The sequence below is a fragment of the Ciconia boyciana genome, chromosome 6 (genome assembly GCF_034638445.1).
Source record: "Ciconia boyciana chromosome 6, ASM3463844v1, whole genome shotgun sequence".
NCBI classification, from domain to species: Eukaryota; Metazoa; Chordata; class Aves; order Ciconiiformes; family Ciconiidae; genus Ciconia; species Ciconia boyciana.
Genome location: NC_132939.1, coordinates 24,264,445 through 24,408,623, shown reverse-complemented (window position 1 = coordinate 24,408,623; position 144,179 = coordinate 24,264,445). Strand labels below are relative to the sequence as shown.

General features: G+C 36.6%; 1 protein-coding gene across 2 annotated transcripts; it reads left to right on the top strand.

Annotated features, from left to right (window-relative positions):
- Positions 1 to 23,953: 23,953 nt before the first annotated feature.
- Positions 23,954 to 118,620, top strand: LRRC4C (leucine rich repeat containing 4C). Of its 2 annotated transcripts, none has more exons than XM_072865167.1 (2): positions 23,954 to 23,977; positions 116,662 to 118,620. In XM_072865167.1, exon 2 carries the CDS (start codon positions 116,704 to 116,706, stop codon positions 118,618 to 118,620), a length of 1,917 nt encoding a protein of 638 aa, XP_072721268.1. In that variant the 5' UTR covers positions 23,954 to 23,977; positions 116,662 to 116,703. The 2 variants fall into 2 exon arrangements, with proteins under 2 accessions (XP_072721268.1, XP_072721267.1); XM_072865166.1 differs by lacking the exon at positions 23,954 to 23,977 and adding an exon at positions 64,235 to 64,346.
- The last annotated feature ends 25,559 nt before the right edge of the window (positions 118,621 to 144,179 follow it).

Genomic DNA, 144,179 nt, shown 5'->3' with positions numbered 1-144,179 from the left:
GCATTTTATATAAGGCATTTCATATTTGAGTTGTTTGTCTTCATCATGTCATTGCTGCTTGCCATGTCCACTCAACATTACATTAGTATCTTTTAAAAAAGAGCAACGAAAAGAGTGAAGGTGAGGGGAAAGAATGGACAAGGACCTCTTACTCCTTTACACCAACAGCTTTTTGGTGGGTTGTTTGTTGCCTTTTTTTTTTTTTTTTTTAAGTTGTGTGTTCTACCAAGAGCTTTAGAGAAAATAAGCCTTTTGAATACTCTTGTAAAATATTGTTACTCTGTTCCCACTGTGATGCAATATTTTTTACTATTTTGTATATACTAACAGAGAGAGATATACATTTTATTACGGTCACCAGCATTTGAAGTGAAAGATATGACCTCAAAATGATTGTTAAATCAGTTATTTTTGATCATATTAGAAATCATATTATTTACTGGGTATGCTGTAAACATTTTTAATTCACTGAATGCCAGCTAAACCTAAAGCAATTTTTCTTTTTTCTCATTTTACATATATCTATGTTCTTTTTATGTCAGTTTTTCTATTCCTATATTTATTATCAGTCATAATAGATGTTACAGATTTGTGTTGTGGGTTTTAGTACAAGAGTTACGAGGCTCGTGCTAATGCTGTCTAGACTTTCTATTTAAATTGTGAGAACGTGACCTACTTTCATCTCTTGTCACTGCATCTGCAGATTCTCCTATTCATGTCATATTAATTTGGCCAAGTTTAATGATTGTCCTGCCTCATTAGCTGGACTTGCAGGACACATATGGGAGACCTCAACCAGGCCAAAACTAATTTCTCAGTCGTGCCAAGAACGTGTCACCATATTTATCCAGCCCTTTGTGACCCAATGATCTCAAATAAATATTTCTTCTAGTTATTACTAATGGTTGCTGAGATATATTTTGCAAAGTTTAACAAAACTATTTAATGATGGCCTGTCCATCTATACTTTTAATGATGAGTGACTAATATCCATTTGTATGTATGCAGATGCAGAAACAAGAATTGAATTTTAATGCTGACTCATTTCTTCTTTGAGTATTGAATAGAAGAAAATCTTTCACTTTCCATTTGTGTCTTGATGCTACATTTGATTACAGCTTTTGCCAGAGTTTGATGCCTTTTGTTCCTTTGTTAATGTAGAAATTTCTTGAATCTTGTTCATTGCTATTTGCTATTTTTCTTACCATCTATTAGCTAGTTAGCAAAATAGAAAGCATGTCAACATATTTCACGAAAGAAAACTGGAGTGGATATAAGATGTTTCAGATAGCTGTCCACAAAGGCAACTGGATTTGTCAATTCAGTATTTAGATCCTCTGGGATATCTCAGCAATTTCATAGTGACATTCCTACAAACTCTTCTTAAAATGATGCAGTATTATCAGCTTCAATTCTGCTATTATTTTCATAATTAATACTGTTTTAAGCATTAATGTCTGCATGGTATGGAACATAATATTTCTTAATTATGACTAAAGAAGAAGATAAAAATGCCTCAAATTGCACAGTTAATAGGTTAAGTTAACAATAATAAAGTTTTATGCGTAACTCCTTACTTGCTCTTTCTGCCCCCAAACTTATCTCTTCTTATTTTGTGTACTTAGGGGTGGTTTTCAGTGGATTGAAGAGTGAAATTATTGCATCTCAAGATGGTGAATTTGGCTTTCTGACTTAGTTGTTGAAATGTTGCTTGAAATGTGGAGATTATGGTTCCATAGCAAGACTTAGTTGCAGTTTATTGTTGGTTATTCTTGCCACGCTACACTTCAGTGAAATTGAAGCACAATACTTCTGACAAGGAGCAATGTACATGCAAGATCAGAAAAATGTCCTGAAAGTTAGGTGCTTAGACATTTACCTAGTCTTGCTAAACATGCATATGTGGATTGGAAAAAATTTGAGAATAACACTTTTTGTGACTTTAGTTGTGCAGAAAGCTGAAAACACAAAACTGATATGGAGCTTCAGAAAGCTGATTGTGAAAGACATAACTACTCCTTGCCTAATCAGATGTTCTAGGTGTGGTCACAAATTATTAGACTATAATTACTTAACATGCACATCATTTGGATATAGGAGTTATTCAACAAGTAGCCTGCTACTAACTTATCAATAGGAAGTCTTCTTTATCTCAACAGATGAAATAGTCCTCTGTACAAAAGATTCATACAAGAGCTATAGACTATTTAAATCCTCAGGTAGAACTTAAGTGGTTTGCAAATGGTTGCTAGGCCTTCTGTTGTGTTTCTACACCACTATGTATTGTACTGAAGGGATAAATTAGGAACTTTGATAGTAGGAGTCCATGTTCAGATTGAATTTATTATCTAGTTACTGAAATACATACTGTATTCAGCACACAGTTGTCCTCAGTACACAGCACACAGTTGTCCTTATTACTTTGGTGCTCAAATAAAAAAAAAAAAAAAAGATGATCCTAAAATTAGAGAATTAGCAAATTCTCATACAAATATTTTTAGTACTTCAGAATCTCAGTGATTTTCACTGAGATTATTAATTCTCCTGCTTAGATTTTTTTTTTTTTTTTTTTTGTGAGGAAGTGCATCTAATGTGAATATTTTCCATAGAAGTCTTTTTGAATATGAAACAGAGCTGCTATGAACATAAGTAAGTGTCTCTTTGTGTGAGGGTTCTATTTGGACTAGATCTCCCAAAAGTGAATGTACATTTGCAATTAGCTATGACTCACAGAGCATTAAAACTCTTCAGTGAATTAGTTTAATTGTATATAAATCCCAAGAAAACGTAAAACTTAGAATAACTTTTCTAATAGCAGAAGAAAAGCTTTCCTCCTCCTTAGTTAAAAAGTCTCTGTCGTGTTAACATTACCACATTAACTGAACAAACAAAAATCTTTAAAGCATTTGTTTACAAAACTGCATTTGAAGTTGAAAGTCTCCCATCAACAGGAGATGGGACTGAACCCTAACAAAGCTAAATGATTCATTCAAGTAGTTCAAGAAACCTGAGATTTAGTAGGAAACTGAAGGATTTCCAAATGCAAGCCTAGGATGCTAAGTTATGTTTTTTGAATACCACAGCTCTCAATACTCTGACTGACCTTTGATTTGCGAGTTGGCTTTTACGAAGTTTTAACTTCTAGTTTGAAAATATTATTCAAAAAGAGTCATTGGGATGAACTCGATGATTTTGCAGTGAATTTATTGTTTAGGATTATAGGTACTGAAAGTAATTATTTAAATACTAGTGCTTTTGAGAATTGCATAGAACATAAGATATTCAGAATTCTTTTCCTCTGTGCTTTTTTGGAAAATAGTCCTTCTTTCCTTTTTATGTCAGGCACTCAGCAAGTGCCAATATCAGAAGCTTTTCATAACTGCCCAGAGCACCCTAGAATGGTTGAGTTTACAAGGATATATTTGTTTTCATTAATCCATTTTTAAAAGAAATCTACAAAATTGAAAACAGTTTAGACTTCAGTCCTGTAGAGGTAGAGATGCGGCTTCCTCAACTGATACCGTCATAATGTAAACGTGATGCCAATTGAATGTGATATATCATTTTTATATATATGCCCATTCAGATAGGATGACGTAAACGATCTGCTCATGCTTTCTAGATATTTAATGATCCATGATGATGTAATGAGTTGGGTAACAGTAGGTTAAGGCCATTTGTATTTTCCACTTTCTGTCCACAGACATTTTAGTTATTAAAATTCAGTTTTAGAGAGTATGTGCTCTTCATTCTATTTAGGATTAAAAGATTCATGTATTGTAAGTGCTGAAAAAGCTTGCACTGTAGGATGATACTCAGCACTAATGCTTTTATTAAACCCAGCAATATACTTTAAGAGATTTTCAGGGTTTTTTTTCTCCTAATAAAACCCACACAGGCATTTTCATGAAAATGACAAAGACATCATTGCAAGTAATGGTTATTTGTACCTTGTCATGCATCAACATTGTCACTTTTCAAACGTAGCATGAAGGGTTGAAAATCATCAGTCTGAGTCATATACAGTGACATTTTTCTCTCCCATCTTCACTTTTTGCTATAATATATATTATCTTTATTTCTCTCTTTCCTAAATTGCTGATCCAAATTAAAAATATTAAGAGATCTGGGTATCTGGAATGCATTGGTCAGAAGATTAATGAGCACGGATGCGAATTTAAGCAAGTATGATTAAAGGGGTGGTATGTGGTCTTTCCTCCTTGTAAGACCCAGTACTGTGTTTAATACAGTTGCTTCAAATGAGAAAAAGGAATGGAAACCAAAGAAAAGTTAGATGGAAAATGATAATGTTAAGTACAGACAGAACCATCTGAATAATAAAATAATAGCTGTGTTGCTAGAATGACTTGACAGTTACTTAACATTTAATCTGACAAAGCATTGCAATATATGATGTAGGAAATAACCCTGAAGTACTTGAGGATGTGGACAAAGCATTTATAAACTGATTGACATTTTCAAAAGTAGCTTTTAAATGTGTACATGGCAATCTTGGCAAACCCATTTTTTATGAATAAGTTATTTTATAAGTGCAGATTATCCGTTAATAATTAGGATATTGAGGTTATTGAAAGGGTTTATATTTTCATCTTTGAGTTTGTGGAAAGCTTCCTCATTTTGAAAGACACAAAACATGAGTGCATGCATTTTTTATGCAGAGATACAAAAACAATTGATCTTCCAACTTATCCCATTAACTACAAAATCAAAAAGGAAAAGTATACTGTGGTCAAATTAAAATATTTTTTTCTCTCTTCTCTTCCTACTAAAACCAAACTTGAAAAAATAATTTCAGACCAAAAGGCACGTTTTGTTTGACCTGAAATACAATGTTATATTTTGTTCAGGATTTCTGAGTTTTTAAATGAAATTTTAAATTCAACTTCAAAAATGAGTTATTACATACTATGGCAATGAGGAGAAAGAAGGTCTAGAAAACTGGCATTTCAGAAAGAACTGAAACAATTGACGTTGAAAAGAAGAGAAGAATGAGGGATGGAAATGGGGGAACAATAAAAGTTTTCAGCACGTGAAAAGTTGTTGGAAACAAGAGTAATCCATGCTGACTGTGGGCAGGATATGTAGCGAATTTTTCCATGTTTAGAATTGGAAAACATTTTCTAATAAAGACACTGAAATATTGGACTGTAAGATAGTGGAATATCTATTACTGAATTACTTCTGAACAAGTTAGAGTGCCTATCAAAAAGGATGACAGTTTACCTCATGAGAGAGGTAGAGTAGTGAAAAAAATTACCTGCTAAAGGGCCTAGCTTTCTAAATACAAAATAGGATAGATGGGTTCTAAAGCCAAGGTAAAGTCTATTTTTACACTCAAACCTTAAACTTACTTTATTTCTAAATTTTAGTGTTTCTTTTTGTATTGGTATTCAAAGTACAAACCTGTTCTTACTTTTGAAATTGTGAACAGACTGGTTTGTACTACCTCTCTCCCTTGAAAATAATGATAATATATTTGTGCTTTTTACAGCCTCTCACAATATAAAACAGCAGTGATTTTCCCATAGATTACAAGAATAACTTGTTTTCCTTAAACAGCAACTATAATAAGTTAAATTAATTAAACTGGTGGCTTAAACTAATGACGATCACTTTCAAGAGGCAAGTAAACTGTTTATGGTCATGTGGGAGCCAGTCCATGAGAAGGAACTGCACGAATATCACAAAACCACTCTGAGATAAATAGCTGAAATTTTTGCAAAGGGAAACTAATTGATTTTTCCCCTGGGAAAATGATCTTCATGCAGATCATTAGAACATGGCCAGTCCAGCAAGCAGACATGCAAATCAGAGGTTTTTCTCCAGTTCTAGTGGAAAGACAGCTATTTCTAAATTCAAAGGTAGGTTATTGTTTTGCACAGAGGGAAACAATTGCACGTTCATGAGATATCCTTAAATGTGTTTTTCCCCCCAGCACCACATCTTTTTCATTTGAGTGGCATCTGAAGTGCAGAGTAATATACTGAATTAAGTGCAGGCCTAAATGAAGCAATTAACTGTTCTTTCCAGGACAATGAAGGCACCAAGCGTGATGTTGACCCCTTTTTTCGTATGTGAGTCAGAGCAGGAGAGGCAAGTGTGATCACGGAAGGTTTATGTCTGCTTCTTTTTACAGCCCCTTGAGCTCATGTTATGCAAATTCATGTAACTTCCGGGTGTGTGAAACATTTGCATTTCCCATTAGGAAATTCTGGGGAACCTAGGAAGGAAGTAAATATTCTTCCCTGCCTAGCCATCTTGTTACTAAGATAGCTACCACAGCTTTATGACTGTTATAGGCCATGCTTCCTATTTTCATGTACATTTCAGACTTATAGTAAACTGCAACAGAATCTGACATAGACTAGAGTTTTTTGGTATCATGCAGAGCACACATTTCCTGGGCTTGATTCCACAAGTAAAATTGTGCTAGCTCTACAGCTGGAAAGAAGTAGGTAGGACTTTACCTAAATGTTTCAGGGGAAGTATATACATCCCAGGGATGGCAACAGTTCAGCTCTTAAAGTTTTACAGGACAGCTTTCATTTGTATTACTGTGGTAAAGATTGCAGATTCTTGTATCTGGTATACAGGCTAGTCTGAGTGGAAGGTTACCAAGCATGGACCTGTAATCTTCAAAAGGTTTTGTTCCATACTAACAAAGAGAATGGGTGAAGTTTGTTTTACTCTAATACAATGTGGGTCTAAGACCCTGTTGCAGAGTAATTGTACAGGTCTTAACAGTGTCGTTGATAAAATGGTTTTGTTTTCAGTGTCTGAATTTGTGGCAAATTCATGTGGCATTAGTATTTCTTCATTTTGTCATGTACTTTTTTAGTAAGTTGAGAATTATTGTAGGATGAATTGATTTGTATGTATCAGAATTTAAGATAAGGCTGGAAAATGTAGGAAATGTATGCATAAAATGCGTGCTTTGTAATTTGAGGTCATACAAATACAAGTATTTGGAAAAGTCTGTATGCAACCTTTTTTCTCCTGCACAGTGCCATTACATAGCAAGATTCAAGTGTCGTTAGAGTGATTATTGAGGGCAAGGAGAAAATAAAGAGTTGACTCATATATTTGCTGAGTTTATCTGGAATAGGGGACATGCAAGTTCATTTATTTCTGTTAGGTGATTTGAACATTTTGGAACTTGAATTACAATCAAGGTTACTGTGCAGCTTGTAGAGCTTGTGGTTACATATTCTTAAAGCTAGAAAGTTTTCTCCCTCCTGTCCCCCCCAGTTTTCTTCTGTTGCTGTGAATTAAGCTGATTTTTTGCTTTAACTCACACAAGTGCCAAGAACAATTAACAGAGGTAAGTTTATAATTATATACATCCAGGTTAGTCTTGCTTATTTTCTCCTACCAGCTATGTTCTGGAGGAGGTACAGGATTGTGGGTTTTGGTTTTTTTTTCCTGTTGGGAATAATTAGTAATCAGTCTTGCTTTTTTTTAAGACCTCATATGAAAATTGTGATTCTATTAAAGGTTTTTATTAACTGTTATTTTGAGGACTGAAGACAACACATCCTAACACTTTAAATAAGCCATTTAGTATAAATCATGTACAGTCCAGTAGGCATAAGTCAAAACACTGCTCTGCAATCTCACTGCTAGGCTTTCACAGGTCTGTGGTCATGTTTTACATACATGGACAAAAAGGCATACATAGCCAGAAGTGTATTCTGCTGCATTTTCCATTAGTGTCATCTTTATTGAAGCCTGTACAGAGAAAGTTCCTTGATGAACAAAATTAAATAAAAGATCCTTTTGGAGGTCTTTACAATACACAGTTGTTCTTGTAAACAGGTAATAAGAAATGAAACAATTGGGTCTCCTTTTGTTCTAGTTTTCTAATCACTTGGTTCTGTTTCAGTTTCCTTAATGCTATGATAGTGCTGGCAGGCAACATAGAAAGACTTTGGCAGAGTGACACATCTCTATTGTTTGTCTGAACTTTGGCACAAGAATGACAGTTGTCAGGAAATATCTCAATTTATATGGTGATCCCTAATAGAGTTTTATTTTCTTCTGATAATTTCATTTTTTCTTTCCTCATATGAAAACTGTTAAATTTTATCAGTATCTCCAAGTTATTTTCTCTAGGTTAATATTTAGAGCCATATTTGCACAGAAAATTATTCTTATTCTTTTTGTAAGGAGCAGACAAAGTAAGTGTGTATGTATACACACATATATATGTATGTATAAAACAAGTAGGTGCAAGTATAGCTGACAGTCATTTTATATAGGCGAACAAATAATTCAGCTTGTCTAATGACAAAGTCACTGTGTATACTTGCTTGAGCAAATCAAGTAGGAACTGGCCAGTAATAGAAATATCTGAGAATTAATCTTTAGGACACATTTGGCCTCCCATTTTAATAGACATGCACCATGCTTGGACACAGACTATCTTGCACTTTTTCCATTTTTTCAAGTATCATGTGAAAGCAGAATATTTTGATAAACTCAGTAAATCTATTTCTTAGTATATTAATATTCCAAAATTACCTATGACTAAATCTCATAGCTTCTATAATTTTATTTGGATTAAATCTTTTACTTTCTCAAGAAAAAGAAACATATTATAGCTTATATATCAGTATATTAGAGATTACATGATTGTATTTTGCCTACTAAAATTTTAAAAGAAATTGAACAGGAATGCCAGTTCTTGTTCTTGTTGTAAAAATTCTGTGTGGTACTACTGTGGATCATTTACCAGAAGTTATGAGGAATGTACATTCTGGTGATCTGTAAAATGGTTCCTCTGTCATGATTTTAGACACACTGTGATGAAAAGACCTGCATGAATACAACTTAATGGGGTTTTTTGTTAATGTAAAGGTAATAAGCTTACAGGTTTTTTTAATATTCTAATATTACTAACAAATTTATATTATTGATAGGGGGGCATGATCATTAGCTCCTCTGTTAGTAGTTACCCAGGAAATGCTCTGCACCTCAATCATTATTGCTCAAATTATTGCTCTAACAAGGAAGATTACAGTGTGATTTGTATCCTGTTATCTACTGTATTCTAAAAGAAGCATATTAGCATGAGTGAAGTCTAGATAAGTTTTGGAACTTCTAATACCAGCTGCTAGAATGTCTCACGCAGGGCTGGTTGTAATGGCACTACAATAATATTTCCTGACCTGATAATGATGTTTGAGAATATTTCTCTGAATTTCTGCTGAAGTCTGACTTTGAGTTTTTTTTTATTCTTGAATCCCAGTCAGAAGTCTATTAAAAAAAAAATAAAAAAACCCAACAAACCAAAAACCCTAAACAGAGAGTGCTGCTATATATGGGGAAAGAATACAGAGAGAAGCAGAAAAACTGAAGAAGTTATCTCAACATTGCAATCATTTGAAAGACGGGTGTGTGTGGAAAATGAATTTGCTCATCGTGATTTAATGTTCTACAAATACTTGAGGAAGCAAATTTTAATGGTAGTAACACATTTTTTAATAAGTTTTTTTCACATAAGCTAATGTTCAAAGATATAAGAACTTTTTAAAGTATTTATAGCCATAACTTGAGATTTTCTTATTCAAGAAATTCATACTGCTTTCTTTGTCTATTTGACTCCTCTTCTGTTTTCTGTATGTGTGTTTAAACCTGATGCCTCTATCTGATCTGCTTACTTTGCTGTCTTATTTCTCTATGTTCTTCCTGGGTGATTTTAAATATTTATATTTATGCCTTCTCTGACCCTGCAGATTATACCTTCTCTTATTAACCTTCTTCCTCAGTGCAAAGTAGTGTGCTGACACCCATACCCATACAACATTGCACATTTGACCTGTTCTTTCTTCAGATCACTTTCTCCAAGACTGATAGATGTGGTTGAATAATATTTAGTGAGTACTTTACATATGGAATTCTGGCTCCTTCTCAGGAAGCCTTTACAAATATGTCTTGATTTGTAAGGAATTAATTTTGTTGGTTGTTATTAACCAGTTGATGATTCCCCTAGCTTGTGCCGCCTGATCTATTCCACAATGAGCAGCAAACCTGTGCCTGGACTGTGACAGAGGTATTTCCCCAAAATGACTTCTGCCTCTGCAATCCCTCTCAGTGTTGTTCAGCACTGATAACATGCATGCTCTCTGCTGTGCATTATGACAGTCTGAGTGACACACCATGCAATGAATAATAACATGTCATAGCTGCGAGTAGTTAGAGCTTCCCTCTCACTTCTAGCACCTTGCCTAACAAACTCCTCTACTCCCACATAGTTTTGTGTCAAAGGGCTGGGATTTATTTTTATACTTGCTCTCATTTAATCAAAGCAGAAATCCTTGCCATTCTAGAGCTTAGCATACAAGGTCTTCATCAGCATGGTTGCCCTATAAATATTCCATTTAAATACCTTACAGAATCAAATCCCGAAGGTGGGAATGGGTATAATACAGAACTAGCCCAGAGTAAACATCACTCAGTTTGCTAAAGAAGGAATGTATAAGATGCAGGTGTTTGAAGTTTTCTCCAGCAAGGTAGGGAAGTGGTATCTCAGATGTTTTCTCTGTCTTAATATTAGAATATTCTGGAAACAAATTTGAATCTGTGAGTATATTGTCTAATGCATTTTCTCTCTGCATAGAATTGCCCCAGTCATTATGACAAGTTTTTGTTTGTTGTGGGGTTTGGTCTTTTTTACTGACCAGCAGGCTTAACAACTGACTCATAATCTTGCCATACACAGCCTCCCACCTAATAACATAGTGACAAGCTGCTGGTTTTCTTCTGTTCAAAGGAAGTAAGAAATAGATATTAAGTCTTTTGAAAAATGGGATAGCCACTGATATCTTGGTATGATTAAGCTGACATGAATAGTGCTGACTACCTGTAAGAAATACTCCTTACCCCTGCAAGGTTACACATGAGCTTTAAACATTTAGCACATGTTATTTTCTGTTACAAACAAACAGTGTTCTTGTTTGAAAGGCTTTTAAAGATGGAGACATATGGGAGTTAGGTGATTAATGCACTTAGACAAAATCTGTAAATCACAGAATGTTCCAATCCACACGTTTAAGCACCTGAATACCTTTTAAAATCTATCCTAGAGGCTTTGTCTGTAGAATAAAGTCAGGTTTAGAGATGTTTTGATGTTGTTCAGAAAAGTTTATATTGAAGAATTTCAGCAAGCTCAAGTTCTTATGTGAACAATAAGAACTTCTTATCTTACAGACATTAATTTAATGGGAATGATGCCAATGCCACTCTGCCTACCATCAAGCAGAAAATCCTAAACTATCGAGTTCAAGGACCACTCTGCATCTACCTTTCATTCTAGTGTATTCTTTTGTAGATTTAACAACCACATACTTTGCAATAGCTACAAGCTACATTATTTTAGAATAAATATATGAGAAATTTTCTCTATGTTTGAAATCACAGATGTTTGTAAAGTTCTTTTATGAAAATATCCATTCCTACAGTGTTTTTGACCATAAAAAACGTGTCATTGACCACATTTAAGCATTACCATATGTCATGATAATGCTTATATGTCATGACATACCATATATACCAATACCATATGTCGTGATATACGGATACATATATGTATCTGTATAAAAGGCAGAAAAAAGCCAATAACTGATTCTTATATCTGTGGTAGTCATGCGGGAAATGAAACAGCTATTTCAATGTAATTTTGTGATTTTAATAACTATTTGAATTCTTAAGAGAATGTTAAGGAAAAATACTTGTGTAAAAAAATAATCACTTTGGAACCATTTATTTATTGATTTTTTTATATCAATAAATATCAATTGATATATTGATATTTTCTTTGGTTTTATTTTCCTAAGAAAACTGGGGGAAGAAGCAGTAATAAAAAAACCCACAACAACAAATTAACAACATAGGAGTAGTTTGATATTATCAGTATTTTTGTTTTAAAACTAATTTGTTTTTAATTATCACAATTCTGGGGAAAGTTTTTGAAATGAAGTTGAAACAGCTTTATAACCTTACTTTTGGGAGACATTGCATTAAATTTGTACTTTGAACCTAAATATCTCTTCTCTTCTAAATTTCTCTTCCAGAAAAGGAATTCTAGTAAAATGTACTGTATGTACTCTAGAACCACAGATGGTTAATCCCTGCTTCCGGATCTATGTCTTCATATATGGAGTTATTAAATGTGTTTTCCAACAGTGATGATTCATTTTAGTTGGCTCATCTTTGGAGAACTCATTTTAAATGGGGCTGGATTTAACAAACATTGCTGTGCCTGCTTTTGAAAGTAAGGCCTACTTGAAACATTTTAAATGAAAGCCCTTGACCTCCTGATTTTCACCAAATGTATTTGTAAGCAATTTTTGGAAAATTTGAAAACTTCAGCCTAATATTCTAGTTTTCATAATATTACCCCTACTTATTGTCCAAAGACTATAAACGGTAAACTTTGATGCTAATACTACTTCTTATCTCTTAAATGATAGGTATTTTTATTAGTAGGTTGAAGATACTTTCCACCTACATGCACAAAGGAGTGTAAAGCAAATACAATTGTAAGGAAATGAAGTTTCAATCAAAGCTAGTAGAAAAGTGCAAGGAGAGAGAAAGACAACATCTGAAAAACCCAAAAAAGTAATTGATACAAGTGTTGACCAAATCCAGACTCCTGTGTATCACCTCTTGGTTTTTTTTTTCCTGCTCATAACATTTATAATTGTGATGTGAAGCGTCTTAAAACAATGTTTCATTCCTTGCAGGTTTTTTATCCTCTTCATCACCATAAATAGTCCCCTTAATAAGAAACTCTTCCCTAAATCTTGAAGATGAGATCTGATTCAGTAAGGTGAGTTTCGATTTAAAACTGTACCATCCCCACTGGGAATGAAGTTTGGAGAGATGGTAGGAAAACTGAGTCTAAAGTATGATTGTTTAAAAAAAAAAAACAAACCCAAAACCCAACACTTTAAATAATCATTATTCTTGCCATCATTTTCAACAGTGGTGACTGGCAGGATTTCTTAACTTCTTATCAAGATTTCTAACATGCAGTCAATAAAGAATGAGAAACGTTCTCAACCACAAGTTCCTTTTAGAGAAGGATAGAGATGTCAAAGGATCCTATCCTAATGGGGAAAGAGATGTTTATTTGTAATAAATCTGTTTCCTCTTACTGTCTCCAAAATAGAGAGTTATATTTTCCCCTTGTAACCTTTCCAGGGCTTAAGAGCAAATCCAATGCAAATGGGTCTGGGCTATTCTTCCACTTACATTGCTTTATGAAATGAAAGTTGTGGAACTACCTGTTATGGAATAATCATGTATTCTCTTTAGAAATGACACCATAGTGGACTAGACAGAATATTGGTCTGTTCGGGAGTGGCAGTAGCCAAGTAAAGTCCAAAAGAATTTGAAGAGGCTCATTATTGTCTTAAAGTTTTTCATCCACCTCTTTAAGATGATACTGAAAGATGATTAGATATTTCATATTTCATATACTCTTTAAACGATGTACAATTTTAATGGGAATGTGGAGATAGAAGGGAGAGCTGAACACTGGGTGAGAAAATCCAGAGAACTCAAGGTGAAGATTGGTCTTTTAACTAACTTATACCATATTTCAGAGCACTTGTGAGTATAAATACGGTGCCTTCTGCCTTCATTCATTGCTAGGTCCTAAATAATCCCATTTTAAACTAAGGGAGGGAAGATTTAGACTGGATTTAAGAAAGAAATTTTTTACAATGAGGGTGGTGAGGCACTGGAACAGGTTGCCCAGAGAGGTGGTGGAGGCCCCATCCCTGGAAACATTCAAGGCCAGGTTGGACGGGGCTCTGAGCAACCTGGTCTAGTTAAAGATGTCTCCGCTCTTGCAGGGGGGTTGGACTAGATGACCTGTTAAGGTACCTTCCAATCCAAAGCATTCTATGATTCTATGAAATTGTTCCCTGACTTTTTCATCCATCTAGTTTGAGTACATTTATATCACAAAAGTACAAAGTCCTTTCAAAGTACATTTATATCACAACACATTCAGAGATCTTAAATTATTTACTATCAGGTATTGACTGCTCGGGTACAGACAAGAATTATAATTATCTAGAGGGGTGGGGTTTTACCCTCTCTGCTACCTTATATTTTTCCTATTTGCTTGCCTGGTGTAGTGCACATCATATGGTGGTTATGATGTCACATCATGCACTGACACAGCTGTAAAACTTTACTGTCCCTAGTCCAATTAATGGTAAGTCCACCCTGTTTAACACATTCAGTAAGCATTATTTCCATTTTACAGGTAGGGTGACAGGCATGCAGAGAAATCAAATAATCTATCTTAAGATCATGCAAAGACTCTGGAAATACAGTCCCAGTGAGTCCTGGCTATAGTGCTTTTGATGTCCTCATCACTGGCCACAGTCCTGCAAGCACTGACAGTAAGCAAATAGTTTTTTTTGTATATTATATTTATTATAGTACTTCAATCCACTTGAATTTGGATAAATCTTAAAAAAAAAAAAAAGGTTCTGTTGTTTTCCAGTGGCCAAGGATAAGCCATTAGTGATTTAAGAAGGAAAAAAAGAAAAAAAAAAAAGAATTGAAAAAATTCACTGTAAAAAATACATTCTTTTTTTTCATATTGAACAATAAGGGCTAAGTGGAAATTTGTCAATATGTAAAAATGATGTCTAGATTTTGGGTATAGAGGATGCTGAAGATATTTAGTTGAAGTAGTTTATTTAGGAAGTTATAAGTACCTGAAAATAGATCTTGAAAATGAAAGTTATCTCTGACTAATGTTATTTGTGCCATGAACTTTTTTTGGTTTTCCGTTTTGGCAATGATCTCTGTCAATGATCTCTTTGCATACAACATTTCTTTTCCTCCCCAATTTATTGACAGCTATAACTTTCTTTGGGATCTTGCATGGTTAAAGCAAGCCATTATGATGGCTTTTGGTGATGAAAATTTAGAAATCTGCTATGTTACTTCTTCCTTGTCTCAGAGGTTAAATTGAAGGTCTTTTCCCCATACCAGAATTTCACTTTGCATGTATGCTAAACATGGAGAGAAGGTAGAACAATATGGCTGGTAGGTTGTTTCTCAGTAATGTTTTGAAGCATATGTAGTTAAGATTTTATTCTCAATAAATGCAAATTGTATTTTCCAGTCACAATAACTCCACAGGAGAAGAAATTAAGATGTCTGATACATTCATCTCTATGTCAGAGTATCATACTCTTGCTATTTAAAGTTCACTGAAGAAAAAAAAAATGCTGTCGCACTGTAAAGATATTATTTCCAAAGTGATGCATCATTCATGTCCAAGTCTAGTTATCTATATTCCTAAATTTTATGTTCTTAAAAATTCAATTTAAAAGAAACAGTCCTTCTTTTTCACTCTACTGACATTTTCCAACCTAAATGATTCTATGATTCACAAAACCAAATACATATTAGATGGGGCCTGAATATAAAATGAAGGACCATGCTCTATTCTCATCTACACCTGCATTAATCTGGAGACAATCCATCGAAATCAAAGGAGTTATTCCTCCCTATGGAGTGAATTTACAACGGTTTAATGTCAGTGGCACTCAGTCCTGGAAAGGAGAGAATTTGTCTAGATTCGAATTCTAAGCCTGAAATTAGTGCCATAGGAAAATTACAGGATTTGGGCCATTTTTCTCAGGACTATTTTAGAGTGAAAACACTTGAAATTTTGTTCTAAGCCATTTTGTGAGTCAGATTTTTAAACGTTGAATACAGTAGTTAATTTCAGTCAAAAATGTTCACATTTTATAGGAAGTTGAAAAATGTGACTGTTGCCAAGAACTGGAAATTGGAACAGAAAAATACAAAATCTTCTTTATTATTATTATTATTATTATTAATAATAAGTAATAGTATTACTAAGTATTTTTATTATTATTATTATTAAGTAGTAGTATTACACAGCTTTTGTTCTTTGCTAGGGTTATTACCCATGAAAATCATGCTTTGCAGTTTGATTTTGTCATAGGATAGGGGTTTTGACATGCATTTCTTCCTATTCTGGACTAATTATTTTAAGTAAAAATTGGAATAGGATGTGAAAAAATAGGACTGAAGGGCTACATGTCTAGTGTTACAATAGAGATTAAGTGTGCTCTGTATTTCAGGGAACATATCTACAGTCTATTTCTAACCAAATGAAGGTGAGTTAACAGTGGTTTTGAACAAATACATTTGTGTGTGTGCATGTTGTGAGGAGCTGTTTGTGACTGAAAAACAGAAAAAGCTTGTCCTTCATTGTTTTGGGAATAACTGCAGCAAAAAAGTTAGAGTGAAGATTAATGTTGAACTTCAAGAAGCCGAGCTCACAGACAGAGCTTGGAATGGAAGTTAAAATTTAAAATCACATGAAAAAAGATGCTGTGTAAAATTGTGGTCTTATTTAAGTCAGCAGAAATTTTGACATTGACCTCAGTGGAATCAGAATTCTGCTGCATACGAAGGAAGTTTTGCTTTTTTTAATATGTAGTTACTTTTGTGAATATATGTATACTCTTAAGGTTTAACATTATAACTCTATTAAATGTTAGGTACCCTAAAGTCATGCTACAATAAACTTAAAAGTATTACCAACCCTGAAGAGTAAGCTCTTGATAGGGACATAATTTCATAAATGTTCTAACACTAGCTCTGTGTGTGTGTGTGTATATATATATATATATATGTAGGCCCTAGTCAGAATTGTAACACAACAGTCCCAAGAGGAAACTTAGGAAAAATTTAACTTTTTTTGTTAGTGGTTTGTCTTTTTTGTATTTTTTTTCCTCAAAACAGCATTTGTTTTAGAAAAAAATCTCCCCTGCTAGTTCTGAGTTGAATGCTAGGCACATAGTTCTCCTGGACACACAGGTGAATAAGAGAATCTGAGAGCAGATTAGAAAAAATATTTTTACCAAATCAGTATAAGGCTACTTACTTTCCTTCTGTGTAAATACTTTGACGAACTATTAAATTACAGGATCATAGAATGGCTGAGGGTGGAAGGGACCTCTGAAAGTCATCTGGTCCAACCCTACTGCTCAAGCAGGGCCACATAGATACAATTGCCCAGGACTATGTCCATAAGGCTTCTGAATATCTCCAAAGGGGGAAGACTCCACAACCTCCCTGGGCAACCTGTGCCAGTGCTTGGTCACTCTCACAGTAAAAAAGTGTTTTATGATGTTCAGAGGTAACCTCCTGTGTCTCAGTTTGTGCCCATTACCTCTCGTCCACCGGGCACCACTGAGAAGAGCTTGGCTCCATCCTCTTTGCACCCTCCCTTCACATGTTTGTAGACATTAATAAGATTCCCCCTGAGCCTTCTCTTCTCCAGGCTAAACAGTCCCAGTTCTCTCAGCCTTTCCTCACAGGCAAGATGGTCCAGCCCATCATCTTCATGGCCCTTTGTTGGACTCTCTCCAGGCTATCCATGTCTCTCTTGTACTGCGGAGCCCAGAACTGGACACAATACTGCGAGTGTGGCCTCACCAGTGCTGAGCAGAGGGGAAGGATCACCTCCCTCGACCTCCTGGCAATGTTTTGCCTAATGCCGCCCAGGATACGATTAGCCTTCTTTGCAGCAAGGGCATGTTGCTGGCTCATGTTCAGCTTGGTGAATTGGTTGTCTCTGCTGTAATGGAAACACTGACAATACAGGATTCAGTTCCATAAGCAGAAATTCTAGAAAGTCTTTCTAGACAATAGGTTGTTTTTCAGTGATGGATTGTTAACATTGAAGACAAAAATTTGTAGAACAACTGTAGAACAATTCTAAACTTGTCCTGTTAACCTGACTGGACAATGAACATAGAGAAGTTCTGAGAATATGGTTCCTTTCAAATGTAAACAACTTAATGAAAACGACCATTCAGTTCCATCTTTACCAGAAACAATAGATACTATGATATTATGGAGAGATGAGTTCATTGAACAGCCACTTAAACTTCTGTGTGCCAAAATCACATATGCTGTGGTTTTACCCAGATTTTCCTGAAAGGAGAGTATATTTTCTTTTACTTCTTCCAAGCCTCTGTGACCCAATAGAAATTACCTACGAAATAAAATTTCTCACTAGAACTGTAAACATCCGAACAAAAATATGTGAAAGTTAATAAATGAGGCAATTATAGTCAGCTGCTAATTTTGATGGTTATGCACCTGATTTTAGTGTTTTTTGTATTAAAAGAATTGAACAATAATCAGTGAAATCACATATACAGGAAAATATGTACCATGAACTTCAATTACATTACAAAAACCACAGTCTCCCTGTGAGATTATGTATGACATATTTTATATAGTCTGAGATTTTTAGGATCTCTCTTGAATCCCGAAATTGATTAGTGAGCTTGATCCTAGATCCATGCAGTCAAAAGTATGTGTCAGCATTTTTTGTTCCCTTTTGAAAGCAGCAAGCTATAAGAGGATTCAAGTACTGTCTCCATATGCAATCAGCTTCTTGTCAGCAATGCTTAATAAAATAGAAAGAATAATATGTTCCACAGCTTCCTTTATGATTTCTTCATGTTTATTTAAAAGGAAGGCAGGGCTGTCACTGACTTAGAACAACTTGAAACTGCTTTTCACTTTACTTTGTATAAGCAAAATTGTTTGGTTTCAGTCTTTTCCTTAAACTTTGATTATGCTTATTAAATTTCAAAGTTTCTCTGCTCCTTTATCTACAGGTTAGAATTCTCTTTTCTTAGGCTTTAGTCATGTTTCTCTTCCACCAAATGACCGACAATAGTGAATATCTAGTCTTTTCCACTAGTCTCTTCCAGTGCTAATCACACACAAACTTCAGTTCTTTAACTCACATCATCTGTCAAGAAGGAAAAGGTGTGTTATAACAATCTGTTGTTGTCCATGTTTGTTATGTGAAGATTTGCCATTACATACATTTGAGTTTTGTTATCCTTCCATACTCAGGATCAGGCAAGCTTGTCCCATTATGGGATTGAAACAAAGTTCCCTTGCCAGTCTGTGTTTAGTTTTCTTCACAGTTCACCCTTTTGACTCATGATGACCTTGGTCCATAAGAGGAACCAGGACCAAGTGACCTCCGCTGTGTATTTGGGACTTTGTACCATAGCAGCAGTGACTATTCTGCCAGCTGTATGGTAGCACTGCCAGGGCAGCTCCCAGGCAGGAAGAAGACCAGGTAACAGCTGCTCTTAACACTTGCTGTCCACCTGAGTGTGCCCAGTGGTGGGGAATGGGCATGAGGGATAGCAATTCCCTAGTTTAGGAACTGAACGGAAGGACCCGGCGTATTTCCTCTGTCTCACCTTGTCAGTGCTTGTAAAACACTGCATCATGTGTATCATCCAGTTTTCCATGGTGCTTTAATTTTGAATATCAGCTCACCATGTTGGATGGCTTTTGTGAACTGATGTGTAGGGAATTGTTTTTCTTGCCCAGAAAACCTGCAAAATAAAAGATTGAAGGCAATATGCAAACTATATTGTTTGGACGCAACAACATAAAATGTACTGCAGGAAAAAAGTCACATAAACAATTCTGTCCTGTGCTAATGATACCTTTTAAACATTTGATTAGTGAATGACTTATTGAGATAACACTAAAATATTTGTTTTAAATAGGTTTCACACATAGGTGGCATGCGCATTTGTAAAACATAATATAATTATATTTTTAATTTTGTTTAGTAAAAGGACATTTACCTTTTCATATAGCATGCAGTCATCTCATAAATATTGCAAATTAGATTACTTTCATGTTCTAAGAAACTAATCACTCTATCTTTTATGTTTATTAGGTGATAAAGCATAATTGCTATATTAAAAATAACAAACTTTAAAAGATATTATATTGTAGCCTACAGGGTATTACAGCCTTGATACTAATTTTGTGTTTAGTCACATCTATGCCACACATATGCCTATGTGTGTGTATATATATATATGTACATTTATTTAAGTGGTGGCATCTGTTAGAAATGTGTATTTTGATGTAATTTGAATGACATAAAAAATACAAAATGTGCAAATTTCCATCAAAAGTGAAATATTAGTTGGTATCCAGAGATACTGTAGCTATTGCAGATGCTTGTGTCTTAGATTCTGATTAGATCCCCAAAAGCTGTGTGTCTTCTGTTTTTGACGCCCATATATTTGTTGAATTCAGTTATAGAAACCTTCAGTTTTGCTCACAAGCTCTTTAATATTAGCAGGAAATTGTTCAGGCACTTTTTAAAGAAACAGTGGAGCAAACACATATTAGGCTGTGATGTTTTTCTCCTTCTGGGAAAAGGAACAACTTTGTGTTTTTTCAGATTTTAAGTAGTAAAAAGAAAAAGACTCTCATGAGACATTTGTAGGCCCAAAATATACCAGCGGCATCAATGAATAAGACAGGAACAAAATAAGCTCACCAACTGAGAAAAGGATTGTTACTTGTCAGCAGCTTCATCTCCTATCACACTTGCAGCCTTCTCCAAAAATTTTTTAGCATTCTTGAAAGACTATTATGTTTGGGTTATTCATTATTACTACACACTAAGTGTCTCACCCATTGTAGGTCACTTATGTTTGCCATTGATTTCAGTGATAATAAGATCAGATGCTAAATGATCTAACAGTGATTAAGGACCTGGTTCCAGTTACTTAGCTTATATCTGGTAGAACTTTCTTACCAGAAAGCCCGCTGAGTTAGTAGAATAAATCTGAAAGTCAATGTTAATGATTCAGTAAGTGTTATCTGACTGAACTCAGCTAGCTTCTGGATTTCACAATTCTAGAAAAACTTACAATATGACATATAACTTAAAAATCTATTTTCTTTTATTTTCAAGTATGCCAGTTTCACACCAAAGTTGAAGGCTAAGTAAGGATACCAAACATATCTTGGCTATTTGAGAGAGGACTAAGCAAAGACCTAGCTATATTATTGCATGCATGGAATAACTCAGAATTACTGCTTAATATATGAAGTTTGCTATAATTACCATGAAAACGCCTGACTAATTCTTTTTTGGGGGGTTGTGTGGAGGAGTTAGATCTATAAATAATTTCTTTCTGATTTTGAGAGAGACAAATGCCAGCACATGCATCATCCATATTCTGTTTCCTTTGATCCTGGAAAGGGTAGCGTATCTAACTTTATAGAGACAAAGTTTTCTGTAAAATTTCTATTGAATTTAGGTTGCTGAAAAAACAAGACACAAGCCCAATTCTGAGCATTTTAGGTAACATATATAAGTACATCTAACATACCTTGGTAAGTAGGTAAGTACGTAACAAACATGTCAGTACTTTACTAACCCAAATTAGGGAGTCAGTTTAGAAAGCTCAAAAATCCTGGTCAGAAGTCATTCTAATCAAACTGGAGCAGATTTGATAGGTGAGCCTAGACACTGTGCTGTTTTGTTGCTGTCACTTAACAGCTCACTGGAGCCATCATTTAAACCCACTGAAACCTTGAAGCACTTCATAAGGCTTTTGGCCTGGAACATCTGCCAGGTAACTTTTATGTGTATACAGTTTTTTAGGTAACTTTTATGTGTATACAAGTTTTAAACAAACATTTATTTCTGTAATTAGAAAACAGATTGTCTTTCCATGCAAATTATTTCCACCGTTACATTTTTTGCAAAGATAACTTTATACCTTGTTTCGTTTTATTGTCATTCCTCTGCATCTGTGGCTAGAGTTCGTACCTGTGAATACTGGTTGTTCTGTACTTCTTTTGCAAAGACAACTTTATACCTCATTTCATTTTACTGTCATTCCCTCTCCTTCAGCGGCTGGGCTGGTACCTGTGAATACTGGTTGAACTGTCAGAATCAGCCAGGCTTTTAAGAAAATGAGTTTTGACGTTCCTTTCCTTAAGATGATCCCTTGTTTTTCAATTACTGCTTTCTGACTTGGAGATTTCTTAAGGTAGCCCTGAGTTTGTTCCCAGACTGTCAACGAGGTGGCAGCAGTGCCACGTCGGAGCAGCTCCCATACCCTTTCCCTGACATCAAGTGTTAATGCAATTGACCAATCAGTGCTAAGATGATGGGAGGTAATTGGGTAATTGTATTTTACTGATCACAAGCAGAGAAAAGAAGGGGGGGAAGAAGCGGGGGAAAAAAAGAGAAAGAGGGAAGAGAACGGAAGGGGAGAAGGAGGAGTGTAGCCAGAAAGACTGGCCCTGGGACATCTGCAAATCCTAGGGTGCCACTGAAAGGTGGTGGGTGAAAAGCCAGTGAAAGCCAGAGCGACAGAAAAGCGGAGATACTCCCAGCAGCAACAACAGCAGCTGTCAGGAACTGGATATATACATACATGCGTACGTACATGCACACACAGGGAGAATTCAAGCTGAAGCCAATGGGAGGGAGGAAGGGTTTCGGCTGTGCAAAGGGCTATGCATTTCAGGGATGAAACTAAAAACTGAAAGAAGCGGCTGTGCTCCTGGGAATGTGTCATCTTGGAAGGGAGAAACGCAGGAAGGAAGGAAGAAAAGGGCGAAGATAACTGACGTGGAAGAAGATGGGAGACTAACTCACTGCTGTGCAGAAGGGAAATCCAACTTGTAGATCTGAAATACACCAGGCTGAGCTTGGAAATGAGATCAGACCTGCATTGAAATAGAGAAAGGGAGGTAAAGGGAGGCAGAGACTGGAGAGCTTTTATCCTTCCTCTCTCTTTCCCTCTCTCTCCTCAAAGGAGAAACAGAAGTTTATCCGTCTTGGTGCTGCTGGATCTGTATAGCTGCTGGACAAAAGGAGAGGAAGCTGAAATGAAAAGAAAGGGTGCTTGTGAAATTTACAGCTAAGAGGACAAATCACGCCTCCCCGGGCTTCATTTGTGCCCCATCGGGGGAGTTTTAACATCAGAAAGATTTTGAGAAGTGTGGGGGGCAAAGGGGAGAGTGGGCGTTGAAAACACCCATCCCAAGTGTTTAAAAAATAACACGGGGATGGATTTATTCTTGACAGCTGGTGGGAACCTTGAATTTTTTTCTACTCCCTCCCTTCTTCATTCCATTTAATGTGAGATTATGAAAATGCAGAGGAGTTGGAGGGAAGGCAAAAGGATATAACGTGGAGTTTGAAGCGAGGAGAGGGTGCTGATGCTGTGGATTGCTGGCTTCTTGCTGAAATCAAAAATCCAATTGCGCACTGGGTTGTGATTGGAAATCTAATCAGATCTTTGGAGAGGGGGGAGAGAGACTAAAATTTATTGTTTTGACAGACACAAATAAATATTTAAATGCAAAAGGAGATTATTTTCTAAAGGAGTGTGGGGATAGAGAAAAAGAAGAATGGGAATCCCTGTTCTAATGTGGAGACACACGGATTGGATAATTGATAGTGCAGCAAAGAAGGGGGAAGAAGAAAATTGCCTGGCAAGACCTGGATCTTAACAGTCACAACAAAATTACATTAAAAGAATACAGATGGAGGGTTGCTTAAAAAGAAATACAGCCCTTTCTGCTCTCCAGAGGAAAAACAAATAGCGAGCAATGGAGAGCAGTGGAGCCAGAGGCAGAAAACCTCAGAAAAAGGAAACTAGGCAAAGGATCCACAGTGGAATGAAAAGTTTCAGAAGGGAGAAAGACCATTCATCCTCTGCAAGGATTTTTATTTTTTTCCTTTTGTTTTAAACCACTCTTCTCCAGTGAAGGCAAACATCAATGTTACCACTAAAGCAATTTTAAGGAGAAAAGTTGAAAGCCACAGAGAAAATAAAGGACAGAGAAGAAGAAAGCAAAATTGCCGGAGGGGGAGAGTTCAGCAGTGTTGGGTTGGATTGGCACCTGTATGGACTGAAATTGCTGGGAAATTGCAATTGGATATCCTTTATTTTTATTTCCTTTCTTGTTTTTAATTTTGATTTGGTTGCTGAAATGAAATAGTTTTCTAACCCCTCCCCCACCCTGGTTTTTCATAACCACTCGGATTTCCATCTGGAGAGTCTTTGAGGATACAGTAAGTACATTTCCCATTTAATTATTTTTTGGAAAAGGAAATGTGCCCCATTGCCTCTCTTCTTTCTTCCTTATCCCTGTTTTCTTGGTCTTTACGCCCACCTGAATAAAGAATCTGACTGGATTTTGATAATGGCTGGAGGGGGGTGGTTGGGAAGGGAGAAGGGAAGGAACGAAGACAGAACTGAATTCTCACAGTAGCTCAAATATTCCTGTTAGTAAAACTCTAGCCTTGCTAGGATGTTGCAGATGCCTGCCTGTGTGGCTCTATAGCATTTGTAAATGTTCACTAACAAAGAAATCTTTTGAGAAAGCCCCTGCAGTGAGTGGGGGGTGCTGCCTGATTGCCCAGTCTGTACAAACAGATGCAAGTTGCATAGAACTGAATGCATGGAGAAGGTTTATTTATTTATTTAGTAAGTGTTTAAAATAGAGAAAGGCTCTGATTTGAAATCCTGGCATCCAGTCTGATATTGCAGATCAATATGGTGTATTAACAGGAAAATTTAATAGTCAAGCAGGGAGGTGAAGTATGGCTTTTGACGGGAGGGGGGGGGTGTAGGACAAGGGGTTTTAATGGATTTTGAAGAGGCAGCTCTGAGAGAAATGGCATGGTGTACACTCCATTACTAAGAAAAAGCAGTAACAGAGAGAGGACATTCTTCTGTTGAAGGGGAGTTTAGGAAACTGCTGTACTCGCCACCCGTGCCCTCCAGATCTCCTAGGAAATTCTTTGTGATTTTGTGGTGAATCCTTCAGGCTCCCATAGGACTTTCATGGTAGTTGAAGGAGATTTACTTTGATTGACAAGCAGTGAGAGGATACTGTGGTGTTAGGAGGTTTTTGTTATTATGCTGATAATGGAAATAATTAAAAAGTGCCTTGTAGATGGTGGGGTTCATAGATTAGCAATGGTGTGTAACAGACCAGTAAATGTCTCTCCCTTCCTCGAGAAATGTGGTGTGGGGGTGTGGAATAAAGGGAGGATAACATGGTGTTTAAAATAGAGGTCCTTGTTTTTCTGTGGGTAAGAGTGCTACTTCCGTTCCCCCTCCTGGCATGACTGCTTAGCTTGTAGATAGGGAGCTTTCTTTCTCTTTCTTCCCCTTCTCTCCTCCCTCACCTCTGCCTTCCTCAGCCTTGGCCTTCACATGTAGAGGCTTCAGCTGAAAGTATTAGGCCAAAACTGGAGGAGAAGGAGAGAGAGAAACAGCTAATTAAACGAGCCATTGAACAGATATGGATATTTTTTGGCAGGCAAGGTGCAGAACTAGCTTTGCCACTCGTTTTACTTTTCTCTAGCTGCAATATTCTGGAGGAGGGGAGAGAAGGCAGAGATGGGAGAGGTGTTGGTAGAGCCAGATTTTAATGTTTTTTTTCTGGCAGCATTTCCCTCTTCACAATCTTCCTGCCTGAAACAATACAAACCAGAGCTCTAACTTCCCTGGATAAATACATAAATAAATATTAGCAACTTCCTTTTTTTCCCCCTTTCTCCATTCACTCATATCACTACTGTTACTTCATGTAAACATCCTGAATCTTTTGGCATAATGGAAATGAGATCTTCTGCTTCTCAAATGTGTCCCATGCGCTTCTGTTTGGAGGTCATGCCTCTTAAACATTGGCTACTTGTAAAGGATTAAGATTTAGGGTGCAATTCTGTTAAGGAAATCTCTGGGAGTTTTTGTTTGGCCACGTGAACAAATCAGACCCTTTGTGCTGTTGTGTTTAGAAAAAGAAGGAATCAGGCACAGCAAAAATTGTTCCTTCCAGCTCCAACTACTCTCATCTTTCTCAGTATAGCTAAATCGGTTTAGTATGAAGTGCTTTAGCCTCATTTATTTCTCTGGGCACATGTTTCCTGGTGGGAAACTAAGTGGGTAATAAGTTTGTCAGCACCTGAAAATAAGCACGAAACTCTGTTCTCCATTCCTTCATGTATCATTATAAGTCTGTTCCCTATTGTGGGCTACACTTACATCAGCAGTTGCAGTAACAGAGCAGCTAAATTTATGTTAAGCTGCTGCTCAGTAATTACTGAAGGGAAAAGAAGCTGGCTAAGGAAAAGGCATCTCCAAGCTTTTCCCTGGATTGCTGTCAAGTGAACACATAAACAAAAAATTTGATAGAGCAACTGCAGGTTTTGAGGCACCTATGGCAGCTTTCTGTTGTCATTCATTTTGTACAATAACTAGCAGGAGGATTTTCTTGATGTGATAAGGAAGCACTGGGAAAATTTAGCCACCAGTTTGGGCTGAAATAGGCAAACCTTGTCAACATTAAAAAGCTAGGGATGCATGTCTGCTTCTAAAGAGGCAACATTTTCACACTTCAGTGAATCATTCGCTTAATACAGTAGCCAAAAGACACATGGAACAACCCAGATTTTAACTCATTCAATCTCAAAGTGGGAACGAGTATAACATTTTTCAAAATTTGTGCTGGCGCTTATCCAGATCCCAAAGGGCTGATCATAAAATAAATGGCCAAAAACGTCAATCCAAACATCCAGCTAAATGAGGAGCAACAAATCTCAAGCAGAGGCAAGAGCTGGCTGTCTCTGCTACTTCCCTTGCATGTGCCTTAGCACGGGTGTATCATTCAGCAGCATATGCTGGTCCTGCAGGCTGTCTCCTCTTCAAACCATGAACAATCCTTTTGGTAATGACCCCAGGCAGCTGGGATTTTGGCACTGTACAGGGAACCATTATGTGTATATTTAGGCACCAAATGCTTGTACAGAAGGAAATAGAAAGTTATATTGGAGGGTCTGGCTCCATTTGTTCTAATTGTTCTCCAGAAGGTCAGAGATCATGCACCTCAAACTTCAGGTATTCTTGGCAAACTGTAGGTTAGTAATGCAAGGGGGTAGCTTGTCCATGTCTTTTCACATGTCAGGAATGATTTGCACTGATCTAGAATAGGAGCAGGTTCAGTTTGCTGGAGCAGCAAATTTTATGTCACAATATCTCCTAGCCTGATAGCACTGACGAGTGAAAAATGGACTTTCAGACTGGGTGAGACCCAAGAAAGAATGCTCTAGATGTGAGACAATACAGGCAGTCGTGTGGGACTGGAGGAAAAGAAATGGATTCCTGAGATGCTGCAATGGTTTCCTACATATAAGCTTTAAAATTATTTGCCTGTGACCTAAAAAGCTGTCTCCCGTTTGACATGAAGATTTTTGCTGTAGCAATATGAGACAGGAAGATTTTGAATGGGGCTCAGGGCAGGATTTTAGCACATTTTGAGAGAGCTTGGTGCTGGTGAAAACTCACAAGCCAAGCTGTCCAAGAGTGAAGTTGCAATATATTCACTGAAGGAGTGCACTGTGCACAGCAGCAGTGTGCAAGAGCCTCCGCCTCGGTCTTGACAGTATCCCTTCACTTTTGCTTGGAGATATCCCTTTTTTTCTGATTGCTAGGGTGGGAACAAGGAGAGAGAGAATGGTGCTGGAATTAGTGCCGCTTGTAGTCTGGGAGGAAAATTACTCTGAAGAAATGCAATTAGCACCCACCAAGTCATTTCTAGAGTAGTCAAGCTGACTGGACTTTGTGCTACTATTAGCAGGGGCCCCCCTTCTGCATCCTCATCCATCCCCTTGCCAGCTGCTCTATGAAAATCATAATGAAAAACAAGGCTCGTTCGGTTATAAAGTGCTGCCCCTGCAGGACAACCCAGATGAGAAGGATTTAGTAATAGCAGGAGCCACGGTGGTCTGGAAGGCAGCCTTGCAGCATGCCCAAGTCTAGCAGCGTGGGCAAGGAGCTGCCCTTAGAAAGGATCCTGCCTCTGCTTCCTGTAATGGCAGAAGACATTGGGGCTTGGCTTGTGACATTTTGGAGTGGTTTATTTAATGACTTTATTCAGAAAAGAAGGGTACCTGTTATTTAGCTGTAGTATCACGGTCATTTTTTCTCTTCGGGGATAGAAATGGGAACGCAAGAGGGGAGACGAGTGTGCTAGTGATGTGTTTTAATTGCATATTCACAAGCTGCAATACATGGAAGTGAATTAACGCATAGTTCCTGGTAGGGGGCCTGGCTACTTTGCTATCTGTTAGAGGAAAAGGCAAAAATCAGACGCTTGTGCATGCTCACAATAAAAGAGAATCGGGATTTACATTTGGTATCCAAGGAAGCGAGAGCAGAATCCTGCAGGGCTTTCTGTTCATTGTTTAAATGTTGCCATAGCAATATCTCAGGGCACAAGTTACATGTTTTCCACTTCTGGAGTTGAGCTTTTCTTCCCTTCTCTCTCTGTTTTTCTCTCTCTTGATATACACAACAACCAGGGGTATCTCCACAGAACTTTGCACAGGAATAGGAAAAGATGTTTGAAGTCTGAGTTATCTGTTCGCATATGTCTGTTTGTATGTTCTTCCCCATCATTTGCTAATATGTTGGAAACCCAATTAAGAGGAAATTGTTAGATAGAAGTGGAGTGTGAGGCTCTTGTTGTTAGGACATCCAGCATATTACAATATTTTGTGCAGTGGTTATATGTTAATTGGATAGCTGCAGGCAAGCAAAGTGTAGCAGTCGCTGACAATTAGAAACAACAATGAACTTCCCAGGACTGAATCTATTCCTTGGACAGATTAAAATGCATTTCAGGTATATACCAGAGCTTCTATAAATTTAAATACCAACACCACTCTTGAAATTCTGTTTTCACAGTGCTGAGACAAGATTTACCCTTGCTGCTTGTGAAAGGGAGAGAGGCAGCATCAGACCACTGAATAAAATCTCCCATAGTATTTGCTGCAGAGCTTGTACTTGTTATGTCAGGACTGCGGGGGAGCAATATAACCAGGAAACCAGGAGAATTAAAAAAGAAACCAAGCAACCCGAAAACAAAGCAAAAAACTCCAGCAACAATGGTTTCACATGCAACTAGATAAAGGTTACTCAGAAGTATCACAGCAAGATAAGTTAAATGAATGAATTTTTGTCTGCAAACCAGCAGCAATTCAGAGAATTTAGTAATGCTCTTTGTGTTTGAGGGGTCTCTCTTCAGTTGACAGCTATGGGATCCATACAGTCCTGTGCATTAAAATAATCCTCAGAAATATGGATGTGGTTTCTTTTCATGTTTGTATGGACAGTATAGTATGAACTGACTTCTAAAAGGCCCAGGAGTTGGTGCTTTTCCTTCACTATACATATAAGAATGATTGCTCTAAGTGTCAGACCTAATTCTGAAAACCTGTGGTAGTAATTTTCAAAAAGTATTAGTGTAGTTCAGATCTCTAGCACATTTTATTTTTGCTTACAAACCTTTCTTCACTTTCATGTCAATAATCTCTTCACTGACATGCCACATTACATAGGAAATAAAGCCAAGCACATAAAGAGCCTGTTTATCAATGAGGGGAGTACAGAAGGAGTGATAACAGTGCAGATTTCCTCACACTGCTTATCATTGTACCTCAGTCATGATCTTAAGCAAAAGACTGTCTTAAGACCTTAAGCAGGCACTAATTCTGTTCATGTACCTTGAACTTTCCCCAGCATCTTTGAGATGGCAAAAAAGGTGTCCAGCTGTGATGGAGATGGGAGGTACTTACCTCACTTCTCATGCACTGTGCTACTGCCCGCTCATCAAATTACTGAAGCCCATCAGATTCCATTGTCTTGACTGGAATTTGAAGCAGGGAGCTAGGGATGAAAGTTTCGTCATTATTGGGTCTTCATCAGCTATAGACCAACATTTTACTTTCTTTTTAATCTCTAAAACCAACTACTAGTGGACAGGTGGAAGAGGCTAGGATGACAGTCTCTCTGTAAACTGGTATAAGTGAGAATTCTGTCTTGCAGAGAGTTAATTAAAAGGATTGGTCTGATTTTTATTCAGTAATACCCATTTTTCTGCTCTAATGCAGCACTGTAACATGTATGAGCTAGTCGGTTCTGTAGTAACTCTTCCCTGCAACCAGTTTCATTCCTTTTACATTTCTTTCTCTTCTCTTCTGTCATTGTGCAAAGATAAACCCAGTTCTGCTCCAACTAATCTCAATGGGAGCTTTAGTAATTACTTCAGCAGGATTGATTCTGCTCTGTGTTTTTTTGTTTTACTTTTTTCCTTCTCCTAAATGAAGTACAAAACCTGTTTTAGTTCCAGAAATAAACAATAGGCTAAGTATTTATATTTACAGACATAAAAAGTTGATCCAAATACTATTTTTAATTAATATGCCATAAACTTCTAAAATTCTAAATGTTCCATATTCCTTTTGCAGTCCTTGATGATATTCCAGGTATTAATGCTTCTTTTTCATCAGTGTATAATATAATAATTGATGGATTAATTAAGCAATCTGTCCCTTGTTACTGCCACAGCAAAACCTCAATCTATATTAACAAAACCAGATATTTCATAAAATGGCATATTTTAGGGCTGAATTCTCAGTCATGGCTAGGAGAAATTGGTGATAGTGTAACCTCTGTGCATTGACTAGTCACATCAATAACTGAATATTGTGACATGTTATAATGAGTTTTACAAAAAATGTTATAGTTTACCTTTTAAAGGCTACAGAAGAGGATCTACAAGGACAGAAAAGGGTTAAGTTAAGCAACCATAGTTTTGCCTCCCTCAATGCATGCAAGTTTCAAATGAAGTGCGCAAAAATGTATTAAATTCCATAAGCTGCTTTGCCAAAGGGCATACATGTTGTGTTAAGGGTTTTTTACTTAGCTGTTTGGTTTTACAATAATTTTCTCTGCCAGTACTCTATTTGTGAGCCCTTATTGGACAGGCAAGTTCCTCTACAAGTGGTTATATATTATGTTTCCAGAGGCAAGCTTTTATATTTGTTACATCATTTAAAGAACCAAGGTTTATTTTTGTTAGGGTTGTTGATGACACTGCTACGAAAGGGGAAGGATGGTGACCCCATTAGCCTTTCAGGTTGCTCATATGCAGTGCACAGTCTACTACTTCAATAAGAGTTTTATTGCATTTAACGCCTGTGTGAATTTTGACTGTATATGGTGCAGGGAATTAAAACCATAATGGATTTCTCTTTTCAACTGGAAAGAGGTCGAAAAACCTCACCTTCAGTGAATGTTCATGTTGATATCCCTCTTTCTGTAATGTACATTTCACTGAGTAGTCTGGCCCTGAAGACTGAATTACATACATTAAGTAAAGGCCTGGAGGTATCTGGTAAAGACTACTGAATCAAACCATAGCAGAGGATGATTTAGTGCTTAAGTAACTTTCCATAACATGTAGAAAAAATAATTGTATTTTTAATGGGAAATTTCAGTTTTGGGGATATGTGTGAAAATCTCATGCAGCAGTAGTAAAATGTAATTAAGAGTTGCAGAGAAATATAGATAATAATTTCCTATCACAAAAGGTATTGCATCTGATTTAAAGCATCATTTAGATAAGATTTTTTTGTGGCAAAGAAAGATGAAGTTGATGATTGCCTATAGCAAATGGAAGATAAAACGCAGACAATGATGCTGCTTCAGAAAGACCTATCTTCTAAACCTGAGGAAAATTATGAGAAAAATTGATTGGAGAGAGCATATAAACAGAAGGCTGAGAATATAAACTGCAGAGTTTCTAGGAATATATTGTTTTGCCAGAGAAAACCCCAAATCATAAAAGAGTTGACATTTGGCTATGACTCTGTCTTTGATACAAGGGAAAATGAAGCCAAAATTTAACAATTAAACCAAAATCAAAACAAACTAGTATATAGTAGGTAAAAAAAAGAGGAAAACAGATAACAACCCCCATAAAAAATAAGGTATAAAATGAATACAATTGATCTGATAGGAAAGAAATGTTGAGGTTGGGTGGTGGGCTTAGAATATATCAGAAATGAGGGACTATTGCTGTTCTTATTGCTGTTTTTATTGGAGACATCTTATGAAGAGTTATTGGCACATCAACAGAGTGATGCAGAACTAACAGATTTATTCAATTAATATTTCTATTCTGTATCTGGAAGAATCATGATTAAAAATTCTTATCATGAAAAGAAAAAGCAAGTGAAAGGATATTGGAAAACATCTATTAGGGATAAATATTTTAAAATCAACAGTCCTGTTATACTTTTCCAAAGAGTACTCCAGAGTATATATCTAGAAAACATTCCAATGATACAAGTGCAATGAACTTGGTAATCTGGTCTGACATAAATTTTAGGCAAAATAACAGAAAATCCAACATAGGATTCAGCTGATAGAGAATTAAGGCAGAGGAAATATTTAATGGCAATAGTATGGTATTACAGGAAGTATTTTCTACCAATTTGACTCTTTGATGATACTGCAAGGTTGGTAGATAGAAGTTACTATGAAAATATAGTGCACTTAAACTTTGAACTACATAGGATGCTTAAGTAGCTTAGTAGTACTGGTCAGATATTCAAAACTAAGTATTGTGGGGAAATATGTTTGAATGGATTATTGTGATATTGTAACTCTTTTTACAATATTTGTTTCAACAGTCTAGACAGGTCATTGACAGAAAATTATACTTAACATAAGTGTAGGGCTCACAGTTGGCAAAATGACCTAGATAAGAATGGCTGTTAGGATTGGAATGTGAGGGTAAACTGCGTGAATAAGATAACTGAGCTAACTGAGAGGGCATTTCCTCAAACTGATAATGCTAAAGAGGAGAATTTAAACAAACACACCCCCCAAAAAACAAAAAAACCACCCAAAACCAAACAAAAAACTTCTGAAACAAAGCTTGGAAAAAAGTATAAAAGAAGCATGAAAATTTTAAGTGTGAGTGGCTGGGCAGGTGAGAGAAACAGAGCAAAAAAACTTGTTTGACACTGCCAGATGTTGCCCCATTACATTACAACCTTTGGCTTGGTATGACCAAGATGCCTCTGCAGTGGATACTGTGAGGAGCCAGAATCCAGCTAGTAGAGTGACTGCACAGGGTGCAACAAGCAGGGACCCCCACTTTGTGAGCGCGTGCATGAACTGTGGGTGCTTTCTTCCCAGCCTGTTCATTAGCAGATAGCATGGGACCACAGATAGCTGGACCATCTATGTCTTGAGAGGAGGAGTGAGCAAGTAGGGGAGCCTGCACTCCCAGAAGTGGGGATGTGCTTGTAACCCACATGGCCTGTGAGAATATCTGAGTGATATTACTTTGGAGGATTAATTATATCAGGGTGTCTAGAAGTTTTTAGGTGTTTATTGTCATTTTCTAAGTATCTAGTATTGTGGTTTATCTGTTGTATTGCTGATCTTGGGCTGGCAGTGAGTGTCGGTTAATTACATGTTGTTGGTTATAGTGATATGACTTAAATCACATGAATGGAGAAGTTTTTCCTTGCAACAATAAGTATTGGCAGCATGGTAAATAAGACAGGTGTGCAGAGTGATATTGGATTAAAAATATTATGTATAAGAAGGACAGGTACAGGTTATACCTTCAGAATGAAGGACATTCATCTATAAAAGCAAGTCTGAAAAGGAACTGAGATCATAACAGGCAAGAAATTCCACATGAGCTCCCACAGTGATAGTGTTAAGAAAGACTATGTTGTACTATTGGATAAAAACGCAGAGAAATAAAATAGTGATTTTAACAATGTCAATGGGAAAACTGGAATGCTGTTTGCACTTCAGTTTGTCCACGTTTTGAAAATTATGTTGAAAAGAAAGAAAAAAAGACAGAAAAATACTCAGTCCTGAAACAAAAAGAAAAATTCAGTGCTCAAACTTTAGTCTATTGATTAAGAAACTTGAGAACTGATGTGATTAGTGTATGGGGGAAAAAATAGATGTTTAAATGTTTTCTAATATAGCAACAAAAATTCTAAGAAGAAGCAATAGAGGGAAGCTGAGGTTTCATAAAGTCAGATTAGAATTTAAGGGTAGATTTTTAATGGTGAAAATAATTCACTACTTTTTAAATTGTTTGGACAAGTTGTATGTTCTCTGTCTCTTGGAGTCCATGTACACAGACTGGATGCCTTTGTGGAAGACTGTTGTAGTGAAGGACACGTTATTGTGTTTTGTATATTGTGAAATTCAGAAGGGCAGAGTAGATGGTTCTGAGATCCCTGTACCCTCAGCCTGTGATTCTGCAGGTAGAAGGAATGTAGCGCGGGCATTCATAACCAAACTTCCAATCCTGTCACCAACAAACATGTCTAGCTTGCAATGCACAGAACACTCCAAAGGATTTCACTGCCCAGTCCACCATTCCCTCTCTGCTGAGATTGGTAGCCAAAGGCCCAAGAAGTTTTTAAGTGATCTGCTTCTTTGTGGCAGTACTCTGACTCAATCTCAGTACCTCAGACTTCTATCTGGTTAGTTGGAAAAATGTCTTTTGAAATCTGTTAATTTGTCAAATCTGAAATATTTTATAGAGATTAATTTTGAAGTCTGTGCTGAGGGTGAACAAATGCTCACTGTGCGTATTTACTCATCCACTCAGTAGCCCATCCATTAACTTATTTGTGTGATCAAGCTTCTGCCTCCTTCATAGTTCTCTTCATAGTTGAGAGATTTGCAAGCTTTGGGTGTTGTACCTCTGAAACACTGGCTTATCAGCAACGTGGGCCTCCAGCCTGAAAAAGTCCATTTGTTTAAGCTGACACGGGATTTCAACACCTAAATCAAAACCCGCTCAGATGTATTGTCTCAGAGCTTTTTTTCTAGCTTAGGCTTCCTGATATGAATCTAGATATGAACCTCTGTGATAGCTTGTCTTGGTGCCAGGCTTCTTTCCAAGTCTGAGATGGACTAAATATAGAGGTGTCAAAGTTGGTATACCCTTCTCTGTTTCTCTTTGCTTACAGACCACTAAACATTGCTCTGTCCACATTTTTTCTTGCTGTGAAGGGTTGTTAAGCATTTTAGACTAGAAATGTATTTTTCTGTCTTCAAAAAGTAATTACATTTGGGGACTTGATTTTACTTGTTTACTTGTTTTCCTAATGAATGTACTTGGTTTGGGAAGACAGAGAAGAGGAAAGAATGAAGTAAGCTTGACCCTGCCTCTCTGCATAATAGCTTTAGGTAGTGTAGGTTGCAATTACACACAGTCTCAGTGGGCTGTCTTCTTGTATTTTCAGTTACTCTTCACCAGATTTCTTGGACATGGTTTGTTCTAAACTCTTCTGAAAAAATTACTGATGGAAATCTAAAACAAAGATACATATTTCATACTTACAGGTGAGGTTGGTGTTCACTTTCTCTGTTAAGTTTTGAGTTTCATGGCATGTTTCATAGTCCAAGTCAATTTTTTGTGTAACCTGTGTTTCTTGCATTCAGGAGCTGTCCTGGAGTAGTGGGCAATTTCATTGTTACAGCTGAATGTAGTTAGCCTGAGAGGTCATGGACTGTGAGAAAGTATTCTCTGAGGTAGCAAGGGGCATTCCTTTGGAGGTAACTATATTCAATTTCTATCAACTACAAATTAATAAAAGATATAAACAGATTTTATGTGTTGAGATATCTAGTCCTTATTTCTTTCACCTTTTCTGAAAAACTCACCAAAATTGCAAGTCTTAGGAGATCTTGACCTAATTAGTGCTTCCAGAGTGCATTCTCCGTCTGTGATGCTTCAGCACTACTGGTGTGCAAGGGGCATATTTTGAAGTGACAGGTTGTAACAATCATACTTTCTTTTTCATCTTTAAACTTCCTTCTGTTACTTACTGCTCTCCACCCATGCTGTATATATCAACTGCAGCTAAATAAAATGTAAAACAATGGTATATTCTTTGATACTCAATTTAATTGTCTTCTTATTACTGTTTAGGCTGTCACTGAATAAGATAATAGGACATATTCTTCTAGTAATGTGGCTTCATGAAATGCTGTTCAGAGTTACTGTGTCAGTGTATCCAAAGGAAAACTAAGACTTATTAGGCTTGATTCTCCCTGTGGCTTGTATTGTCATTTATCACTGAGTGACACTGGAATTCAGACAATATACAAATGAAAGTGTAGTATTTTATGCTCTCCTAACATAGGTGGAAATGGCTGTATACAAGATAGTGGGAACTTGAATCCTTTGCAGAAGGAGTCATCCCTTTTCAGTACTGCAGGGACCACAGAAAGCCTGCTGACCTTTCAAATATTCTTAATTTTAGGAAGCTCATGATGAGGTTAGAGACAAGGTTATACTTCTGACCTTGCTATTCTATTCTATATTGTGCTCATTTTTGCACTCTTTACTGTACCCTGGCATTGGATAGGTAATCTTACTTTTGCAGGGATTATAAAAACTAATTAAGTGATCTCATGTGCTTGCTTATGGGAGAAATTGTTCATGTAGATGGCACGAGTATAACACACTAACCTGCACTGAGCACTTGCACTTGCACTAAGAGTGCTGGCATAGCTACTGCATGTTAGGTTACATTATACAAAAGCACTGTTAATACTGACTAAGAATGTCTGTCTGGGTAGTCAGTGTAGTAATCAGCATTTTGACAATTCATACCCTACCTTAATCTTCAGTTGTTATTCCACGTGTCTGTTCCATGAATGGTTCATATGGTTCAATGGTCATGGATTTTCAAGGAAGGAGGTTACATGTCCCTTACTGCTCCCTTACAGCTCCTACAGAAGCCAGTAACTTCCCCTACTATTGAAATCCTACCAAATTGATAATCTAGGATAATTTTCTTATAATGTTTTTATTTGTACTCTCAGCTCCTCCAGTGTTTTGTAATTTCATGAGGCACCCTTCTCTTACATATCCCTCATTTTCTTGTGCATGTTTTATGCAATGTTTCATTCCTTACATTTTAAATCAAATAAGAAATTAATTAAGTGTAGCTAAAATTTTGCATCATTGTTCCATTAAGTTATTACAACAGGTGACCATTTGGGAGTTGGAAAAACAAGGCCTAAGTCTAGCAGACACTGTCTGGGATGGTCCTTTTCTCTTTTCTCTCTCCCAGTCCCTTCCCCAAATTCCCTTGTCAGAGGTTCATGTAACCACTTCTCAAACCATTGACCTACCGTGGGACCAGTCAAATTACTCCAGAGCCCAACGAGGATTCAGTTTGCTTACTGGGAAAATGAACTTTGGCTGGGCTGCTCCTCACTCTTTGACTAGAGTTCCTTATGGATGTTGTCTGTCAATAGCTCATGCCCTCCCAGTGGCAGCAGAGTTCAGAAGCTCTTTTTCTCATGCAGAGCTTCCAAAGAGACCTTTGGTGCCAGAGGTCTCTTGAAGACTAGGACTATCACTGAATGATCATGGCAATTGAGAAAGGTGTCTGGGGACTGGAGCAAAGCTAACAATTGCCTGTTTCTGAGCATTTCTCTAGCTATTTTAAATGAAAAGTTAAAAGCTTTCAAGATATGATGCTGTTCTTGCCAGCTTTTCCATGCAGATGGAGCTATGGACCAGAATGAAGCCTCACTGAAATGAAAGCAAATTCTACATTGAGGAAAAAATGTACCAGAGGAGCTGTCAGATTAATTTCACTGGTATGAGTTGAACTACTTCCACTACTAAAGCTATGTATTCATATTAAGTGTATGTATATTTGTTTAAGAGGGTAGACTGCCCTTGAAAGTTTTGGAGGGCATTTGGCCTTATGACATATTAAAGTGATGATTCTTTGCACAGGTGGTTGCATTATAGAAAAATAGCAGGGAAATAATATTTAGCAAAACACATGCTTCCATATATCTCTCTGTGTAGGAGGGGGATAGAAATGTCCACACATTAGTAATGTAGATCTCAGAAGAATTATAACATTGACTATATGGCAGCTAGGTAAAAAAGTAACTGCTTTGAGAAAGGTTTAAGAATGAATAAGTTTTTTTCAAAACAAGTAATGAAAATATTCCCCACCTCCCAGAAGCAAGAAAAAATATCAGATCTTGTATCACATCTTTCCCCCTCTACCATTTCAAATGATACCTTTTAAAGGGAAAATACAATTACGAGAGACATTTAAATATCATAGAATGGACACTCTTGTGTACTGTAGTGGTCACCACTAGAGATTCTTTGACTCTGATCTTAGTGTGGCCTCTGACTCATTGTCTGAAACAACACACAGACTCTATGTGCTCCATTTTACTTCTTTGTAACTTAAGGGGAATGACTTTTGCATATTGCAGGACACATCCTTGCACAATTTATGTAGCCAGAACTCTCTATTTGTAAGAGTTCAGACATAAAAAACAGTTTAATATAATTTAAGAAGTGGGAGTGGGATTTAAGAAGAGGTTTTGTGAACTTAAGCTTTCAGTTGCACAAAAGATCCTTGGATAAAAGGCATTTTCTAAGCACAATTTTTATTGCAATCAGTATCACCATACATAAAACACAGTGTTTCAGTGCAGAGTAAGAGACGAAAAAGAAAGAACATGTACATCTTTCATCCTTAAATATTTCATTAGTGAAACAATTCTGGAGACATAGATCAAAAACTTCTTTCTTATCCTTCCATTCTTAAGAAAGGTTTTTCCTGATCTGCCAGCAATTTCATGATACTGCTAACTATTTCATATTCAGACTCTTAGTGATTTTTTTCCTTCTGATTTATTTTACCTCAGGCATAAACTGAATTGAACAAACAAACAAACAAAAAATTCCTTCCTTAAAGTTAAGCAAGATCACAGGCCTGCCAATTTTTACTCTTAAGAGTAAATACATGCAAACACAAGTTTATTCAAATATCACTTCGATATTCTAGCTCTAACCAAGTGAATAAGGAGTATTCATGTAAAACCTATTCAAGCCTTCTACTTATTTTACACTGAAATTATTATTCATTTATTTTCAATTTATACACTGGAATGGTTGAAAAGCACAGTGCCCAAACTCTCTTTTCCCTGGACACTGAAATTTTACCTACTCTGTCAATGTTGCAGAGGTTCACAAGCTTTAAATCTATAAAGTTCTTTTTGTCATAATTCACAACTTTGGTTGCTTCCATTTGACTTCTTGATGTGTCAATTTGTTGTGCATTTAGTAGATGAACCACTTCCCACTGCTGGATGAAAGGTTTCTATAGTGCCTCATGAATATATAGATTTCCTTTTTTCTTGAACCCAGGGAACTGATTTCTTTACTTTGTCTTAGTGGAAGGTTAGGACCAATTCAGTGTCAAAGATCTAGACAGCTAATTGCCAAGTATAATATATATCTGCAAGTGGCTGTAAGAATTTTAGCTGTGTTAAGGGCTAGGACCTGATGCAGCTAACCTTAACTTTTGTGGGAGGTATATAGTCATGACAATACTTGCTTTTCTTCTTTTATGTTGTATTGGCTCATGTAGTCATTGCAAACCTGTATGGAAAGGTATAAAGTCAGCAACTGTCGTCATGTAGTGTTTTTGAAATGGTAATGAATTCTCTTACATCCAGTCATCTCCTTTCAACCTACCCTCTACTTATGCAGACGCTCATCCCCTCCCTCCTCTGCAAATGAGCAGATAGAGGGCCTGGGAGAGTATGTGGACTTTGAAATGTGACTCAGAGTTCAAGACATTCAGAGTTTCAGGAGGAAAGTGAAATTCACAGCTAAGGTCAATTTACTGTGACCAACCTGCCCCTAGGAACCTCCCAGCACAACCAAAGGGCTTGGTGTTATCTTGATTTCTCACATTGTCAGTTACTGTGAGTTTGCATAGGAAGGCATGTCTCCTACTGAATTAGAAATACTCTGATGAGTAAAAACCATTTATTTGAGAAAGGCTTATCAAGAGCAGATCTTTGGCTGAATTTAAGGTTTCTATCACAGTTTCCAGTGTTACTGTTCCTGTATATCAATCACTGCTTATAAATCGCAAATACAGTAAAATGAAATTCAGTTGGATGTCTGGTGGGGGAAAAATGTAGTGCTAGGTTCCTTCCTTTCTTTTCCCCCCCTTTTTTTTTTTTTTTTTCCTTAGAGCTGTCTGTGGAGGTAACAACACAATTAAGACACCTAAATCGATATCACCAGTGTGCTTGCCTTTACTTGGCACATTAAGTATCTTTTAAGAATTGTGTTTAACATAGAGTCTTTGTCTTTTTGTTTTGAAAGGTGCTTTGAATAGCTTTGGCTAATTGCTTAATTGTTTCTTGATCTCCTAATTGTTCAGTTTGTTATTCCTTTTTTTTTTTCCCCTTAGCATTACTTCATCCTCTTTTAAAGTCCTGAAAAAAGTTTACATTAATTCAGAGTTCCTTATCAAAGTTTTGTGCATGGCTTAAATTCCATGTTGCTGGCGTGATAAGGATAGAAGTTATGTAGACGTACCTCAACAGTTAATGAACCAAATAAAGGAGAAATTGTCCACACGTTCAGAATTAATTTCTCACATTGGAGGCAGAAGATAGTTATGGTGAATTTTGCAACAGGCTACTCCCACAGTGTCATATTTTATTAAACTGAGTAAATTGGATGAGTCAGAGCCATGACTGTCTAGGGATTTAAAGAAAATAATTGACACACTATGTCCCAAACATACTGTATTTTTCTTTATTTTTGTGGTGGGTGTTAGGTTAAGAGATGTCTGCATAAACTCCAGTTGATGAAGGGAACAAGATGGTAGTCTTTTTTGCATTTTACTTTGGTTTGCATTCCACAAAGCAGATGTGCTTCAGACATTACTCTCCTATACCCTATACTCTCTTACTTTACTCTTCATCCAAAAAACCCTGACAGTGTTCATCGATTTTTCAAATCTGTCCGATTTGCCTCTTGTGTAATAACAGAGTTGTTCCACTATTATGGTAATAGTGTACGTGCAACAGTGGACTGAAAGTAGAAAGCTAAAGGACTGCTTCGAATTTTAGCATAGCAGGTTTCCCTCCACTCTCTGAGTCCATAAATGAAAATAATTGTGCTGCAATGCCAAGAAATTAGTATCCTACCACAACTCCAGAATGCTGTGAAAACATAGCATTGCATAACTGTGATTCCACTGAATGGTATCATTATGACTAAAATTATCTAATGTTGTATTGCCTTTTTGTTCATATCTGGCAGGAATCAGACTATCTCACCATGGTACACAATACGTTTTCTAAATATGGGTGAAAAACTAGAACATTCTTCGGAACAAGTATTGCCTAAATACAACAGAAGTGAATGGAAAATGCTGACTCTAATTAGTGATACATTCTTGCATTGCAACGTGATTAGCACATCAGTCTTCTTTAGAAGGAAGTAAGCTCCTGTTACCAGTTGGAAAATAAATTAAATTGAACATTTCTCATCCCTCAGGAAGTTGGTGCCAAAGTAGAAATGTATACATATTTTAAAAATCCTAATCTGCAATGTTTTGAAAGAGCTGAAATTAAAAAATGACTATTTTTTAAAATGTAAATTTCCTTTCAAAGATCATTGTATTTTGCCTCATGCTACCAATAAACTTACCCAAACAGTGTAAGCTGCTATCCCTAGTTAGTTTCATTCTTCTTGAATAAATGTGAATGAGATGTGAGTAAATGAGAGACAGTTGTTATGCACCATGACCAAAAGCAAAAAGTGACGTTCTGGGTCCAATTCTCTTCAAAGAACAAGGATACATAGTATTAATGCCTTGGGACAAAGAATCCTCAATTTAAATTTTACAGACTTTGTATTTCTATTTTCTTTATAGCCAGTATTCCAGAAGGCATGGGAATTGGCTACCACCATTATCTGTGATAGCAGAGGGTATAAACTGAAGCCCTCAAACTTAGGTTCTTTGGGTAAGACAACTAAACCTATATCTGAACACATTTACATACAAAGTCTGCCTTTGTCAGAGAATCTCAATAGCTGCAATTCTCACGGACTTCAGCTCCTGGAACACCATTAAAAAAATGTTGATTCCTAACATAAAGTAAATAATGTATTTCATCAGACCTGTCTTTCAAATAAAAAAGAATTAGTGTAGTTTGGTTTTACATTTGCCTTTTCAAAGATTATGTTGCTAGATTATATGTCAGTGTGCTTGAATAGACTAGAAGATGAATGATCACTTTGCAGTCCTATAGTACAGGCTGTGCAAACTCTTATTAAATAGAACTGATAAATGTAGTTTAGCTTAACTGTGCAGTTGCATTTATTGCTAGATCCAATCTATATATACACAACCCTAACTTAAGTCCAGTCCTGTTGTATAAGAATATGTTAGTGACATGCACAGCATTTCCATGGTGTGCTTTATCTTTATTCCTTACCTGATTCTTTTATAAAATCTACTTCAATTTTGCTAAGATCAGAGTATTACAGAGAACATACATAGTAACTGACTTGCTGTGTTAGTAACTCTCTGCTTTGCACTGAGCAAAATATAACACCATTTAATATCAAATGTGCAATCAAGAAACAGCTGGGTTTCATTTGCAATGTCCCAGAGCTGGACAAGGAAGTTAAATCAAAAGTCATTGAATAATTGTTCTCATTGTTTGTATGGATGCATTAGATCCTATCTAAGTCCAGATAGAGAGCCCTGATACATTAAAAGAACCATTTCCCCCTTTCCTCCCTCATCCTTCAAAGGCATTTAATACAGTGTTAATTCTTAGAAAAAGTTGTCATTTTCTGTAATTTTTTTTCCATAGCTTCTACAGTTGTACAGATAAAATGGACTGAAGGAGTTCCAGAGTCATCAAGATGCAGTAACCCAGAGATACTAATGTTAAATGGTGCCCTTTTCCTAAAAGGCAAACATTTCATGCTTGCTTCTGTGTAGGGTAGTATAAGTGCAGCAAAATTTAGTACTGCTGTTACATGTATTGTCAATATTATATATCATTATTTGGCTAGAAACCTATTGTTAATTAATAACAAATGGAGTAACAAACAAACAATACACTTAAAATAATGGTAACTCAAATATATTTATAAAAGCAAAAAACTGTATTAAAAAGTATAACTAATTAGTTCATGACCATAAAACTCATACTCATATGAATAACCCAGCTTGAAAATTCAAATTATTTTATTGTACATGACTTGACAATACAGATGGGAGTAAATTAAAAGCTAGCCTGAACAGTTGTTCAACTCCTTCTGTAGGGGAAGGAATATCCAAGAAGAACCCCAAGAAGGAAATTGTGATTTAGCTACAGTTCCAACTCAGGCAATGCCTTGATCCATAAGGAAAACAATTTATTGCAATCTGTTCATCTTACTACCTTCTTTACATAAGCCTTTTTCAGCTTACTTTTGTTTTAGGACACAGTGTTAAGACTCTTTCTTCTACTCGCTTCTTTTATCATCCTTACTGAAAAGGAAATATCTAGAGACTCTGTGATCTGGATACAACCTGCAGGAGTCAGGATGCTTTACTGGATCAGGACTAGATCTCTCTACTATGCAGGACTGAGGCATAGAAGAGAAATGCAAGTTGCTATAATAAGCCAAGTGCAAAATTGGATTACAAAGTCATTAGAGGCTGTAGTTGTTCAGCACCTTTTAGGCCCTTGGGAAAGATTATTAAACAAATGAATATTGTTTTAGAACTAAGCATTCTGTTCTTTCCAAATAGTGGTTATTATTTTTAAACTTCTAATTATTGTGCATAATATTGGATTATATCACATATAAAATTTAGTTTATGACACCTATAAAAGTAGATCTGTGCCTATGTAAAAGCATTAAACCATGATTTTTTTTCCCCTGTGTCTGTTTCTGTAAGTTGGAAGTTTAGATAACAAAAAGCTTATTTTTTCTCCTTTTTTTCTAAGATTTCTGAACCTCTTTTTCAAACCAGAGTGCCTAAAAAGACCCTTCAAACTACCTAAAATTGTTACATTTCTACTTATTTAATTTTTGTGTATTTTTAAAGTTATTAATTTATTCTATTGTGTATTTAAGAGAAAATATTTGTGAATATGTCTGTGCAAGTGTTTCTACTGGAAAGGACCATTGGAAATCATCAATACCATTTGTCCACCCAAAGTGGGGCTATTACCAGCACTGCATCAAATCAGGCCTTGCTTTATCTAGTTTAGTTGTAAAATCTTTCAAGAACAGATGTTCCACAGCCCCTCTTGCTCGTGTGCTGCATCACCCTTCTAATGGAGAAGGTTTTTCCTAATGTCCAGTCTTAAATACTATCCTGCAATTTTTGGCTGTTGCCCCTTTTTTGATCTGTCACTCCTGAAAAGAGTTTCCTGTGGTCATCTTTGTAAATCCCCTTAAACGGCTGCCAACACAGCAGCACCCTTTAACCTCCTCTCTGCCAGACAAAACCAGCCCTACTCCCTCAATCTCTCCTCCTAGAGATGTGCTCTAGACCCTGACACTCTTGGTAGCCTTCCTCTGAGCCCTCTTCTGTTTCTCCACATCCTTCTTGAAATCTAGGGCCCAAAATTCGATCCAGTATTTTAGGTGCAGCCTCACTAGTGCCAGATAGAGAAGGAAAATTAATAACTTCCCTTGATGTGCTGGCCATTGTGCTCCTAATAATATGATATGTGGTTTGGCAAACTTGCAGTAACAGTGGGCAGTGCTCAGTGAAAGTTCTTGTGTTCAACCTGGCATCCAGTATGACCCCCAGGTTCTTTCCCTCAGGGCTGCTACTCAACCTGTCAGATCTCAGCCTGTATTGAGCCATGGTGGTTGCAGACATTTACACTTGTTGAACTTCAAGGTATTTCTATTGACTCAGTTCCTAAGTTTCTCAGAATCCTCTTCTTCCAGGAGATGAAATAAATAGTGGTATTTGAAGATATGGTTCTGGGTTTAGATTGCTTCTTTCTAGATTCAGTAAATTAAAAGTTCACATCCCTTCTTCACTAACGAAAAAAGATCTGTGATTTTTTAATATATTATTTTCTCTATGTCCCTTCGTAGAATCATGTAATTTCTCTGTTTTGCAGATGTATGATGAAGATAAATATATTCAGTGTTTTGATATGACTGACCATTCTAACAGTAAACATACCATCAATGGCAATTATTGTTGATACCCTTCAACTCTTGGCAGGAGTTGAGTGCCTAGGCCCAGGACATGGCAACAGAAGGATCCATGTGCAAGGTGCTCTGCTGCTGTGGCTCTTGTTTGGCTCCTTATGTCTATTAGAGCAAGGCTAGGTTTGAATTGTGACTCTAGTTTTGCCACTCACATATTTTGCTCTGAGGACTGGCTCTTGTCTGCTTGAACATGCTGAGAATCACCTGATAAAAAAAAAAAGACTACCAAGTTGAGACTTATTGTGAAATAGCTTTTTGAAGTGTTCTCTGTGTTCTGTAAAGAAAGCAAAAATCCTTTTTCCTAGAATAAAATATGGCATTTTCAGAAAAATTCCTCCTTGATCCATACATAATAGGCAGAACATACCACTGTGCATTATGCTCCATATAATTACCCTAACATTAGCCTGGGTGGAGGGAATAATTTCTTATTTAACTGTCCCTGACAAATGACCGAGCCTTTGAGACAAGTTAGGCTAAATAATTTGTTTTTCTGAGGCAGTCATTCACTTATCTCACAATATCTATCCCAAGAGGTGGTAAAGGTTATGTGAATTACCAGGACAAGAAAACCACCCAATTCTATTTGACTACAGTAGACTGCCTTATCTTATCTGTTCTTTGCATCTTCAGGTAAAGTATGGTTTCTATCTCTTAATATGAACTCTCACATTAGTTCTGTCTTGGTGTACTTTCCACAAAATTCTGTCTGATGCATCAGGTTTTGTTGTTGTATTAGGCATGGAAAGTATCAGGAAAGATAACTGGCATCTCTAAAGATTACTGTATTGTCTTCAAGCTTTTGACTTGCAGTTTTTCAAAAAGGTGCTGGGCTGCACTGGAAGAAACAGCAGCAAAGTTTATCACGTGACAGAATAGTTCGTCTGGCCTAATATGTCAGAATGTAGTTTTGAAATAGTAAGTGAATGCTTCTGCTTTGGTTGCAATATCATTAGCAGGTGTGTGGTACAGTTAAACAATATTATTTGACTGTTTCTTCCTCTCTCTTCCTCCCCAAACAGAAAAAATGTACAGATCAGAGCTGAATGAGACATTTACTAATTTCATGTCAAATTCTGTGACTAGTTTACATTTTTCAGAAACATTTCTTCACATTTATCAGAAAAAAATACAAATATTGTGGTGGGTTTTTTTCTGCTTGAAATGACTTTTAATTTCAAAGTTTCCTTTCATTGTATTACAAATAACCAAACCCAAACTCTAAAATCTCCTTAGAATTCAAACAAGATTAGTGTTTAGTGGGGACTTGCAATACTTTGGTAGTATTCTGTGTGATTTTTTTTCCCAAACTTAGTTCAGTACATACAGCTTTTCAGGGATATGCAGATAGATTTGATTCCAAGTACTTTTTGTAAGTTCTTCCCTCCAGAGTTCCTGCTCCATGCAGGTTGCTATGACACAAAGTGTCAGTCAGCCATGAGTTTGTAGCACTACACGTTATTTTTTTACTTTCTTATTATCATAAACCCTTTGCATCACATCTTCTTTCCCACATGTACGCTATGCAGCTCAGTCCTAGAGATGCAAAACCCCTGCTATTCCATTCTCAAGTGTGTCTTGAGTGCAGTCTGCCAGTTGTTGATTTTCACCAGATTATGCAGCAATTAAGATGAATTTAGTAGAGTGTGTGTGTGAGAGAGAGTGAAATAGATCAGTTTAAATCATACTTTCAGACTATCAATCAAAAAAATATTATTTTCCTGGAGTTGAAATGGGAGGGAAGATAAGAGCTCCTGAGAATTTAAAAAAAAAGCTTAAATTATGCCTCACATTTTATTTTGTGTACAGAAACAAATATGAACAAGTTTATGTCCTTTAAAAGATCCTTCTCTCACACAACAAACACCATCAAGTCAGTTAAACAACTGACTGTATATATAAATATTTCTGTTGCACATACCCCACCAAAAGGCAGTAGAGGCTTAGATAAACCCCAATTAACTATTTTATTACAGACCAAAAGTAAAATACAAGTTATGCAAACTGAATAAAATGTTAAAATAATTTTTAATATTATTTGATTTTTCATTTCTTTCAGTGGGACCAAAATCTTTGGCGTTTTGCTGAATGACACGAAATTGCCATTTGTTAAGATTAAGTGTAGTAGTAAGAGTGTTGAGGGGACTGAGATACAAAAATCTTGTATTTCAGATACCTGTTGCAAGAGATTCTGAAAGTAGATAATGATTTTTGTATTGAAAAATGATAATACAAACATTTCATAAGAGTTTCAAGAGGGATGCCATTAGCAGAGAATTTAAATATTAGCAGCTATTGACAGAAAATACAGTATTAGGATACTAGTGACCATCTTTGTATTTTTCCTCCTTTTGCCTTTGACATTTGAAAGTGTTTGAAAAAAAATGTATTGAAAAAAATATGAATATGACTAAAAAAATCCTAGAAATTCACCACACTTCTCCTTTAGCAGATATAGAGCATTTCAACAAAGATTTATAGATAACAGATATTTCTGGTATTTAAAATACAGTTTCCCAGTAAAGGCAAAACTGTTTTGATTTTTTTGAAACAAGGAGAGATAAGTATTTATTTTCTTCTGACATCAAAAGCTTCCTACTTTCTAGACTTGTGTTAGCATTAAATCTTTTCTATGAAGTGCTTGCAGGCTTGTAGGCTTTTCCCTCACTTTGGAAGAGCCTTAGTCTACTCTTTGTGAATGAACTCTGTATATGGATGTAGGGATGTGGTAAACAGTCATGATACTTAGCATTTTCTCCAGCCCAAATCTTTCTTCATACATTCATCTGTTTTTTTATAAGGTCACTGAGATACTATTGTGATAGATGACCTTACAAAAATCATGTGGCTACAGAAAGCTACATTATAAAGAGGAATGTTGAACACTGTGTCCAGATGTTGCTTGAAATAGGTTTTCAGATATAAAGAATCAAATATTAAAACATTAGGGTAAACATAGTGATTATACAAATTCTTCCTTTAAAGCAGAAGAAAAAGGAAGGGAAATGAGGTCACATCTATTTTGATAGCTCTTTTAAAAGAAAGAGAAAGGGAGAAAGAAGACAAAAGAAAGAGGTATTAAAATGTAGCCGTGCTCCAGAATGATTAGCTAGAAGAAGTAATCTCAAAGACAAAAAAAGGCAAATATAGATGATTTAGCCTTCCATGTGATCAGTATACAATTGTTTCTTGCTGTCTCATGTTTTGGCTATTCTATTTCCAAATGTTCTTGCCTTACAGAGTTAAGTCTCTGTTGGATAGATTTCAATCTCATGAAATGTTTTTCTACTATTCAGCTTATTACCTTCATTTTATACTATTGTTATTTCCTTGGAGTTTCATTCTCCCTGAATCATGCTAAATAAATATTTTCTTCCTCAAGATCTGTAATCTTCAGATATTCATAATATCCCATCTTTTTATTTATCCATGTTGGACTAATCTGTCCTCCTAAAATAAGTTTTTCTTATCACTTTTCTGTCTCTGAATATCCTGTTTGTCATTATCATTTTGGTTACAAGATTGCTAGACTTAGGGTGATTTTGCACCTGTGATTACATCAGACTCATGTAGGGTACATGGTAAAGATGACAGACTAGGTTAGTGTGAAGTATACTGGTAAAATTTCTTGGTCATCCAATATTGCTCTGAATCCAGTATTCCTTCAGGTGGAAGAAATATACATGATCAAAGCTGTGGTGACTGACTGTGTCTCCTCCTCAGAGACAATAATTTATTGTCAGAGGAAAAGAGCAGGGGCAAGGGACAGTTCTTTGGTCTCCCTCTGCCCAAAGGCAAAAAGTTGCTGAATTTGAGATAAATTTGTATTTTTGTCAATTAGCTTTAAAACGTTCTTCTACACAGTTTCTTCTCAGTGAGACTGCCATTAATGCAGCATAAATGAGATTCAGTATTAGGAATGCATATTTATTTTAAAGTTAAAAGTTTTAAAGTTATTTAAATTTTCATACCTGCTTTATTTAATTTTGATTAATTTAAACACAAAATAATGTGAATAACAGCATAATAAAACTTAGCACTTCTGTAGAATCCCATTTATGAAATATTTTATAGATGTTCACTAATTATGATAATGCAGCTTTTTAGAAATTGGTTAAAAATATATAATCCTTTTTTAAAGGAGTGGATTGCCCTACATTTTTTAATGGTCTGTGTTGGATGTGTTGGTAAACGAGTAACCAAGTTTAAATTCCTGCAAAGTCTGAATTTACAAAATCCTCATGATACATAACTTTGAACTCACTGGGAATTCAGTAACCCTGAATTTCAGGCCGTAAGGTTTCCATCACTGGGTACCCAAAATCAGAAATTAAAAAAAGCACCTTAGTTAATTTGTTTTTTTAAAAAATCCCAACCAACCAACCAAACCAACCAAACAAAAAACCCCTTTGGCTATAATTCAGCCCTTTAGACCCCTAGACTTGCAGTATAGCACCAAGTTAAGATTACAGATATTTCATTTATTATATCTTTTTTTATATATAATCATGATTTTATGTGTTCAGATGAAGAGTATTCAGTGTGAGATTAATTGGCCTAAGAGGCAGTGTTTTTTCTTGTAGCAGAAAGAAACAACAAATTCAGTCTCTGCTAAAAAATCGCAAAATGTATATATTATCTGTTCAGTAAATTGCAAAAGAAGGACAAAGTGTTAATATTTTTCGTATTTCACAGAAAAATAAGAGAAGAAACAAAATTAGCAGTGTATTAAACGAGTGACCCAAGAATATGTTCTGTATGCATATTCAGAGTGTTGTGCTGCCATCTAGAGGGACCTTGAAAGGCTGGAGAAATGGGCTGACAGGAACCTCATAAAGTTAGACATGGAGAAGTGCGAAGTCCAGCACCTGGGGGGGAACAACCCCATGCACCAGTGCAGGGCCGAAGGCCACTCAGGATGGGGGCTTGAGCAGGGGGTTTGAATCAGGTGACTTCCAGAGGTCTCTTCCAACCTCAGCCATTCTGTGATTCTGTGATATTCCAATACACTGCTCTGTGTAAGCACTATATTAATGAAATTACTATAGCCTAAATTTCACTGTTTTCTTTATGGAACTCACAGTGACTGTTATCATCAGGTCAGGCATTTCGTGATAGCTGATGACCATCTGGAACAGTTGAAGCCATAAGTATATTTGGCCAGTTACAGTGAAGAATAGCCAATCTAAAACTAATTATTGGTGTTAGAAACTGTCATAATTAATTGACATTTTAAAAGTACTCTTTTATTTCTTTTTTTTTCTTTTAAATCTTCTGTGTCTCACAACTTAACTTGCTGTTGGTATTATAAGGTTTAATTTATATACATGTATGCCATGTACAAAAATAAAGGAAATCATAGAAAAACATGTTTTGTGTGTTCACTGTTGCAATAAGTTTATAATGGGCTATGTTCTATAAAGCAGCACTACCACATGAAGTAGTAGGTGATAGGTTACTAACATAATATATATATAACCCAAGGATGAGAATTATTCCATTAATGTTACAGTTGGAATTAATGCCTTTCCAGCAGACCAATAACCAGTAGGTGAGAACTGTTGTCACAGATGCCATTGTGCACACCACACTGTTTATTGTGAATGAGATTCTTATTATTGCAGAAAAAGTAAATGCTTGCTGGTTTTGGCTAGCAGATCACTTTTGTTCTTAACTTTAACAAATCTTTTTCAAGTGGAATCAGGAGGCTTGGCCCATCACTGTATTTCTCTGGGCCTTACTTCCTTTGTCTTTATCTTGCTTTACATCACAGGATCAAGAAATCCAAGAGGATATTTTTCACCCAAATTTATTCTTGCATTTTTGTGTCCTTAAGATGATGGATGAGATTACTTACTGCATTTCTAAGTGGACTGTTGCTCTTATCATACCCTTCTCAGGCAGGGAACAGACCCTTATAAATTCTCAAAAGCTGCCTTGGGTGGGAGAGGGATCTTCTTTTCCTAGATTTCGCTATTCTGCTACTGATCAAACTACCAGTTACCCTCACATATCCAAAAGCTTAGTTCTTATTGGCTGCGTAGTAGTATTTGAGTGTCGTTTGAGTTTTGCTTCTTTTTTCGATTGGCATGTTTCTTTGTTATGCAGACCTAGTTTTACCTGATACATAGATCCCGATATGTTCTAACGGGAGTCACTGGGAGTGCTTGTGTTTAATTTTTGCATCCAACTTCCTGTGACTGGATATTCCTGGTGAGAGTAACACGGATGTCATTAACTTGCTGAAACTTGGTTTTCAATTTTTGTATTGTTTCAAACTCTATTGATTATGTTTGCCTGTTACACTAATAGTTGCTTATATGATATATGTGTTGAAAATGTATCTGAATTGGAAGTACATGTATAGAATTGGTATATGTATTTGTATATAGCTATAATATAGTTAAAATATCAGGAAGGCACGATGAAATTCAGAACTTTGATCTTCTGATTCCCAGTTTGGTGATCAGTCCACTAGAACTTCTATAAAACTGACATTATTTTTAATAGAGAGATTTCCTTTTTAAATTAAATTGGTTTTGATATTGTGATTGCAGTAAGTAGCTAAGGACTTGCTCTTTTTTTGTGCTAAGTATGCTTTTGTCTACCTGATTTTAGGGAGCATTGGCAGCTGCTAGGATTGATCCTGAATAAACACTTTTATTAGGAATTTAATTCTGTAGAGTGCTGAAAATATTCTCTTCCCACTGAATGCTACTGAAGGTTGCTAGGCCCCTCAAAGGGTTAGTGACTATCACAGCTTGCTTAGCACATGGTACTACATATGTCACTTAAAATCTCTGACTAGAACAGACTTGTACTGCTGCCACTATAGATTATTCTGTGTGGTTTTGGGATTGTTTTGCTGTGCTTAGAATGTGAGTCCATCCATTATAAAATGGTAACATTCTGTGGATGGGGACTGCTGGATCCAGCAAAAACAAGTCACTGAAGGTGTGGGAAGAGGAAAGACTTGAGATTTTTGTATAATAGCAATAAAAATAATTAGTCCCCTGAACATTTCATAGAAAACCTCTCCAGAACATAAAACCAGTCAATGACTGAGGCAGTATGACTGTAAGAATAAATCTTAATTGTCTTACCAGCTTTGTTAGGTCCTTCTTCTTTTAATATTGTTTGTTGTGACATGTGCATTCCCACATACTCTGTGTAATGCCAGCAGTATACAGGATGCACTTACCACAAAATAAGCATATCCCCAAAGCCTCAGGGCATTGAACTGCCCTTTTGTTCCATGTAACCTATTGCAGAACTACTCACAGAATGACATGCTTTACTGTGTGTCACCTTATTGCTTTATTATTAGCCTTCATAAAGGTCAGATGGGCCTGACTCAAATTCATGAGGAAACAATGCTGTACAAAGTTGGTTTTCCTTATTTTCTCCCTACTGGAGGACCTGCATATTTTTCTGAGGTCTGCATCAGTATTTTTGATATCATGCGGAAAGCAGAGAACTGTTTTCAATTCCCATTGTGGTAATCAATGAGATGTAAAATTGCAGCAGTTCCATGCTGCCTAGAGCCTCTCCTGACAAACCTCATTTGGTTTGTCAGAATGCATAAAGCACTCATAAGACCAAAGCATTAGCTCTATTTCTCTCTGATGCGAATGAGCACAGAAAGAAACCAGCTCTTAAGGAGACATTTTCGTTTGCTTACATAACCCTGCCATGGCTGCAGTACAGCAAAATCTTTCTGTGCTATGCATATTTCTTAGGATGGGAATAGGAACCATTACCTGTATGCGTGATACAAAAAAGCAATAAGCCTCTGGACTAGCTCAATAATTATTTCATTTCTGAAAATGTCATTCACACATAGAAAAAGTCAGCCAAGGTATGAAAAAGTCAGTCAAGTCCAGGTGTGCTGTATTTTTTAGCATATTTATGACTACTCAGGAAAGTTACATTTGTCTCTGTGCCACTGTCTGTGATCATCTGGAACTTAAGGAAGATGCAATGTAGAACGTGCATCCTCCTTTTACAAAAACAGATAACTCTTTCACCTAACTTAAAATAAATTTTCTAGATACTAGCAACTCTAAGCCTTTGAAAGAAGTGAGCAGTCAGGAATCAATTGAATTAGGAATATATAAATTAATTTGGTAGTTCCTTAGAATCTATTTTACAGCATATATTTAGGAGGAAGAAACTCTCAATGCTGTATATTTTGGAAGTATGTGGAGTATGGCATATGTCCAAAAAAAAAAAAAAAAGAAAAAGATTTAGCCACAAAATATTTTCCTATGGGTGTCCCTATAGATGGAGTGATTGGGTAGCTTATGACATCAGCAATGAGCGACAAGCTTCTTGTGTATGCCTCTGATGCAGATAACTACAGTCATCCCTTATCAGTTCCTTGAAGGCATTTATAAAATGTTCTGTTGTCATTCCCTTTGCTACTGGAGCAAACATCAGTTTTGTATAATGGCATTTCTCTTGACTACCTCAGCTGATAAGTGAAGAATTGGATGAATATTTGTAAATGAGGCATTATTTCTCTGTACTGGTTATTCTTTTAGCATAGAAATTAAGGGGATTGCAAGTTTCTGTCTCATTCTAAAACTGGTTTCCAGAACTATATGTCCATGTTCTTTACTTTTCTTAGTGTTGGTTTTCTAAAGAATAAAAAGGCAACAGCATCGCCATTTACAAGCTTTCACAAATTGTCTTAAAATTCTTGGCAGGGACAGAATAATAATAATCCTGAATGTAATTTAAAATTGGTATTGTGTTGTAGTTTAGGGATATGTGTTTCAAGTATTCCAGCTACTCTCTCAAGTAGCAAGTCAGCAGAATATGAGTTTTTTCACCTCATGACTGGATTGCATGATCTAGGTGTCGGAAATTGCAGACTTTGGAGATAATAAAATGTAATATCTGCCAGGAGAATAGATGGAGAGCTGGATATGTTGGAATCATTCTCTTCACGTGATTGTGTCAGGAGCTCAGTAGCTGTAACTCACCAGTTGTGAGTTCTAGGCCACAGGCTGGGAGAAGTGTATCAGGGAAAATGTGGAGAATGATCTGAAAAGAAAAGGTCTGAAATTCTTCTTGAGAGAATTTAACAGTTCTCTTAACCACTAAAACCAATCTTAGACAGAGATGTGTCACAAACATGATTTTCTCTGAACTTCCATTTCTGAAGTCTGATAGCAGCATAATTTGTTGGGTTTGTATTTTTTAGGGGTTTTTAACTGCTTGGGTACAAAAATCTGCTTCCCAAGTTGAAACTTGGCCTCATTATACTGGATCTCAGCCAAAGAATAAGCTTCATTTCTGGAGAGCATTTGAAGAAAGGGGGAAAATCATAGGGTTTTTTGGTTTTAAGTTTCACATTTATAGAGATATTTTTACAGCCAAAATCAGGTTCCTTCTTTTAATGCTTTGATACCTTGCTGAAATTTGCTGCATGTAGATTGTCATTTGAATTAGTGGTTTGAATGATTTGGAAAGTTCCATAACTTTTTGTTCCAGACACTTTCTTTTATTCTTTGCAAAAAGAATTTTATTTCTTTGCACTCAGGACTTCAGTACAGCTATTGTGGATTTCCTTATGTTACTGAATACAAGAGTAAAATATGATCCAGATTTTATTTTATACCATGTGTTCTGAACTCTGTCCCCTGGTCTTGTGTTCATTGCTGCAAGACAAGTTAAGCAGGTCTACAGCACAATTACCTGTTCCACGAAGAGATTGCCTCATGAGTTCCTGTACAGTACAGTTCTGTCACACAAGGTGTGATTATTTTTTCTTTCTTTTTTACTTTCCCTAATCTTGGATAGAAATAGGCTTTCATAGGAAATGTTATGAGAGTTCAGGCAGAAATTGAAAAAGTGGTGAAGCTTATAGCCTATAAGCATTTAGGTAATATTTATAACAGTCTTTTTAGGAGGTTAAAAACACTGAAGATATGGTAGAGCTCAGTGACGTCTTCTCTTCATCCTTCTCAAAGTATGACTAAGCAACCAAGAATAAAAAGCAGGGGTTTTGTGTACTGTAGGTTTAATTGAGCTTGAATCCCTTCTTGAACTCTGTTCAAAAGGTATTAATGCTTTGAGTATGCTGTTAAGTAGAGCATAAGTGTTGTTTTCTGGGGTGTATTCCAGGATACTAATCAATATATTGTATCTAGTATCCATAGACACTTTCAGGTCTTTGAAATACTCTTGTGAACAATGTCTAACATAGACTGTAAAGACTAGAATTGATTTCCAGACCAGCTTCAGGTTACTGATCTTGAAGGGCTTGTACCTTTTATGTGGTCCGGTACAAAAAAATTAATCCCAAATAAAGGAATCGGAACCCAGTACTACCTTTTCAGAGCTGGAATGCCAACTTGTGTGCTCCTTCTTTTCCTTCTAGCCCCAGAAGTTTTACATAGCTAGCAAACATGGCTTTGCTTCAGGCCCATGAAGTCTAGCAAATAGACTTCTTTTCTGGAAGTGCTGAAGTTCAGCCAATCAAGCTGAAGCAGGAATTGAACTAAGTTTCCCTATTTCCTTGCAAATACTCTAACCACTAGATTATATGCAAAAGAAGACTGCTTGCACTCTTGGTCCATTAAATAACCAGCTTTGTTCCCTAGGATGTGTGGGTACCCCAGACTTTTAATTATCTTAAGCAGAATTTTCATGGATTATTACACATGCATTTCACTGGATCTAAACAAGTAGACTAAATATAAGTGTAGAATAAAAATAGGAAGAACAAAAAGAGGACATTCCTGCAAGTATCACAATTATTCATTTGCAATCAAAAAAGGGGGCATTAATGTATAGATAATTCAGGTACAGCTGTCATTCACAGACAATATAAATTAATACTTCAGATGGTAAAATTCTGCTTGCAAAAGTTTCTAAAAGGCTGAACCACATAACCTGTTTGCAAAGTCTAAGTCTGCTATGAGACTTTATAAGGCCTGCTAGATGCTAACTATACTTGATTCCAAATTTATAATCTGAAAATGCCTATATTTTAGGGCACTCCATTTTCTGGAGAGAAAAATTTACACGTTGAGTCCATGTATCTTAATGAGGATTCATAAAGCTATGTAAATAGTGAAGACAGTATTTTCGAAAATGTCAGCTCTGCCTTTGGTTATGTTTGTGCCATTTTCTATCAGTTCATTGTGCGTGAATGCATACTTGTTTTGCACGAATCTGGTTTTGGCAATTTTGGAAAACTGGGGTGTTGAGCTGGAACTGATAGCATTTTTCACATCATGGTAATTAGTATAACAGGAAGAAAGCAAACGTCCCTGGTAGAGATGTGGTAACTATTCCCTTTTCACCTTTATGAGGGAATAGAACTAATTTTAAATTGGAGGTCATTTGCAAATCATGCTTTCTAGAGGAAAGAAAAGGATTTTTATGTCCTTTCCAGGTCTAAAGCCCCAGTTTCTTTTCCCAAAGATGTTCAGAGACTTTTCTGGCTTGTTTCCATCTGTTAAAGCTGGATCATCCATTCTGAACCACCATTGTACTATGTGACCTGTATGACCAATCACACATAATCAATCTGTCAATGTATAGGTTTTCATTATTTTTACTTATATTTATTTTTGGAAAATTATTGAAAACATCATTATTAGCAGAGAAATAGGCCATTATTTTATGGATAACGTACAGACAGGAAAGCAACTGATATTTTTAACTGCTTTGCTGCATACTAGTAGACTACACTGTTGCAATAGCACTCAATGAAAATATTTCGATCTTTAGTCTCTAATGGCTCTATGCTGATTGTTCAGTGATTGTTCACTCTACGCTGATTGTGGGGTTTTTTTCAGTTTTCAATAACAATTTCAGGATAGTTCCCTGTTCTTTTGCAGGTAACGGTGCATTGCAGTAATGCAAGCTTCAGCGATTTCTACTCAATATGTTGCAGGGAATACCGGTTATGCATCAGTCCCTGCTTGTCAGTCTCCACCTTATATTCACCTCTTTTCATATAAAATTAGAAATTAGTTTAGATGTAATACATGCAAATAGCTAGTGACACACTGTTGACGTTCTTATCAGTGCTTTTACTTAGCACACTCTTGTATTTTCTTACTTGCTTATTAGAAAAAGGCAACAAGCTCTGGTTTAACAAATAGTATATAAAACCCCCTTTGAAATCCAAGTCATATACACGTTTATATGATCTATGAATTCAACATTTTGCATATTTCATAAGGAGAGAGCATTTTTTGTATCACATATGACGATGTGTTGATAGTATGGTAAATTGCTATAGGTTGAAAATGAGATTTTAGTTCTATTAGACCCAATACAGATCTTATTCAAAACCATTATCTGACAATTTTGCTATCTGAGATTCATATTACTAAGTACAGCTTAACACTTCATTAATATTCTTCTTAAAATGAGTATTTCGCCACAAAATTACAAATTCACAAATTCAGAAAACAATATGCGTAATGCATGACTGCTGGACAATATGTGTAATGTCTTCAAAGTAAACTATTTTGCGTGTTGTTCTATGGCAATCATTCGATTGATTTAGCAAGAATTCATATCATCATAATGACTGCGTAGGGGTGTGTTTTATAATGAGATGTACAGTTGTGGTATGCGCATGACTCCCTCTATTGGGTGGAACTAGAATTACTTAAGAGATGTCCCACACAGTAGTTCCACCAGATAAGTGAAGCCTTATTTACTTCCAGAGTATAACTATCTGAGTTCTAGTTTGCCTCTCCTATTAATTTCATAATGAGTCTTTTGTCCAGAAAAATTATTATTATATAATCCCTGGACGGCCAAATGATTCATTAAGTTAAACAGTAAGCTATCAACTGAAGTTGTATTATTCTTGATAAAGAGGGCTCCACTCTTTATTTTGAGTTGGCAAAAGCATGAATACTTAGTTATTTCTCTGCAGTACCTATTGAATGCCGTTTGTCACTATCTCCTTGCTTTAAGGTTATGTGATCTTGTGAGTTTCTGAGACTTCCCTTTCCTGGAATTATTCTCCCAGGTATAACAGTGATGTGTAGTTATGCACATATAGTATACAAAATTCATTTTCTTCATTAGTATAAGACAAATCATATTCTTCATATCCTTCTGAAGGAATCAGTCAGCTAAAAAGCAGGCATCTTTGAAAATCTTTGTTTTTGATACCTCAGGGAAAATTTTTTTTTCCCATGTGTAACACCAGCAAGTGATGTTACCTTCTTTTGCAATACCTTGAGGGTACAAAGGGCAGAAAACAGATTAAATTATGGGGCAGGTCTTTTGCATTATTAATATATTTGAAACTCTCTGTATTTGGAAACTCTCTGACTTGGGAAACGCATTGTGACTGGGAAGTGTCCACATGAACTAGTGAGTAGGGGCATCCTGTAGCTGCTTTCAAGCTGTTGGCTTCTGTGCTTTGTTTTTGATTTTCATAAATTTTCATAAATTCACTGATTTTCATAAATTCACTTTGGATTAATGATTGAAAACTCTAGGAACTGGGCATTAAGTAGGTAAAAGATTCCTAAAATGATGAGGTAAGTAACATACCAACCAGCAGAAGAATAGTATTTCATAGAAAGTAGGAATAATTAACTTTATTATAATAATTAATTAATATTAATATAATTATTAATAGAATTTTAGGTTTAGTTTTGAAAAGAAAACCCAACATTTTTTAGATGCTTTTCAAAAAAATGAACTTGTGTCTTTCTGTGATTAAAATAGGGCTCAGGACCTCAAAATTGCTTTGTGAATTTTTCTGTGGCTCTCGGTCTTTTAAGACTGTCATCTTCCTTTTTTGTAGAGATAGTGATCCTTGCCTACTCCTTTGATGATCCTACATTATGGTATGGCAAAATTCCTTACAATTATTGATAAGCTGAAACTATATCAGATACCCTAGTAGGGAGGGAAAATCTAAGTCTAAAACTAAGAGTTCAGTAGAATTCAGTAGCACTCGTCCTATTGCTTTGTAGACAACAGGAGTTGGATTTTCACCTAAGATTTACTTTTTTCTCTCTGGCTCACTCTCTGTTTCATTTCATCTGCACTGAATTTAACAGTTGATGAAGTTGGCATTAATTTATTTATTTTGATGTATTTAAAATGCTAGGTGACACTATCAAATGTTCTTCACTTAAATCTCTTTTCTTTCTGTTTATGAACGTCACACTGTGTTGTACAAACACAGCAGGGAAGAAAGCTAACACAAATGCATATTTGTGTCTACAGCACAAAAATGTGTATTTATGAATAAACCAGGTCAAATAATTCATAGTAAAAAATAAATTAAACAGCCAATTGTCAGACAAGTACGTGGAGACTATTATTAGTAGTCAATAGAACTGATCATAAAATGGGGGGAATATTGTCAAGGAGAAATATTTTTAATGACATTTTGTGTTTATAAACACACACACAGACACTCACATTAAAAAGACACTAGACCTGTTTTTCACACTGTATTCTTGCTCTGAAATGAATCACTCACAGCTTTGTATTAGTTAGGCCGAATAAGACAAATAGTCTAGAAGATTGGTTCAACAAGGATTAACTCATTTATTGATTAGATGTACAAAAACATTTCCAATCAATAATATAAGTATATGAGTGAATTTCTTTGCTGTAGCAGATCACATAGAAAAGCTGAGACTAGGATTTTAGAAATTGGTATTTATACCTTAACTCAACTTGTTTTGGAGAGAGCCATGCAGAATTACCTAATCTCCATCTGCTTAACTCAAATGCGGAAGTATAAAAATGTTAGCACACCAGACATGCAACTATTCTTTGTTTTGTTTCCATCTGGCATTCTTGAAAGAAGAAAAATGAGAAATGCAGTATACACAGAAATTATAGGTCTCGTGCAGGAGAATAATCCTTACTCAGGATTTCACTAAGCTAAAAGATCAGGAAAAAATGTAGTTACATCATTGCAATAAATTATCAACGTTTATGGAGGTTTGGCCAATTCCATAGTGTAAAAATGTTCTATTCTGATAAGCATATAAAATAAAATAGAGCTCTGAAATAGCAGAATATGTCAACAACTGAAGGGAATGAAAAAACTGACAAGAATGCCTTTTCAAATTACCAAGAAAACACTGGTAGCTAGTTTCACTCCACAGTGAGTCAGCAGTTATTCAGAGGTGAGATTTAACTTAACTTCTTCATATTTACTGGTAATACAGAATTTGTATAAACATATCTTTCTTTGTTTAAGAAACTGTCTGGAGTAGCATTTTGTCTCTGTACCCCCTGGGACTGTTGAAAGTCTTATGTGGACAGAGCACACTGCAGTTTTACTGTTTTATTAACTTTACCCTTGCTTGTTACCTAACATGTAAATACCCAGAGCTCACACACATTTTTACTAACAGCTTGCAAGTGATTCAGATTCATAAATAAAATCATCTAATACTATTTCACATGTCCTAGGGTATCCAAGACTTCCACAGGAGCAGGCAGGTAAGACATAGGATCTACAAGAAACCTGTGCTCTTCTGGAATGGCAAATCAGGGCCATACATGGTAACATAAAGTATCTAAAATAACCTCCTTTCTTTTGGCAGTTGAATACTACCCTGTTAGTGATATTTATTAAAAATAGCAGGAACTGTGTAGCTGTTTGTTCTCTTCTGCTTATTTATTTTATTTACTATGTCATCATGGTAGCACATGCTACTGTGTTTATTTTTTCTTTAATAAGTCTTTTTACTGAAGCTTTTTTCATCCCTTTGCAATCTATAAAAAATAACTGCTTTGAGAACAATTACTAAAGCCTCATTATAACTTCAATGAGTTTGTGTTACTTATTGCCATAATAAATTTTAGAAAATATTTAAAGATTTTAGACCAATTTTTGATCAGTTACTGGCATAAGTCTGAAGTAAAATCAGTGCACTTTAAAAGAGGAGCTGAGCATTGGATTAATACTATTGATTGTTTTCAAAAGATTTCTTGCAATTCTCCTTGGTGAGTTATTCAAACAAAGATTATACTTTTATATTAACAATAATGTTCCTTTCATCTTTTTCCTACTAAAACTTCATTTTCCTCCTAACATGCTTTGTCCAAACCTTCTTAACATTTCATTTTGTTGTAGTCCATATCCAGAAAACTAGGCCATTTTGCATCTCTCTCTTTTCTTTTGAGGAACAGAGGAAGGGAGGAAGATGGCCAAAATCAGTCTTTTTGGTATACCTTTTCTTTTGTAAGCATAAGTGCATGGCAGGTGAGATTTTCCAGTGTAAATGTAGTAGATTTAGTACCTAATTATAGTCTTTGAAATTTAGGATGAGACTGCTTGCAACTTATTTTTCCATATATATCGAGAGACTTCATTTTCTCTAGTTTTTGCTTGTTTCGAAAGGATTTTCTTTGGTAGCTGCTTTGGTACAATTCCCATTTTATTCATTCTGTAGGAATGCCTATTATAACAATTTTTAATAAAAATGCATGAAAAAAATTATTTCTCTTCTGTTGTCTATTTACATGTTTTGGAACTTTTTAAAAACAGACTTCTCAAAAGTAGGTGAGAAAACAGACATGTAAGTCTATGCTTCTGGTACTCTTCATCAGATTTATTTTCAGAAAGTTTGGCTTAACATTGAAGAGCATATGAAATCATCATTGTACTTTGCAAGGGAGGGAAACACTACACACTCAGTTTTTGCTTTAAAAATTATACTCTGAAAAATGAACATATGTATGGCGAAACTGCTTCTCAATAAGCATCTACTTAATTTTGTATTATGCTTGGAATTTATTTGTATTACACTAACTCTCAGGAGTACAAATTGAGAGATTTGCTGGGAACTACAAACTTATGTCATTGTGTAGAATGACAGAGGCAAAACAACTTAGAAAATTGTTTATAGTGAGTCCATAAATAGAAAAAGAAATCCAAGATCTCTATTTACTGTCAGTAACTTTCTTCCTCCTGTTTAATGAATCATTTTGTACATTTCAGTTTCCATGGATGTTTTCACTGTTCCTAAGTACCTCTGAAAAATGAAGCTCTTTTAACCAGCAGGTTATTTTTTAATGATTTTCTGTCATTCATGTCATTGCTTATATTTTGTTTCTTTGGACACTGATATACCATCCAATATATTTTCTGTTTCCTGTTACAATATTAAGGAGATTTTTTAAAAAATATACTTATTTTATACTATTAAATTTGGGGTAAATGAATATTGATGCCTAAGTACTTGTAAACAACAAGATTTACAAATGCTTCCATAATCCTACAATTGTTGTCAAGTTTAAAACAACCTTATCTTCATATATATAGCTCTGTTGGTAAGAAACAGAAAGTGGAAGTTAGGAGATCTGGTTTCAGGTTCATGTTCTGTTACAGATTCCCTGTATGTTCCTTAATGACAAAACATAGTTACAGATCAACTTAATCAGAAAGAAATGTAATGGAGTGATCAAGGCATATTGCTATGTCTCAAGACACATTGGTTTGTTATGTTTCAGGCTTCAGTTTGATACAGAAGTAAATGGAAACTTTTCCATATGAGTTCAGAAGTCAAAAGTAGTAAGACACAAAACCCACATCACCACCATGTGACTGCAAGCTATGAACACTTTACCACATCACTTGGAAGAGCCTATTAGGCTCTTCAGGACACATCTTTGACTACCTCTTTCTCTCTCTCTCTCTCTTTTTTTTTTTCCTTTTTTTTTTTTTTTTTAAATTCTGATTGGAGGAGAGGGCTGTGTTGATCAGGGCATAAAGTATTTGCAAAGTGCTGTTTGAATAGAATTGGCAAGAAAATATTTTTTATGTAGTGTAGGGATATTTTCTGTGGCATCCTCAATTTTGCACTAATAATAAAGGAAAAAAAAGCCTGAGGAAATAGGCTCTTCCACGAAAAGCTGATGGATCGTTCAGGGAGAGACAGTATGTACCCCGTTTCAAACTACTTATTATAAGTAGTCCCATCCATAACTTCCAAACTCTCCCACTTTGAGTCACAGACACAGCAGGACACCAGTTTTACTCTCGATTTCCCTCCAGCACTTGGATGATGCAGGAACTGCTGGTGACCCAGTACAGCAGCACAAACTCTGTCTTCATGTTAAGTAAGAGCTCCAGGCTGCATGAAAACTGGAGCCTTACATAAACACCTAGTATTTCAGGGTGAAAAAGAATCAAATCAACAGGGAGGGCAAGAAATATCAGTGCCTGTTACATCAGGAGCTTCCTACAGAGACTCAGCTTTTGTCTCATGGAAACTGGGATTTGATTAGCTCCCAAGCGATTTCAAGGAGGTAGGTACCTCTCTGGTAGGTCTGTGTCCTTCACTGAGACACTGAGGTGACATGTTTGGAGTCCAGTGTTAGAAGGAAGGAACAAACAGCTCTTTGTTTCTGTATCCTCCTTATAGACATTCTCATAAATAAATATATAAATGAAAACTCTCCAGAATTAGTATAGACTAAGAAAGCTCTGTGGAGGTTGCTAGGCAGCTGAGGCCAAAGGAATAGAAAGCAGGCAGGTCTTTGAAAAACAGAATCAGTGACTTATGGGTTATCTGGAGTCACCATTTACTCAATTGTCTTTTGTCATAAAAAAGACACAGTAGAACTTGTTTTTCTTTAGTCAATGAGCAATGTTTTTAAAAGATTTGAAATAAAAGACCTGTTTTATATCTCATTCCTATCAGTGTTTTCAAGCTATGAAATTATATGTATGATTATTATTTCTAATGTTTATTTATTCATTGACTGAAACAGGAATTTGGTGCAGTATATCCAGGCTATAACTTGAAAATTATTTAGCAGACTAATTAATTTTTAAACTTTTTTCCAATTTTAATTTTTACCACAATGTGCATGTAAGACTCTAAATGAAGGAAGTTTCCAATGCTGGAAGGTATACCGTGCCCTCAAGAAGTGTCTGTGTTTCACTGTCGCTAATGACAGGGAAAGGCCTAATTTCTACCACCATGCCCTGTATGATGTATCACAAAGATACTTATTACAGAAATATAACAGTAGCACACACCCCTTTCCTATTACTGCTAAGCATGTAATAATACAGGCATTTCCAACAGGCAAGGTTTTCATATGCAAGATTAGGTGATCACATTATTGACTAATTGCTGCCTTTGAAATCTCTGCTTATATTTGTGTCTTAAAGTCTTCTTGAAATTAAATGTGCCTTCAGCAGCTGTATTATACATACAAGTACATTGAGGGGATATTATAATCCTACAAGTCCCCTCCCTTCTCAGATAGTGTAATGACAGCTCTATATCATGTTTTAGTCTACTTTAGTTATTCTCTCCCAATGTCTTCAAATTATGCCTCTAGAAGATTTAATTGCTGCATCACAGTTTTTCAATATTTGTTTCTTCCACAGGGCGGATGCTGTGGGGGGGTCCAGGAAGCTCTGTGGAACAGTCTCCAATGGGCTAGTAGGATGAGAAGATCCAGGGGTAGTTTGGGAAACAAGGAGAAGCATCACCTCCCAAGACGGTAAACCTACCAAAAAGGTAATTCATGCTAGGATATTGTTATGCAGTCAGCTTTTCAGGCTCCAGGGATATCATGGCTGGAATGCATGGCAGAAAACTGGTAGGGGAATGGGAGCACATACCTTTGATGCTGTTTCAGTGTTCGTACAGAGTCTTCTGAAAATCTTGCAAGAGCTTCCTAAACCGCACTGAGTTTCAACTCCCTTCCCTGTGTGAGGGAGAATTAGGAGGCTGTATCTTACCGCAGTTTTCTTGTCTTCCTGTGGACCTGTTAGAGCATACAAATCACAAGTTTACAGTAACTTTCCAAGAAATTCCTTATAGGACTTAAACCTCATGAAAATGCCAGCTTATCAGCCATATAACAATTTAGCACAATAAAATGTTGTTTCACAGGGAGAGTTAATGGCTTCATTTTTAACTGTACATAATCTTGTTTGGTTGGCTTATTTCAATCTCACCTTCCAGGCTTAACTATTGTGTTTGAGGAGACTCTCTTTCTCCCCTGAAGCCTTAGCTATAGATGTTTTTGTTGCTAGCATTTCAGAAGTCCAAGAGAATGTGCAAACTAAAGATCTGTCATCCCTCAGTGTAACTGCAATGCTTCTTCCTTCATGTTAAGAGGTAGAGTTGAGCCATGAAGTACCAGAACATTAAGTTTCTCTGCTGTCCCAAAAGCTCAGCTATATGATGTATTTCTGAGCCCAGTTAACTTTCAGTATGTCCATTCTGTGAACACATTTATTGGTCCTCAGCTAAAATTAAGTTTGCTGAACAAACAGATTTTGTCCACTCATCCTAAACCAATCATATCCCATGGTACTTTATGAAATATCTGACAGGCTGACTTGCTGCTTTCATTTATTAATGTGCCTTAATATATGCAGAGTGTTAAGAATATTAACAATGGAAAATCACACTCGTGAAAAATAAAATGGGACTTTTGATGCAAAAGTTTTCATAAGGATGTATTCCCACATCTCATGATACACCAAAAAAGCACAAAACATCATTTAATTAGGAAAGCTTTTTTCTTTGCTCAGGAGTATAGATGTTTTGGCTGGCTGAGTACTAGGTTAGGCTTTCAAATGTCTCTGGGAAATACCTTCCTTTTTGTTGCTGGTGAGCTCCCTCCAGCTCCCTGATATTCATTAATTAAAACCATTCAGAGATTCCACTGCTGCAATTCACAAATTGCTTCCATGCTTCACCAGGCTTGGCAGCTGCCAGAAAACAGGCCAATCTGCACTCATATAACATTACTGAGAGTTACGTCTTTGTATAAGCTGTAGCTGTGGTAGAGAGTCTAAGGCCTTCCCCTCGGGAAAGAATAGAAACTACTTCATTACCTGGAAGAAGTTATAAATGCATTTGTGACAGAAGAAAGGTTTTATACAGGAAATTGAGAGTAAGCATAGATCTTGCCTCCTGCATTTATACAAATGATGATAGTTTTCAGTTTATAATCTGCTTTTCAAGACTCTTCCACTCAAAGTTGTTGCTAATCAATTCAACCTAGGTTCTCCAGACCTAATTTGGTTTTCTGTTATGTAGAAGAAATGAGTTAACATGGCTTTTTTAAATGAGGGTCCAGTAGTCTTTACAAAATTTGCACTAATTGATTTTAGGTAATTTACTGTAAACAAAAGACAAGAATAGCTTGCTTATGGTTTGAACTGGTCTGAGATCCAGAGTATCTGGCATCAGTCCCTAGCTGTGTTTCAGGTGTCTTCCTGGGTGCATCTTTCTACCTATAAAATGGGTAGACTCTTAAGGAAGTTCTGTAATGTTACTTTGTTGATGCTTTTGTGGTAATCCTTTCTCAAAGGGGAAAAAAGATCTTTGCACAAGAGTTAGCAGGTCTCATTGCAAGAGCTTTAAACTAGATTTGAAGGGGGAAAGGGATAAAACTAGGCTTGCTAGAGATAAGCCTGGGGGCAGCACATGAATGTTTGAGGGATGGTATGTTAGTGAGGTCCTTCAGTCTGCTCCACAATGTGCTGAGTACACTGGAGCACATTTGAAATGTCTTTATACTAATGTGCACAGCATGAGAAATAAACAAGAGGAGCTAGAAGCTTTGGCCCAGTCGCAGAGCTATGACATCACTGGCATAAGTGAAACCTGGTGTGATGAGTCCTATGACTGGTGTGCCATGATGGACAGTTATAGGCTCTTCAGGAAGGATGGGCAGGGCAGGCGAGGCTGGGGGGTGGCACTGTATGTAAGGGAGGGGTTGGGTTGTATGGTGCTTACAGTTGGCAATGACATGGTTCAGAACCTCTGGGTAAGGATGAAGGGGAAAGCAAATAAAGGGGATGCTGTTGTGGGAGTCTACTACTGACCACCCAGCCAGGACAACGACACCAATGAATTATTCTACAAGGAATTAAGGGTTATCTCTGCCCTTGTCCTTATGGGTGATTTTAACTTCCCAGACATCAACTGGGAATATCATACAGCGGACACAAACAGGTCCAGGAAATTTCTGAAGCACATATTAAAGATAACTTCTTGGTGCAGGTACTAAAGGAGCCAACTAGGAAAGGTGGCCTCCTGGATTTGTTGTTTGTAAACAGAGAGGGACTCGTGGGCAAAGTGGTGATTGGTGGCTGTCTTGATCACAATTACCATGAAGTAGCTGAGTTTCAAATCATTGGTGACAAGAGAAAAACTGCCAGCAAAACTTTGGCCCTTGGAGAGCAGACTTCAGGCTGCTAAAGTTAGTAAGGTCCCCTGCGAATGTGCTTTTGAAGGTATCGGGTCGCAGGAATGCTAGTCACTTTTTAAGAGCCATCTCTTAAGAATGCAGGAGCAGGCAATTCCAAAGTGGTGGAAGTCAAGCAAGCAGGGCAGGAGGCCAGCTTGATTGAGCAGGGCTCTTCTTCTAGAACTTAGGTGGAAAAGGAAAGTGTATAGACATTGGAAGCAAGGACAAGCAACACAGGAGGACTACAGAGATGCTGTTCACCACTGTAGGGAGAAAATTCATGCAGCCAAAGCTCGATTAGAGTTCAAGCTGGCCAGCACTGTGAGGAACAACAAAAATATGTTAACAGCAAAAGGAAGATCAGAGATAACATTGGTCCATTACTTGATGAGGTCGGTCACCTCTCAAACAGCGACGTAGACAAAGCAGAAACATTTAATGCCTTCTTTGCCTCTGTCTTGAATACCAATGATGGGCCCTGGAACCCCTGGAGCCCTGTGTTGGAAGACTGTGACTGGAGGGATGATAAACTCCCAGCCGACCCTCAACTTGCTGCTCCAGCTGGATGAGCATAAATCTATGGGACCCAATGGGATTCATCCCAGGGTACTGAAAGAGCTGGCCGATGTTGTCATGGGACCTCTCTCCATTATTTTTTCAACAGTCTTGGGAGTCTAGAGAGGTCCCAGTTGAATGGAAGCTGGGAAATGTTGTCCCAATTTTCAAGATGGGTAAGAAGGAAGACCCTAGTAATTACAGACCTGATAGTCTCACTTCAGTGCCTGGTAAAATTATGGAGAAGGTTATTCTGGGAGTTATTTAAAAACACTTGAGAGACAATGCAGTCAATAGTTATAGCCAGCATGGGTTCATGAGGGGAAAGTCCTGTTTAACTAACTTAATTTCTTTTTATGACAAGCTCACCCATCTAGTTGACCAAGGGAAGCCAGTAGATGTGGTGGTTTTGGATTTTAGCAAAGCTTTTGATACTGTCTCTCACAGTAACCTTCTGGACAAAATGACCAGCATGCAGCTAGACAAGTCCATAATGCATTGGGTGAACAACTGGCTGACTGGTTGGGCTCAAAGACTTATAGTAAATGGGGGTACATCAGGCTAGCGGCCAGTCACCAGTGGGTTCCCCAGGGCTCAATTTTAGGGCTAGTGCTCTTTAATGTTTTTATAAATGATCTGGATGCAGGAATCAAATGTACATTAAGTAAGTTTGCTGATGATACTGAACTAGGAGGACCTGTGGAGTCCCTTGAATGTAGAGAGGCCTTACAGTGAGATCTGGATAGACTAGAGAGCTGGGCAATCACCAATGGTATGAAATTTAACAAGAGCATGTGCCTGATTCTCCACCTGGGGTGGGGTCATCCTGGTTATATGTACAAGTTAGGGGATGAGAGGCTGGAGAGTAGCCCCACAGAAAGAGATCTGGGGCTTTGGGCTGATGGCAAGTTGAGTATGAGTCAACAGTATGCCCTGGCAGCCAAAAGAGCCAACTGTGTCCTGTGAGCATCAAGCACATAGCTAGGCAGTTGAGGGAGGTGATTGTCCCACTTAACACTGCACTGATGTGACGCCATCTCAAGTAACGTGTGCAGTTTTGGGCACCTCAATATAAGCAGGACATCAAACTATTAGACGGTGTCCAGAGGAGGGCAACCAAGATGGTGAAAGGTCTTGAGGACAAGACATATGAGGAGTGGCTGAAGTCACTTGGCTTGTTCAGCTTGGAGAATAGAAGGCTGAGGGGTGACCTCATCACAGTCTACAACTTCTGAAGTGGGACAGTGGAGGGGGAGGTGCTGATCTTCCCTCTCGAGTGACCAGTGACAGGACACAAGGAAATGGAATGAAGCTGCATCAGGGGAAGTTCAGATTGGACATTAGGAAAAGGTTCTTCACTGAAAGGGTGGTCGGTTGCTGGATCAGACTCCCCAGGGAAGTGGTCATGGTACTAAGCCTGTCAGAGTTCAAGGAGCGTCTGGACAACACTCTTAGTCATAGGATTTAGTTTTAGGTAGTCCTGTGAGAAGCAAGGAGTTGGACTCGATGATCCTCATGGGTCCAGCTTGAGATATTCTGTGACTCTATGAACCATACCTCAATGCCATAGAGAACAGTTTGGATTCCAGGCTTTACACTGGGAAAAGAAGTTACAACTCTTCAGGGCAAATATGGAAAGAAACTGGAATTAGATGAGATGACATTGTGATATCTCAATCTGCAACATCCTAAATAAAGTTTTAACTTCTCCACCCCTACACTTAGTGAGAAACAGGAAGCTTAATGGATTGATGTTTCAGTCTCTGATTCACTGCTTAAATTGTGTTTCATGTGAACTATTGTTGGAAATGCCATTTTGACTGAAGGAAGGGGAAGATAAGAATGCTGTTTTAATATAACTTGAAATCTTGATCGTAAAAGGTAATTTATATTTTCAGTAAGAGGCTTTCATCTTCATTGGAGTCTAATGATATTGATCTGATATCAGTACTAAGTATATATTCTTGAATTCTGACCAGATTCTGCTTCTGGTGGGAACCACAAATGTTTCACATTGTTCCAGCAAATGGAGCTCTTTCTGTGCATTTCTTTGGCTGGTCAGTTTACAAGTGGCTGCATTTTGCTCTTCTGTGTGATAAATACTTTTTTTGTTGTCTATTTTAAGATGAACGGTTCTAAATTTTATATTTGTGGCAATCGCTGTGCCCCTTCAAGGGTATTTATAGTAGAGTTGTAGTAGTCAATGCTGCATTCGGTTTTGTTTTTCCTTTTCTAACAGCTAAGAAACCAGTTGTGTTCCATGATTTATGGAAAAGTTCAAACCTTTCAAATTAAGTGAAGGGTATACAGCTTCAGAATGAATTATGTTATTAAACATAATGCAAATCTCTATTTGAGAGTGAGGCGTGTCCCAGAGTTTGGAATGGAACAGAAGAAATGAGATATTCAAATCAAACCAGAAGTTCTTTTCACCTAATAACAATTCACATAGCCATGTTTAGAACAAAGCTTGTATTTTGAGTGGCTGTAGATACTGACCTGTGTGTGCAAAACTAGCTCTATACAGCTGGCGATTGATAAGACTACAGTCACAAAGCATGTGCATGCAAAACTGTATAGGCAGTGCCCATTGCTAGCAGGCAAAGGGAATGCTCAACTAAGTAATTTTTTTATATTCTTTATATCTATAAATGAAAACTGGGAAGCTTCTGTTCAGTCTTTTTCTTTTTTTTTTTTTTTCTTTTCACCAAGAGACCTCTAGGGTTTTATCTTAGAGGAAAGAACCCTTAGACAGAACCAAAGACAATAACCCTCAAGAGACAAATGGAGACAGGAGAACTTAGCAGCAATTCCTTCAATATTTCGCAAAAAACTAAAGACTGTGACACGTCAAGAATAGACCATTGGATCTCTGAAATTATCTGAGAAATCGAATATGAAAGAGATGAGTTACCAGGTAGCCTTCACCTGCATTACTCAATGCCATATACATTGCTCTCTCCACAGCTGATAACACTGTATATAATAAATTTGGTATGTTTTGTGGGGAAAAGTACTGTATTCTTTTTGTTTAAACTTACTGTGTGAAATTTCTCCTTCACTAAAAACTGGTAGAAAAGCTGGTCCCTTTAGTGTGTCAGGATGCCAATGATTCAGTGTCTCAATTTACTTCTTTCTTTTCTTCCTCTCTCTAGGGTTGGTTTTTGTTCATCTTCCACTTTCATTTTCTATTGTTATTTCTCCATTATTATTTAATGTCTTACCAGTTGTGCTCCTCTTCCTAATTTCCCATTTCATTCCTCAAGTTCTGTTATGATAAGTGGCAGAAAACTGGTCATTTGATACTGAAGGAGAACAGTTTGGGATGTTTAATCTTTGTGAGACGGAATGTTCAGGCACCTTCCTCTGAATGTTCTGGTTCCTATACTGTTCCAGGATCCTGTCCTGCAATTTTTAACACTTACTTTAGTGGAAATTTTGCTTTGACTACAGTAGAATAAAACTGGTGGTAGAACAGTTGATCTGAATACCAAATAGTAAAATTTCTTTCCTTAATTCCCTTGACATTTGGGGGAATTGCAAAGGATTAGCTGTTGATTTGGCAACATAGATAACAAAAATTCAGCTCCAAACTACTTTAAACCTCTTCTGACAAAAGAAACCATGTTAAAGGAGGGTTAAAGGGGAGGGAAAGTATTTACTCTCAGATGCATCAAGGAGATCACTTTTTATTGATGTGATATTTGTACCTGTTGTAGAAGGTGAGGTCTCTGTGAGAAGTTGCTAATATACCAGAGATCAGATGCATAGCAGCTTTTGTTTATATCTAATGTCTGATATAATATTTATCATGAAGATATTGAAATCTATAACAAGAATTGAAGATTGCCAAATGAACAGCCTGGATTAGGCAATATGATTATTAAAAAAGCAAAGTGAAAACAACTTACATATACAAGGTGTCTGACTGCAGCTAGAAATCCCCAGGGCATTTAAACCCGTATCAAAGTAGCTGGAGATGGAAATTATTCTTGTGGAGCCTCATGAAGTGAGGGGAAGGGGCAGAATTCATGACTATGTGGCCTTTGAGCAAGAGCACACTGAAAAATTTGCATGAGGGACGTGAATGAAACATAGTTGTAAGCATAGATTAGAACAATATTTTATGGGGTTCATTTGGTTTTTATTTTTTGCTTGCAGTGCTCTGTTTGCTTGCACTATGTAAAACCTTACTCTCAAGTTTTGCTAGGTATAGCTTTCTTTTTTGTTTTAAGCCTGTCTTGTGTTGGGGAGCAAGATGCACCACAGTGAAACAGTAGGGCTGTCTACATTGCTAGGGGTAAAAAGTCAGAAAAATATGTATGCAGGTAGTGGAAAAGGAACTGCACCTTGAGACACAGGTGCTGAGAGTGCTTATTACTGCTCTGTTAAGCATCAGTATGGGGACTGCGGCTGCCAAATATCAGCCTTTAGGAAGGAATTCACTCTGGCAGAACAGACCTCTGTTCTTCCTGCTTAGAAGCAGATGGCAAAGAGGCAGCCCACATCACCAGGCAGACCTGGATATGCTGTGCCTCTTTAGGATGAAGATTACTTTAATCCAGTAAGTCATTGTTCATTTCGGTCATACAGACATTTTAACTGACTTAAAGTAAAATAAAAATTATTTTGGGGGTAATCCCTGCATTTTTTCTATAGAGCAAGTGAGCAGCACAAAGAAGGCTGATTTTCTACAACATAAAACATAGTGGCTAACGTAGGTGCATTAAAACTAAACTGTGAATATATTTCTAACATATTAAAGCATTATTTTTATATTGGCCAAGTAGGCTATTACATATTGTCATAACATTATTTCCAATAATTTTCTAACATTGTTATATTATGGCAGTGCCTATGACAGTTTATGAAAAGAGCTATATGAGCACAGAATAAAAGAGAGCTCTGTGTCATTCAGATGCTGCAATGAGGGAAGCAATATCTTTATTTAATCCTCTTGATTTCTAGCTTCTTTTTTTTTTTTTTTTTTTTTTTTCCTGGGCTGATTATAAGAGTATTTGACCACTTCATAGTCATTAATTCCTTTAGATGCATAAAGTAACAAGAGATGCCCCTCTGAACACAGTGAGCCTCTGATCAATACTTTAAAATGCAGTACATCATAAAGAAAATGGCAGCACACTGGCTAATGTATTAAATAACCAAGCCACACATAAGTGCTCAACCTCCCTGAATATTGCACTCAGAAATGGGTTTCTTTAGCAAGACTTCATATTTAGAAGCAGTAGATACTGAAAGTGAGTAGGTCATTTGTTTATCTTTGCAACTCCTGTTGTTTGATCATTACTCCAATTTTACAAAGAAGCTGAGGCACAGAGATGAAGCCTTAAGAAAGTTAGGAGTTAGAACCTCTTTCCTACTGTCTTTGATCTGGAAATCTGAGCCTTTTTCCCCACTGAAAGCACCACTTAGTCTATTTAAATTCATTATCACATATCTTTATAGCTCTTTGAGGATCCGAGATACTACAATTGAAAATCATCCTAACGTGTATAAACAGAGAAAAGCTGCTTTAGTCATGGGAGTTAAATATAGAGAGGTACTGATGGTCCTGTCTTCAGTCCTGTACACTTTCTTAAAGATAAAGTAACACTTTTTATAGCAAGGGGTTAATAGCTAAACTAGACAATATTGTCCAGTTGCACGAGTATCCCTATTTAGTTTTGCTAGGAATACTAAAGTTTCTGCACTGCACTGTATGTATGTTTTGAGCTGTAAGCAACAGATCTTCCTATTTCTCCTGTCCTGGGCTCTTCTAAGTATATATTAAGCATTGTAACTAGTTGCTGAGTTCCACAATAATGGGTAATGTTGGCAAATATCCACTAGTGACAGATCTGAGAGCCACCGTAATCCATTCCTTTACTGCAGGTAAAAGTTGAATTTAAAATTACCAGCATGAAAAAGAAGTGTTCTTTTAGTAGAAATTGTAATTTGGTACTGAGTTGGTGGTCATTTAAAAATGGAGTTTCAAAAAAGAAAAAAGCGTCATGGTCCAAAAAGAAAAAAGTGAAAAATGAGGCTTGCACAACAAATTGGATTGATCTGCGTTAGCAATAACAAATTCAAGCTGCATATAAATTTTATGCATCCTGCATGGTTGCAGAGTAAAATCAATGATTATTCACTTGCTTAAATCAAAATTCTAATTAACATGATCAGCAACAAAAAAGTAGAAAGTGTATGCTGGGTTTAGGAATTTGTGTCAAAGTAATGACACCATTGCTGTACCTGCCATAGTCTACTATGTCAGTCAGGTGATCAGGCAGTGCTAGCTAAAGAACCTCTTGAATATTAATCTAAGATCAAATTATAGCTTGCACCTTTCCTTGACTCCATGTTTGGGAAATTTGTCTTCTTCACTATTTTGTTCTGTAATATTCCCAGGCATTTTTTCTTCTAATGGTTCTGTTTCAGACAGAATGCCACCAGAAATGTTTTTCTAATGACCTTTCCCCTAGCCCAGTTAACAGGCTGATGAGATTCAAATAACAACTGAAGATAGCTAAGAAAATCTGAACAAACCAGATGTACAGCCATTTACAATAGTTAGTTTTATTCTCTTTTTATTTCCTATTTCTGTTTGATTAAAAACACAATATGAATAATGTTTTAGAAGTTGAAAAGTGAAATCTGATTTTCATGGGATTTAATCTGATGTGTGTGAAATGTAAACCTAATCTTTTATTTAGGAGTGCTTTGCTTGAACTTACTGGCATGCATTTTCAATTCCAGTTTACTGAATGTGTTCTTCAGCTTCCTTAATTTATGGATGTGGTGAAGGAGGAATATTAGACATCACTTATCTTGCCAAATCTTAGACATTACTAATTACTTGCCAAAGTTTCAGATTTTCCTGAGCCAAGTGTGAACAAAGGATTTCCTGTAGGAGACTCTAATGTGGAATTAGGTGAGAATTTCAGAATTAAAACTGTAAACTATGCTGTCTGCAGAATGAAATAACAGGGAGTCTTTATTCCATCATGCTTAGAAATGACTTCCTGAAAAAAGATACGGTATTCTAGGTTCTCATGGGTATCACATTATTCATTCCCCTATTTTCAAGTTAGGCACAAAAAAAGTTGGCACAAGTAGCTATAATCAAGGAACATGTAAAAACTAAATTAGGGATCATCCAGATGAGAAAATTTTATTAACATCTTCCTAATGAAGGATATAGCCTCCATTTTTAGTCTCAGAAGCAGATTTCAGTGTGTTTTTCAGTCATTTGTTACTCCTGATCTCTGGAGTCATCATAGAACAAACAAGACAAATAGGAAAAACTGAACATTTTCTGAAAAAAAAGCACTTTTGTAAATATAGCCTCATCTGAAATTAATTCTGATGGAAAGGTTCTATCTGACTTTTGAGAGGCGTGTTGGAGCTTTGCCTTAGTAATAGGTTGCCTGTCCATTCAGCTACATGAAGATATATATACCTGAATTTTTGTTTCTTTTGGTTTCATATTAGCTTGGACAGAAACTTCTTTAGAGTTGATTAAATTGTATGTATGTATTTTGATGATTTATACATTTCTACAGACAAAACATAAACTTCAGAAGTGTTGGAAATGACTGAAATGAAGGAGAGGAAGGACTGACTTAGAATGCAGAATAGCTATTTGTTGGCTATAATAGTTAAGATTTATTTGGAAAAAAAGAGTTAAATTACTTCAATTCAGAGAGAGGTTACAGAGCCGTTGACATGTGGTGCTCGGAATCATGCCTGCCACACTGTCATACCAAGAATGCCACAGTTATCTCTAGTGCCCCGCAGATGAAAAGGACAAGTTCAGTCTCATTATTATACACTATGTTCTCCACTTGAAGAGGCTGCATATTCCATAGTCATGCCTGTGAATTTAGTGCACGTAAGAAATTATATTGAACAGGATATGTAGACAACTGTGTTGACCCTTATACTTCTCTATACATACCTCTATTGATTATAACAAGTACTAAAATGAAACTAAATTTGTGAGGGCTGTAAAACTTATCAATGGTAAATTAAATTGGAACTTGTTAGCTTTATGATTTTATTAAAATTTTAATAATAATTTTATTATTTCTTTACTGTGTTACTCTTATGACAACTGTAATAAAAGTGTGCAGGCACAATCCATTAACAACTCTACTTTTCACTTTCTTCATTTTCTTAGACAAGCATCACTGAAATAGAAATTTGCCACACTTCTTCACGCCCTTCTTTTCCCCTCTTCAAAAGGAATGTAGTTAATATGTAAGGATTGCTATGGTAGAAAATCTTTTTTGTTTCCAGTAAAATGTGGGAGGGATGGAATGGTTATACTGTGTACATCTACATAAATATTATGATGCTATCTTCAAGTGCACTATCATGTTTTAGTCATTCCTTCCCTTATATTCACCATCCGTTGAGACCTTGCCTCATTCATTGCACAGGATGACTTAAAAAAGGAACTGCAGACAAATAAGTCAGATATTTTTTGAATGCTTGTCTTTGCAACTGAAAGAACTTACATTTTGTTGAGAGTAATGTGTTTTAGATGTAATACATATACAGGTTTTTTCCTGCTATTATTAGCAAGTTTAAACTCTGACAGTGAGTACTCAGAACTCCCCGTAAAAACAGCTGGAGATGGAGGGGAAGGAGACTATTGAGTTGAGCTCAGCAGTGCATCTGAGAAAGGAGGGTGCTTCCCTAGACATTTTTTTTTTGATCTGGCAGTAGGTGGTGTAAAGAGAAGGGATGTTAAGGACTAAATACTCCAGATGCCCTGACTTGTGTTGCCATTTGCATATTTTACACTCCTTCAGTTTCTCTCCAAAAGAAACAGGTATGCATTTATAATATGACTTTTGTTTCGGTTTGTTTTAACTTTGTATTTTTTATATAAGTTAAAAGGTGAATTGATTAACTTCCCAATTTTTTCCTCCCTTGACTCTGAAGAGATGTTTTTGGTCTCCTTTGATTTACTCTTCCTCTCCTCCCTCTTCATTTAATCAATGCTTCTGTATTCGCTTGGTCTTGCAGTTCTGTCCTTGCAAGCTTCAATAGCCTCATCATTTTTGGTTCTGCTAAAGACCTCATGGAAAACACTGAAAAACATTCTTCTTGGAAACAATTCTGCCAATGTCTCATTGATTTCATTTGCATCAAATCATGATTTTTTTTGTTTCTCTTGTTGCTGACTCACCCTGACCTTCTCTACCCCAGATACGTACAGTGGTTTCCTGACATCCTCTGTCATTCTGTCTTCCAGATGTGTGTTCTAGTTAGTAATTAGTCCTTGTCCTTGTGTCCCCTAGCTCTATTCCCACTCTGCCCTGAGGCAGTGATTCAGTAGCTCATGCTGCTTAAGTTGATTGTGTTCCTGTTGTTTGCCCCTAAGACTCTTTATGGGGTTGCATGATGAAACAGATAGATTACTGATCTATTTTAAAAATATTCTGCCTTTACAGGGAGGCTTATTATTAACCTGGGAGTTATAACCTGGTTCCCCAGAGATCTGTGCAGCGAGTGGAATTATACCAGCGCAACCAAACATGTGTTCAGGGGATGGAAACATGTGGCTAGGGACACAAGAGGCGGGAGCTTTCCAAGAAAGACACGGTTGCCAGGAGAAATGGCTGTGGAACAATGGTCTATTTTCCTTGTCATGTCTCCCCAGATCTTCTACTTTAATGATTACATTTAGCCAACTTTCTGGAAGTTAAAGGCCCTTTCAGCTCATCTGGTTTTGAGTGATCTCTGCCAGTCAGTATTAACCAGTCCCTCCAGGACAGGAGAGTGAAAAACAAGTGTGCTTATTGACTTCCTAATTTTGAAGGAGCTGAACTGTTTCCAGCAATTAAAGGTAATTTGAAGTTTTCTGGGAAGTGTAAAAATTGGAGTAAGTAATAATAGTCCCTCTTATTTCCCAGCCCTGCAGGGATTGAGCTGTTGCTCACTGACAGCTCTCTTTTTTAACATTTGTATGACCTCCAAGGGATTTATGACCCTCAGAGAAAACAGTACTAATCTAGTGCCCTTCCCGATCTCAGAAGCCACCTTTCTGTGAATAAAATGTGTCATATGCTCTTCTCTTATGACTTGTCTCTTTTGGAACACCATCATTCTTAGGAGAAATGCAACATGCAGTATTGATATTACTAGGAGATTTATGGCAGGAATATGAAGCCATGCATAAAGCTTGTTAAGCAGTTCAAGTTAACTAGGCACAAGAGAAAACAGTAGATGGAAGCCCAGGATGTAAGATCCAATTGGACAGAACCTCAGGGCCAAGGGATGACAAGAGATGACATAGAGACGGCACCTTCTTACTTAGTATTTGCTCTTAGTTGATCTTTGCAGTCTGTTTTACTGACAGAGATACGTGTTTTATAAAATTATGCCAAACCAGTGTTGCTATAGGAGGAGCTGGCTCCTGTTCCACTGTAAGCATTGTGACTTGCCAGGGATTTTATTTTTGGTGGAGATGATGTAAGGTGCAGAAAGTAAGTTGTTGGGCTGGCTTTCCAATGTAGATTTTGTGACCCTGTTACTTACAAGGCATGGGTATTCTTCCCTATCAGTGGACAAGCAAGACTGCAGTTTCTCCTCTTATCTTTTTTTTTTTTTTTTGCTTTTATTACTTACACTGGCCAGCAACAGAAAAGTTTCTTTCCCTTCTCTTGCCTTGCAGTCATACATAGACAGACAAATTTTCTATCTTTATTTTAATAATTCTTCATGTCATCAACAGCATGTCCCTGGTCCTTACTTTGGGCCTGTGTTCACTTTTAATACTTTGCTAATCTACCTCAGTGTGATGGCAGGACACCAGTAATGACCATTAGATCCAGTGCTGTAGTTTTTTGTTGTTAGCACAGTACCTCTGCTGCTGCAGAGGCTTTTTGCCTTTTGTCTTTCTCTCTTGCTGGTGCCATGCTTTTGGCTGTTTAATGGTTACTTTGCTATTGAACTTTGCAGGGGAACATGTCCCCAGACATTTCTCTAACCTCATCCAGAGAATCTGAGAGCTCTTTTCCCTATGTCCCCAGCAGGAGCTTCTGGCTTACTTTTTATGTTTCAGCTACTACATGCACATACTTAAGTTTGACTCCTTTCGTAAAAGCTAACCTAATGAACTATCACAGAGAGCAGCTAATGGCAGTGCAGCCTTATCCCCTTTCCCTATATAATTTTTCTTATCTACTTATGAAGTCTTTCTGCACTGTGTGATTAATTTTGCTAATCTCAGACTTTTAAATTAATCATTAATTATTACATTTGGCTATTACTCTGAGTATTTGAGATCTGCATGGCCTTGTGCTGTCCATACATTTTTACATCAGTGTACTTAAATATAGTGCTATAAGTTATTAATTGGTAAACAAGCACTGAAAATGTACTTCATACACAGGTTATTCTGTAGAGTACTATTGTCCTGGGAAATAGCTGTTCCATCTCATTAAAACCATCTTGTTTCCTGAGACATCACATATTTGGGGAACAGTGGGTCGAACCCACTGAGGGATATAGACCTAAAATGCATGCTTAAATTCTTTCTCAGCATCTCTCTGGAGCTGATCCCAAACTGGCTCTATCTCAAATGTTCTTGCTGTTATTGCTTATCGCAGTAAATGATTCCCATCAGAACTTCTAAGCTGTTTCCAGTGCTGCAAGACATCCCTCAATATCAGAGTGTGGGCTTGGTATGGTGAAATGAAATGAGGTATATTGACTGATTTTTTTCAAGTTTGTAGCAAGGTAAAATTTGATACATGTTATGACTCTGATTTGATATGAGCCATTAAATGGTTCATTCAGTCATGCAGTATTTGCCTTCACCGTTCTAAAGAATAGGAGGGATTTTTCTTCTCTTATGTTTTAGTTCTCAATTTCTTTTCTGTCAGTGTGTTCAACCACATAATATGTTCAAAGAACAAATGAATTTGACAATTAATTTCTGCTATTACAATCCATATGAAGTGGAAGGTGTTCAGGTATAACTTTGAGGGGACAGGAGAAAACTCCAAGAAAATCAGACAGACAGATTAAACCTTAGACCAAAGTCAACTCCTGCAGGGCATTGTACCTCTCCAACATATCCCTCATCTTTGGACAACAGTTCATGTGCCATTCCATTAAATAGCTAATTTTTATGAGCCCCAGAGCATTCACAGAAGTTTCATTGTACCAATTCAAATAATAAGAACATCTGATACTGTGAGGGTATAAGTATTCTTATGTTCAGTTTCAAGTTACGAGGCTTTTGGGTGATCGGTGCTTTCCAAAATTCAGACCTCTAGCTTAGTGCTGCATTTCATAACTTTTTGTATCTGAAGGCTCAGATATTTGGCATAATATATATGTAAGAGGAAAAATTGCCTACATTTTGAAACCAAGATTGTCGAAAATTATTTTGAAATAATCTTACCATATGCATTGCATTCTCTCTTGTCATAGTGCCTATACACTCTGAGCTCATAAAGAACCTGGACGTGTACTTAATTGACAAGTTAATCAGTAGTGCTGCTTTATTCATGACACTCACATGCAAGGAGCTGGCCATAAGGGAGTTAAAGACTCTAAGACAAATGATGAGAAAATAAGAGGTAATATTAAAAATAATGTGTTTTACCTTTTTTCTTTTGGATGAAAGAAGAAAAACTAATATGGAGACTGCTTGATTTGGTATTAGCAGCTTAAAGGTAGCCTGCTTTAATGTGTGTCTTCAGAAAGTGTAGGGTTCTGAAGACGAACTATGAAGATGGTGACCAGACTTATATGGACAGTAAGCAGCAAGTGATCAATGGTGAATATCCAGAATTGAATAGAATAGGAAAGACTGCAAATATAAGAAAACAAGATAAGCATCTATACTATTTCTTAAAGAGCTCTGTGATAATCTAGGTTTAGACATTTGGAATTTTAAAATTTTAACTTCTTGCTTAAGTGATATATGCAGTGTGGGAAATGTAATTACATTGCTGCAAGCATAGCTACAGCAAAAATACATGCTGTAGACAAGTATTTAAAGTGACAGTGGTGCATACAAGAAACGTGACAAGTTGCAAAAATTTGAACTGTATAATTTCTTGCATCATATTCCGGGAACTAAGTTAAAAGGAAACAGGACTAATCCTAATGAAACATGACCTCTTCACTGTGCCAAACTACTATAAACTGAATCTGACTGGCTGCTGCGCTGGCGACATTTTCTAATCCAATTTAATGGACTCCAGCACTTGCCCAGGCAGCTGTTGAAATCTCCCATTGATTGCAACCTATGTCATCTTTTCATCTGCCTGTTTTGCATTTCAATTATCATCTCCGCCTCATTTTGCCTCTTCTGATCAGGTGGGTATCTAGCAAAGGTCTACTATCAAAATAATCCCAATATTGCATGTAATTTCCTGTAATGATTCTATGTCACCTCCAGTTCACATTAGTCTCAGTTAATAACTAAATCGCACTTCACAGATAAAACTTGTTATTTACTCTCCATGTTTTCCAGGCTCAGTCTGCTCATTGCTCCTCTCTGAGTTTTGATTCTTTACTGTACTTTCATTTAAATCTGTGATGGTCAAAACCCCTCCTCCATGCATAGAACATATATTTTTTTCATACTATATTCTTCATAAAAGAAAGTTGAAGTTTCAGCTCTTAGTTTTCAAGGGAACTAAGATGCCCAAGTTTTTCTTTTACCACTGTTTTATATTATACATTCTTGGGTATGTCACTTAAGCTGTCCATGCCTAAGTTTAATGGTCTTTCAAAGGAATACCATAATACTTAATTCACTGGATTATTGTGATCTAATTAATTAATCCTTTGAAAAATCCTTTGAAGTTCTCATTTATAAGGTGCTTTATAAATATGTAACAGACATAACAATAAATTCATTTAATTTCCTGGGTTTCAGCCCAATATCATATGGATTTGGGACTTCTGTTTTGTTTTATTCTCCCCACACATACTGCTTCATTTTGTGGGTCATAACTAAGTTATTTCACATCTCAGTTTTACTCTAAGTAATGATTGTTTCTTGTGCATACATGTATCAAAGAGAATTTTAAAGATTCATTATTCAAATTCTATATGAACCACTGGAGTCCTTAATTATAAAATAAGTCTCTTGAAAAATGTAGATTATTTTCCTTTCAACCTTGTCTGCAGTTTAGAAGCATGCAGTGAAAATATGCTGTTTACAGGTGAGGCAAACTTCCTGCAGTGAGTCTTAAATGGGCCAAAACATGCGGAATATTATTAATACTTTTTGGTACCGTGAAATATTTCAAAGAGGATACCAAAATCCCAACTTACTTTTTGACCTTAGCTTCATGCTTTTTGCTGGGGAGAAAAAACCCCATACCATCCAAGTGCTGTATCTGTGCCGTTGTCTCTGAAACACAATTCAATTCTGCATATAACAGTGCAGAATACAAAATTGTGACAGAAACTACTGAAAACATTTAAATCCAATTGTAATTGTAGTTTTATACTGATGTAATCTGATTTTCAACAGGTTCCTGAATTTGAAGGTGTAATTCCTGTTCTGCTGAATGTTATAGGTTACTTAAATGTCATAAGTGAAGAATTCATAGAATCATAGAATAGTTTGGGTTGGAAAGGACCTTTAAAGGTCATCTAGTCCAACCCCCCTGCAATGAGCAGGGACATCTTCAACTAGATCAGGTTGCTCAAAGCCCCATCCAGCCTGACCTTGAATGTTTCCAGGGATGAGGCCTCCACTACCTCTCTGGGCAACCTATTCCAGTGCCTCACCACCCTCATAGTGAAGAATTTCTTCCTTATATCTATCTAATCTAAATCTACCCTCTTTCAGTTTAAAGCCATTACCCCCTGTGCTATCACTACATGCCCTTGTAAAAAGTCCCTCTCCAGCTTTCTTGTAGGCCCCCTTTAGGTGCTGGAAGGCTGCTATAAGGTCTCCTGGGAGCTTTCTCTTCTCTAGGCTGAACAACCCCAACTCTTTCAGCCTGTCTTCATAGGAGAGGTGTTCCATTCCTCTGATCATTTTTGTGGCCCTCCTCTGGACCCGCTCCAACCAGTCCATGTCTTTCCTGTGCTGAGGGCTCCAGAGCTGGACGCAGTACTCCAGGTGGGGTCTCACCAGAGCAGAGGGGCAGAATCACCTCTCTCAACCTGCTGGTCATGCTTCTTTTGATGCAGCTCAGGATACAGTTGGCCTTCTGGGCTGCAAGCACACATTGTTGGCTCATGTCCAGCTTTTCATTCATCAGTACCCTCAAGTCATTCTTGGCAGGGCTGCTCTCAATCTCTTCAACCCCCAGCCTGTATTGATACCAGGGGTTGCCCCAGCCCAGGTGCAGGACCTTGCACTTGGCCTTGTTGAACTTCATGAGGTTCACATGGGCCCACTTCTCGAGCAAATTATCCATTTCAATGTCCTTCCTATACTAAAATCTACTCCAGTTTTGTATGTAACAAGAATCTAGCCTCACAATGTAAGTAAATCTCATATATAAGTAAAAACATGGCTGTATTAAGTGCTTGTAAGATCAGGACCCAGGAAAGGCATCTTCCTCCTGTGTTATAGCAAAATACTCCATTTTATTTATATCTTATTTATACTTTTAGCTTGCCTTAATTTCAAATTATTCCATTAGCAAGATCATGAGAATAAAGAAGTAGGACAATTCAACAGCTGAAGTGGCTTTTCAGAAAATTGCACAAGTTATTGGCATCATTCACAATTTGCCTGGTACCATTATACCTAATGTAGATGACTAACTTCATTAAGGCTGAAACATTAGCTGTAGGAGGGGCAGCCAACTGAGGCTATAGTTCTCTACCCAACTGTTGCTTAATTATTTCTATTTATTAGTCAAGAAAGGATTAATCCAGAATTAAAGAACATTTACTTATCTATACAAATATAGACATCACCAATTACTGTGAATTTATGAAACTACAAGAATAGAGGAGGCAGAAAGTTTGTAATATGTCCAAGAAAATTATTAGAATTATTTGAGTTTAAGGAATAAAACGGGGAAAATATTAATAGACTGTCAGAGAATAACACTTGTAATACTACAGTAAGAATTACTCTGCATATCTTTCATGCTCCTTTACAAATAGTGGAAACACAGCATTTGCAAATCCTCACTGCTCCACTGGGAGTTAACAGTTTTAACCCTGCTGTAATGAAAAGCTGTGTAGTAGTATATCTTTTATAGAATTAGAAACTGTCTCCTACTCTTGAAAATGGAAAAAAAAATGAACACAGCCATTTTTCTATATTTATATTTAACTTATAGTAGTACCTCAGGCATTTAAATATTTACTTATGTAATCATATTAATCACTGAGATAAGTTTGTATCATGATCAAAATATTTATGAAGGCATGAAGTCTAAAATTTAAGAAACATTTTATAAAAGATGATAATAAGTTTTCAAATCTAACTTTTTATCCTTTAGCTATACAGTTTGCACTCACAAATGGCTGCTTGCGGGCATAATGCAGGTTTATAGTAGGAATATAATTATGTGCTTTTGACATGAGGGTCACACAATAGTTTCACATACTGTTGTTACCTTTGCTGTTGAAAGAATATATGTGATATTACAGTTTTGAATATTTTTCTCAGTTTCCTGTAATTTGGGAAGCAAACAATGAAAGAATAAATAAGAGATTGATTTTATTTTATTTAAGGTCTGTCAAGGCTCTGATTTCTGAAAGGGCTGATATAGCAACATCTGTAATGGGTGCCAATGACTGGGCCTAGCCATAGGCATCTGTTTTGAAAATCCTAGCCTTGGTTAATTCTGTGAAAGCCCATAGGGATTGAGAGACATTAGATTTACTGTAGCCTGAACCTTGATCTTTTACATTTCTTTCTTCTAATATCTCTACATTGAACACAATTACTGTACAAAGGATTTTTTAAAATGGAAAAATACTGTTGAAGAGATAATAGATATTTAAAAAATAGAGAGCATGAAGAAATGTCATGCAAGTGGTAGTTTAATTCCTAAGCCTTTTTGCTCTGTTTTTATTATTCTCTGTAGTTAAATTTAATAGAGTCAGTGCCACTTAAGCAAAGTCATTCGTATCATCTCACTAGCCTACATGGAATTAAGGAAGAATGAACTTCAGTTCTTTAAGTGAGCAGGAGATAACAATGCAGCATGACACAGAAATGATTGAATTTGCCAGCAGTGTTTGTGCAATGCTTGCTAATTTACAAGGGCATTTTCAAGCGATTCAGTGGCTGGGATTCCTTGGGGGCAGTTCACTTGGGCACTGAAACTGAATCAACGTTTAAATGGTTTTACTTTTAGAGTGGTTTAGAAAAATTGTAAGTAAATAGATGTTTTCATAATTAATACAGTAACTGCAAATCATGCAAGGATCATTTGCTTTTCAAAATGAGAGAAAACAGTGTTCTCATTTGGCTGGGCATCTTGCACTGTGTTTGTTAGAACTGTGAAGAAATGCAAAAATGCAGATTGCTGGATTAAGACAAGACCAATTACTCACTGATCTGGATGAATCCACTCCCTCGTTAGTAGACAATGCATCTGCCGTGGAGGAAATAAAGTGAGCTGGAAGTCAGAGATCTGAATTCTCTCTGTTCTGCCACTGATGTGCCTGTGCGAAGGCATTCCACCTTTCCCTGCTTCAGTTTCCCTTTGGCTAGAAACAGGACAGGTGATGACCCTTTTCAAAAGAATATCTAAATACTTAATTTTCAAGACACAGTGTGTTATTTCAACCCTATAAGTTATATTTCCACCGTGCAGGAACTCCTATTGTTTTTTTCCTTCATAATGTCCCCGATATGTTTTAAAATATCACTGTTAATGCTTTACTGCAGCACCAACATTTCAGTAGAAGAGCATAAGGGAGATTGCTTTGCTCCTGTATTTGTACTCTTTCTGTGTATTTACAAAGAGGGACAGGCTGCCAGACATTTGCCATGTTGATGCAATAAATACCTGTGCTCACCTGATTGCTGTAAAATCTAATAAAGCAGGAATTTTGGGGCTGGATGTCTCTTTTCATGACAGGAAGGAAGGTGACATTCTGGCAAAGGCACAGAGTGGGAGCAAGAGACAGATCTTCTGTTCCTGCTTCCTTGATTTCCTAAGTGTTTTTGAAAGTCTAGACAAAGTAAAATCAAAAATCCTTTTTAATTTTTGTGAGCAGTGATTTTTTTTGTAAACCGTTGGCTTCAGTAAAACTGCTCAGCCTTCATCATTGCTAGTTGCCACCCTTGTGTCTATAATAATTCTTTTTTTAAAAAAACTTTCTCACTCTACATAAGATAATATGTAAATAGCATATTTATGGAATACTCAAGTATGTAAACATCTTTCTCTTGCAAAACATCTGGAGGGAAAGACATAAAATGCAATTCTAAAAACCTCTAGGGAGATGGAAACCCCAAAATAGCAATCCCTTGTCATCAAAATGAGGAAAAAATATTTTTTTCTAGGGCTTCTTTCTAATGAGCTCTTGAGATTTTCAACATTGCAAAAGGGGATCCTGGAATGAACAAAGTTGGCAGTTGCCTAAAGGAGCATATTGGTGAAGACAGAAAAACAGCCATGCTTCCTCTGTCTCATTTATATATAGCAAAACATTAGAAAGTGAAGCCATTGTTCTTGCTAAAGAAGTAGTTCAGGCTCTATAGGATGAAGACTATTTCTTGACCCTTAATGTTGCTGCTGTTAGCTATATTACCTGCCCTTCCAATTCCTTGAGTTTTCCTTGACTGCCCTAGCTGTGCAGTAAAGAAAAATTCTCACAGGGTCTTTTGGCTGAATCTGGGTGAGGCCCCTCAGCTTCTGCCAGTCTTAATACTTTAGAGCTTTATAAATTTACCAGATGAAGCTCCTTCCCCAAATCTGTGTCCTTGACTCCACCCAGTAGACTCCAAAATTGCTAGCTGTGCTAAATTTTTGGAACAACAGCCAACTTCTGTCTCTGAACTAATGCTTCTTTTTGCTAGGCTTATATTACCTAGAGAAAGGCTGCAAGAATTTTTTTAAAGTTTTTTTACACATACTTGTTAAGATATGTTTGGTTTGTGTTTTTTTTTAACTTTAGACAAAGTCATTCAGTTCATTTCCTTGTAAAAATAACTCAAAAGTAAAACTAAAGAACTGAAAGGACTGCTGGGAATTGAGTATCACTGATGATTAATGGCCTGCTGCCTCTGAAAAGTGAAAGTCAGATATGAAATTTCTTTGATAACATAACTGGAATTTCATATTTTAGTTCATATACATATACATATACATAAGTATATGCATGCTTTCTTCCTGATGTACACGTGAACTTTTCATGGAAATTTCTGTTGAAAGCTTAAATGTTTTCAAATAAAGGAGTTATGTTGTAATTTCTGTTGCTGTAACAGCCTTTGGAGCATATGAAATGACACTGAATTTGACAGGAGGCTTAGATCCAGTGGCTAGATATTCCCAAAATGGTTGAGGTTCAAATCAGATTATGTCGGTCATGTTTGGGGAGCTGGTAGTAAATATATTGAACTAGTCTCAGAAGGAAGTTGGTTTGAAACCAGCTGATGCTTCCCATAAGGAACAATTACCATGTTTGAGAACATAATTAAAGGTAGAGTCTCTGAGGTCTGGCTTGACTGCAAAGTCTGTGTAAAAACATAGGCTTTTACTTTTTCTTCCTTCCTATTCTTACCTCCTATTCTATTCACATTGAAGTGAATTTCATTAGATCTTTACTTTGGAACCCACTTTTATTTAGTTCAAATTTATAAAACCATATTAACTATTTCAGTGTTATGTTTAAGAGGCACAGTGTGAGATCCATCCTGCTTTGACTTATGGAAATACTTCCATATGAATTATTACTGGAGATCTCTACTGTATCCATACAAATGGCTGCAAATCACCTCTCTGACAGAAGATATTTCCCTCTATTGGAGGTTATTGCTACATATCTTTCATAGTAATCAGAAGTTTGAAAACACTCAACCAATTAGTGGCTATGTAGCAAACTGTGTGTGAACAGCATTGGTGGCTAATTTCTTCCATTTTGGAGATGTCATTCTATAAAATAAGGGGGAAACTGTGCTGGGCTCCAGGGTAATCTACACTGCGGCAATGTACAGTTGGTCACTAACCAGGAATGACACCAGGCAGAGCCATGCCTTAGAGTTTTTATCCACATAATTAAACAACTGGAGTTTTGCCCACAAGTTAGAGCAGAAGACTGATGCCAGTGACTTTGGGTCATAGTTATGCTCCTGATTTATTGCACGCATTAAACAAATCATCTTGCATCTGTCCTCACTTTTAAGGTTAATTTCGGGGTAGGATTCTTTCAGCATTGCCATCATGATTTGGACTTCCAGATGTTACTGCAATATATGTAATAACTGTAATGAAAAATAATGTATTTCACCTTTGCATAAGAAACATTTGAGTGCAAAGTATATATTATCCTTGATCAAATAGATTAGTCTTGAATTGGTAAGACCAACCTGTTATTGTTCAGATAGACCTAAGCATATATGACCTCTGGCTCCAACTCATGTTATCAATCATAAACTGTTAAATCTGTTCTCAAATTATACATTCACCGTCTTTGTCTTATTTGAGTATGGAAAAATTTCTATTCATTTGGGGAATACAGTAGCTTCACCCCATCATCTTTTCTTTTTAGATGAGTCATAGACATTAGCAGATGCATAGAGGTTAGTCAGCTGCTTGTTTGTATTTTCAGAATGGGGATAGACCTTAATGAAAAAGAAAATGCTACCAGCTGTAGAGTTAAGAGAGAGCAGTTTTGCATATACCTTGTTGCAGCTCATTGCTTTCAAACAATAGAAACAAGGGGGTTTTTATTGAATACTAGAGATATACCAGACCTATATGTCTGACTGACTATGGAACCATGAAGAAGACCATTCACTTAGATAATTCAGCCCAGATTTTACACTAGCCTCATATATGCTGAGTCAAGACTGTAGGAGCTGAGCAAGCTTGGCAAGAACAGTCATGTGAAACAGAGCTTATTGCTAAGATGCAGGCACTCCCAAACCACAGTCTTACATATCCAGGGCAATGTAAGATACACAGCCAATTCTCTCTGCTAGGCTCTTTTGAAAATCTTAGCTTTAATGTAATTAAGCAACATAGTGAGCTCTAGTCGCCTTGATGGTTTGAGCCTCATGCACCTAGCTGACAGTTTCACTGTGTTTCTGCATTATGTTTCTACTTTGATTAGGCCCACATACATTTAATTAGCAGGTTGTTTGATAATGAACCCTAAAGTCACCTTCTTGCTTAGATGTGCTTTGAACAGCAATTTTAATCTTAATGACAGCTCCTTTAGAAAGAAAAGGGGAGAAACCAATGTAATTAAGATGTGAGTGCACAAAAATGCCTGTGTGACTCTGCAGCATAAAACTAAAAATACTTTGAACTCTAAAACACAGAAGACTTAGTTCAGCGGATGTAAACTCTGGTGTTTTCAATTGAGTTATCATTTGTTTATATCTGAATAGGAGAGAGGTATTTGAAAGCATTTGATGTAGAATCGTCTTTGCTCCCACTTCATTGATTTCTCTAGCACCAGAGTTAGGCTAATGTTGAGTGGAAGTTTAATGTTGTTTAGTGCCTATGCGGTACTGTTGTAAAATGCTGCTGAGTCTCTAATGAATAGATAATAAACAAAAACAAGGGGGGGAAAAATGACCACTTACTAGAAAACACTTACTAGAGAAATTCTGAAATGTTGGAATGGAAATAAGTGGTAGTTTCCCTTCAGACAATCAGAAATTGCCCCAACCTTGTTGAATTAGTGGAATTGGGAACAAGGATGGGTCAAGATTAATCTCGGCTTGTGAGATTATGAGAAGGCCACATTACGCCATGCAGTAAAAATAAATGCTAGGAAAAAAAAAAAGTAAGCTATTTTGAGAGGCTGGCTTATCTCCCTACCTTTAGGTTTTACTCTGCTTCTGTACATGTGCTCTGCAATTTCAGCTATTAGGCAATCTAGAGGATGTTCCCCTATATTGAATCTTGGGGTATAAGTAAAGGATTAGTATTTAGTGCAAAATAAGTTGCAGTGGCTATTAACATGTCCATTTTTTACTAACGACAGTCACTAAATCAAGGATTCAAACACTGAGATAATTCCCCTGCTGGCATCTAAACTTTGGCCAAATACATAAACAAGGATCAAAGGAAACATTTTTTCATCTGTTTAAAGTGATTTAAGAGGTGGAAACTTAGTCCAGAAGGCATGGGAATGAGAAACAAGGATTTGTAAGTGTGCACACCATGCACAGGTGCATTATGTGTGCATGTGTTCGAATGTATGTGTCTATAGCACTCTCATGTCAAATATTTCTGTTCATTGTGTTTTGTTGTCATGAAGGTTAACTTTGAAACATGTTTTGTGGAGAAAGAAACCCACTGTTTTCTATTTGTCTTCTTATTTTACTGTGTAGCATTGATAGGATGTCAGCTGTTCAACAACAGCAAAATAAATTATTTCTGTCTGTACTAGTGGTGAGCAGTGTGGAATACTATTATTACTTAGATATTTTGTTTGTACTACAGTAGTGAATGGTGTATTGTCTGGTAGAGTTCCACTGGAGGTACCTGATAGAGTTTTTCTTTCAGGCTCCTAGACAACCTGTAGAATTGTTTATTATTTTGCTCTGTTATTGGAAAACATCTCCACTGACTCAACAAATCTTTCTACACTGCTTGAATTAAGAAAGATATCTTGAGGTGTGAGTTTATTAAAAAAAAGACACCGGATTTGTTAAAAGGAAATTATTCGTGTAACTAGCTGGTACCAGCAACACTAAAACATCCTGCTCAGTATGCAGATACCAATCCAGTTAGAACAAGGTTAATTATGTTCTCTTGACTCCACCACCATCAACGTTAAGTATGTAAGAGTTTTGTCTTGAACATTACTCACACTTTGTGGGATGTATTCTCCATTTTCTTTTTGTGCTTTAGTCACACACTTGTTTTCAGATTTAAGTCCCAAATTCATGCAGAAATGCAAAATCAAAAAGGTAAACCTCATATCTAACAAAGCCAGTTTTATATTTGCTCTTTCCATTTTATTCTTGTATCACTGTGCTATCTCCTTTTTCATTTCACTAGGAGGTTTTCACTTAGGATGATTAGTTCTTTGGAAGATCTGATCAACATGTTCCCTATAATGTATGGTATTGCTAATATTTCTGGTCTCGACATCCTTTCTTAACAACAGGACCATAAGAATGGTCTTTCCAAGTCAGACCACAGATCCATGTAGTTCAGTATCTTTTCCCTGTAGCAGCACAGAGTAGGTATGTAGGAATGAATATAGGAAAAGAAAAAAAGCATAATAATAATGTATTTATTTACTCTCCAGTATTTTCAAATTGAGACTTCTTTGGGATGTTATTTTTGTGGTACTCTTGGTAGTTTTTCATTCTACTAGCTTGTCTCCTCAGTTTTTGAGGCAACGTCACTCAGGTAGCTGGTTTTATCATGATGAATGCTTCTTAACATACGGATGGCGGTACTGGTTCAGTATCACCACAGGATTGTCTGTGCTGGTATTCTGTTTCCAGAAGGAATTATATGAACACACCAAAGAGCTAGAGCTAGTCAACTGTTTATGCTTCTTTCCTAGTTAGGTACTCTTCAGTCTCTGACTGTTTTCAGTTCAGATGAATTTCTGAGCCTGAAGTGGGTTTATATTTAATAACTCTTATTGTATTGATCTTCCAAATACTTGTCCAGCCTCCTTTTGTTTAACTACGTGCTTTCTGAAAAAGTATTTCCTTTTGTGTCCTGATACATTCACTTTATACTTTCTAATACTTGTCTAGAGAAAAGCAGCAAAAACCGGTCAATTCCTATTCATTATTTCTGTATCATGTGTTGTTTTATAGACTTCCATTATTTTGCCCTCCTTTGTTTCTTTTACAGAATTCTAGTTCATTTTGTCATGTCCCATATAGAATCTGTTCCATGTCTTTCATCGCCTTAGCTACCGTTCTGTAAACTTTCTTCAGTTCCACTATATCCTTTCCAAAATGTGGCACAGTGTTCAAGAAGTAGGAATGTCAAGCATTTAAAGAGGTGATGGCAATGTTTTTGTTTTCTGTTCTTTCCCTAATAATTCCTGATGTTAATGTGCTTTTTTGACTTCTATAAAATTGTTTTCATAGTTATCCATTATAACTTCACAATCTTTCTCTGCACAGCTTTTCCCCTGCATTATGGAATGCATTTATCTGCATTATCCTCAACCTTCTGCAGACTATCCCATTCTTCCTACACGTGCCTATTCCTTTATGCAGTAAAACTGGCTGGATGCTGAAACTCATTACTGCACAAATTTCACTGCACAAATAAGAGCAAAAAAATATTAATTGCAGAATGAACTTTACAAATTCCATGTGACCTAGGAAGTCTGAGATATTGTTTCAAGCAAACTGAAGTGAGGGGGAAAAAAAGAAGATTCCTGAGCTGCTGATGAAACCAGCATTCCTTCTTATATATGCCTTGGTGCAAAGATGGGCAACAAGAAGCTTTTGGAGAACCAGCTTAAGCCAGACTTACAGAGCTTCAAAGGAACATGCTTCAGGGCCACCAGGTCCCTCACTCTGCAGCAGGCAGAAGGATGGTCTTAGATACTGTCTCTAAATAGGGCTGACATGCTTTCTGGGCTTCCCACTCCACTGGAAGCCCTGACAAATTTGTCTTATTGCCAAGGATTTTGTGAAAAAAATGATGTCTTGTAAATTTCCTGACCAGTCTCATTATTCAGCCCACTAAGCATAAAATCAAATCTAGGAGGTGGCCATTAAGTCTCAGGGAAGTCTGGCTTTATTTTATTAAAAACAGCAAAAAGCAGTGGATATTTACACATGGACTGTAACTGCCTCTGTAGCAAATCCCAGTATAGAAATGTGGCCAGTAGTCATTTCAAAGTACAGAAAGCATCATAACTGACTGCAGGACAGTAATATAACTTGACACTTAAAAATAATATCTCATTATAAAATCATAAGAATTGTCAATAGAAGCACAATGACCCAGTGAGGTAGGTAGCTCATTATCATGACCTAAATATAAAGGAAGTAGGAATGGCTCTGTCGAAGAGGAAAGATTAAGGCATACTGAGGGAGGAAAACTACCAGCAGCTAAGTTTGAGGAGATCTATATAAAAACATTAATATTTTTAAATGTTAAGCTATTTTGTTATTTTTCATGCAATAATAAAGCCTAACCACAGGAAAGGCATGAATTTTGGACTCTGCCTTGTGTATAGAGAATCCTGGGAAACATGCCTGCTCACACAGTGTTACTAATAATAACATAAATTATTAAAGCTGACAGAATTTTTATAGCTAATGCATATGCTCTTTGCACTCTGCACTTTCTTCAGCTTGGACAATGAATAAACACCAATCAGGTTTTGTTTCTGCAGTTCATGTGCCAACACAATGCTGTTATTTGTGATCATAGCACTGCAGGAAAATGTTAAAATATAAAGCAGAAAAAGTGAAAAACAGGCAAATAATCTCTTGGGTTTAAATTGAATTTTCTGTTGACAGTACATTCTTGTAATATATCTTTCTTTAATGGAAAATATAAATATCTAAACAATGCAAAATTTAAATATGTGTACAATGGCTTTGATAATCTCATTAAGATTGACATCGCTCTTCATGATCTTTCTAATAAACAAAAATTAATTTTTGTTTGTATGTAGGAAAAAGCCATATTTTTAAACTGAGATCTTAAGCTCCAGAGAGATTTATGAAAACAAGTGATTAAAAAAATTGTTTGCCTTTGTCTGAGCTCAAAAGAAAGGGAATTAGCAGATAGAAAATCAGTTTTGTCAGTCATTTCTCTATCTTACTAAATTTTTGAATGCTTAAATCCTATTTGTATGCACCATCAGTAAAACACAACTTTAAAATAAATTTTGAGCACACTGTGTTCAGGTACTTGAGCTTGCATTCTAAGGGTTAACTTTTTTTAGAACAATTAATAGAATAGCATTTGGGAGCTGGGCATTGATTTAATGAAATCAGTTGGCTAGGGTAAGCGTAAATTTGTAGAAATGCTAGGTAACTTAGAAAGTATAGAGCCAGACTTTGACAGCTGTGGTCTAGAGAATTTTGCTATAGATTTCTATAATTCTTGTGTATCACATTTTGCTGAATATTTCTGGTTCTATTTAAAGGATATTGCCAATGCAAATAAAGTTGCAATGTATTCACACATGCTTTACCTATATGCATATACATATTTATTTTGAAGTTTGGTGCGGAAGGAAATGCCATAGATTTATTTTTGGACTACGATCACAGGAACTGGAATTGCTTCTGTATGCCAAAAGGTTTTCCTCAACAACTTTAGAACATGCCCTGTCCTCTAATTACTCTTTTTGCAAAAGATGGCCATGCTCAGAGTTTCTCTGACTGCTTTATTCCTTGTTACTCTCTGCTCACTTTTGGGTATGAATGGCTATCAGTACGTGATTTTTCTCTCATATCCCGCCAAGGAAGGTCTCTACTGTGCACAGCAACGTGTTGGCGATTTAAAAGAATCCTTCCCTGCCGGAAGCAATAACACTAGAAATGATTAAAACAAAACCTAAAATGTCATCTTAGACTAATGAAATTCCATAATCAAGCAATACAGGGTTGACACTTCTGTGAGACCCTTTAAAACTCAGATTAAGAAGAGAAAATTAAACTTCAAATGAGAGGAAACAAAACAGCTCTCTTTTCCTTGGCAAGAGTTGAGTACAGTATGTTGATTATTCTCAGACAAGCTGATCTCACAGACAGTGACCCTAACTCAGCATAAAGAACAGCTAACAACATGGCTTTAGATGGCTGGCATTGTAATCTTAAAAAATGAAATATCCATCTGTCTTGGAGATAGCTGATCTGTATGATCATATGTCCCCTTATATGTGGGAAGACAGGTGAGGAACTGCCTTACTAGCTCAACCTAGGGATTGTTATCATCCATTTACCCATCCCTGAGAGTGGGCAGTACAGAGTGCTTCAGGGGAAAGTATAGGATTTCTGCACAGATGGCAGTTATAAGATAACCTGTGCATACGGGAGTTTTCTCTATATCATTAGAGTTTTCTAATTATATATGTCAATGCCTGCTTGGCAATGCAGGGTTTTGTAGCTTTTTAATTCAGTTCAGTAAAGTTGTGGTTTTAAGCCATTTCAGATGTTCACAATACCAACAAACACCCCCTGACCCCCACATTTAAATCTTGGTAAGCCTCTACCCCTGGTGGTACCTCTTAGTGGCAAATAGCAGAGACCAGCTGCTTTTTTGGGGAGTGTCAGTGCTTATAGAGGTCCCTTGGTTTTAGTGGAGCACAGATGTGAGAGCACAGCACCGGGGGACTGTTTCTGTGAGCTGCAGCCTTCCTGGAATAAGGAGTTTTAAGTCTCATATAGGGCCACTCCTGCATCACTTAACAACACTACATTTGGCTGCACAAGACTGCAAAAATAATACATTTATAACATTTAGGCTGAATCCTGAGGTTGGAATCTTCAGCTGCTTTTAGGATCAAGTAGAAATGGGAACTTAAGTCAGATAGTCCCTGCACACTCCAGCATTTCTCTCTCAGCTGTTCAGCTGCGTGTGAGAGTTTAGATGTAATTTTGCCTTGGGCAAGGAGCCAGTCCCTGCAACACTGAGAGAAGTGATAGTTCAGGGCTGCTCTTTTACTTCTTTTCATCACGGCTGAGTGTTGTTTTACTTTCCTCATTTCAGAAAGAAACTGATCATCCAGCGTGTGGGCTGTAAGCAGCTCCCTTGCTCTCTCATTTTTTTCTGCATTACAGCCTGGTGGGGACTGCCAGCCATCCACAATGTTTCCGCACCCTGGCTGCTCTGCCCCCAGCTGCCCAGCCTCTTTTGCCTACAGTGCATATCTATAAATTCCCCCCAGCAGGCACGCCATTGCACACAGTGTGATCACTAAGGCAGCAGCTGAAGTTAGATAGAGAGATCTAACAGTCTGCTGCCTACAAGGAGAGGTTTTACTATATCGGATCAGGTCACACGACCATGAAGTCCAGTATCTTGCTTTAAGCAATGAGCAATAACTGATGTTTCAAATGAAGTTGAAAGCACCTAACAGTGTAACTGGAGAATTGTGTGTGGCAGAAGAAAAGGGTTTATTTTACTGGCTCTGCATGCCTATGAAATGAAAGCACAGCTACTTCTATTACAGACCATAGAGCCATGAGTCTGTTCTGAGTCTGGAGCTGGACTTAGGAACATTTCAGTAATAATGACAGACTGTCTTTAATTAGTCTGGGAAGAAAACATGGTGAGAGCCAGAGAGGACACGTGCAACTTAGACTTGGTGAAAAACATATTTTCTATCTTTCCATCTGAATTTACAGACAGGTTGGAATTGTCCTGGCCAAACTAACAAAACTCATTGAATTACATGCTGCTCAAGCTAGCACACTGTGCTGTTAACATTGTTTCATTATTTTTTATTGCTGATTGCAGGGCCACTGGTATGGGACATTGTGTGTTCAGATAAAGCTCCTCTGAAGCACCAATTTGTTGAAATAATGGAACCCTGATAAGGATGCACAAATTAAGATACCTTTAATGGGTTATAAAAGCAGTGTCCATCTACAGCTGTTCTTAGAAACTGGTAGTGATTTCCATGTTCTGGTGATCATGTAATTTTAAAAACAGTGATCTTTTCTGATTTTTATTGGCTGTGATAATTTTGATTGAATTGTATATGCTGGTGGTAATATGACTAAAATGTTCTGTGTTTAATGTAATTTGATTTTCAAGGTTTCAGAAGGACCAAAACCATGGGTGACAGATTTTTAGATATAATCTTTGATGATGTGGAGTTTCAGGAGGTCGTCTTAGTGCATGCTGAATCCCAGGTGCAGTAAGCTGTACATCTTTGTTATGCTGCTGGATATCTTTTCAAATGAAGCACTAAATCCAGAACCTACAGTATTTTGTGGACATAAGGATTTTAATTATGTCATAAGAACTGTTTTTTAAAAAGAAACGGGTCTTCAGCAAAGAAAGATTTTCCAAATGATTCAGTCTTAGAAAAGTTAGGGTGAATTTTAGATAAACTATACAGATCTTTTTTCCTTTGTTGATAGACTTGTTTTCCAATGCTGTTCAGTCCAAAGGATGAATTAGAACTCAAAAATTTATTCAGCTACTGTAATTAAAACATTGAGCTAGCAACTTCTTTTTTAAAATGTGAATTTTTTAGTCACATAGGAAGGTACATTTGCCAATCCCACAAGACACATTTGAAGGGGATTTTAATAGATTCTGGGGACTGGAATGGAATTCTCTCATGTTTATGTCTGGCCCAATACAAACACCACTAATTAGGAGAATGCTCTTTTGGTTCACTGTGCAGAGATTAGCTTCATTTCAGTGAAGACAAAATCTTGGGTCCTGATTTAAAAATAGGTATTGCAGATGTTCCATAGAGGACAGCTCTTTGAAATGTCTCCTTGGGTACATGCAATTCCCTGCATTTGTGCTTGGTAGTAGAGCATAATTAGATTTCAAATTAATGGATCATGTGACTACCCTCAAACAAGGCTAGGCTAGGGTGAGTCAGTAGGCAAGTGAGTTAATTTCCTCTTTTGAGACCTTAATTCCAGTCTCTACCTCGTTTTTACATGTGTGTCTGTGAAATATGTATGCTTTGTATGTTTATACATATATGTATTAATCTCTCAGCTAACAACAGAATAGATAGTCAGTTGGGCTAATGTCCTTGGCAAGATGAAATAGCATTGGTAAATGTCATTATTTGTCTGGAATCCCATACTGCATACAAGTATCTAAGGAACTGGTCTTAGCAGCTTTAAGGCATGATTATTCTATGAAATAGAAAATGGTAACAAAGACACTCATCTTCCGATTTCATTACCTCTCCCCAGAAGCAATTCTGTTTCATTTGCATGGCACAATATTCAAGTTGTTGAATCCTAGTCTCTCAGGACTGTCTCAAAGGACTCGTAATGGTTTCAGACCCTCTGCGTAAACATCCATTGCACACTATAGTTCTGCACTTTCTCAGCTCCATCATTTTTCTTATTTCTATCTGGAGTGCAGCACTAGTAAGAACTTAAAAAGGGATGAGACTAAATTAGGGATAGAGGACATCACAACATGGTTCTCTTTCTAACTTAGAAATAGGTGATCTACATATTACTGAACTGAACCCAATATAAAAAGACTTTAAAAACTCCAGGAAAATGACAATAAACAATGCAATAACAAGCCACAAGGAGTAGCTCTGGCTCAGATCCCCGAAACTAGGTAGATACCTTACTCCTACTTCAGGAATTAAGGACTTGATTATTGTGAAGTATGCTGACTTCAGTCCTTTAAGTCTCCAAGTGTCTATGCTTATCTGTAACTGACCCACAAGAAAATACATATGAGTGAGAGAGGATCGGCATGTAGCTTTTAACAGGGATGAAAAGAATAGAGATCGTGTAAAAATTGAACAGGACTGCATTTCTTTTCTTCTAAAAACATACCGAGTATAACGAACCTCTTGTGGAAAGAAAGTGTTTTTCTAACGATTTTACTGGGGCCAGCATTTCCTTCTCAGAAACTAATTAAAAATGATTTATTTTAGATAGTGGTTTGGGGTTATCTTGTAGGATGGATAAAACTCTCTTGTAAGGTCTGTAGAAATTAAATTCTTTAGATTTTTATCCCCAGGCTCGGCAAAAAGTATTTTCAGGCTTCTGAATAGTTTATTATCATCAAAACACTGTGTACATTTCAGTGTATTGCATAACAGGCTATTGTTCAGTAAATTCTATTGGTAGTGGTTTTGGAAGAGGGGAGGAGTTGAAGAAAAAAACAAAAAAAAAGAATAAAAAGAAGGCAACTTAAAAAGAAAATATGCTTCTAATTAATTTTTTTTTTTTCTGGCAAGCCCTATGTTTTTTGCATTGTGTACCTGTTTACCCCTTAAGTTATAAGGGGCAAATATTCTCAAAGGAATTCTCAAAGGAATAATTAACCATAAATCAATGATTCTATTTCATTCATAATTACAAAAGAGCATTTTTCATGTTTAGTTTGCTGGGGTGCAACCTTTTCAGTTGTTTTTTTCACACCACATGAGTCAATGGCATTAATGAGCCAAATATGGCTGTAGTAATTAACTGAGATGAGCTGCTTTTTTTTCTTTCTTTCTTTTTTTTTAATCTGACCCTTTATTGAGAAAGACTGTATAACTCTATGATCTTGAGTCAGGAAGATACTCTGCTGAGTTTCAAGATCAAATCAGCTTCAGCTGAGACTGAGTAATGACCCCCCCAGCATCTTTCAGCAGCGGGGTGTAAATTTATAATCTTCAGTATTGCAGCACAAAAGTTCTGCTACATGTATTACAGGAATAACTCCATTAGCTGTGGCACAGGACTATTTTCTTCACCAATGAGTAGCAACTAATGGCAAATGTCGCACACACCACTCAGCTTTGCTGTGAGTGAACAAGTGATAGGGTAAATAATCTCTAAACTGCTTACAAAACACAAGTTTTAATTCTGTTTTTCCATAACATGTTTATGTTTAACTTGTAAAGATTGATCTTTAGCATTGCTCAGGTTCATCAGGTATCTGATACTACCTGTAGGCAAGTATAAGGAAAAAAAAATCCCTGAAAGAGTGTCTTGTTTGGACAAAAGCCATTTTCATGTCCAGAAAACCTAGAGTTCTACCCTATTAAGTGAGTATGAATAATTTTCTTCCTACTCCAACATTTTGAGTTATACTGTAAACTATATCAAAATTGCACTTTTAAATGCATTTTGGACAATAAACTTCAGGTCTTCAATCAGTTATAGAATAATTTTTGAAGTACAATCTTTGGGCAAAGCCTTTTTGCAGTTTCCAGATTTTGCAACCAGCTGCTTTGAGTAACAAGAAAATTCTATTAGCTCATACTTGTCTTTGTATGAGTAAGAAAGGAATCAAACATCAAAGATTATGGATACTGTTTTCTAATACAGTCCTGATAGTTTTATACACTTTGTTCTAACTCAGTTAAAGTGCTGTCAGGCCTCATTAAGATCAAACATTCAAGATAATGGAAGGCTGTGATCTTCTCCAATATACATTGTTAACTCGTGTTTAAGATAGATCTGTAACTTTAAACAGAAAGGTGAGATTTCTGCATATTGCATAAGAGAATGTGATACTGGTAAGGGGTATGGCATTTGCCTGAAGGGACAAGTGGCAAACAGCAATGTAATAGAAACACGTAGAAGCAATCATCCCAATTTCCCTTTTGAAATCCTCTTAATCACTTTATTGGTCAACGGCACATGAGTTATCCTTGAGTGAGCTGACTGGGCAAATAGGGGAGATCAAGTGATTCATTTGATTTCTACAGTTCAAAACAACTGATCATTTAGTACCTGATCATGAAAGTAAACCTAAGGTGGATTTAATACTATTGAGAAGACAACATTGGTTAGACAAAAAAAAATAAAGCTTGAACTTGGGATGTTTGAGTAGTGATTCTGAATTTGTTTGTTAATTATGGTACGGCTTTGGCAAGTCATAATTCATCAGGAGAGGAGTTAAAAATGGAATTTAAATACTTTCACTCTACACCCTTTAATGTCTTCATTCCAGAGAGAAGACTCTCATGTATCAAACACTGAATTCCTCATAACCATCATGCACACCTCCTAGAAACCTCCTTTTGTTTATTTCTTGTGACAGAAATCCAATAGTCATTGTAAAGGACAGAGACACAAAAAGTTGTAGGGAATTTTTTTGACCCTGCTGTTGATTAAGTTCAAACATTTTTGAGAAATACTGCATTAGATATAATTTTCATAAGTATACAATGAACTAATTACCAGATATTAAAAAAACTAATCTTCATTCTTGTTCATTAACAGTGAACAAAGAGAGGTGGTAACCTTTCTTCTTCTTGTTGTTTTTCTTAAGTGTAAGTCCATTCACCCTCAGTTGTCTGTCACCAGCACTTGGATAAAAATGTAGGATCGGGAGTTTGAGAAAGTATCTAAATGGATGCAGTGAGCCAGATCCTGTGCCAGTGAAGCTACACTGATTTATACAAGCTGTGGATCTGGCCTGTGAATTTTATTTTTGACAGTAAACACTATTACAGCACAGTCAGGACTTTCTACAGGCATTCTTCATGCTACAGAGCACTGGCTCAGCATCCATAACTATAATTCTGTGTTGAATGACTTGATCTTCATGCACTAAGTTGAATTTGAAACTTCCCATTAAAAAAAAAAAAATAAATTCCAAGGTAGCAAAATTCAGTGTGCGTTCAGAAAAGAGAACTTTTTTCTGAGGGGGACAAAGAGTCATGTTACTTTAGTTGTATGAAGTCTGGATCTTTGAATTGTATTCATGTTATTGATGATTGCGCCACCATGTAATGGGCAGAGTGGCATGGCCAACGACCTTCATAAGGCACAAGGTCTTCACAAGGCAACTCCCTGGGATAGATTTGCTAGTTCATACTAACGTATGAGAGAAAGGAAAGACTGAATGCCCAAACTAATCAATAGCGATCCCTTTGGAGTTTGTGTCCAGCTATAGACCTTGCATCCACAATATATAGAGAGAAATTAAGTGAAAGTGTTTCTGTTGCAAGCAGAATTGGCCATTATTCCTTGCAGTCTGCAAGGAAGGTGCAGCAAACCTGTGTTCAAAATCCTTGAGTCAATAGCCTGAGAATCAGAATTTCAAGAAGGGACAGTAGTAGCCCTATACCAACTTTCAGGTATACTGTCTGCTGTGTCTGCATTGTCTGTTCAGCAATCACTAATGAAATTATTCCTCTCAGTCCCTAGGATGTTCTTACTTTGCCTTTCAGTAAAAATTGGGAGATAAAGAACAGCAGTGAAGAGCAATTGAATATGGTCTAGTAAGTGCCTTTCTCACTCTTAAGTACTGCTTGTTAAATTTCATTTTGAAAAATGAAGCTGTATTTAGTATAAATGTGAGGTATCCTGGTGAGAAGAAAAGCACCCCAAACCATTAAAAGAAAAAATCTGTTCTTTTTGCTGCTGTATAATTTTGAAATGACTTAGCAATTTGTACTATACTTAAGGAAAAAAAAATTGCTGACAACTTGGACACCAGACTGCAGGTAAATGAAATTTTAAAAGGAGGATTTAGTACTCTTTAAGAAGCAAAAATGAAGTTTGTAAGTTCCTGGCAGACCCTTAATTAAATTGAAAGGTGCTACTTGCTATCCTGCTTTTATGCATTAAGGAGACACTGTTAGGTGCTTCTGCTGACTGCAGTATACTGCAGTCTTGCAGGTTACATTGCTGGGATGCTTTGTGGAGCAGCAGTAAACTCTCCACCCTCAAACAGCTGTAAAGAATTACGGTAAGATTTTAATATAGCTTTTCTCTCTTGTTCTTGTGGTTACCTATAGAGAGGACTTTAAATCCCAGTATTTTCCACTGAGCATTAATTTGTTACCTGTTTTAAGTAAGAAAAGAAGCAGCAGTTGCTGAAGGCAGTCTAAACAGCAGATACTGAATGTTTATAGATCCCACCAGATGATGGCTACTCTCTTGCAGTATTTGTCTTCACTTTTAAGAAGAGGTAAGGTAATTCATGGCTAACTCTTTCCCAAGTAATCTCTCATGCCCCGGCTCACTCAAGACAAATGTCAGTGAAAAGAGAGACTGTCTAGCACATGCTTCTGCAAATACTGATAGACAGATTATCAGTACGCATATGTTACTGTTGACTAAAGGATGTGGAATACTAGTCTGCTCACATTGGATACCTAGCTTTCTGTCCTGAAAAAGACCCGTTGTATCTGCTGACCAAGACAAGAGAGTTGCAAGAAGCTGTTTTAGCAATTCCATAAAAGCAGATTGTTCTTCCAAGCTAATATTACAGCAGTGCTCTAGTGCTGTTCTGACAGAAATACTGTTCTCTAACATGATACATGTGAATGAGAAATCCACTCCACTTGGAGTCAAACCTTCTTTCGAAAATGCACTTTCCAAAACAGTAGGGAAGTTTACCCTAATTTTTGTTGTATGTCAAATTTGAGCATAGATATATACCCCGCATTTCTAAAGTTTGCCTTTGAGTTCAGTTGAAGATAGCAGTCTTCAGTATTTCTTGATATAACATGGTAAACTATAAAAAACCTGCTATGTTTCTTTCCAGAAATAGCTAGATTTCAGTGGAGAATAAGGTAATTCTGATATATATATACACATATATATATGTTATTTGTCAATGTAGGATTTAAAGCTTACAGAGAAACTGCTAGATAAAAGTCAGTATATAACTGTAAGCTATTACCATCTATTAGTCAATGTAAAACCTCCTAAATCCCATGTACACCAGACATAACACATTATAAAGGTCAGAGATAAGGACCTCTCTTCATTCATTGTGGGGTATGTCTGCCGGTTTTATTTCATAGCTACCCTTGCAATCCTATATTTCATGGTACTAAGGAAGAAAAAAGAGAAAAAGAAAGGAGAGAACTTATTATTTAGGAAAAGGAAAGTTTATTTTTTAAGAACTAAAACTAAATCCATTCTTAATGTACGATTACCATTCTTTCAGCATTTCAGCAATCAGAAGAGAGATCTTCTTTATTACACAGTTAAAACAAAAGCATTTTTCTTATCTTTACCATTTGAAGCCTATTTTATAAAAGCTGCATTTTCATAGCAATTGGCTATCTGAACCTCCTGATATTCCTCAATAAAGGATCAGTCTAGTTTAGAGGGTAACAAGGATCACAAACTTCAGCTGGAATAAAAATCATTCTGCTTTCATTGACTTGAATGGAGCAATGCCAGTTTATCCCATCTGAGACTAAATTCAGCCAATTTCTATAGAACTACAGAGAAAAAGATTGCCTTCACACTTCTGGAATGGAAAGAATTATAAAGAAAAGAGGCCACAGGAATGTGCTATGTATATCACTTTTTTTTTCCTCCTCAGAGCCATAAAAGAGCTCACATATAAATTTTTTTTTTTCCATCATCCCCTCCCTGATAGTGATAGCTTAGGTTTAGATCTGTGGCTGCAGTATTAGAGGAATTTCTTAAACCTGTGCATGCTCCTTATCTCTAATACCCAGAAGCTCTCCTGTCTTCCATGAAATCCTCTGAGATTTAGATCCCAGTCCAGAAATCAGGTCTAGTAGAGGAGAGCTCTGTGCTTCTGTGTGAAGAATGTGAGACATAACTCTCTGTAGTCTACGCTGGTTCTAGCTGCTGTTATTACATCTGTCACTTCCTGAGCTTTCTTAAGTGTTTAGCATATGGAAAGTAATTTGAGTAAAGAAATTAAGGTGTTTTTCCCAAGATGCTTGAACCTAGGTTTTAAAATCATTCTTGCAGATCAAGGGTAGATGTTGACAGCCAATTACTTGGTAATACCTGCCATTAGGCATGCTTGCACAAGTAGATATAGCTAGAAATATCAGGCAAATAGCAAAATCTACTCTACAATTAATTATGTAATCTTTCAGACTAAATGGTCTACTATGTGATGTAGGTCTGTAAGGCAGAGCAGTGCCGGGGATATATATACTATACAGTGTCAGTATTTATATGCAACATTAACACATTTTTCATTGTTCTTAGCAGTCCACAACCACATGGAACTGGTGTGAAATACTCTGGTAATAGAGTGCCTGATGATGCCAAAAGTCTTCAGATGGGAGGGCTGCATTATCAATGTATTGGTCCACTTGAAGTGTTTTCATGGCCCCCTGCTAATGACTGCCTGAAAATACTTAATGTACTTATCCTCATGCATTATTCTGGAGTAGAGAGTATAGATAAGAATCCAGGAAACAGTTCTCAGCCAGAGAAATCTGGATACACTAGCACTTTTGTCATTCAACTATATTTTTTATGTGCTCAGGCTGGAGCAGTAGTTAGAATTTAAAAATTCAGAAACTATTTTCCTGACAGGAAACAAATAGTTTTTTTAGACATAGTGTTGAACTAAATTTTACAAAGTGTTTTAGGTATACCTATGCATATATACATATATATATGCATATATACGATGCATAGATACATGTATTTGAATGCAAGCTTCATTGGCTGCTTTGTGTTTTGATACTATCTTTAACTATATAACCAGATCATATTTTTCCCATAGTAACTCTGTGTCTTTCAATGTACCGAATGAAGAAAACAACCTGAATTCAGTACTTGGGTTTTTATCAGTAATGTTCTTTTTTTGTAACTATTTGTTACCATAAGGTATGACAGCTCCTTTAAAGTTGCTTTGAGTGTGTCTGTACAACTTTCAGACTATGTCTGTACAACTTTCAGACTAAGTCTGACTAACTTTCAACTATACCTATACTATAGGTATATCCCTAGCATGGAACATTTCATCTGTAAATGGTTAAAATTTTACAAAGTTGTAAGAAACTGAAAACAGCCTTTCACAATGGCAGATGTTGGACATCCTCATTAATATCTGCTGTCATATCACTGCTGTCTGTGATAAATATATTTGTATTGCTATACAAGTCAATACAGTAATGGAAAGCTTTACTGCAAACAGGCATATTTATATCCTTGAATAACATCAGTTATCAACTTTATTCTACTTTGGACAGATAATTTTCAAATTTTTTTTGAACCATGGATTCACTCTCTTGCTATACATTTTTAAAGTAGCAGAGTAACTTCTTGGAATTTTTTAATAATCCAATATGTTAATATCTTGACATTTTTAAATATTACATTACTTTTGTTTCATAGCACGCTTTCACATACATGAACTTTTTAGCTGTCTCAGTTACTACTTTTCCTTTTATGTTATGTGACAGTTTTAATTAATTGAAAATTAAATTTTCATCTCCCTGAAAACTATCTTAAAAGAATGGCATCAAAGCCCTAGTGCTTGCATCAACAATAATCTGCAGTTGGCTCTGTATAGCAAATTCTTATTGACATATGAGATGGAGTCCTGACTCCAGTGAAATCAAACACAAAACTCCCTTTGGTTTCTGTACGAGTCAATTTTTACCCATGATTTTCTGTCATGGATCTAGTTAAAAATGGAAGTCTGTGGTGGGCTTATGAACATAGAATACTGTATCAGCACTCCAGAGTCTGAACAGCTGAACAAACAGGCCAGCACTGCTGATACGGGACATTGTATCCTGTTGGTTAACTTGAAGCAGATAAACAGCACTTCAGTGAAAACGATCATTTGCTAAAGAAGTATATGCCAGCTTTCCTGGATCTGATATGAATTTCATATTGATGTAATAATACTTTGAATTTGGCCAGTGATTTCAGTAATCAGGCTATAAACAGCCTACATAGAGGAGAGATTCCATCGCATAAATTTATATTTATCAATTTAAAAACTATGTGTACTATGTAAAAGGTGTACAAATACTATGATAAGAAGAGTAATACAGGAATCTGTAGAATAGGACAGAATATTTTCTAATATTTAATCAAACTTAGTTTTAAATGTCATGGCATGTTGGTCTTCTAAAACTTGATCACACCCTTTAGTACGTACATAAAGTCCACATTCTGGTGGAAATGTAATTCAGGAGTTTTGGGTCCCTGTCCTGCCTCTGCTGCTGACACCTTTCATTACAGCATATCCATTTGGACTCTTGTGGGCTGCTGTAAGCAAGATTCATCCATGCTCTGCTCAGGTGCAGACTCTGTTTTTGTGCTCTTAGAGCCAGGCTGGAGCAGCACTGTGAGGCACATTAGCTTGGGGTCAGCAACAAGCTAAGAGTTGCTACATGGCTATCATTTGGAGCAACATGCATTGCATCTAGTCAGCATGGAGTGTGAAGCTCATGTTTGCAAAGTGTCATATAGACACATGCTAAATTTTGCCAACCGATGTAATCCATTATTGCTTCAGTTTCTTCAGCCATAAACTAGAATATTACCTGTCTCCTTTCCAGAGGCCTTGCGAGGTTGTATTTATGTCTGACATCTTATTAAGGTGATCCAAGCAAGGATGGATTGTTGCCAAAACTCCTATTGTATGCAAAGGGCTCTGGGACACCTACGTTCATGCAACTCCCAACAACAGAAGTATCAGGTCAAAGTTTGTTGTTCAGATCCAGGAAAATACTTGTAAGTAGTTGTTATAGTCCTCCTGAGTCCTCACATAGTTTCACTCTTAATTTTATTTCACTAGCTGCCTCCTAAATTGAATTGAAATATTTTCCCACTTGTAATATTTAAAGGTGTACAAATACTGTATGCAAGAGCACCTGTGACCTATTCATTGCCCAACAGTGATAGATCTAGTAATAATGTGCTTGCTATTCTGGCTGTGCTGCACTTTGGTAACACCTAGGGTTTAACTGAAATACACCCTGACCTTGGTTTTGTTCATGAGGCATAGAATGGACATAATTACTATGAATCTACTGAGGCATATTATGGCAAAATGTCGTATTACTAATTTTGGCTCCTCACACCCTTTTGGAAAAAAAACCACCACAAATCTCACCACATAAACACCACATAAAAAACAATGTGCTGCAGTTTCATAGAAGTCCTAAAACAAGTAATTTTCCAAAAAATTAACTTCTTATATTTCTCTGTACCTATTTTTTTCTCTCAACACACTATCACAGTATGATAATTTCATTGCCCCTAACAGTTTCATATTCCTTCATAATTAAATAAACAGCGTGTAAATTGCAGACCACAAAATACCCGTCTTCCACTCTTACCTTAAGGGGTTTCCATAGTTACCAAGGACAAGAAGTTTAACCATCATTTGCCAGACTCAAGGCTATTTGCAGCCTTAACTTTTTATCTCATGTCTATTTTTCTCTTTGTCTTTCTGTTTATTAACAGAATGAGGGAGTAATTTGGACTCAGTTAGCCACTACAAATGCAATGATGCAAAATGAACTCTGGTGCTTTAATATGTTATTAGCTGGGTATGTTTCTCCCAGAAGGTATTTTAGAATAATGCATATTAGCAATACAGCCTATGGTTACCAAGGTTATGAAATACCTATCAAACACTTCTCCAACTCAATATCAAATAATTCAGACCTTAAAAAAGGAAAACACCTTTCTCGACACAGCATTATGGCATAGAAGTATTTAGGCAAATACCTATTTTAATTCATACCCCAAAAAGCATTGGTGCAGATTTTGCATGGCTGCTGTAATATAATTCCCTTTCATCCCTCAGTCTCCTCTGTTTTGCATATTACAAAATGCATTTGGAAAAATTGCCAATTTTTTTTGTTGCTCTTCATTGTACTGGCTACATTTGTATATACATTCTTAGACTATGTGGTGTTCTGATCTGACATTCCCTACATCTATTTTTATAGCTTGTGAGTAGGGAGAAAATTTTGGAAGGCATTGGGGCTAACATCTTGGATTCCGTCAGCCTTGCACTTTTTTGCCTTTGCATCTTTTAAAAGACACAACATTTTAATATTTCATATAGTCAACCTGCAGATTTTTGCCTGCTGGTTTGAAATCCCATAGTATGCTGTTGAAAACGATGTTAATTTATACAATTTAATGCTTCCATGTAAAAAAAAAATGATAATATTCTACCAGACCAAAACTAGTTTGTTTCAAATGAAGTATCACTGTAGTACCTTTAAATAGATGTTGTCTTAAATCACTACTAGTCTGCTAAAAACAAAGAAATACTGCAGTGTTTCAAAATAATGACCCCAGTGTGAGAGGAGTGAAAATTACGTTGTTTTGGAGCAGTGCTTTAGAACATCATATAATTTTTTATTAAGGGTTGTTTTTATAATAATTTTGTTGTGGTTCACAGATGCCTTCTGAATGGGGATCTGTGATTTTGCTTTGATAATAAACCAAAAAGGGATTAAGAAAACATCCTTTCAATAGTTATACTGCAGTTTAATTGTTGCTCACTGAGGTATTTCTGGCATAAGATAGTGAAATCCTGAAGGTGCTTGTATGACTTCCCCTTATATCATGGTTGGCACATGAGATGTAGTGATATGCTGTTGTAATTAAGAGAATTTTGTTACCAGGGCTATTGTAAAATTTATTCTGTACACTTGCCTGTTTCCCCTACATAAATATCTATCCAGAAAAATGAAGATGAAACAAACAAAAAAGGTTCAGAGAAACTGTGTTTTATCAACTGAATTAGTGAAGTGAGAAGAGCAAAATGGGACTTGAATAACCCAAGGGATCAGTGATAAGGTAGAAAACCTTTTTACCTTTACGTAATTGGTTTGAATCGAGCCCAAGTCAATACAGAACAAAAGTTCCTAATGTCTACATGGGGTCTCAAGAAGATGAATCCAAATTAACTTTAAAAAGGGACTAGCTAAACTACATTACATTCTTTTATGGACACTCCTAATTGAAATTACAGTGGCCTTGATTCAATTTAGCTTAAATTAAATTCTAAATAAGAGTGTCCACACAAAGATTTAATGCAATATAATTAACCCACTTTAGAAGTTAATTCCACTTAAATTTCTAGAATGTTTCTGGGTGAACTAGTACCAAGCTGTATTGTGGTGGCTTTTATGAAAGAATTAAGTTAGTTCATTGTGAATAGTTCATAGATTGCTCCTATTCGTACCACTGTGAGCAGTCTGAACAGAGGGATTAGGACTGTTTTGTCCTCTGCACCCTTTGAGTGCCATCCAGGGAAAGGTCAATAAAGAAGCCAAATAGTTCCTCTTAATAAAAATAAGTATGTCCTAAAGAAATATCCATTACATATTGTCTGATGTTTCCTATGATTTTCCTATAAAATTAGCAAATATTATGAGTTGTATGAAGATACAATGTGCAAATGATGGTTGAGAGTAAAAGAATACTTATTAAAAAAGGGATATACCAGACTGATTTAGTTTAAAACTCTGTGAAATCTCTTAATTTCCAGCTAAAATGCAAATATTTTTGTCTGGACCAATGCACAGTAAAATTCTCATTTTAAAAATGTCTATTTCATGCTCATTTCTGTTACCTGAAGTTAAGGAGAAAATTTTAAACCTTAGGAAGACATGGGAGAGGAAACATGGAATCATGCTGGAAAATGAGGGGTGCGAAATAAAGCTGTTTTCTGTATAACAAAATGAAAGAAAAGAAGAAAAAGGCAGACTGGATCAAATTCATCCTTGATTGAACTCCCCTGAAATCAATGGTGATTCAGGAGGATTGAATGTGTCCAATCATATTTAGGTCTTTCAGGTCAGTGTCTTAGTGATTCAGCTGAGTCTTAAAAGGCTTGCAGAAGAGAACCAGGAAGTATCTGTGGTATAGCAATACCCACTCTGCCTCCTACACTTACATGCTTTAAGGGACCATAGAAAACCCTGACTATGTCCCAGAGCAAAACAGGGAAACATGCAAAGAGGAGAATAATTTGCATTGTGAGTGTTTTGATTTATCTGGTCTCATGAGTAATGAGTTTGTATTGCAGGGCTGCATGTCTAGCCCTCTTTGGCCTCCACTGTATTTAACTGAAAATAAAATAAAAACCAAACAGATAAAAGCTGCTGGGCTTTGAAACCTCCCAGGTTTTTAAACATTATTGCAATGGCTCCCTAAACTGTTGTTGAGACTTTTAAAGTCCTATAGCAGTGAAAAGGGAAAACTGATTTTTAAGAATGCAGGAAAAGATACACAGCTATATAGGTGTAGTGATGGGTTTTCACTATAAAACAGTCCATTTAAAAAAACAAACAAACAAACACCACGCACAGGAGCCAATCCATGAGAAAAATAAAAAATAAAATTAGGAAGAGAGAGATATGAGATCTACTGTAACCCATTTTACTGATTTTGCATGATGATTGTTGTAATGCTCCATTAAGAACATAGCATGTGTTCCTTTGTTGGTGGCAAAGACATTCAATGGAGAAAAAGAATGGTGTCCTTGTACTGTATATGGGCAGGGAACAGCATGCAAAGTGTTTGTACTTCTCTTGAACTGAAAGCTCTAGTCCTCGGGGGTTCAGCCAGGTGGAAAGGACACAAAAGGCAGGGAGGGGAGCAGGAGGGTATGGTTAGTGAATCCCTAGCAATGTGGTTCTATCAGCCCAACCCTTCACAGCCATATGGGGACGTGCATCTGAGGCTACAGAAGCATTTGCAGAGTAGATGTTGGATTTCTGGCCCCGATGGACCTCCCTGCCCACAGTTCAGTCTCTATTCTGGGACAAGGATTTACTCTCATGTGTTTCAGTATTTTGTGGAGCTTAAACAGATTGTGTGCTTGTCGCCTGGTCTCTACACTGAAATTCCCTTGGCTTTCTCTGCTGGCATTGCTGCCAAAAGGGGATTAGTCTCAGGCCCTGAGACCATTCACAGTTCCAGAAAAGAGAGTCAAAAGAGTCACTTCTGCATAAGGCCATCCTGGGATTTAGACCTATTTTTATTGCTGTACTCCATGCTCTGTTCCATACAGAAGCTATTTTCAATTCTCTGGTGCTGATATTACCGGAAGAGACTTCCCAGCATAATTAGCTGCTTGATGCACCTAGCTCCTCTTCATATGTTTGGAAATCTGCCATTTAATTTGCAACTGTAGAGTGGCTTGTTTACTAAAAAATGCAGATATCTTTGCAAAGCCTTTTTCTCTCAAAAACCTCTTTAAAAGGGTGTGATGTACAGCATACATAACTGTGCTATATAAAGTGAAGCAAAGGTGCATTTTCTGAATGCATCCACACATTTGTCACCTTGAAAAAAGTTGTAAAAAGTAATCTGAATGCTCCTTATCCTGAAATTTTTGGCACATGGCTGAGGGAGAGGTGATTATTTAACTGTGCTTTAGTTGAGATTTAACTGTGATGTACTCGTGATGGTTTAATTTTACTGTGATAGTTTAATCACCTGATATCTGATAGATTCTGTCTATATTTCCAATGCAGTGACATACATCATCACATCTCATTTTTTAATGACAGATGTACAGCACCAACCAAAGTGTGTTAGATCATACTGTATCATAAACCATATATTGGGATAAAGCCATGGCCTTTGCACTGCCCTGCTCCAATGCTGAGACCATTATTCATAGACCCACAGACTAGACAGAAAGCTAAGTATGAGTTACCAACTGCAACTAAACTGCCAGTGATCCAGCTAAAGGTCACTGGAACTTGGGAAAATACCTTTGCCACCTGCCGTGCCTCATTAGGCAGATCCTTGGGAATGGTGTAGAAGTTCTGTTTTGTAATCAAAGCCCATTGTTACAGGAAAATCCTTCAGAGATCAGAGGAGTATAGTCACTTTCTCCTGGTAAAATAACAAAGTCAGATCAAAGCACATCAGGCCTAAGGCCTAATTACAAAAAAATAGAAAAATGAATTGCACGTTCCTTTACAATACCCGTAAGGAAGACATCTCTGCATACACGTTTGGCAAAGTTACCTTTCAATAGCATAACTACTACATCCTTCAAGCTCTCCCTAAGGAAAGCTGCACTGTGCATATCTGCAGAGGTCGATTAGCTTTGTCATTCCTTGCTTTGTCTTCTGCATTGGATCTTAAGAGGGTAATGCTTTTTGCTCAAAGAAAAATGTATAGTAGATCGAGACTAAGTATCAGATAAGCTATAGAGAGGAGAACACACATATCAAATGTCAATTTGAAAAAAGACTTTTTGAGTTCTGTGGAAATAGAAAACAAAAATATAACTCTCCATATATGTATATGTATGTCTCCATGGCCACAAAGAGAATATACATTACTGTACTAAAATGACAGATGATATATGCTTTGGTAATTAGAGCAATGCCACAGACAGACTTAAGGTCATGATTTAATAATTGTACAGTGTCTGGGGAACTGAATGTGCAGTAAGGAAATTCTTAACATTTTAAACTACATTATAAATCTATACAGCAGAGGGCACCAGTGTTATTGAATTGACCATAGAGTTGATATCTTGGTACTAGAAAAAAGAAGGGAAAAAAAAATCGCTTAGAAGACAAAGAGTTGTCAGCAAAGACTAAAGAAGCTGGTTGATGGTCTGTGTTCCATGTGAGGATTTATAAAGCTAAACCTTCATATGTCTCTAGCATAATAGACAGATACTGAATAGCAAATCACTCTAGTACAGAGTTCCAGATGGGTCTTTATGTAAAGCCCATTAAAATATTTCCATAATGTTCTTCAAGGCTTTAAATGAATTTTCCACTGTGTTTTTGTGCTGCCTAATTTTTTTCCAGCGTATTTATGATTTAAAATTACCCTGATCTGAAATGACTATACCAAGACTTCCTGAATACTTAAGCTCTGAGCTGTGGAAAACCACCAGTATAAAAGAAAGGACCTTTTTAATACATTCCTACTGCCACCAGGAATCTCACTCCAGTATGTTAGGCCCATGCAAAGCTCACCAGTTGGAAGTGAGGACTTGCAAGGCATTGCCTTTCCCTAGCATATTTTCTGCTGGTCCTGGTGGCTTTTTTGAATCATCAACTCCCCTGCACTTTAGCAGCACCAAGCCCAGTTAGTGTGGTCTTATGCTAAATACTGCATTTTGCTTCCTGTATTAATAAAGAAGAGGGAAAAAAGTTTAGTAATGTAAACAAATCCAAAGTTAAATCAAATGGTGGTTACAAAAGCTAAGATCTTCTCTCACTGCCTCCCAGAAAATGGTCCAGAAGAATGGCAATATAGATCTTCTGTATTTATATATTAAACAAGATACAGCTTAGACACAGAAAAAATCAAACACACCAACATATATGAAAACATATCTAGAACTTTCCATCCACATCTCACAAAATGGTGATCCTGTCTTCAAAATTATACACTCGGAGCAGCTAATAAGTAGCCAGTGACCAAGCTTGTATTTGAAGTATACACAGATTTGAATTTTGCGTAAACCTGAAGGTTGCAGAATTCCCTGAGGGTCTTTGATAGATCATAGTTCTGAGGCATATGTTTGATTGAGGCATCCCTAGCACAGGACTGGGGAAAAAGGTAAATGTAAAAGCCACGGGCAATTTTGGCTGTCAGCACAAGGAGAGAGCTCTTCTATGTGACTGATTCATGGTTTGAGTAAATAACCAAACCCAGGAGGAATATAGGGAATTTATTTTAAGAAAATAAACCAAAAGCATTTGTTTTAAAAATCTTTTTGCAACTGAGACATGGAAACATTTTGCTTTGGGTTGAACAATTTTTGCTAATCAGTCTCATAACTGGATAATTTATTTGTTATAATGAAGTACTGTATTCAAGTAAAATGTTTTTATCTTTTTTTTTTTACCCATGGAGCATATGTATAGTGATGGAAAGGGAAGATTTGCTGGATAAAGGAGTAGGTGAAGGGAATGGTGGGAGATACCATCAGGCGCAGGAAGTCGGAACAGGAGGGAAGTGCCTTGGAGTGCTTGCAGCATGGTTTGGCATCATCAGCTTTATTGAGGCTGGTAAAGAAGCAACTGAAGGGAATTTATGTATACACTGGCTGATGTTGAGGGCACTCGCTCTCTCATGACCTTTTTTATTTTTCTTATACTTTCTTGGTCTACAAATCCCATAGTTTTCCTGCTCCTTCAAGATATCGAGGATACAAGAATGAGAGCGGAAAGCAGCAAAAAGAAAGGTAGAGAAACCATATGGCATCTTGCAAAGCTGGTCTTTAATAGTGAATGGGTCTGAGATAGAACACAGAAGATCCCTGTATCTCTACAACCCACGTGTGCTCCTGGTGCCACACCAGCCATACAAGGATAACTGGCAGCTCTGAAGCTGGATGTAGCGGGCTGAGTTTTCATCTCAGTTCCAGTGAGGACAAGAACATTGCACCAGTGCAATGGTAAAATAATTGGTTTGGTGTGTTTCTGTATCTCTTTTATTACTTGTTAATGGAATTCATTATTCAGTCCAAGTCCTTAGGGGATAAGTTTTAGAAGAATTTAAAAAATGAGAAAGAAAAGACAGGTCTACTGAATAAAAAAAACAACTAGCGACAAACAAAAATGCTAGTACAATCACATTCACTATCACAGAAGATGGTTAATTACTATTCAACAGCAAAATTCATGGATGACAGATCTTAACTAAAATAAATTGATATTAGACTCATTGATACAATTCTTTTGACCACAACGGGCAGATTCTTCTTCATGACAGTGTAAGAAAGTTGGGAGCCAGGTCCTTTTCACCCCCTTTTTGCAGATAGTTTTACTACAGTTGGATGTTTGATGTAAGGGATCTTGAATTTTAGTGATTAGTTTGAGAGTGTTTCTCCATATATTGTGTTCAGCACCTCTGAAGAAATAAGTGACCTTGTAAGCCTGCAGTAAAAAGGAAGATGTGTACAGCAGCCACCCCTCATCTAGTCTAGTCTATCCTAAACCCATGAAGCCAATGTTCAGAAGTACAGTTGTTGGCAGAGGGAAGGGATGGAGAGATGGGAGCAGTAATTTCTAACACTACAGCCACAGGGTTCTCCAGAGTCATATGACAGAATTGTAAACCACAGAGAGAGAACTTGAGTGACCTGCTCAAGGTTGCAAAACACATTAGTTTCATGAATCTTTCATGACAAGAATGATGTTTTATAAATAGCACTTACAGAGCAGATCAAACAAGCAGATACAGCCCAGACTTTCTAATTCCCATTCACAGGTTTTTAACCATTATATTGGCTTTCTCTGCAGTAAATTATTAAAAGAAGTGAGATGAGAACGCTTGCTAGCTCTGAACCAGTATAACAAGTTTTTTTAAAATGCAGAAATTAATTCTCAAAAACACATTGTCTGTATATATAATTAGAAAAACATTCATTAAATGAATTGCTGTGAGATGCAGGTTAATACATTTCCCCCCCCCCTTTTTTTTTTCAAAGAAAGATAGCTTTTTTGACAATTGACAATTTGACAATTTGGAGCCTGGAGTGGAAAACCATTGCCTTATAGTGTTTTGTTTTACTGAATACATGTATTATGCATCTGGGTGCTCTAGCTTATAAATATGCTTTAAGCTTGCTGTAATTTATAAGACTTCACTTTTGGGTGATTTATAGGAAATTTCATTAATCTCTACAGCAGATGGACTTTGCACTGAGCAGCAGATTGAAAATGAACTGAGGGCTGGGGGCTTTAAGAGCTACCACAAATGAATCAGTACTGAAATTCTTAAAATGGTAGTAGTGTAAAGGTCTGTAGTGTAAAGGTCTTTTTTCCCCTTACAGTAAGATCTGTAGGATTTTTTTGGAGGTGCCAACGAAACTGCCAATCCTGAAGCTACAGAGATATTTTTCAGCATTTAAATGGCTATTCTTATTTCTGTGTTCAGCACACATTTACTAATGAGTGTTTCTTTGCTGCTGGTGCCAAACAAAAGAATTGAGAAGGAAATCTCATGAAATTGGATGATGCTGTTTAACGGTAGGGAAGAATTGATGCTCAGCATGTTTCTTTTGTATTTTGTTTTTAATTTGAAATAGGCAAGATCTTGCCCTGACATTTGCATGACCTGCTACATTCAGTATGAAAGGCTTTACTTCTAGTTAAACTCTGATGCAGGAATCACATTTGTATAGACAAAGATTTTCACCCATACAAAACAGGAGTCTCCAGTTGCTCTTCATATTATCTGTTGTCTTGTCTTATAATGTGTCAAGAAGGTGAACACCTTGAATATTCTGATGATTCCTGTCTTACTCATTTTTGCCTTTTGAGGCCCTTGTCACTTCTTTCAACTCTCCCCCTGAGACAGAACATTTCTTTTAGGTATCCACTGTGGTTGAACTTATCTACCATCCAGCTACATGCATTATACATTGGAATCAGCAGGAAAAGCTAGTGTCTGGCTTTTTCTTATCTCACTGCCAATTATAGCTGACATACATAGCTGTACAGGAAACAAAATACTATAATTTCTGTAGCTATTCTCGCTACAGAGTTTCATGAAATTGGTAGAGTTGACTGAAAGGACTTGAGAAATCTTTGTTTAGAGAGCACACTTAAATATTTGAGATTAATTTAATGTTCTCCTCCTCCCTTCTTTCTTTCTTTCAGGCTATTCAAACTCCAGAAGGACCAACACCAAATAAATTATGAATGTTGAACAAGATGACCTTACATCCACAGCAGATAATGATAGGTCCTAGGTTTAACAGGGCCCTATTTGACCCCCTGCTTGTGGTGCTGTTGGCTCTTCAGCTTCTTGTGGTGGCTGGTCTAGTGAGGGCTCAAACTTGCCCTTCTGTCTGCTCCTGCAGCAACCAGTTCAGTAAAGTGATTTGTGTACGGAAAAATCTGAGAGACGTGCCAGACGGCATCTCCACCAACACCCGGTTACTCAATCTCCATGAGAACCAGATCCAAATCATTAAAGTTAATAGCTTCAAGCATCTGAGGCACCTAGAAATCCTGCAGCTCAGTAGGAATCACATCAGAACAATTGAAATAGGGGCTTTCAATGGTCTGGCCAATCTCAACACTTTGGAACTCTTTGACAATCGTCTGACCACTATCCCAAATGGGGCTTTTGTATACTTGTCAAAACTGAAGGAACTGTGGTTGAGAAACAACCCCATTGAAAGCATCCCTTCTTATGCTTTTAACAGAATCCCTTCTCTCCGGAGACTGGATTTGGGGGAATTGAAAAGGCTTTCATACATCTCAGAAGGTGCCTTTGAAGGTCTGTCCAACTTGAGGTATTTGAACCTTGCCATGTGCAATCTTCGAGAGATTCCTAACCTCACCCCACTTGTAAAACTGGATGAGTTAGATCTTTCTGGGAATCACCTGACTGCCATCCGGCCAGGTTCCTTCCAAGGGTTAATGCATCTTCAGAAATTGTGGATGATACAGTCCCAGATTCAAGTGATAGAAAGGAATGCTTTTGATAATCTTCAGTCACTTGTAGAGATCAATCTGGCACACAACAATCTAACACTACTGCCTCATGACCTGTTCACACCACTCCGCCTAGAAAGGATCCACTTGCATCACAATCCTTGGAACTGCAACTGTGATATCCTTTGGCTCAGCTGGTGGATTAAAGACAAGGCACCCTCGAATACTGCATGCTGTGCCCGTTGCCACACACCTCCCAGTTTAAAAGGAAGGTACATTGGTGAGCTGGACCTGAATTACTTCACATGTTATGCTCCAGTCATAGTGGAGCCACCAGCAGACCTCAACGTCACAGAAGGCATGGCTGCAGAGATGAAATGCCGGGCATCAACCTCCCTGACTTCTGTGTCTTGGATTACTCCAAATGGATCTGTTATGACGCATGGGGCATACAGAGTTCGGATTGCTGTGCTCAGTGATGGCACATTAAATTTTACAAAGGTAACTGTGCAAGACACGGGTTTGTATACATGCATGGTGAGTAACTCTGTTGGGAATACCACAGCTTCTGCCACACTGAATGTGACTGCCCTGGATAACCCTGGTTACACGTACTTTTCAACTGTCACAGTAGAGACTGTGGAACCTTCTCAGGATGAGGCACAGACCACAGAGCAGGTTGGGCCCACACCAGTTACCAACTGGGAGACCACTAACATGACAACCTCACTCACTCCACAGAGCACAAGATCAACAGAAAAAACGTTCACCATTCCTGTGACGGACACAAACAACGGGATCCCGGGAATAGATGAGGTTATGAAGACTACCAAAATCATAATTGGTTGTTTTGTGGCTATCACTCTCATGGCTGCTGTGATGCTGGTAATTTTCTACAAAATGAGGAAACAGCATCACCGGCAGAACCATCATGCTCCAACACGGACTGTAGAGATCATTAATGTGGATGATGAGCTTACAGGTGACACACCCATAGAGAGTCACTTGCCCATGCCAGCAATAGAGCATGAGCACCTAAATCACTATAACTCTTATAAGTCTCCTTTCAACCACACAACAACAGTTAACACAATAAATTCAATACACAGTTCAGTGCATGAACCGTTATTGATCCGAATGAACTCAAAAGACAATGTACAAGAGACTCAAATCTAAAACATTTATGACATTATGGGGTGGGGGTGGGACAACAAAAGATGGTTTATAAAACAAATGACACAAATGACTGGGCTAAATCTACTGTTTCAAAAAAGTGTCTTTACAAAGAAAAAGAAATTTATTTATTAAAAATTCTATTGTGATCTAAAGCAGACAAAATTATGTGTATTCCTCAGAACCTGTTTTTGCTGCACTTATTTACCCTCCTCGTTCCCTTTTTCCTCCCCAACCTACCCTGATTCCCATTTGCCATATTTTTCATAGGAGATCTTGATTCCCTAAAAGAACTGGTCTAGGAAATTTTGTAAGAATTCTGTTATGCTTTGGGAATTTTTATGGTCAATTCTAGTGGTGAGATTCAGTCTATTTTGTCACTTTTTCTCTTTTTTTCTTTTGTTTTCTCATGCCCTTTTTGAAATTATTCAATAGAGAATGGAATAATAACAGCAACTTTACAAGTGAGAAAAACAAACAAGCAAAACTTTTTTTTTTCCCATGTAATGATTTGCTCTGTATTTACCGAAAGCACCATTCTGTGAAAAACTAGAAGAAAAAAAAAAAAAACACCCAAGAAATTAATTTACTTGTGAAAACCTATAAAACCCATGATCTTTTAAACAATTCTAGAACCAGAATTTGTAGTTCAAACACTAAACTAAGATTATAAATAAAATATTGTTTTTTTCTGTACTTGGATATAGCTCATTTCTAGTGTGGCTTTAAACATCAAGAGTTTGTTAAAATTCTTACGATATTCTGCTGTGATGGTCCAAAACACAATCACTTTAAAGAGAATAATTAAACCATTTTGGATCATTACTGAAGAATAACATAGTTTTCATTTTAGTTTATGTAAGCAGCATACTGGCAAACAAGGGTGTTTGTCTTTTAATGCAAGATTAAGATCATTCCTTCTAATTGTGTTTTCAATTATCTTTATTATATCACAAGAAGTATTTCACAATGCCAGGAAAAGTTTTGCGAGGAGTTTCAGTTATCACTGAATTTATCAGATAAAGCTGAAAAGTTTATTCCATTTTTTGTTATTTATAACTTTCAATAAGAAAATTCATCTTTATATCAAAGCTAGTGGTTTCCAGTTCAGTTGTTCTGCTACTCCTAGACATAAATATGAAATATGTTTAGCTATCTATAATACCTATAATCAGAGCTGTATCCCTATGTGCAAAATGAAGTCAAAATGCTGTTAATGGAGTAACTCACAGGAAGAAATCCAAGGATTTTGCTTTAAAAAAATAGAAAGAACAAAGTCAGCCAAATCAGAGTAGAGTATAGGTTACTGTAATTTGCATGACAATTAGACTCCCTGTAGAGTAACCAGTTTACATTAATTTAAACTCAGACTCCCATACCAATAGGAAATGTACACCCTTTTCCTTTCTATTTATGTACGTTCTCTGGATTTAGCTTATTGGTATAGGAATGGTGTATACCTTGCATGCTGAAAGCTAAAAGGAAGGCTTTGTATAAGAAAACCAGCTTCAGGACACTGTGTTGTTCCAAGTAGAATTTCTGCCAAATTAAACTACTTTACACACTGGCAACTGAATAGAAGCATTTTAAGATGATTTAGATTAGGAAAAAGAGTCATATGACTCTGAAACAATCTCTGAATGTTTTTTCACCTATTTTCTTCCTTAACCACCCTTACTGTGAGTTTTCAGGGTCGTGTGCCAGGTAAATAATGTTCTTAGTTCTTATCAAAATCTCTTTGGAGCTTTCTAGTATGCAATATGAAGACCCTACTGAACACCATACTTCTATTCTGTAAATTTAAGAAGGAATTTCTGCTAGGTTGAGGTGGTGGTAAATATCCCTTGTTGGATGCACAGTTTTCAAGGTTGCAAGTGAATATTATAGTAAGAAGGCCTGATTTAAAGAGGACACAGTGGAGATAGGTGATGATGAATCACACCCTGCAAGGAGTCTGATAAGTATAATACAGAATGAAACCCAAAGTTCTATAGTAATCTCAAAGAAACATTTGGCAAGACATTATCCTTTGACGCACTACATGAAAAATAATATCTACTCTAAGGGAATTTTAATAGACGACAAAGATGGACCTGAATGTAAAATGTTGCAGTTGTGATTCCTAGGTTTGCCTATTTCTTCAAAGTACATTAGAGCATTTCATTGGTGATTTCTTTTAAGCATTGTGATAGAGTGTGTACAGAAACACTGCAATTACATATTGCTATTTGTACTTTGCCCATCTGGCTGGTAACATTTTGTCCATGACCAATGCTTATCTGAAAATTGAAAAAATTCTTTCCAGGAATGAATGGAATCCAGAAATTCATTTCCAGATGACTATAGGTCATCTGTAATCAACAGATATATGTTAAAAAATTATGGCTACTCCCTAACCAGTATTTGCAAAAGCACTTATGGTCACCATGGTTTTATAAACAGGTAGTTTTTACTAACTGCTAGAGGTTATGCATAGAAGGCCTTTAAGTAAAAAAGGTGTAGCTATTGCCAAGTGGGACCCTGGGTCAGTGACAATCTTTATTCCTCTTTGGAATAATACAAAATAGTATCAATGACTATTTTAAATAATATATACATTCTTACTGAGAGTTAATCCGGTTTTATTGGCTAATCAAAAAAATCAGATATTCCTGCTTGTTCATAATAAGCATAAAGAAAAAGCATTTTGCTGTGTTTGGTTGGGTGAGTATATATGTGTTACGTGGAAACCATATTAGTTATGATTTTCCTAGCATCTTTCCTATCCTTCTTGGAACCACAGAGATATTTCTGACTCCTTCCTGCTTCTATAAAACACCCAGTACTTTTGCAGATTAATTAAATACCAGAGTTAAAAGAACATCACAGTTTAAATTATGAACCGAGCTCTGCAATGAAGTGAGAGGAGTGCTGTGCTCTCTTGTTTTGGTGCTCAAATCACATGCCAAAGCAGCATGCTACTGCTCCAGAGACTACAACATTAAGAATGAAGCCTGGGTCTCCTGTATGGCAGAGCACAACTCATAGAAAACTCTAATGAAATTTCTCTTGCAGGTGACCACATTGTAGATGGTGTGTGATGTAAAAAAATTGTGCAAAAAAAATTGTGATCTTCATTATGAGCTATCACTTCCCAGTGGGCTCCTGAGAAAGGATGAATTATTCTTCAGTTCATTTGATGGAGTTTGAAGATGTTTGCCTGCTGTCCTGTACAAATACAAAATGCAAACCATTTTCTTTCTGGAGTTGTCACCAAGTCTTACAAATCTTGCCATATGCAGAAATAATGTGAAAAACAAAGCAAGTGAGTTCTGTTCAATTCACCATACAAGATAGACATTTTATTTTACTTTTAAAAGGGCTAAATGTTTGAAAATTATTACAGTAATTGTATTTTTTACTAAAATATTCTAACGCATTCAATATTATATGTAATGATTTCAAGATTCTCTGTCCCCACTGATGGCATTATAGGTTGATCACAGCATTAGAGAAAAGATAACTAAATTAATATTGTACTTAGTTGTACTAGCTTCATAGTCTTGTGAAAATATTTCATAGCAGCTGTTATAAGCTTTTATGTCAGATATGACCATTACTGTAGTCTTTTAAATGAGAGGAATGGAAAATCTTTTCAACCTATTTGCCCTCCTCTAAAGTTTATATTTCTTTTTTTACATGAGCTAAGTACAGCATTTTTTTAATTTTCACTTTTTTTCTAAGGCAAGGCGGTGAAGGTCTAGGAAAAGTTAGGAGCTACCTTGCAATTTCATATCAAAAGAAGTAAATGAAGAAATAATTTATCCTTATCTTCAAGATATAATAAGAAGACAGACTTCAGTATCTGGGTTTCTGTTTTTCTTAGTAGAACTATTTAATGCATCTTTTTCTCATTTGTGCAGGTGCTGCCATAAAAAGTCTCATTTCAAACTTGCATCTAAAATTCACTCTACAGTTAGTCTAAAGGTAGTGGTGAACATTTTATTATGGAGGTGGTATTATATATTAGTATTGTAGCAGACTAACACCCAGATCCATCACTACTGAAATAGCAAGGGTTCATGAGCAGGGGATGGGCTTGGGGAGATTCTGGGAAACCTACCCAGTAAATCTACAATTTCTGTTGGCCCCGCAGCCTCATTCTGGAGTGGTGCTCCATGGAAACAGTGTGGTTGTATGTAGTTTGTGTCTAGAAGAGCACAGCAGGGCAGAAGAGCTTTGGGTTGAGAACAACTTCATTGGCTGCTCTCCACTTAAAAGCATAGATGCAGAAGTAATAGCTCAGCTTCAGACATGCAATGTATGACCAGAAATGAAGGAATTATTATTTTTGTTTATCCAAAAAAATTTTTTTTCAATCAATTCAACATTTAATCACAAGTTGGTTTTAAGGCTTAGTGCACACTAAATTGAAAACTTGAAGAATAAGAAAAGTCACAGATCTACACTGTAAGTTTTACACAAACAGCAAAGTCAAATTTTGACAAAATGCTAATGCTGGTTTGAAGGAGTCTGGGAAAGTTTTTTCAGTATTAAGAACTCTATTAAGACAAATGAGATCTGTACTTCAATAGCTACATGCTATTTGCTTCAACAAGAATAAGTCGTAATTTTCTTAGGTGAGATCTGTTAAACAAAATATTGTGTTTAATTTGTCTTGGTTTTAGTCCTTGCTTTCATACATTTATAACTTACACTTAGACTGTCTGTTAATTGGAGCGCTCTCTAAAGGGCTGAATCAGTGAACCCTAACTGACTTTTATAAAAGAGAAATCTTTCCTATACTGTAACTCCAGTGAGGTATGGAATTTTGGAATGAGGAGGATACAGAAATGCTGACATCATCAGATTATTTTATGGCTATCTTTTGTAAAATAAGAAAGAGGAAAATAAAGTCTGTCATTTTTGAGAACTCTGAAAACCAAATCTTATGTAAAAATAGGAAACCTTAGTAAAAAAATAGAATAAATTAGAACATTATTGGAATTGAAAGTAACAGTAAGATGTAATGATTAAAGTAAAAAGTGGGAGTCATATATCCCGGATGATCTTTACATCTTTTCTAACAACACAATTTGCAAACTCAAAAATTTGAGTTATTTTTCTATGTATCATTTGGCTTGTGCAAGGATTCTGGCTGCCTTATCCATAGTTTTCTGTTTTCTTCTTAAGTTTTGCAGTACGTTTGATGTAATCTGGGCTTTCAGCTCTGGAACAGAGCATGTAAGGGAATTCTCTGCTAAGTCATCCAAACTCCACCCATTGGAGGTTCATGTTTAATACTCTCTGGGGCTTTTTTCAATCTACTTGAAATGGCTTGTGCCGTGAAAGATTCCTTAATTTCTTTAATCCTCTACTACAATAGCGATATATGATTCTTATCCTAGTTTGGAGAAGATGGTTTTGCATGGATTATATTTTCATCAAATTTAAAATATAAATTGCAATTGTATTTTATTTTAGTAAAAAATTTTGAACTCTGTTGACTTGAAAAGTATTTCTGTTCCTTTCACAATAGCTCAGTTAAATGCAACTAAATTACCCAAAAAAAAAAATTAAAAAAGAGAAACTACATCCTGGAATGCTGTGCATGCACACATGTGTCTGTATATGTGTATTATTTAAAAAGTGATTCTACAGGTGAGATTAAAGGAATAAAAGAAGAAATGTGCAAAAAAGAGAAAGATGGAATAAATGAGCTGAGAGAGAATCTAGTAAAATGGAACTGGAGTTAGTGGACCACAGAATTAATCCAACCCCTATGAGTAATTTAATTCTCTAACATGTAATTCCATTTGATTTAATTTGCTCATTTAATTCCTCAAAAGGACAGTTAGTTGTCTGAGCAAGGAGGTGGAAATCTGACTTCTGTTTTTGACAGTACCCACATGATATCAAGCAGGTCTTCCTTTTCCCTGTCCTCCTTGGCTTGCCATTTCTGTCTAGGTGTTCAACTATCACTTTCTGAAACTGTCTTCCTGAGGCACCTATCTATCCAGCCTGTCTTGGGACTGAATTCCAGTAGTCAATGGAACAGAAGACAGGTCAGTGTTGTGTTACTAAGTAGAGCCTCTGCAGATCTAAGTGTACTAAGTGTTCAAGTCCACTAACCCCTAAACAACTAGTTCCTATTTGATACTGCAAGTGAGTTTCATAAATCATTTATATGTTTTTTAATATTGTATATAAGATTAGGGTTGTTGATCACCTGCCATGTGTTAATTAACTATCTTTCAGGTTGAAATAGTTGTCTTTTTTTTTTCTCCTGTTGGAACATACCTTTCTTTGTGATGAAACATTTGATCAAATTCTAAAGAGTTGGAGAAAAAATATCAATGTCTTTGGATATCCAGAGTATAAAAGGATTCTAAATTGTATAAAACTACACTTAAAAAAAAGACAATAAATATCAATGCTCTCAGATTCCTAGAAAGCAAATGCCTAAACAAAGTGTTTCCCCCCCTTTTTTTTTTTTTTGGTTAAGAACAGTTTCTCTATTTGATGTGGCAAAGTCATCAAGGCCTTATCAGACTGAATGAAGCAGAGACACAGACAAGTTCCATGGCTTTTGCTAAGACTTCCATGACAGAGATTATTTTGTTCTGCTAATTTTTTTCTTATAAATTCTATTGTCTATGTCAGCAGTGTTTCCATCAGGATGGATATGAGTAATTATTGTTGGAATTATTGTCACCTCTTGTTTCTACCTGGAGAAACATTGTCTCTGGGTGTTTATCTTTTCAACTCCCTGCTGATTTCTGACACTCCTGTGGGGAAGCAATCAATTCTATACTGAAAGGGAAGCTTTGGCCCACCTAACACACCAATGAAATAATAAAGGGCTGAACCAGGCAAGGAAGAGTAAAATAAAATGCAGTGGTAATAGGGAGAGAAGAGTCCTGAGAAGATAACTAAGCATTACAGGGAGAGAAAAAAAAAATACTACAAAGAAGAAGGAAGTTGAAAAGGAGTGAGAAGCTGTTCTTTCCTTTCTTCCCCTCCTTTTCTTCTTGTTTCATGCATTTTGTTTCCAAGTATAGCTGGATAATAGTTGAACACACTGATGAATGCATTCTAAATAAATCACATTGGAAACTGTCTGAGGGATTATTTTAAAAATTATAAAAGCAACAGTATTTAGACTTGTACGGGTCAAACCAGTCTCAGAGGACTATTTTGGATGTTATGATATTGTACTAAGACACTATGAGATTACTGTAGCAAGAGATTTAAGTTGGAATTCTGAAAAAAAACTATTCATACTTTATGAGTTAAAAATATTTTCCCAAAAGAAAAAGTAGAAATTTGCATTCTGGGAGAACCAAACTGGCAATTTCTGCATGTAAATATCTTTTTAACATTAACCTCTGCTGATTTTAAAATTGGTCCCTTAAAATGAATCTGGAAGAAGCACTAAAATGCATAGAATGGACAAGGATGGTAGTCATGAAATGTTTAATTTAGTAGAACTTTCCATTTCTATTCTCTGGGATTATTTTCAGTAATACAGTATTTTTAATTAGGAACTAAGAAGAGGCTTATTTGTACATTTTCTCCTCCTTTCTCCCCTCAAGTGGGGATGACATTTTTGGCTGCCTAATACAACTGATATTAGAATTTTGTAAAAAAAGAAAGATACCTTGAGAAACAAGGTATACCTTGAGTATGCTTTTGCTTTTTTTTTTTAAGTTGCTTTTTCTTGCCTTTACAAACAAATATAAGTTAAGGAAATGAATCGGTAAGATAGAAAACTTGACTCTATGATGAAGTTTGTGAGGGTGCAAGATTTATATGTCCTTACTATTTTCTTAATTTCATTCTAATTTGCTGTCACAAAAGGGTAGGAAGCCCAAATAAGTCCTCCTTATAATTTGAAGAAGGAAGAATAGGACTTACTTTCACAGTATTTCTTTTTAAGGAGAAATGAAAAATTCCATGTGATTTTATGAAATATCTGAGGGAAACTTGTTTTCATTATAGTTATGCATTCTGGGGATTTTGGGGGGGTTGCTGACTTAGAGTATTTCGATATAATTATTTTTTTAATGAACAAAGCCTTCTAATGAAAAAACATGCCAGTCCATGAAGGAGACGGAGCAGTTGTCAGAGGTCTGTGGTTACTGAACTGTGAGAATAAGGGCCTTCATTACAACTGTAAAATATAAGGAGAAAGCCTTAGCTTGGAGCCAGCTACAGAGAATAGCCTATAAAAGGGTTTGAGAGCAAGTTGTGTGGTCAGTATGATGCAAAGCAGAGAGCTGTCACTCTGCTGCAGGCGGTGGGCATACTGGGATAGGTGACCTCATTAAGCACCACTCTGATGTAATCATGCAGTTCATGCTGGTTTATTGTTTGGTGCTGGATGATGTATTTGTACTTTAATAGAATCACAGTTTTGAGGTACATGATATCTAACAATACCAAAGCTGTTCCTTGCCTGTTTGAGATCCTTCTTTTTTTGTTTAATTGGTTGTTGCCCAGTCCTGCAATGCTGGGTCACATTGTTTTTGCCACCTGTCCCATTTCTCTCATCAGAATTGAGGCGGAAGCCTGACCAAGGCTCCTAGCTCTGGCAATGATAACTAAGTGGATGTGAAGATGGACAGACAGATGAACAGACAGATAAACGGTATTCTGATTTTCCTTTTCTTTCCACTTAGAGCCACAGGTGCTGTTCATGAGGCCAAATGAAGCTCTGCATGTCCTGAGGCAGAAACGGTGCCAGGTGGGGAATACTGAGAGGGCAGATCCTGTGGCTAAGGGAGGAAGGAGAGGAAGAGCAGGTCCTGAAGTGGAGTCTGGCGCACGTCTTAGGAAGCTGGAAAATATGGTTCTCCACAGGGTGAAGGCCTGCAGGAAATCAGATTTGATGGTCAAAAGGAAATTAGTGAAGGAGAAGGAAGAGATCTGCACCTTCCTCCTTTCTCTTATGGGTCCTATGTTCTAAAAAACTGAATAGAATTGTGTTGCCTGATATGATAGTGATACTTCATTTAAGAGTCCAGATTCAAATGTTATCACCTGTAACTGCTACAGCTGGCTCTGGCTGGCTCTGGCTTAAACACTTTTAAGAAGACTAAGTCTGAACCAAAGAACCTACTTGATGCCTGGTATATGTGATGTCAATCAATTTCATTTGGATTCAGTGCCTCAGGCCTGGCTGTGAAATCTATATAAATAAGTTTTATGCTCTGAAGAACATGTTCTTCTTGATATAACTATCATCTGTCTTCTAGCCTTCTCCAACTGCTTTCTTGTCTGTAGGATTTATTAACTGCTTCACGTACTTCTCTCAGTATCATAATAAATTAACAAAAAAGCCCACAGCTTAAGGTCTTAGATTTAAAAAAAAGGGGGAAAAAAACCAAAAAAACCCCCACCTTGTGTGTGTATGTGAAAAGGAGACAGAAAAGTATGTGTGTAGGTGGGAAGCAAAACTCTGCGGTTTCCTAAAATTCCTAGAATTTCCTTTAGGAATTTCTCTTGCTATTATATCCAGAGAGCAGAAAAGATGCTCGCAAAAACAATCAATGCTGTACATCTTCCCCCCTCACCCCTCACCCCCAAGTAATATTTGTTTTGCAAGATTATTTTCCCTTAAAAAGCAATACTTACTCAGGGCTATGTAGTTAGGTCTTCTGAAATCAGAATCTGGCTGCTCAGGCAACCATGACCACATTTTAAATTGCATGATTATTTTTCTGTGAGGGATGACCGTTTTATTGCCTGAAATAACACAGTTATGTTGCATTTCTCAATGCAATGGCTGTCACAAAGAGTAGATAAAGAAGCAGATTGAGCTTGTTTTAAATACATTTTGGATGATAATTATTTGAGGATACAAACAGGAATTGTGAGGCAGTACCCGAGAGACTTGAAATCTCAGTTCTGAATAAATTGTTAGCACTTAGAATGCATTCAAGCTTCTAAGATTATTAACCCTCTTTTGTGCTGTAGGCCATATAGTCTAGAAGTGATTAAATTGCACCTATATGCCAATGAATCAATCTAGTTGCAATGTAGAAGAAAGACCATAGCTCACCCATCAGAGAATGTTTGTAACCAAAAACAGTTGAATTACGCTGTAACTGAATTGTGCTGCGAAGAGCCACATTCACCTCTGATTGAAATTCAGGAAATTAAATCCGTACATTTATTTGAATACATAAGCATGTTATACCTTCTCTTTTATAATGGATGTAGAATGACTTCCAGCAATAAAGCCAAGGTGACTTTGTAGTCCAGATAGCAAGATATAAGAACTGTATTAGTTATGGATGCCTTGTATATTGGAAATGGTTCTTCCTAATCTTTGTAAGAGTGTTCAATTTACTTTTTCCTCCCAGTGCTGCAAGGAGTTTGCAATTGGAGGCTGAAGGGGAGAATTGCCAGACCAGGTCTGTGATGAAGGCTGTTGTACAATTCCACAAGTGTTGCTTAGTCTACAGGAGGTTTACAAGTGTTCAACTTGGGATGGGGATGCTACCTCCAAAGAATTAAAAGAATTGATCTTAAGGGCATGTAATAAATTTTGCTGGGGGATGTGGGGGTGGATTTTTCAAAGCTAAAAATTAAAATTCCCACCCTTTGCAGAAAATAGGTTACAGCTTGGTCTCCAATACTTCAATTTGTTCATTTTAAAATATTCCCTACTAATAAGGCATTACAGAAGAGAAAGAGAGTGGTTCCATACAGCATACATCTTTGATCTGCAACAAAGCTTTTGGTTTCCTTACAGCTATTGACTTTTTTTTTTTTTCCGCCCTGCATCCCACTCTCAAATCCCTGTTTGGCTGTTTATACATACATACATACATACATACATATATATATTTTCTTATATATTTATTTTTGCCCCGTTCATCTTTAGTTTCCTGAAGCTAATATAGCCTGAAGTGTTTATGATTAGAGTTGCCCAAATTAGAAAGTTCACTGCAGAGCACAGTTTCTGATATGTACATGAGATCAAATAAGGATATGATATATTAAATAGGAAAACAACAAAACATTGGGAAGTAACAAACAAATGGAACAGGAAACAACAACCAAATGGAGAAAAGCCCTGCTAGGACTGCTGCATTCGGATGGTTAGTATGGGCAGGTTGTTAACCTAGCTTTGAAAAGGAGCTCTGGTAAAAAAGTACTCAAGCAAAAACTGAATTCCTAAATGGTATGCAATTCGCTAACTCCATTCTCTGAAGTATGAAGTTAGGATATGGGAGAGGATAGGTAGAGTCATAGAGAATGTTATGAGATCCAACAGCATGAAATCATATCTGTGGTCCCACTGCTTCCAAGAAGCAAGCAACTGAAACATGGAGAAGCATAAAGGCACATGAAAGTCAAGGATCTCCAGTGGAGAGAGGTACCTTGTATACAGCTCATTAAAACTGGAACAGCAGGTCTAAAAATATTACTTTTTGGTTTAACATAATGTATTAGATAACTTATTAGGAAGTTTGGCTTCATAATGAAGATAAATTATGGGGTGATTTTCATTGCTAATGTAAATTTGCCTCTCAGAATACTGGACTCTAGAAACTTTTCTCAAAATGTAAGAAGTTTGTTCTCAGTTGTCAGTTTGTGAGTAAAATTATTAACATTAGAGACTTTTAATGAAGAGCACTACCATGAAGAGCACTCACACAGATTAAGTTTATTGTCATATATGTTTATTTGATTTGAGGTTGATGATTGAGCCTCTTTGGGAGGAGGCTGAGTGTGATTATGTAGATGTGTGTGAGAAATTGCATTCATAAATGCCTTCGATGAAACCGAATACAATCTTATCAACATCTTTCATACGCAGCGTGCATTGGAGAACAGTTTCTATTTAATAAGCTTCTAAAGCTCTTGGGGTAAATCTGTAGGCCTTTATCACTAAGTGAACTCAAACTTTTAAGTGTAAATTAAAAAAAACAGCTTGGGCTTATTTATTGATTTGTTCTTTTTAAAAGCATACTCTTGGGAGATAGCAAGTACCTTCAAATATCATTAGAGAAGCAATGAAATAGATATAATATTTATATATCTTAATGGCTTCATGAGAGACCTGAATCATGCTGAGGGATGTGCTAACACTTTCATATATTATAAAGGAAGACATTAAGCCCCATGCAAAATTCATCCCATGTTGACTCTTTTAAAGCTTATCATGAATTTTTAGTGGTATGCTTGTTTTGCTTATTTTTTATTTGTTGTGGTTTAATTTCTTTGTTGTCAATGGAATTTAATTTTTATTATAGTTTTTCAGTGGAGCCAACACCAGAAAAGAGTAAAAAAAAGCATATGAAATTGTCTTCCCTAGGTGTTTGCTTTTGATGGCAAATTCTGCTACTATTTAAAGTCACTTCTACTGAGCTCCAAATAAGTATCCAACTTTGAACAATCCACTGAACTGTTTTCAAGCTTTTCTTATCAGAAGTCATTAAATCAAATCCTATTATTTTCTTCTGCACAATTCTATTAGTAAATGGCTTCAATTTAAAGGAACACATTCAGACCCTTAATGTGAAATGCAAAATATTGTCTCTCACATAAATGCATTTTCAGAAAATGTAATTGAGTATGCAGTACTTTTGAATCTTGACTCCTAGCTATGGCAGGTACTGTTGGTGGTTTACGGGAACTTGCTGGAAGTTTTTTCTTGACTATAGTAGGGGTTGGCCATTTTGTAGGTTTTACAAATTTTTACCATGCAAATAAAATTCTCTTTTGATTTAGTAAACTTACTCTTGGAGGTGATTTCTGTTTACTAAGAATTATGTTATCATTTAAGAGCAGTGACTTTCATCAGTATTTTATGTGAAATTTACCCCTTAGCTATCTTACAGTATATAATGGTGAATTCCACCTCCAGAATACAACCATCTAAGTACATGGACATAGCAATGTTCATGGATCACACATGATGTATAGTTTCAATATAATGATTAGTACTTTCACTCCAGAAATCTGTTAAGGGGAATAACATAGGGATTGTGCTCAAAGAGATGAAAGCTTTTTTTCAGCTGATCCAAATGAGAAACTGTGTAATATTTGGTGTCTTTCTCATCATATGTTTTGGAAGAACCTGGGCTGGGGCTTACATTCGTTCACATTACTTCATGGATTTTCTAGAAACAACAATCAGTGACGTATTGTTTGGATCAGTTTTTCTTCGATTAAAGGAAAAGTTTAAGCGGAAACTCAAATTACGATGAAGTGAAATCACCATGTTGACACAGTGCTTCTCAAAACCTCTTGACAGGTTTCTGCAGTTTCTTCACTGGAGTTAGAAACACCTGTGCTGGTGTGAGTCCCAAACACCAGACGCTGTGTTGCATAAATAAATCATACTTTCTGTATTTACATTGCTCTTCACATTGCCACTTGGGCAAAACCTTCCTCTGGGGATCGCTGAAGTTTTGTTCGGTACTTGGTGGTTTGTCTGTGCTGAAGCCAGACAGGCAATACCAGATGATGACCTACTCTGCACACAAAGAAGCAGCGGGCACTTATGTTTTGGCACAATAGTTTTCTAAATGTTACGCTGTTGCTCTCTGTTTGATATTTTGATGGTGATGCAGATTTCTGTGTGCAGATTCTCAGGATGTCTGAGTTGAGTATGTCTACTGACCTCACAGGAGCTACACTACTTGAGGATCTAATCCAAATATCTCATATATGACACTAAATAAATTACCGTCCACTCTTTCTCCACTGTACGTTTTCATTTTAAATTTTGGTCTGTTCCTCCTTTTCTATGAAATAATAAAGCAGATCATGGAGGATCATCAAAGCTGGATAGGTATTCATGTCTATTCTGAGTACCTGCAATTATACACCTCCAGGGTAAGAGAATTCTGCATCATGATCCCCTTGGCAACTGCAATCATCCAGACAGTGCATAGTTTACATCATTTCCAGACCAGAACTTGCTACTCAGAGTCATATCTGAAGCACAATTCAAATGACAGTCAAGGATGGGAGATACCAGAAAATATAGAGGGGTTTTTTGGTTTGTTTGTTTCTTTGTTTTCTTAGGTAAATGGAGAATTCTGTTCCTAATTTTAATTTAAAGGCATTGAAGACTGCAAGATGGTATGGTCAATAAAATCATACATGCCATGCCATTTTTAAAACACAATATGTTGAATATTAGGGTCTTCTGCTAAATCATGTGTGATCAGATTTCTGAGGTTTGAAAATGTTTGCTGTTGTCGGTTGTGCAGGAATATTATTTTAACTGCTTATAGCATCTTCCACAGCTAGGAGGCAAACGTAATCCTGAGCACGGGACTTACATAGCACTTACTTACATATTGTTTGGCATCATTACTATTTGTGTGGTACAAACAATATAGAGGACTCAGGAGGAGCATCATATTCTTTTTTTTTGCCTGGTTCCTGGTTGTGCCACATGTTGAGTCCAGGTTTGTGGACTGGAAGAATTCTGTCACTGCTGGTCTTCTCAGTGAGCAGAGAAAAAAAGTCTAATGGAGTCAAAGGGAATTTCTTATAAAGAGATGTAATGTTTTAGTGATGAAGTGATGGGATGTAACGAAAGCCAGGTGACTAAGTGATCAATATTGTCAGCACACCGCCTAGAAATTCTGTGATTTGCAGGCAGCTGTCTAATTTGCACCATCATATGATTTCCTAATGTTTATCTGGGAGAGAGCAAGGGGGTAACCTTGGGCTACAAGTCTTTTGGAAAATGTATCTTTTTAAGGAAATGCCTCAAGTAGAGCATGGAAGACTGGAACAGAGACAAGGGTCTCCAGGCTTTCAGATGTTGTGAATTAGAAAGTTCAATGGCAAGTGCTGTAGTAGGAAACTCAGAAATTAGTTTTGAAGAGTATTTCTGTGGAAAGGAAGGAGAAGATGATGCACATGATGCATGCATACCTTCTCCAATGGAGTAATTGAATTGGTGTAAAATATTCCTTTCTATAACTATAGAAAGGGTGGTAGAGAGATTAATAAACTTTGACATTGCCATTGTAACTCTTTGTGGCTGTATCATGAAGGCAGAAATATGCTGTGACCAAATTTGTTGTGGAAGGTGTTGATGTCCTTAAACACGTGTACATATTTTCCCTATTTCTTTTCTCAAAGGTGCTGCTGAATCCTGCTAGAAGTGAAAAATTACATACACATGCATTATTTCTGTATTTTCACAATACTTTGAGATATTCTTAAATGAAGTATGATGAACATATATACACAAACATATGTACTTATCTGTGTTCTGTTACTATATCTGAAGTTTTAAAGCATGTTTGACATATCAGCTATTGAATAGAACATTGTTCATAATGGCCTCTTGAAATTCTGAGAAGGTACATAATGTTCAGATAGGAGATAATGCAATTTTTTAGCAGATGGCTACATCTGATATCCCTGTGGAATATACGGAAAAGGCACCATGGCTTTCTTCTGACAAAAAGACTCTGCTTCCGTGGACAGCAATGCACATGTACACACATACACACACCCTTGAGATGTAATTTTGCCATCAGCTAATGAATTCTTATTTCTGTATTTGCTAGTTAAGAAATTACAGAAGTTCATGTCCAAACCCAAAAGCCAGTTTTGGGCTGGCTTACAAAATACTTCCGGTTACCTAGCAATGAGCAGGAAGGATGTGGGGGAGCAGGAGGGCTCTGAGTCACTACACGGGCAACAGAAGTGTCAGTTCAGCAAAGCAGACTTTATATAGGTTGCTGTATTTATAGAGGTAGCTCTGTAAAATTAATATAGTTACTGAAATGCAATAACTGTGGGTGTTTCGTGGTCTGACACTAGCATATCCTCACATGAACTCCCCAGAGTGGCAGCTTCTATGCCCAATATATTCTCAGATCTTTAGAAGAAGAATAAAATATCAGCAGAAGGCGAGGGTGGCAAAGCAGAAGAACAGAACAGAGCATTTGATTGGAGATTAATTGGCTCTTATCAAGTATGCAAGGATCTATTTTTTTCATGCCTTTTAAAGGTAGCATCTTGTACAGAGGAAGAAAATTCCTTTTATAGTTTATGTCTGCACTAGAAATATTAAATATGTTTCCCAAGGACTTCAGTATGCATTCATCCATTCAAACATTTCTGATTTCTGTGTCTGAAAGGGAAAAAAATCCCCAAACTAGTAATTCAGTGGTTGCTTATAAAATAAATTCTGATGTTAATATATCCAATAAATTTATTTTCCTATGAGTGTTTGAGCATACCCATTAGAAAGGGGAGAGGGAAACAGTTATGGCACTGTTTGAAAAAAAAAAAAAAAAAATTCCTGTTCATAAATTCATTCTGTAAATGTAGGATAATAATGTTTCTTTTCAACATTTGCTTTTCTGATGTCCCTTGTAAAGGCCTCAGGAGAGGAGTTATTCCTTATTATTGTTGTAGAGATCCCTAGCACAGGAGGACTCTATTCTCAGTTAAGTGAAAGTTTGAAAGAATTGATTTGAGTGCTAAGAAGAATGTAATTATTTTAATTTGAGAATAAAAACCTAATTTTATTTTAAAATATGCACTTGTTAGTTTAAATGAAAAATTTAACATACTTGAAGTTCTAATTCTGAAAAACTTATTAATTCACTGACATTGGGCAGAGATTTTCTTTGGGACAAGTGGGGTTAAATACAAAGAAGAAACTGAGCCGGTATAGTCATTATCTGTAGTCAGAAAAAAGTTAATTTCTCCATTTAACTCGGAATGCTTTAAAGGGGGGGTGGGGTGTTTTTTTGTTTGTTGGGGTTTTTTTTCCTATAAACAAGGAAACAAAGGTAGATTTCAGTATGAATTCCTTTGATTACAAGCGTGGCTTTCTCGGGAAATTCTTTAGTCTGATATCTACAAAGTTGTCAGGATGACTTTTTCTCCTATTCATAGGAGTAGCTGTATTATAAGCATCTTTATCATAGGACAGTTTGACCCAGCTGGTATGGCACTAGTGTGACAGTGTTATCAGCGGAAGAAGAGGGTGCATGCAAAACACTTGAAACAATGGCTGAGTACAGTGCCTGTCCCAGGTAATGTAGCTGCTGCCTGAATATGGTCCTGACTTGCTTTCCTTTACTATAAACACAAGATATAACTTGTTATTACTGTCTTTCACAGTAGTGGGAGAGTGACCAGCATCTCCACATGCTGGAGGTACTATCTTCGAGTCTTTGCTTTCTTTAGGACCTCAGCCCTACCTGTCTTTTTCCTCTTTTCCCACATATTAAACAGTATGAGAGAAATTTCTCTTCTCCACTGCAGTTAATGGATCCTACTGCTTAAACATTTACAACTTCATCAATATAAAATGTTTGATGGTTATTATAAATTATTTAATAAGATGTCATAAACTAAAGATACAAGTGATCCCCTCTAATCCTCCTCTGTACCATCCTCCTTAGCCTGCTGCTGTAAAACATTAAAAGCCTTCTTTGTTATGTGTTAATTGGTATTAATGGGGTTAATCTTTGCAAAGTAGAGATTATCTTGCTTTAGTCAGGCATTCAAGGGAGAATTTAATTAACCAAAGGCAAAAAAATGCAGAAATGTAGAAGGACTTGCATACTGATGTAACCTGTTTTCCTGTTCCATAGTCACATGTGCAGATGCGGGGCTGCATTGTTCTTTTCAGAAGTGGGTCCCAAAACCAGAGCTGCACTGTCCCTGCACCCCAGCAACGAGGGATATGCTGAGGGGAACTCTGATGTTTTTATATATTTCATTTTGCTATCTTCATCATTTCTTAAAATCTATGAGGTGAGATTTTTTTCTCACAAAGGAAAATAGAGAAAAGAAGGTGTATTATTTACGTGAATTATTCAGCTAGTTTGCTAGATAGTCATAATAGAAGGCCCAGAAAAGTTTACCCCATCAAAAGTGAAAATATGATTTTTTTGAATGCAAGTAATTAAAGAATGGGATTTGTTGCCAAATATAGATATATTTGCTGGAGATAGGTAGCATGTCCACAAAGGGGGAAGTAGTGATTGTAGAATATTCCTTAGTCAAAAAAATTTCCACACAGGCTTGTGCCTTTTTTGGCCCTTTTCATGTCCAGTCTTCATAGTCTCAGTGCTCACTGTTGGTTTGGATTATCTGTCATCTTCACATCATTAATATCTGCATTCTCTTTTCTAAGATCTGCAGCCTCTGGTGACTGGAGTTTAAAAGAGCATTTGTGTAGAAGTTAAGTTTCACACTGTAGTCAAGCCGATTGGATCTTTCTCCTTGATGATTATGCAAAATTTCCAAGTATAGGTTATCATTTTCTAAAATAGTTTTATCTTAGTAGCTGTTTGGGGCTAGGACTTCAGTACCCAGTGTGGAAGAGACCTTTGGGAACAGCCTAAAACTGGTTTTTGTCAGTTGTCAGTGGCTTCCCATTGTTATGGGAAGAGCCTTCAGTTTGGTACTGATCGTCTACTTTTTCTGGGCTTTCATAAATATGGTTAAGGTCCCTCGTTTCTTGACAGCTAGGATATTTAAAAGCTCCATGTTAGCTTAGAATTTAACTAGGACTGTATTTTAAAAAATTATTTTAATAGCCTTGATGAAGAGCTCCCAGTGTCTGACGAGTTCAGAGATCAATTTCAAAATAATTTCTCATGATGCATAACAGTACTTCAAATTAAATAGAAAGAAATAACAGTTAAAAAAATCTTCCATCCATTATGTGCGATAACGACCCAGACATTCAAATTTGATTGCTACAATAATGGCAAGTTCTATTGCTTTTACTAGTGCCTTCATGTAAAACTGCTGTATTTTATTCTTCTTTTCCTTTGAAAATGCTTGATATAGAAAGTTAAATATTCATCTGGATATGGTAGTTCAACGTGAACTGTTATTTTATATTTGATAAGATTTTGAGCAAAACTGCAGGTGACATATATGAATGTCTATAGCTTTCATGAAGAAGCATGCTGGAGAATCGATTGAATTACAAAACTGATCCTGGGTGCTCTGGAAGCCATTGCCTTGACCCATATGCAGCTCTTATTACAAAGACCTTTTTGTGGACTGTTTGCTTGCTTCCATGCAAAATGCAGACACTTTTATGTCAGATGCTTGAAAACTATTTGAAAACACAACCTATTTATTTGAAAGAAGAAAATGCTAGATGCTTATATATGATAGACTTACATGCAAGAACACACAAAGAAATAAAATTAACTGTTGAGATTTTTTTACTGAGAAACTAAGAAGTCCAGGGAAAGTAAGTACAGAAGGAATATATAATGTGTATGTACATAGCTGGTTCCACAGAGTCAGAAAATGGCAACTTCCTCTATAACAAATATGGGAAACAACTCTCATTTTGAAAATGCAGTGTAAGAAAAAAAGTTATAATACACAATTCCAGTTTATACCAAGAACAGGACAATCTCAGTGTAAATAGAACTTCATATCCATCTGTAAATTACAGTATACTGGATGCTACAGGAGATAATTTGAAGTGAGCCTGAACATTTTTTAGGATTCTATAAAGTACTGGCATTCACAAAGTTAAATTTGAAGCAAATCATTTTTGTATAAAGTACGAAGATGCTGAACATTGTTTTCCATTTTTTCTTAAGTATTAAACAGATTTTTCCCCTGAATTTGATGTTATTGCTCTAATAAATTCACCAAATATTTCTCAGTGTGTGTATTCAGAGATCCAATTATCATACCCTTTTCGAATTAATGATAAAAAAGCAGCTGCATTTAGTGCCCACCCACCAGCCAACAAAAAAACCCTCTAAGAGTTATTTTGCCCTTGGAGAATAATTTGCTTCCTGTGCTCATTTTGATCTGATGCTGGATACTTTTTAAATACACTTGCTACAATAAACGATTGGTAGTTTGCTTTGAATATATTCACAAAAACAATAGGCAAGTAGGACTTTTTAGACCATGGTAGAAATGGCCATTCCATTTAACCTAGTAGCCTCTCTTGTAGATGCCTGGGAGAAAAATATTGTTGGAAAACAGAAAAATAATGGTAGCATAGAAAAATAGTTCCCCCAAGCTTATATTCTAAGCTGCTTGTAACCGGCAGCTTGGGCATCCCAGCACCAGAGGCTGCAACTGCATTCTGTTAATTATCCTTGATGGGCCTTACTTCCATGAACCTCTCTAACCACTTTCTAAACACATTTGGATTTTGTAACATGCTGTGGCAATGTGTTCCATAATTTAATTACATATAGCATGAAAAAGTACATCTGTTTATTTTATCTGCTTATTATTTGCTTATTATTTTATCTGTTTATTATCTGCAAATTATTTGCTTATTACTTTATCTGTTTATTATACCTGCTGCCTAATAATTTCATTTAATGCCTCCTAGTTTTTCTCTTATGTGGAAAAAATGAATAAACATGCCAATTCTCCATCTTCATGCCATTCATGATTTCACTAGTTTTTCATATATTTTCTTCATTGACCATCCTCCAAACTGAAGAATTGAAAGATTAATTAATCTGTCTCCGGTTTCAGTGCCATACTTCAGATCATCATTGCTCCCCTGTCTTTTCTAGGAACTTTTCTAAGGAACTGTTCTAGGTGTCCAGTATTCTTGAGATGAGGCAATGAAAGAAGAAAATAATACTCCAGCTGTGGATCTAACATGGATTCATACAGTGGAATAACAGTGCTTCCTGTTGTCTCTGTGTATTTCCTAGTAACTTTGAACATCTGTTTGCCTTTCTGGTTACTGTTGAGCTGCATGCTTTGGGCTGATGATTTCAAAGAACTACCAGTGCTGACATCAAGATTTTTCTCCTGAATAGCAGCAAATCCTTTGGAGTCTATTACTGTGTATGTTCAGTTAGAGTACTTCCTTCCCCATGTGGATTACTTTGCATACTACTACTAGTTTGTCTGTGCATATTCATAATTCAAGCTGACTACTGTTTAATGATGATTTCTATAAAGTGGCTGTGTGACCCCAAGGAGATGCATGCATTAAACCCCAGCAACTCATTTTGTGTAGGCTGCTGAACAGACATTAGATGAAAATGACTCCTGCTCTCTGTTCACCTGGGCTAATTTCAAACCAATGTCATAGGAGTGAAATGCTCTGTACCTTGTTACAAGTCCCTGGAGTTTACCCAGTCGAATCCATTTGTGTTTCAAAATTTATTTACCTTGAAAGATGTGCTCTGCTTCTTACAGAGCTGAAAACAAATAAGAGATTCATATATTTTTTTCCACCTGAGTTCTAAAGGAAGATAAATTTAAAAAAAAGTCATCAATCCTGCTGTCAAGAAACAAACCCATTTGCTATTTACAGATACCAAAGCGTCAAGTGAAACTGTACTCATTTCTCACCACAACTTCATGTACACATGTAAATTAGCATTAAAATAAAGCTTAATTTGATGTTCCATTGATGAAACCTTGTTGGCAACTGTCTGAGTGCCCTGGGTATTATTCAAGCCTCTGAGCACAGCACAGGAGATGTAAGTCTTTGAAATTATTTTTACTCTCCGAAAGAGGCAAAGAAGACTATCTGACCTGAATTTATGATGAGTGTTGCTTATCAATGTTAGCATTAATTTTCTGAGACTAAACAAAGCTGCAAGAAGTAGCACACAGTCATGTTCCCAAAGGTGGGTTGGCATGTTCTGCCACTTTCTATTATGTGCATTTAGGCTGCATTGCTTTAATTATAAAAAGTAAGATCAAAAGGCTTTAAAAATATATAAATCCAAAGAATTTATAAATTCAAAGCTCTGTCTCAGAATAATATACTGCCACTGTTGAACATGTAAGTACCTCTTAAAATGCATTATGCATTTGCTCCTTCTTTATCTGCTTTTAAAGTGCTCATGTCAGATTTTTGCAGTCCGTCTGTACTAGACACCATTCTCCAGAGTCCTGAGTTCACCTTGTAACAAAAATAACTCTACCGCCTGCTCCTTGATGTCAAATTATCTGCCTTTCTGGTGTTAATCATTATAGTAACCAAACATATCACAGCATTTAGATAGTGTCTGTGGCAGGGAAGTTTTGTCTTCTTGCACATCACAAATGTTAATCTGAAGCATTGTAAAATATCAAGAAACATAACCATGACCCCAGACTGCTGCTGTGACTAAGCCCAAAGCTTCCGAAATCACCACCCTGGGATGACTATCCTCCAGCCCAGGCTCAAAGCTGGGAGGGACCGAGCATACATCTCAGTAAAGCACAAAATGGATCAACTAACTTGGTCTTATTGGCCAGCCATCCTTCAGTCAGCAGAGCTGAAACTTTAAGCAGGTGGTAAACGTTCTCGCTGAAGTTGATGTGAATTCCACTGGTAACTTAAATCGTAGCTGAGAATGAGATCAGAACTGGTAACTGATACTATAGATAAATGATAAAGATCAGATCAAGCAAGTAGTTCAGTCTTGCAAACACTTATGTAAGTGATAAGTTGTCTTTTTGTTATGAATGATTTCTGTAAAGCCCAAAGGCTCCTTCGGGTGAATTCAGAGATCCTACTGTATAGAGACTGGACTTGTCTTCTAATCTTCAGCATCTTTGATTGATAAAAATTCTTTTTCCCTTTCTTTTCTCTCACAAATTTTCTATTTCAATAGATTTCATATTATCTATGCTCAACATGACCACTTAGATTAATAGGGTTTATTATACCAAATATAGTGTACACTTGTAAATCGCTTAAGGAAATTCAGAATCAAGGAGGGAGGAAATTATTAGGAAACACATATCTAGAAATGAGAAAAGGTAAAAAGTCTGTTTAAAATAAAGCCACAGTATTTTCTTTTATAGCTTCAGGATTATCTATTTGTTATCAACTATTCCCAAAGTAAATGTGTCACACTGAAATAAATGGGAAGTAGGGCAAGTTAGTTCATTCTAAACCTTTTATATAATGACTGCTTCATAATTTATGGGAAAAAGTAGAATACAATGGGCACAATCTAATACTTTTGAGAATTGTCACCAGAACTTTTTTTTCTTGTTAATGTTTTCATCAGATTTGTGATGAATGAACCGGCCCCTTTTCACATGTGCAGGCTTCACTGTGGTGGTAGAGTTAGAGGCAGTAGCACAGTGTAGCACAGAAGGACCCACATAGTAGTGGCAACCACTGGAGACATACGATGGAGAGCTATATTCTGAACAAACCCTGCCAGCTTATTCTGCTTCCCGTGCTCCAAGTAAGAGTCTGTTAACTTAATTGAGCTCTGAGGTTTTACCATAATTTCCCTGTCTATCTGGGAGGGAAAGAAGCCTTGGACAAAATGCTGGAATTCCTGTTATAGCTGGCATCTATCCATCAGTCTTGAGAATTATCATAGGGATACCAACAGTGATAATTTGCAGTGTAGTTGGAAGTCTGCAAACTCATTCTGTATTAACACAGTGACTTAAAGCACTTTGGTTTTGCCAACACTATCAAGAATTGCTTTTAGCTGCTTGAGCCCACTAATAATCAGTGTCCCTATACTCAGGCTTCGTGTGGTAGGACACTGCTTAATATTTTGCCCTGTGTTTTCTGGCATTCCTCAGAAGTTGTTCTTAATAGATGTTAAAACTAGGAGGCTGTAACAATCTGCCATTTCACTACTCAGTTATGTTTTTATTACAGTAGATGCATCAGTCTAATTTTGTAAATCTTTTCTCCCCCAAAAGCATGTCCCCAAATGTATATGCTGAGTTTTATAGGTAGTAATACCTAGATTCTAAAATAGATCTCAAGTGCTCCATAAGTTGTTATGCACAGACAATGTCTATCTGCGATGCAGTTTTACAGACAGACAAACAGCTTTGGGAGGTGAAATGAATTGAAGAGTAAGTCAGTGACTAGACAGCATGTATTCTTAGTTCAAGCAGAAATAAGGTAAAAAAAGATTATGGTGAGTTCCTCTACATTGTGAATACAGACGTGTGTGTGTGTATATACACACACCATAAGTATATATACACACACACACAAATATGTAATATGAAGCTATACATACGACAGTCTCTGCTGAGATAAGAACCATTCTATGAAAAAGTTAGAAAACTCCCATGTTCCTCTATTACATAATCTTTTAATAAATTAGGTATAGTGCAATTAAACACCACAATCTGTGTAACTACGCATAAGCAAAATGCTGACATAGTGATAATTAACCTTACTTTCACCCCAGGTTTAAATTAAGTAAATGCTTTGTAAGGGGAAGCCTGTCTCCTGGCTTGCCTGCTTTACAGCTCCCTAGGAAGGTCTGTTTTCTTCTGTAAATGTAAGGCAAAAGGATATAGATCCTGAACTGTTTGAGTCACTGGTATCTTTAATTAATTCAAAGAAGATCATATGAGTGTTTCTGCAGTACATACGACAGATGCTTTAACTAATAGTTATCAGATCACTATTCATCATCAAAGTTTCACTGGGGCTTGTGCTGTGGAGAAGAAACAGTAGGTTTTCCTATGCAGCTCATTGAAGTAATTCTTGTTTGCCCATTAACCCCTGTGACAGCACAATATTAAAGCTGTTGCAAGAGTAGCATGTATTTTTCAGCATGTCATGCTCTTTTGGAGGATGTGCTTGTCTTTCTAAGGTATGCTAATATATTGCATTTAGAAACTACAGGTAAGGTGGGAACAATTCTTATTGGAAACCAAAGGATTTATATCACTAAAAACCAATAGCATGCTTGACATTGTGAAGAAGATACATACAATTCCTGCTCAGGAAGGATTTTGATTTCATTATCTAAGTCCTGAGCCACTGCAGGTATGATTGACTCGGATGTTAGGACCAACTCCTTAGCTGTCACAATTTCATTTACCTTAGGCAAAATTCCAGCTGAAATTTTGGCCTCAAATATATTGTGAATAAACTCTGTGTGCTCCTTCTTTGGCTTTTGATATATATTTTATCATTCTGTACTGAAGATAACTGATAATGTGTTCTTAGAGGGTAGAATGTCATGGCTGCAAGGTGTCAAGCTCTCTTGTTTTACACTTCCTCTACAGCAAATTATTCATCACTTTGTTGCGCAATGCAATCTGGACATAGCTTTATATCTAACCCTGTTACTAAAAGTAAATAGTGTATTTGTTACATGGAGATCTCTGATACAGACTTAGCTTAAGTATGTGTCTACCCTGTCATTTCAATTTGGATCATGAATGTGATTTTGAAGACAGTCTCTCAGTCAGTCCCAGTTTCACAGTACATTCAATCAAAAGATGTTCTCCAGGAGAAAACTAGTAACTCCAGCTGCTGAGGGATGCTCAATCCCTGGGACAAGGCTAGAGTCAGTCCAAAGTAAACCCCATTTGTAATGTCACTGTGGATGCTGAGTCCTCAGCACCAACTGTTTTGCTCTACAGAGTCTGCTCCTCTTGCCAGCTTAGCCTGAGAACCCTAACGAGATCACACACAGTGAGAAATTAACACAAGGTTTTAAATAGATTTTTGAGTAATAAAAAATCTTCTGACGTGAGACAATGAAAATACTTGAGACAATGAAAAGCAACATGAAATTCCCAATCTTCCTTTAAAGATAACAGTTCATTGTTAAAAAGTGTTGCAGTACTTTGATCCAAAGCACTGTAGCTAACAGAATGCTGAAACCATACTGACA

Excerpts from the sequence above, each read along its gene's own strand:
- LRRC4C (XM_072865167.1), top strand. The coding sequence starts at position 116,704 with ATGTTGAACAAGATGACCTTACATCCACAGCAGATAATGATAGGTCCT.